General features: G+C 53.8%; 2 protein-coding genes, 1 long non-coding RNA gene and 1 other non-coding gene across 6 annotated transcripts; 3 read left to right on the top strand and 1 right to left on the bottom strand.

The window, feature by feature from the left end:
- The first annotated feature begins 14,111 nt into the window (after nt 1–14,111).
- On the top strand, nt 14,112–17,000 carry LOC143380360 (uncharacterized). Of its 2 annotated transcripts, XR_013088626.1 has the most exons (4): nt 14,112–14,333; nt 14,603–14,813; nt 15,446–15,717; nt 16,046–17,000. It is a non-coding gene; the product is annotated as an uncharacterized LOC143380360 (long non-coding RNA). The 2 variants fall into 2 exon arrangements; XR_013088625.1 differs by lacking the exon at nt 16,046–17,000 and having other exon boundaries at nt 15,446–16,016.
- A 2,424-nt stretch (nt 17,001–19,424) lies between these two features.
- Nucleotides 19,425–27,109, top strand: Odc1 (ornithine decarboxylase 1). Of its 2 annotated transcripts, none has more exons than XM_076832560.2 (12): nt 19,425–19,812; nt 22,036–22,141; nt 22,231–22,364; nt 22,576–22,749; nt 22,922–23,094; nt 23,345–23,479; nt 23,589–23,670; nt 23,753–23,836; nt 25,316–25,478; nt 25,566–25,678; nt 25,759–25,973; nt 26,638–27,109. In XM_076832560.2, the coding sequence occupies exons 3-12, from the start codon at nt 22,263–22,265 to the stop codon at nt 26,780–26,782; spliced, it is 1,386 nt and encodes a 461-aa protein (XP_076688675.1). In that variant the 5' UTR covers nt 19,425–19,812; nt 22,036–22,141; nt 22,231–22,262; the 3' UTR covers nt 26,783–27,109. The 2 variants fall into 2 exon arrangements, with proteins under 2 accessions (XP_076688675.1, XP_076688676.1); XM_076832561.2 differs by lacking the exon at nt 19,425–19,812 and adding an exon at nt 19,904–20,184.
- Nucleotides 20,777–20,910, top strand: LOC143380829 (small nucleolar RNA SNORA42/SNORA80 family). The gene has a single exon (XR_013088704.1). It is a non-coding gene; the product is annotated as a small nucleolar RNA SNORA42/SNORA80 family (small nucleolar RNA).
- An 8,024-nt stretch (nt 27,110–35,133) lies between the features above and the next one.
- Nucleotides 35,134–122,953, bottom strand: Hpcal1 (hippocalcin like 1). Its single transcript, XM_076832947.2, has 5 exons — nt 122,684–122,953; nt 53,932–54,019; nt 38,923–39,321; nt 37,890–37,995; nt 35,134–35,328 (listed from the first exon to the last, which is right to left on the bottom strand). The coding sequence occupies exons 3-5, from the start codon at nt 39,298–39,300 to the stop codon at nt 35,231–35,233; spliced, it is 582 nt and encodes a 193-aa protein (XP_076689062.1). The 5' UTR covers nt 39,301–39,321; nt 53,932–54,019; nt 122,684–122,953; the 3' UTR covers nt 35,134–35,230.
- Between the last annotated feature and the right edge of the window lie 17,980 nt (nt 122,954–140,933).

Genomic DNA, 140,933 nt, shown 5'->3' with positions numbered 1-140,933 from the left:
CACGGCCCAGCCCGTCACCCCGGGCTTCTCCTCCCTCCTCCATCCAGACTTGAGTTTTCATTCATGGTAAGAACGCCTCCCCAGGACACTTGAGGTTCAGGCCACTTGGCACTGAAGTTCCCCTCAAGAGAGAAGGCATGAGTGACCGGTCACCACTTCTGTCCCTGGTGTGGCTGTGGGTTCCTCAGCCCTAGGAACCATGAGCTGGGGGCAAGCTTGGCACACCTGTGGCCTCCTCTGGTCTTCTGCTCCTCATAGACTCGCCTGGCATGCCCCAGCTGGTTGCTTAGGCCTTGGCCACCTCCACCCAAGTCTGGCCCTGGGTGTCTGTCCTCCCTGTTCCCTGGGCTGACTGCCTTGCCATGCGCCTTTCTTATTCACGCCATAGCAGAATCATATATATGTTTGCTACATACATGTGCCTAGACGGCCATGAGGACCTCCACATTTGGGTCAGGTAATCCTTCCACTGGAGGGAATTAGACTGCTTCATTGCCATGACTATCAGAAAGTGCCACTGCATAGGACAAGGGCTCTGGGTGTGTGGCCTGGTGTCCAGCATGAAATCCAAGTCCCATCATACAACTGCGCTCATCACCCGGGCTGTCTGACCACCTGTCGGCCTCTCCCCTCTGGGGCCTGGTGGCTCCTCCTCCACCTGGCTGAGGGGCTCAGGGCCCAGGGCAGGGAGTGCAGATTGGTGGTCATGTGTGGGGCCCTGGGCTCCGTCCCAAGCACTGGGGGAAAGAAAACTAGGTAGAAGTGCAGACGCCAAAGAAGCAAAGCATCCGCCTCTCATTTTTAAAAGTCACATTTATTATTCATGATCCTAAGAGCTGGAACTTGCTTACTACAGAAAATTTGGAAAATATAGAGAAATATGCTGTGAAAAATCTAGATCATCTGAAATGCCACCATCTGGGGCAGTCTTAGGGGTATGCAGCATTTGCTGAGCTCTTGGGGGTGACAGGGAACACCCTCCCTGCAGCCTGGGGCCATGCAGGAGGTCAGGGCCAGTGCTTCTAACCTAAACTGCACCCCAGGAGGGAGGGCAGCAGCAGTCCCCCCGGAACTGTTCCCGTTCATGCCTTCCCTTCCAATGGCCCATTCTCTATCCCCAACTTCTTTTTTCAGCAAACTGGGGCCCAAACTGCATTATGTAGTGCTCTGCTTTCTGTGTTAAACCTTGTGTTGTAAACTTCCTCCTTAGTCCTGACGCGTTCTTTAAAGACCATGTACAATTCCAGGCTGTGGTGGTCCCGTGATTCATAGAGTCGTCCTCTCACGGTTGGATTCCTGGGGAGGCCATGGAGGGCTCTGTCTCTTCTGAAAAGCTGACCCTGTGCAGGCCACGCCTACCAGGGTTTCTGCCAGGGCTCAGTTTCTGCCAGGGCTCAGGCAGAGTGGTGGGTGTATCTGCCCATAGTAAGGTGTTTAGCCGCAGGGGTCAGGACGCCCATGTTTCTTTTTGTCAAAGAGATCCCTGTTATTAAATCTGCCAGGCGGCTCAATGGTTATGAGTTTCCTTTCTACTATGGAAGTAGAAAGTGGTGCTGGTGGAGGGACTGAATGTAATCCACGCCACTGGGCTGCACACTTTAAACAGGTAGGCTTTACGCTATGTGTGCGCATGCACTGTCAAACTGGGATGTCACGGCAGCAGGCCCAGGTCTTCTCTCCCTGATTCAGATGCACCTGCTGACCACACCTGCACACACTGTCCACTCTGCCATTCATCACATGCGGCGGGGATGCCACACGGGGGGAGGGCTGCTCCTCCTTGCGGAGAGGGCTCCTTCCGGTGGGACGTGTGGGGTTTTCCCAGGTCCCATGGTCACTCCAGCAATGCAGTAAATGGGGAGGGTACCTCCATGAACCCCAGGGCTGATACTGGTTGGAAGGCGATGTGTCCATCTCACCACCCTTAGAGGGCAGACAGAGCTGGGTGTGGCCACATGGGTCTGACCACTGACTCACTGTCCTGTGGAGCATCCGAACACCCCACTTCTGGAACTAGGAAGGGTGGACTGTATTCCCAGGTTTGGTTTGGGAGCTAGTCATCTGAAAGCAGGTGTATTTTACTATGGAAACACTGCTACTAAAGGGAACTAGTTGCCCCATAGCCCACAAACCCATTCATGGATTTGAAAGAGGACACTGTGAAATAAACAAATATAACAGTCCTAGAACACCAATGACTCCTGGTTTTTCCTACCCTCACCAGCCTCTGGGTACCCATGAGTCCATAACAGCAGGGGCATCCGAGACTTCCCCAGATCTTATCCCACTTGCTCCCACAGGTGCTCCCACCCCTGAGAATAGCTGTGCCCTCTCTATCCAGGGGGCTCTGTCCACTGAGGTCCAGGGTTCTCACTGACAGCCTGCTGTGGGAGCAGAAGCCTCCTGGGATCCAGGGCCGGTGCTGGGGCCTAAAGAAGGCTTTGGGGGCCCTTGCCAGCCTCCCCTGGTGTCCTGGGCCTCTTGGCCTCTCAGCCTCCCAGGCCATTCTCCCCTTGGCCTTGAGGGACGGGGTGGGGAGAAGAGGAGAATACAATGAAGCCCCTGTCCACTGCCCACAGTGGATGAGTCAGATCTGAAAGTTGGCCACACACTTTGAAAGGAGCAGAGCTGGGTGTCGCTGGAGGCAGCAAAATGCCTCAGTGCCTGGTCATTCCTGCTGAAGTCGTCCCCAGGACTGTCTAGGACTCAGGGCCTCCGGAGCTGGACAGCCACCTCTCCTTACCCTTTATTGTAGCTTCTTATTGTGACCCCCTAGGTGCTTCTCTGCAGACTGAGGTCAAGGGAAGTATGTCTGTTCTACCACCTAGAATCAGGCCTGGATTCCCAGCGGGCCATTCCACTGGGACTGTAAGATGTCCCTGAGCTTCAGGCCTGTCGTCTTGGCTGTGCCAAAGGAGAAAGAAGACCAGCCATGAACACATTTCACAGGCTGGAAGGCTCTGGGTGGACATGAACGGCAGGGAACGTGGGAAGGGAGCCTTGTGGCTTTGGGCACAACTTCTTCCAGGACCTTATTGTTGTTCTCTGTGACAAAAGTAATACTAGGTTGAGGAACGCCTAAACCCACCGCCACCTCAGAATAACCCCTCCCCACCCAGACCTAGTGGTGAACTGCAGGAAATGTCCGATAAATGAGGATAACACATCCTTCTCCTGAAAAATGTTAAGTGCAGGAATATGGAGAGCGAAAGTGAACATTCTGTGAACTTATGATACAGAAATGGTATTGAGCTCACACATATTTATGATTATTATTAAATTATAGAAAGTAGGATACAGAAGTGATATTAGAACACTTTTTTTCATGAAAATGACAGACAGTTTTTTAAAATATCAAAACATACAGCTCTAGAGTAAGGGCTTCACCACCATGTGGGGGCTACTAGAGATGGGAGAGCTCTAAAACCAGAGTCATGTGACATTGCTCGTCACCTTCTCCCAGAAGGCCCTGGTGTCCCAAACCCAGGAATGCTGCTCTGGGACAGTCCTTCTGCAGCAACCCCCTGCACTCACCTCTCTGGGACCTGACGCTATGACACTACTGGACTCAAGACCTGAATTTGAACAGAAGTAGTTCTTCTTTAAAACAGGGCTCACCTTAGGGACTTTGAGAGCAGTGCCTGGACACCATCTCCAAATAAGTTTCTGTTGGGATGGTCTGTGTTGGGGCCTGGGCACCAGCATATTTTAAAAAGTGCCTCAAGTGATTCTAATGTTTAACTAGGACTGTCCATTTTGGGGCAGCAAACTTGCCTGGGCTGTTCAAACAAACGACATTTTCATATTCTCTCTTTTATTAAAATAAAACACGGGAATTAAATGAGAAATTGTGGGACACAAGAGCAACAGCATATGTCTGGGACAGAGCCTCTGTGTTGGCTTCCCTTTGTTGTGACACTGTGACAAAATACCTCAGATAAGTCAACTTAAAAGAAGAAAAGATTTATTTTGTCCCATGATTTCAGAAGTCTCAGCCCATGGTTGTTAGTAGGTCCTATGGCTTTGGGTCTGTGACAAAGCAGAACATCATAGTAGAAGCACATGGTGGAACAAAGCTATCATCTCATGACAGCCAGGCAATAGAGACAGGAAGGTCCCAACATTCCTCAGGACACACCCACAATGACCTAACTTCCTCTTGCTAGGCCCCACCCCCTAAAATCTCCTCCTCTTACCAACAGTGTCAAGTCTGTGACTCTGAGAATATGAGGGACACCCAGATCCAAACCATAGCACCAACTCAATGAGTGTTAGCCCTTATTGATGCAAGAGTGATATTTAAAATAGTTAATAAATGTGTAACACAAAAGTGAATGCTAATATAAATTATGAACGTTAGTTAATAAGAACGCACAGCATTGGTATTTCAATTCAGGTTTGCCAATCGTAACAGAGGTACTACCCTGATGCAGGGTGGTAATAGTAGGGGAAACCGGGGTGGAGATGGTGTACATGAACTTTTCTGATCAATTTTCCTGAAAACCTAAAGCTTCTCTAAAAAATAAAGTCTATAAGTTAAAAAAATAATAATAACCAGTGATATTACACAGACGCCAGCCAATTAGGTGGATGCTGGTCCCACAGGTGCCCTGAAAAGCAGGGGGAAGATTTTTAGTTACTGAGTCAGGGAGGGAGAGAAGGAGGGAGGAAGGGTCCCCTGGGGCAGAGCAAGTCACTGTCACAGGGCTCAGGAAGGCGGGATTCTTTCAATATTTAAGTAACCAGCAGGGGCCTCACACTGAAGTATCAGCTCGGCCAGCTACGGCTATTATTTTAAAATGTCTGTGTGTGTTGAAGGCAGAAATAAGGAAGCAAAGAAGCAAAGCCCCTTTAAGACGGGAATTGTCATCCCATTTTGCACCTAAAGAAACAGGCTCTGTCGGAGCTGAGATCTGTCCAAGGTTACACACTGTTTCAATGGAGAAGCTGGGGTTCAAACCCAAGCCCATCTGCCCCCAAACCAAAGCTCTTTCCAGAGAAGAGCCCCCTGGCAGCATCGCTGGAGCTGGAACCTGTCCTGGCTTCCTGGTGAAGGTGGGTCCTGAGGTGGAATCTGCGAAGTGCCAAAAGCACTGCTCTGCTTGGGAGCTAGGAGCCAGCTCCTGCTCACCTCCGCCGTGCCCCTCCCTGGGCACCTACCTTTATCTCCCTTTGCTTCATCTTTAGATCTGGAGAAAGTCAGGCTGTCGATCCCAGGAGCTCAGTCAATCATTTGACCCACCTTCCAATCTGATGGATGGGGCTCGCTGAGTATGCAGGGCCAGGGCTGGGACCCAGCGCCCCACTCCCAGCACTGCCCTGCCGGCCCCACTGGACGGTGGAGTGCACACGTGCAGGCGGCTGTGGCCGGGGTGGGGTCAGGAGATGGCAACCTCCACTTCCTGGGGGCACGTGTGCATTCAGCCGCACGGAGCCGTCTGCACCTGCAGGTCAGTGGGCCACAAGGCGGCTCTGTATGAGCGGTGCTCAGTGATGTCAATGGGAGGTGTCCTGGGTGACTTCACAGAGGCAGGATAGTGTCACACATACCTCCCATTTGCCTCAAATCTGTGTCTCAGCAACTTCCCAGACCCATGGTGCAGGTCAGCGTGCGCTTCACAAAAGCTAATGGGCAGATGAAGAGTTGATTTAGTATAATGAGGGGTTTGGTTTTTATGAGCAAAAAGAATTGCCTTTGTCCAGCCGCATGAAAAAGTGGTTTTAAAGTTGAAATTATGTCATTGGGTGGCTCTCAGACACTGGCAATGAATGGCACCTCACTGGGGAGTCACAGGGGCGCTTTCTTCCAACCGGAGGGCGAAGCTGAGGAGGCTCAGCCTGTGGCCTGGGGAGACGTTCCCACTTGCTCCTGAAGTGCTGAGTTAACAGGCTTTCCAAGGAATTTCCGGTCCCAGAATCTTGCCCTGAGAACACAGTTCTTGAAAGGCCGGGTTGAAAGGGGACTGTAATCCTGGTGAGCTCGGGTCATCCTCCAAATGCAAGTGCTGTTGGGTGTGTTGCTCTTTGTACATCTGATGTCACTGTGTGCAGTTACAGCCAAAGCTGCAGTCTCCAATATGGGGACAAGCAGCAGGCATGGTTATGTAGGTTTAAACTAGCTAAAATGAAGTACAATTAAAAGTTCTATTTCTAAGTCATTCTAGACACATTCTGAATGCTCAAGAGCTACATGAGTTTGTTGGCTGCCATCTTGGACAATGAAGATGGATGACATCCACCATTGCATAATCTGGGTGCTAGCCTAGAGTGGGTGCTGCAGGCAGAAGTAGGTGAAAGACTGTGAAATATAAACCCAAGGAGCCAACCAGAAGGCTTGACCTCTGAGAGCGTGTAACCGAGGCTCTAAGTGTTGGTGGATTGAATGGAATTGTGCAGCTGGTGGGCACCTTCATCTCTCTCCAAGGACCACGAGAACTTGAGAAATAGAAGCCACAGAATGAAGTCAGGATCGGCGGGAGAGGAATTCATTGACCTTACCTCCACATCAAGGTGGTTCTCCCAACACAAGTTCTGATGTAGACCTCAGTGGTGAGAAGATGGAGACACAAAGGAATTACAGGTACCCACTTATTTTACACTCTGCATGTGTTTGGTTCTGGGATTCCAACAACTAGACCGTATATCAAATCACATTCTCCCAGAAAAATGTTCCTGTTGTTTATTTATTTTTTAAAGAGACAGAATCTCATCAGGTTGCCCAGGCTGGTTCTGAACTCCTGGGCTCAAGCAATCTGCCCGTCTCAGCCTCCAGAGTAGCGGGAGTTCCATGTGCCATTACACCTGGCTCCTGTTCATTCTTGAGGAGTTGAACTGACCTGATTAGGTAAAGGGAGATCTATTCCCAGGAGCTGGGGATCTGCAGGAAACCTAAGGGAGGCAGCTGACAGGGCTGAGGGGTCCCGTGAGCCAGAGGTGGCCTCCTGCCCTTCCAGTGCTCCGTTTTCTCTGCTTTGGCCGGTGCTGCTAGCATTCTTTTTTCGCACACAGGTTGTGTGTTTTCCTCAGTAGTGACACCAGTGCCTGGCTCTGACCCCAGTCTCCTGACCTCACTGCTCCAAACCCAGAGCACCTCGGTGAGGGCATCTGACCTGGCAGGTTCTGGTCAACGATCTACCCCTCAGCCAATCACCTGAGCCAAAGGGCAGATACATCCCAAGGCTGCGGAAGGCACAGGTGCTCAGAAGAGTAGGAAGAGGAGGAGAAAATAGCTGTTGGCCCCTGACTTGCCATGAGACCAGAGCCTCCTCAGCTCTGGCCAGAAAAGAGAAAATAGAGAAGCTGCCGAGCTCTGTGATCATTCACAACAATCAATTGTGATTGCAGTCGGGGCTTGGTGGCCTTTCCTGTAAACCCAGCTACTCAGGAGCTAAGGCAGGAGGATCACAAGTTCAAGGCCAGCTTCAGCAAGTTAGCTGGACCCTAAGTAACTTAGCAAGAGCTGGTCTCAAAAAAAAAAAAAAAAAAAAAAAAAAGAAAGAAAGAAAAGAAAAGAAAAAGAAGCTATAGTAGCCCAATGGTTAGCTCCCCTGGGTTCAATTTCCAGTACCCAAAATGTGACTGGAAAGTCAAGATGTGAACCTAAACTTACAGTGTCCCTAGGGTCAAGCACAGGGCCTGCTACACTAAGTGTTTGATGAGTATTTGTACAATGAAAAAATGAGTGAAGAGACCCACTGAGACTCACAGAGTACAGAAATTGTATCTCAGACATTTGATCAAAAGGGAAAAAACACTCTTTGTACCTAAAATAGACATCAAGTTTCCATCGTCATCTTCTATGTTTCTGGCAATAGCAGGGATTCAACTTGGGGGTGCTCTACCTCTAAGCTACACCTCTAGCCCTTTTAATTTTATTTTGAGACAGCATCTTCCTAAGTGGCTCAGCCTGCCTTGGCCTCTGAGTAGCTGGGAGCACAGGCCGGAACCACCACACCCAGCTCCAATATCACTCTTCAACAGATTTTTACTAAAAGCCTCCCCTGGGCCCACATGGAGATGAAGGAGATAGACACCCAGGCTGCTTCCTGAAGCTGATCTTGGGGAAGGCAAAGATGAAAGTTAAACAAGTAACCACATTAAGTGTGTGCAAACATCCGAAAGTTGATGACAGAAATCTGAACTACTCTTCCTCACTCTTGACAAGCTTCACTGCAGCAATACCAGCACCCCAAGTCTCCGCAAAGTAGCAGAGGAGGTTGAAATGTAACACATCTGCCCCTGTGCGCAACTAAAAGCACCAAAACAGAATGTGGAGAGAAGAAAAGACAGTATTGCAGGAGGTGCGAAACAGCATTGCTTAAGATGTGACTGAAGATACAGGTGCGGTTCCTCCCTTCCAACAGCATTTTAAATGCTTTAAATGAGAAGGTTCCAGTCCGGAGGTGCTTCTCTGCTCTCCCAGCTGCTTGGGAGGCTGAGGCAGCCTAGGCAACAAAGTAAGGGCCTTTTTAAAAAACAAGGCTTAAGTTAATTTGCTTTTGATTAATAGATAATATAGAACAGCATAAAAGGGGTAAAAATTTCATCTCTTCATGTATGAAGTTGTACTGTTCTGTTAGAGTTAATGAAAAAATTCTGGAAATAGTATTGATGGTTATAGTATACTGTAAGCTACTTAATGCCACTGAATTCTAAAATAATTAAAATTGGGGCTGGGGTTGTGGCTCAGTGGTAGATTGTTCACCTATCATGTGTGAGGCCCTGGGTTCAATCCTCAGCACCACATAAAAAAATAAGTAGATAAAATAAAGGTATTGTATCCAACTACAACTAAAAAATAAAATATATTTTAAAAAATTATTAAAATGGTAAATTTTATATTTTTATATGTATATTTCATCAAAATTAAAGAGTTAAAAAACTCATACTGGATATATAGCTTCGTATCTTTTTTTCATTTTATAATATATCACAGTTCTTTATATCCTTAGAAACATTCATAGGTCCCTGTGTTTTTGAGACAAGATCTTTATGTTGCCTCTGTTGCCCAGGATGGCCTCCAACTCACAATTTCTGTGTTCCAAGTAGCTGGAGTTATAGGTATGTGCTGCTGTGCCCCATAAATATAATTTTAAAGGCCAAATAATATTTCTCCTTATGTCTATAGCATAATTTTATTCTCATCTCATACATGTTGGGATTTGGAGCATGTTCTAACTGTTGATGATTAAATAACGTTTTGCGAATACCTTGGTATCTAAGATGTATGCCTTCTAGAGTGTATCTTTAGAACTGAGTCCTAAAAGAAGTAGTCTCACTAGATTGTCAGCTTTTTCATTGCTGTGACTGAAGGACTTGAGATGAACAATTTTAGGGGGAAAAGTTTATTTGGGGCTCACAGTCTCAGAGGTCTCAGTCCATAGACAGCAGCCTCCATTCTTTGGAGCCTGAAATGAGGCAGGATATCATGGCGGAAGAGTGTGGTGAGGGAAGCAGCTTCAGATATGGCTACCACAAAGCAGAGAGAGCCCCCACTCACCAAATATGAAATATAAACCCCAAAGCCAGGCCCCCAGTGCCCACCTCCTCCAGCCACACCTTACCACCTTGAGTTAGCACCAGTTAATCCCTACCAGGGGATTCATGCACTGATTGGGTTAAAGGTTCCCACAACCCACCTCTAAAGCCTTCTTCTACTGTCTCACCTGAGCTTCTGGGGTGAAGAAGCTCCAAGCATCCAAACCTTAACAGAGGGCTTGGCATTCTTAGATATTTGAGTAAGTGAGAATCAGTGTCTACCTTTCCTGACATGTATGTGACAGAGCCATTGTCACAGCCCCATGGCCTTGGCAAGAACATTTCTCCCTTCCCAGAGCTCAGTGTCTGGCCGACGGGCTCCACACAGCTCTGAGAGTGCCACTGTTTTTATTGGAAGCACAGTAAAGGGACCAGAGCCATCCACTCCCAGTCACCTCAAAGCACATTGTCAGCAGGCCTCCCAATCCTGAGGTGGGTGTGCAGCACAGGCCTGTGGGGTAGGCAGGTACGTTCTGGAAGGAGACCTAAGAGGTCAGGTGCAGATGAAATAGTGAGGACCTATAGATGAAACAGGCAAGTGTCACCTGGAGGGAGGGGACCAGGAGACTTGTCTGCTGCACCAGGACACCAGGACACTTTGGGAGTGACAGAGTAACAGCATCAATCATTATACCAAGAATGACTATAACAGGCAAGTCTGAATCTGTGCCTTCTCAGAGTCACCTGGGACCCCTCTTCTACCCTAAGTCATCCCCAAGAGTGTAAAGAATGGGTTGTGAACTACCTGAAGCAAAGAACTCACCGGAGACTGTGGGTACATGGCCTCTGTTTGAGGACTATGTGGGTATAGGGAAGAGAAAACATCATCATGCAAGAACAGTGTGACCTCACGGTGACAAGGCAGCATGCTCACCCAAACACTAATTTTCCACCCTGTCAAAGAAGCAGAGACCAGACAAGACTAGATATGGCCAAGAGCAGCAGAGCCCAGGGAGGCCAGGGGCAGAGAGGGCTGTAGGAACGTGGTGTTGGGCTCCATTCATTTGAGATGAGATGAATTGCATTTGGCGAAGATCTAAGCCCAAGGTGTTCCAGGAGAGAGCATTGGCACCTTGTGGATGCAGAAACAGGCAGGGAAGGAAGGCCAGAGCAGACAGTCACTGAGTCCCTCCCACTTCAAGGGCTGACCTAGGAACTTTATGGTCTAGCTAATAGTCCATAACCCACAAGCCCACAAAGTCCTACATCCAGCAACGCTGCAAAATAACAGATACCACCCCAGAGAGGCGCAAAGACTTACCCAGGGCACCACGGCCAGCTGCAGTGAGAACTAATGTTTGAGAGCTTCCCGGGAGCCAGCACCGGCCAGTGTGGTGGCTTAGACAGGGTGGAACAGAGCTGCCTGTCCACGCTCCAGGCTACAGGGACACACACTGCCTGTGGATCATCTAAAACTGATACTAAAACTGAGTCAAACTTGCTCTGCTTGTTATTATCTCCAAGATCACCAATCCTAAACGATGTCACTTTCCCCTGAAAACATGCCTTTGTCCTAATCAACTTCTGTGGTCATCATGGAGTTTTAGTAACGTGCATCTGGACTTCATGCTTTTACTACTTGCACTGTCATAAAAATACTCTGCACCTTAATTAATTCGGAGGACTCTCAGTTCCACAGTTAGCCCTGATTCACAGACTTGGCTCCATCTGTACATCCCAAGAGGATGGGTTTCCAACCCTTTACAGGCTGCCCGGCTTGTCCCAGGTCACTGGGACTGCTCTGGTTTTAGTGTTGGCAACTCTCAAACCTTTGAGCCCAGCTTAGGAACAACCCATGACTTCAGCTGTCATGACGTTTGAAATGAACACGGAGATTACAGGAGCTATGAAAACAAACAGTTTGAGTAATTTCAATTCTGTCATTACTTGTGGAGTTTGGGTGCTGAAAATCTAAACATGGGAAAGTGTTAATTGCAAGTTCATTTGCTACATGCCAGCAAAATGTATACATTTTTAGTTTATACATGAAAGTTTAACTAAATTTTAATAATATCTTTGAAATTAGTTTCTTTTAAAATTATTTTTGTTTTAAATATAAACAACAAGTCAAGAAAATAATGATTAAGGCTGCTTTTCTCACAAGTTATCACAGAAAACAAGTCTGGTGTTTTAAGGAGTAGGCATTAAAAATCCACTGTTTAGGGACTGGGGATATAGCTCAGTTGGTAGAGTGTTTGCCTCTCATGTACAAAGCCCTGGGTTCAATCCCCAGCACCCCATAAATAAATAAATAAAACCCACTGTTTAGGTGTCAATCTGTGGGTATAACACTGGCACTGTGCATAAACTATCTCATGTGATCCCTAAGGCCATCCTGGTCACATCCATTATTTTCCCCATTTACAGATGAAGGAAACTGAGCTTTGGGGAATTCATTGACTTCCCAGCAAGGGACTGGGACACACCAGGTCCCACCCTCCTGATTACTCTGTGGGTACATATTGAAACCCAGATTTACCCAGCCCCCAAGCCTGGCTCTTCCAGAGAGGACTTCTTACTGGGTCTGACAGTCCAGGTTAAGGATTTATTTTGTAAGAACACTGTAGCTGCTTCTTAGGTTGCTTGGCTGAACAATGAGTTACCAGCAAACTTAGTGGGGTAAACTGCATGGATCTAGGCATGGATCCTGAGCGTTAGGAACAGTGGGGCAGGTCTGTCTGTCTTTGCTCCAGGATGTCTGGGGCCTCAGCTGAGAAGATTTGGTGCCTAGCAGCAAGTGATTCCATAGTTTGGGCTGGAGTTACCTGGGGGTGTCCTCATTCACCTGTCAGGTAGTTGGTGCTGGTTCTCAGATGGGACCTCAGCTCTGCTGTGAGCAGGGCACCGCACGTAGCTCTGCAGGAAGCCTGACATCTTACGAGGTGTCCTGGCTTTCCAAGTCCAGGGTCCCAGTTAGCAAGGGAGAAGCTGCTTCGCCTTTGGTGACATGGCCCCAGATGACCTTTGCCACATGCTATAAGTTTCCAGAGAATCATGAGCCTGTGCAGACTGGAGGGACACTTCACTTCCTGACGGGCTGACCAGGCGAGCTGCTGCGCCATCTTTGTCAGACCCAGTCTGTTCGTCATGTCTCTCTCCTTATCCAGCTGGTCCTGCCTCTCAGTCTCAGCTGTCCCCTGGGCCCTTCCTGGAACTTGCAGCCTGCTTCAGGGCCTGTCAGGCAGTTCCAACCCCAGCAGATTTCAGGGTGCGGTCCCTGGAGAGGCAACAGATAAGGAGACCTTTGAGATTACAGATAACTGTAAGGCCCTTGCTTAGCATCTGGATGGCCATCTTAAGTGACAGGCAAAAGTCTCACTTTCCCACCTGAGGGCTGTTCTGAGAAAGGCTCACGCCCAACCCCTAACCACCCTCATTTGGACCCTGGGGCTCCGATTCCAGGGCCTGCCCTATAAAAGTCCCCGAATCCAAGCCTGTGTTGCCTCTCTCCGCTACAGAGATGGCCTCTCTTTGTCAGCTCTGACCAATAAAGTCTCGTGTGTATCTCTGCCTGGTCTCCGTCTTTCACTTCTCAATTACCCAGCTCTGTCCTCTCGCTTTCCCTCTGGTATCTGCCGTAGCCACCACCTGGACTGTCAGGGGAAGCATCTACTCAGACCTCGGAATTCCAGGCCCTCACATTTTCAAAGTACAGCCATCTCCCTGGCGCACTTCAGAGACAGAGCCACAATCCCGTGTCACCCCCAGACATCCTTTCCCTCCTTCAGGAAAGCCTGGGCTCTTCTGCTCCTACCTCCAGAGCCCCGTGCTCGGGCCCAAGGAAAGCAGCCAGGATGGAGAGGCCACCCGCCCCACGTGGAGAGAGCAGGAGGGACCTACAGGAAGCATTTACTGCAGAAATGCTGGCCCAGTGGGGGAGGCCATGCAGAGGAGTCGGGGTCGTGGCACACTGAGGATCCTCCTTCAATGTCTGAGCTGAGAAGAGAGTAGGGAAGGTCCAAGTTCCTTTCTCCCTTTCCTTTTCTTTGATATTAGGGATTGAACCCAGGGGCACTCTACCACATTGTTTTTTTTTGTTGTTTGTTTTTTTTTTTTGTTTTTTGTTTGTTTTTTTGAGACAGGGTCTAAGTTGCTTAGGGACTTGCTAAATTGCTGAGGCTGGCCTCATACTTGCAATCCTCCTTCCTCAGCCTCCTGAGTGGCTGTGATTACAGGTGTACAGCACCACGTGGTGGCACCTGCTCCCAGCTTTGCTCTTTAATACAATGCCCTCCAGGACTGAGCTCTTTGGCTCACGGCTTCATAAACTCTTCGAATGGGCATTGAGCTTCTCTAGAGGGCCCTGCAGCAACATGACCCTGCCCTTCAGACCATCCTGGGAATGCTGAGGAAGCTCAGGTCAGCCAAGGCAGCCTCCTGCATCATTCCCTTCTTTCTTCTAGATGCCTGCCCTTTAATTTTGTTCAGACAGGGCACGAGTTTCCTCAGGCTACTGGAACAAAGAACCACCAATGGCAGCCAAACAACAGAAGTTTGTCCTCTCCCAGTTCTGGAGGCCCCAGGTCCAAAAGTCAGATGTCAGCAGAGTGGCTTCCTTCTGGGTGAGAGGGAGACTCAGGTCTTCTGGCTTCTGCTGGGCTGCTGGCCACGTGGAGCCTGGGGACGTCTCGCCCGTCACACCTCCTCTTCTCACAGCGCCTGCCGTGCTTCTGCGTCTCCCTGTTTATGAGGACACCACTCACAGGGGACTTGGACCCACCCTGATAATCTCATGTTGATTTGATTATCTCTGCAAGAATCCCATCTCCAATGAAGGTCACATTCGGAGGTGCTGGGTAAGGACGTCAATGCAGGGGGGCAGTATGTAACTTGGTCATAAAAGAGAGAGTCTTCATGGGAGGCCTGGGCCCATGTCCAGTGCTGGGCTGGGGGATCCCCATCAGTTTGAATCAACCTCCTAGGGACAGGGAAGGTAAGGGGATTGGTCCATTTCTTCTCATGAGCAGGAAGGGAAGTGTCCTGGCACAAATGGCTTGCTAGGTAAAAGGACAGGTAGAAAGAAATGCCCTTTCTTCTCTTCCATAAGCCTTCGTTTTACCTACAGATGATGCCTGGAGGTGGGACAGCCACCTTGGAGCCATGCGGGGAGGTGGGCCCACACCAGGCATGGCTGTGCAGAAGATGAGAGGAAAGCAGGGCTTCGGTGTTATTCTCAGCCCCTGAATGCCGGGAACTGGAGCCTCCCTTTCCAAGACTTCTAGTTCTAAGAGAGGATGGATTTTTCCTTATGGCTTAAGCCGACATGAACCATCCAGGTGCGCACAGGTCTCCTTCTTACCCTGGGTGGATGGGGCCACCCTCAATTACCCCAGCCCAACAAGCCTGTCCAACTCTGGGCCCTTCTGAGGGTTCCTAAAGCCTTTGCCCTTGGCGCCCATGGTGGTGAACTGTGTGACTGTGTCCTGGAGGGGGAATGTCTCAGAGGGCAGGCCTGAGGGTGGGCCTCCCCCAGACCATGGGCTCCTCAAGGGTGGGGACTTCTTGAGTCCGTCTCCTTTTCTTAGGCCTTAGCCTCGCCCTGCTACAGAATAAGCCTCACACACAGGATGGAGGTAGTGGTCAGACCCCCTCCAGGGCCCGCATGACTCAGCTCCTTAGCAGCCCCTGCCAAAGGCCCCACCGATAGTCTTGAATCAGGCGTGGCAGGGAGGTGGCGCTCATCCTGTCCCTGGGCAGAGCACACACCTCCCAAAGGCCTGGGTTGTGCCACAGAAGGAAGAACTCTGCCAGCTCTGGGACTTCCCAGAGGTGGGGCCCCACGAGGGTGGGGCTCTGGCAGAAATGGGGCAAAGGTGCTGTGACTTGTGGTATCAGAGGGAGTCACCAGGCGCTTGGGAGAAAACAAAAGCAAAGAGGCAGGGTTGTTTATTTATTTTTGTTTTTTTAGCATGGGGCAGAAGGTTAGCCACCTCATGGCTCTCCCCAGATCTCTGCTGGTCCCCCTGGAACGCGGCCCTGGTAGCAGCCATGGAGGACATCCCTTGCACACAGGAGCCCCCCACCACCACCACCACTGAATGCATAAAGTGACACTTGAGCAAAGGCTGAATGTTCAGAACCTTCTGTCCCTCTGACTGCGCAGCAAGTCCTGTGAGCCCACGGCTCCTGCTCAGCAATCCGACTTTCAGGGCAGTTCCTGTCCCAGCCCAGCACGATCAGGTGACTTTTGTGTGCCAGGTACTAGGCTAGAAACCAGACATATGAAAAAATAAACCATGCTCCCGATTCCAAGTGGGAGAGGAGAGGGGAGGGAGGAGGGAGGAGGACGAGGACACCCATCCCGGGTGACCGGGCTGGAATGGCAGGAGTAAGGCCTTCACCACAGTGTAGGGGACAAGGCTAGGGGGCGACACGGTGGATCCTGAAGGGTACTGCTGGCAGGTGGGACATTCAGATGTGATTCTGTGGACGGAGGGCCAGTGGGGAGGAGTTTTAAATTAAAAGCACAGTGGTCAGCTCTGGAGCCTGCTGCCTCTCTGTTGGCCAGGTATTAGGTGGCTTTTCTGAATGCTGACATGGCCTGCACACATCACCACAGTGACTTCCGGCAAATGACAAGGCAAGGCTGTGGGAAGCACCGGGCGCTTCCAAAATGATCCTCAGAGAGCTGCCCCAGGGCCCTGCCAGGCTCCAGGAGACCCTGGCCCAATTCCTGCCATTTGCTGCTGGCCCAGCCCCTTCCGAGTGAGCCATACAAGGGCGGAGGCAAGGTGGGGCCATGATGCAATGACACTCTGTAGAAAGCAAACATCCACAACTTCCCTGCACGCTCGGGATCTGCTTCCAACAGATACCTCTGGAGGAGTGCCACTTCTCCAGTGATGATGCCACCGTTGCTCAGAGTGAGAGGGCCTCCCTGGAAGCTGCCTTCCTGTCTCGGGCACAGCATTTGGATTATTGGCACAGTGTCCCGGGTCATGGCACCCTAGCCAGGCCAGATATCATGAACATGACTTCATAGTCACTGCTTCCATGCTTCTGGGAGAAAGCTGGTGAGGCAATGTGATCACGGATGTGTAAGCAGGACACAATCTCACCTTCCAGAAAGCTCCCTGTGTCAAATATTTCAATACTGCGTAAATGGATACATATACGCATGCTGAGTATTCTCTTACGGTATTTCCAGTAAGGGTGACTCCCTAAAATTGTATTCACTCTCTACCTTTATGTGTCCTTTCATGTAAATAACAACTAAGAAACAAATAGCACCTCCACCAGACAAGGCCTCATTTTTGGTGGTTAATGGATTTATACAGAGCTCAACTTGTAGAAGTGAGAGATTCTTAGAACAGCAGAATCTTCTGAGAGCCTATGTTTTTATTTAGCTCAACTACCCCCATTTACAGAAAGGGAGCCTGCAATCCTGGGAGGGTGGTGAGGTCTTGGGCTCTGTCATCAGCCAGGTGCTGAGTGTCCTTAAGAAATCCAGAAACGGTCCCCGGAGAGTGTTTATTGTAAATACTTTAAAATTTACATAGATCCAATGTGGTTCTTGATGCTTTCATTCATTTCCTTTTCTGCTTCCCTTGCACCAAGTACAAAGATTTCATGTCCGTATAAGGGGCGACCTAGGCATTTGGTTTCACCCATTTTATAAGGACCTGTTGCTGCCGCACCCCCCCCCCCCCCCCCCCCCCGGCAGTGCTGGGGATGAAACTCAAGGCCTCACACATTAGATAAATGTTCTTCCTCTGTGCTATAGCCCCAGCCCTTGTTTTTCTCTGGAGAATAGGAAGGAAGAGGGTGAAACCCACTGGATGTACATTGAAAGACAAGAAAGTCGTGCATTTTGACTAAGGCCAGGTTTAGTTACCACTGATTGATCTACTCAAATCCATGACTCAGTGCTGTTGCCTCTGGATCTGCAGGGCCTCTCCAAGCCACAGCCTGCTTGCAGCTGGTGGGGCCTGCACCCAGGAAGCCCTTGGGCTCCTTCCCTTGCTTCTGTTCCCCACTTGGGTCAGACCGGAAATCAGCAAAGCCTTTCCTCCCCAGGGGACACTGCAGCATGCCGGCAGGAGTTCCAAGGTCTGAGTGGCTTGGCAGGGTTGGGTAATAAGCCGGGGTGGCTGACGTGTGCAGTGGACAGACAGGCCACCTGGTTCCCTGACTGAGAGCCTCTATGGTCCAATCAGTGCTTCCAAATCTAAAGTAGACTCTCCATCTTGCCATCCAGCCCTTCCTTCCGTGCCAGGCTGCCGAAGGGATTCCACATTGGAGATGCCCAGTGCCTTCCTCTGGGAGGAGTCCACATGCAGAGTTGGAATGATTGGCTAAAGGGAGTGCAGACAGGAATCCCTGCACTGCAGGAGACCTTCCCAGTGCCAAGAAAACTGTGTCCCTAGAACAAATGTTTCTTCACAGAGAGGGAGACATCCTCTCTCACACCTTCAGATCTACAGGACTTGGGACCCGGTGTCTGCTTAAGGACTATGTAAAATTAAGTTTGATGAGGGTGCCCAAGAGAAAAGAGTATAGTGCCCATCTTATCTTTTACATACAAAGCCTCCTGCTTCCAGCTGTTTTCCCTGTTCTTATTTCCCGGGGAGCTGTCTGCTCCGGGAAGGAGTGGATCATTCATTCCTTCATTCATTAAACAAGTATTGACTGACTGTGCCCCAGGCTGGTCCCTGGGTACCAAGGAGGCTTTTAAAAACCTTATAAAATTTTTCTTCTGTAAAGACCCTTGGGCTATCTGAGGCCCAGAGAAGGGAGATGACTTATTTAAGACCACACAGCAAGTTGGATGCAGAGCTGGGCTGGAGCCCTGAGCTCCTCTAGGGTCCTCCTGCAGAAAAATCCTGAAAAAAACGACCTGGCCACATTTTTCACTTCTCTATCTCCTAACCCACGCCCCAGGGAGGGACTTCTCCTGTGGGCTGGATTTTTGTCTTCAAGGGAATGAATGGTAAAAAAGAACATAATTGCTCCAAATTCCATCAAGATCAGTCTCTGCCTGGGGCGGCAGATGAGAGTGGTTAGGGATGTGAGGCAGTTTCCAGGCATGTTTTGGGACTCTCAATTTTCTACGTGGCAGAAGTGGCTTCTGCCTATGTGTAAGACTGCATAGACATTTTCGGTGTTGGGACTTTCTCAAAGCAGGCCCGCTGGAGGTGCCCCTAAAAGATTCTAGTTATTTATGAGGTCCATCCAATAGGGTGAGGCATTGGACCACTTGGTGGCTCAGGACCCCCCAACCTCCTGCTTTACCCCTGACTTCCTTCTTTTGCTTAAGAAGTAGAGCATGCACCTTTGCATGCCACTGCTGCATGCCATCTGGTAGGGCACCTCCATGTTCTATCGGCAGGGTAACCCACCAGCACCTGGGTACCGCTAACAATCTGGTACCCTCGGCACGCCCCTCATGGCTCCTCACCGGTGAGAGGGGGAACTGCACCAGAATCACCGCTAGGTCCCTGCCACAGGCGTGTAAGTGCCGCGCAGCTGAGCCCGGCAACCCCAGGGCTGGGTCTACGTGGCCCGTGAGCCGGCCGGTGCACTCGATCTTAGCTTGAGTCCGCAATTCCCTTTCTGCCTTAGCACACGAGACATTAAACGAAAGTGGAAAAACTGTTTTGCATGCGCAGATGCTGAAATTCAGGGACGATCAACCTCTCAATTCAGCGGCGCCTCGGCGCCCAGGCGGCCGCAGGGCACAAGCCTGCGCGTGGTGCGCGTGCGCGTGCCGGCTCCGTGCCCAGGCCGGAAGGGCCTGCGGCGTGGCGCGCGTGCGCGAGCCTGCCGCAGGGCCAGGCGGGGCGCGAGGCCCGGCGGGGCGGGGTGCGAGGCCGGGCGGGGCGGAGCGCGGGCGGGCGGAGCGCCAGGCTGCGGGCGCGGGAGGGCCAGCACGCGCGGGGCGGGCGGCACTCGGAGGCGCTGACGTTTAGCCCTCCGCGCCCCCCGCCCCCGGCGCCCGGGCCCGGGTTGGCGGTCGCTTAGCCCCCGCCCCTCCCCCGGAGGCCTCCCGGCCGGAACCGATCGCGGCTGGTTTGAGCTGGTGCGTCTCCATGACGACGCGCGCAGTATAAGTAACGGCGCGGCGCGCAGTCGGCTTTGTCAGTCCCTGCAGCCGCCGCGGCCGGCCGCCCTCAGCCAGCAGCTCGGCGCCACCTCGGGCCGGCGTCTCGGGCGGGCGGGAGCGAGGCGGCTGACGGGCGCGGCGGGGGCGGCCGAGCGCTCCTCCGGCTCCGGCGCGGCGCAGCTCGGGCGGCGGCATCTCCATGGGACCGGCCCGGGGCGTCCGGGCGCTCTGAGGTGAGCCGGCGGCGGGAGGGAGGCGCGGCCACGTGTCCGGCGGCCCGCGCAGCCTGCCGGGGACACGTGGTGGCGGAGCCGGCCGCGGGCCGTGACCTTGGCTAGACCCGTCCCGGGCCCAGGTGTCCGCGCGCTGCCGGCCCGAGGGGTCCCTGCGGCCCCCACGGGCCCCGAGCGGCGCCGGCCGGAAGCCTCGGAAGACCCTGGGCCCCGGGCTCTCTGGGCGGCCCGCGGCAGGTGCAGGGCTCGCGGGCCCGGCCGCCCTGCGGGTTCCTCCTCTTCCTCCTCCTCTCTTCAGAGCTTGTGTTTCTGCTGAGTGTACAGAGCAGGTGACACTGTCGTGGACCCGCGGGAGCTGCCCGGGCGTAACCGGTAACTACCCGGCGGGCCATGACTGCGGATGGCTAATTTAAGGACTCTTTGAATGACTTGGTATTTAAGGAGCCTGGCTCGGGCGGATCGGTTTCCAGAAAAGGCTGATTGTGTTGTTAGATTCCTAAATAATTTAAAGTAGAGAGCAGAGCCTTGCAGGACTGTCTGGGGAAGGTGTAAGAATGTGTTGGCTTCCTTTATTCAAACCTAAAAAAGTTTGTCTGCTATTAGTACGTCTCTTCCAGCATTACTCCAATGCCATCGTTTAAAATGACCTAGCTATGCAGATGCCAAAAGGTGTTATTAAGTAAAAATTTTCGGATAAATTATTCAATCTTTAAAAGATGCAAGAAAGCAAGATACTACTGTTGTACTTCAAAGAAATAAAGCTTTCCAAGTTTAAGCTTGAGCCTTGCTTCAGAAGTCATTGCTTGAGCCCATTTAGTCAATTGAAAACGTTATATATACAGGCAAAATGAGTTTGCTGGCGTTAGTCTCTTGCTTTCCCCCTAGGGGTTATTTAGGCAACTTAGGAGGCTGACAGTGCCAAGAAGTTCCTGTTAAATTGAGGTTTTAAAACAAGTTCCACCATGCATGGGTTTGGATTTATGGCAGGCCCGTCCCCCTGGGTCTCTCATAGTGTCCCATGCCAGAGCAAACTGTAGCCCCGAACCATTGCCTGGCCTCTGCCTATAGGCTGCTGGCACTGAAGAGGGTTGCACAGTAGAGAAAAGAAAGCCCTACTTGGCAGAAAATTTTAAAGGTTCAGTAATTTAAAGAAAACACATTTGCTAACATCATATTCTGTGATGCCCAAGGACAGTGGCTTTTATTACTAACCTGATGTTATTGCTTTTTTGTAAATTAATAGTTAGCCAGAAACTACTCCCAAATGGTTATCATTCATAGCTAAGCGAACATTAGAGGGTCTATGAAGACAGTTGGAGTTTCTAGAATTGCTATTTTGGTAGCCGTCACTGGTTCAAGACTATTGTTTTGGTTTTTTTTTTGTTTGTTTTTTGTTTTTTACATAATTGCAACTATATCTTATACTGATTTGAAATATTAAAAAAGATTTTTTTTCAGCTAATGTGGCATGAAAATTCATTCATGAAATTCTTGTAAAATTTATGAGTACTTTTAAATTGACCACTCTGGATATTCCTGGTTACTGAAATTATTGTACATCGACTTGGTCAAGCTGGGTGAGGTGGCACATTCTTTAATCCCAGTGACTCATGATGGCTAGGACAGGAGGGTCTCCAAGTTTGAGCCCAGTGTGATAATTTAGCCAGACCCTGTCTCAAAATGAAAATAACTCTGCTGGAGATGCAGATCAGTGGTAAAGCACCACCGGGTTCAATGCCTAGTACCAATACCAAAGAAAAACTTTGTGGAGGTAGGAAATGGGAGGATTTTTCAGACTGCATATAGTTGCTATAATGTTCTTTTAAGTTTCTAAAGAGTTTAAACAGCTCTGAAATAAGAAAACTGACATAAAGCTTGTATCTGTATCAGTAATCTAAGTACAGACAAGCCTCTGAAACCTGCGTTCTACAGTTGTTTTTTGGCACAAATGTTTGAAATGCTTCTTCTGAGATGTGCCATTATTATATGTGGAATTTTAGTGTGCTGCTTTAAAAAACTTAGTTTTGAATCTGGTGGTTTTTAGATACTGCAGAGGTTTATGGGATCGTGTCACACCTAGGAAAAAGAGAGGTTCACACATCATTGAGTGGTCTACTTAAACTGGGTGCTTGATTCTGTGTCTCATATGCTGTCATAATGCCTGGTCCATCAACTTGATGAGATTCTAAGGTAGACAGAAATTCTCATGTGTTTCTGTTTCAGAATATTTCCACTGCTGGACCGAGGACACGGGGTTTGGAATTCCTGGAGAATTACCTTTGAGAGAAGCTGGAAATAATTTCTTTAAATTTCATCTCTTAGTTTCCATGTAAGTATTCAACTTGTAATTTTGTTACAGATTCATCTTAAGATTGTATTGCTGTGGCTTCTGAGTTAATTTTTTCACCCTGTTTGCAGCTTGTTGCATTTCTGAGGCATATCCAGGAGCCATGAACAACTTTAGTAATGAAGAGTTTGACTGCCACTTCCTTGATGAAGGCTTTACTGCCAAGGACATTTTGGACCAAAAAATTAATGAAGTATCTTCTTCTGTAAGTATGGAAGCCCCCCTCCCCCATGGCAGCAGCATACGTGTCTTGTTGGGGATTCAGAATTTTAATTAACTGTGGATTGTGACAATGGTGGTAGCCTGTCAGTGACGATATGAGTAGAATTCATCCAATGTATGGAAAGAAGGGAGGCTGCATGTTAATTATAATATTGCAAGGCGGCTAATGAGTTCCTGTATCCACTTCATTTCAGGACGATAAGGATGCTTTTTATGTCGCAGACCTTGGAGACATCCTAAAGAAACATCTAAGATGGTTAAAAGCTCTTCCTCGTGTTACCCCCTTTTATGCAGTCAAGTGCAATGATAGCAGAGCCATAGTGAAGACCTTAGCTGCCATTGGGACAGGATTTGACTGTGCTAGCAAGGTAAGCAAAGGTAGCAGGGTTCCCAGATATTTCTATAAAATGATCCTGCAGGCCAGAGTTTTTCTTGGGCATTAAATGCTAACAAGGGTACTCATAGGACACCTTTGCATGCTTTTGTTTTTTGTACTTATTAGCTGTGTATGTATAGCATGACACCAGTCTTTTGTTTCAGACTGAAATACAGTTGGTGCAGAGTCTCGGAGTGCCTCCGGAGAAGATTATCTATGCAAATCCTTGTAAACAGGTGTCTCAAATTAAATATGCTGCCAGTATTGGAGTCCAAATGATGACTTTTGACAGTGAAGTTGAGTTGATGAAGGTTGCCAGAGCACATCCAAAGGCAAAGTGAGTTACCCTCCATTGAGGCATTTGAGAAGGGTAGGCATTATAGGTTCATGTCATGCGAACTTAAATTTTCAATTATTCTGTTTTTATGCTGGAGTAGAAAATAGATTGAACCCTCAGGTGATGAGTATAACTATGTTAGATACAACCAACCACGAAGTAACAGCTGATATTTAGGGCGGGTTTTGTGTAATTTGACCATAGCTCTTAGTGATCTGTCATGATATTTGATATGCTTTCCTTGTTCTAGGTTGGTTTTGCGGATTGCTACTGATGATTCCAAAGCAGTCTGTCGTCTCAGTGTTAAATTCGGTGCCACACTCAAAACCAGCAGACTTCTTTTGGAACGAGCTAAAGAATTAAATATTGATGTCATTGGTGTCAGGTAAGATCTTGGTGTCAGCAGCTGAAATGTTTAAGTAGTGTCAGTTTTACAGGCTTTTACCTACTGTTTTGAGAAATAGAAAGAGCATCTCGTGTCCTTTTATTCACAGCTTTCACGTGGGGAGTGGCTGCACTGATCCTGAGACCTTCGTGCAGGCCATCTCTGACGCCCGATGTGTCTTTGACATGGGAGTGAGTACAGAGTCTTAGTGAAGTGTGGGCAGGTGTGTCAGCAGATCTGGTTGTGTGACCTCTTGAATCTTCTTGGCTCTAGGCTGAGGCTGGTTTCAGCATGTGTCTGCTGGATATTGGTGGTGGCTTCCCTGGATCTGAGGATGTGAAGCTTAAGTTTGAGGAGGTAATTTCTGACAGATTACACAGTAGTTGTTTTTTAGCAAGCGCTTTCTTAAAATGATTCAAAGCCTAAATTAATTTTATTCAAAGCCTAAAAAATTTTAGTTGTAGATGGACACAATATCTTTATTCTTATGTGGTGCTGAGGATTGAACCCAGCACCTCACACATGGGAGGTGGGCGCTCTGCCACTGAGCAACAACCCCAGCCCTCAAAGCCTAAATATTTTAACTAGTACCAAAGGGGCTAAACAAGCATGAAAATCAATATCTTTAGTGTTAATATTTTGAGTGACTTGTGTTCTTTAAAATTATACTAATTACCATTTTCTAAACTAAGCTTTCCCAGAATTTTTGGGTTGTTATTGATTACTACATTAACAAATGCTGTAGTGGCGTATGCCTGGAAGCTCAGTGATTTAGGAGGCTGGGGCAGGAAGATTACAAGTTTGAGGCCAGTCTCTGCAATTTAGCAAGACCCTGTCTCAAAAAACTGAGGATGTAGCTCAGTGATAATGTCCTTGGGTTCATTCCCCAATACTGGGGTGGGGGTTGGGGGGATGCTACTGTGGCAAGTTGTTTTTTTTTCAAGTAAAAGAAGACTGGGGGTAGACCTCAGGAGTAGAGTGCCCTGGGTCCAGTCGCCATTATGGCAGAAGAGGAGCAGAAGTGCTGCTGTGCAGATAGTGGCAGAGAAGGCGGGCAAGCAACCTAGGTGTGCCTTGCTAGACTTGGCACTTCCCATAACAATCTAAATATTTATAGTCCTTTAGGAAGCCAAGCTGTAATGTGACGCTTGAGTTGCTAAAGTAAATATGCATTGTTATTTGTAGAGGTGAGTGAAGGCAGAATGGAAAGGTTTTGACCTTGTGGCATGCATACTATTTGATAAAGTCATATCCATAACTTTTTGGTGGGGCCATCTAACTCAGATTGTGCCTACTCAGCTAGTGTCATACCACTGAGCTATATCCGTAGTCTTTTTGTTTGTTTTGTTTTTAAATATTTGTTTTTTAGTTGTAGTTGGATACAATACGTACCTTTATTTTATTTATTTATATGTAATGCTGAGGATTGAACCCAGGGCCTCGCACCTGCTAGGCGAGCACTTTACCACTGAGCCACAACCCACATCCCTAGTCCTTTTGAGACTGGGCCTTGCTGTGTTGCCAGGCTGTCCTTGAACTTGGTGATCTTCCTGCTTTAGCCTCCCAGGTTACTGGAGTTACAGGTATGGGTCACTTGCTTGGCCCCTGACATCTTAAAAGGGCAGAGATGGTACTCAGAGGGGAATCACCCAAGTGAAATAACAGGGATACACAGACTGGTTTCCAGGGAGATGTTTTGTTTTTTTTTTTTAATTTTTTGCTTCTGCTGGTGCCTGCTCTTGTCATGTCCTGTTACTGTTACTCACAAGGCACTGTGATCTTTCTCCTCCATGTGAACTCTTCATAATAAATGGCTGCTCTGTGTCACTCTTTTAGATCACCAGTGTGATCAATCCAGCACTGGACAAATACTTTCCATCAGACTCTGGAGTGAGAATCATAGCTGAACCAGGAAGATATTATGTTGCTTCAGCTTTCACGCTTGCAGTTAATATCATTGCCAAAAAACTCGTATTAAAGGAACAGACAGGCTCTGATGGTATGTATGATGGTCAGGGTGAATTGTTGCACATAAAACTGAAAATTGGTAGAAAAAATAGTAATTAAGGCTAATCTGTTTTTCTAGATGAAGATGAGGCAAGTGAACAGACCTTTATGTATTATGTGAATGACGGAGTATATGGATCATTTAATTGCATCCTTTATGATCATGCACATGTAAAGCCCCTGCTGCAGAAGGTAATTTGTGAACATGCTGTCTAAAGCAGTGAGGATATTTGATAAACGAGTATGATTAAGCAATAATTTTTTTATCACAGAGACCTAAACCAGATGAGAAGTATTATTCATCCAGCATATGGGGACCGACCTGTGATGGCCTTGATCGGATTGTCGAGCGCTATGACCTTCCCGAAATGCATGTGGGTGATTGGATGCTTTTTGAAAACATGGGTGCATACACTGTTGCTGCTGCTTCTACTTTCAATGGATTCCAGAGGCCAACTATCTATTATGTGATGTCAGGACCTACATGGTGAGTAGAAATCATGCATGTTTATGGTTTTAACAAGAGTAGGCACCTGGGCTGAGCATGTGTCTTGGTGGTAAGAGCTTTGCCTAGCATGCACAAGGCATCTTGGTGCAGTGCTTAGCAGAAGCCCCCACAAAAGAAAATCTCTTCATTATCACTGTGTATTCAGGTTTTCAGAAAATTTTGAAGAAATGCTTTTGTGTGTGTGTGTGTGTGTGTGGTGCTGGGGATTGAATCCACTAGGGCCTTGTGCATGTGAGGTAAGCTCTCTGCCCTGGCACAGTGGCTCATACCCCTCAGGGGGTAAGGCAAGAGGATCACAAATTTGAGGCCAGCCTTTAGCAACTTAGTGAGACCCTGTCTCAAAATTCAAAGGGTTGATTATGTAACTCAGTGGTAGTGTGTCCCTGAGTTCAATTTCCAGTACAGGAGGTGGGGGTAGAGGGTAGGCTGTGGATGTAGGTCAGTGGTAAAGTGCTTCCCTGGCATGTGCAGCGCCCTGGGTTTAAATCCCAGTACTTCAACAAATAACCAAGAATAAACATTGAATTACTTCCTGATAGTGTAAGAGACCAAGGACATGCTGTCATGGATGAGTTATTCTCATGGGTGCCTGCCCAGGTAGAAGTGACTGGGGTTTTGAATATGCTCCTTCTTTGTCTCTCAGGCAGTGCATGCAGCAAATCCAGAACCATGGCTTCCCACCTGAAGTGGAGGAACAGGACATTGGCACTCTGCCCGTGTCTTGTGCTCAGGAAAGCAGCATGAAACGTCACCCGGCAGCGTGCACCTCCACTAGTATCAACGTGTAGATGCCGCTCTGTAGCTGTTCACTACAGATTTAGCTTAAGTTAAGGGATCTGGGGGGACCATTTAACTTAATTACTGCTAGTTTTGAAATGTCTTTGTAAGAGTAGGGTTGGCACAGATGCAGCAATACGGACGACTAGAAGATGGGGTCACACTTATCTGTGTTCCTATGGAAACTATTTGAATATTTGTTTTATATGGATTTTTATTCACTTTTCAAACAAGCTACTAAAGAGTGCCCCCTCAGCTGCCCAGCAAGCATTTGTAGCTTGTACAGTGGCAGAATGGGCCAAAAGCTTAATGTTGTGACCTGTTTTGAAAATAAAGTATCTTGAAATAATCAGGTCTTGGTATTTGTGCACTGTCCATTCCAGGTGGTTCGAGGATCCTGTATTGCAGATTCTCATGATGGATCTAATCTGTACTAGGTAGAGGGAAATGGATGGATGGTCCAAGACCACACCCTTTGGACCCTGCACATCTGTCCACCCTGAATGTTTGTAGCTGGCTGTGGATGGACTTGGGTGTCTAGAGCCTTTGGAGGGATACAATATGCCTGCCTGCCCTATCGTAGCCAATGCCCAAGGGAGGGACATTCGATCCTTGCCTACAGAAACTATAGGTGTTCCCCTTTCCACCTTGATTTCACACTTGTTAACTACCATGTGGAAGCCCTCCAGCTGGTGCAGTGTTCACCCAGGTAAGGGGAGGGAGAGACTTACTGCTTTCCAAGAGCTACCTTCCCCAAAGTGTCCTGCTCAGCTAAACTAAGGCTTGGTTTGTCACCAGCCCTCAGTCTCCCTTCCTGGACCCAGGGTATAATGGTTTTAGTCCACCAAGATGGAAAGTTTCTTGGCCAATGGAGAAGATAGATTGTGACTGGAGTTGGGGATGGCAGAAGAAATATCTTAGTCTACGCTGCCTGCTAAATCTTGGAAGTAGGGTTCAGGTATATGAAGGTAACCGAGCTTGCCACAAGGGCAGGTGCTCAGGATCTGGTACGCACTACTTTCTAAAACTGGAATTGGTGGGAAGGTACCATTCTCAAGGGATTTGAGCTAGGTACCAAGCCTAAAATCTTCAAAAGTTGGGAGTTCCATTTTAAAAAATTTAGACCTATAGATCACTGTGGCAGTACTGAGCTTGTGTATAAGAAAAGGGAGAGGATTATTTAAAAAAATAATAATAGCATACTAAATTCCACACAGCCAGATGAAATGTCCACCACTGGCAGGAACAGTGAGGGCATAGGAGCCCCAGATGAACCTGCCCCTCATACTACAGCCTCTTCCACTGGCCCCATGTGTCTCAGACCCCTGTCCCTTGAACATGGGAATAGGCAAGTGAGCTTGGCAAGCGGGAATAGAGGCTGTGAGCAGCCATCCCATGGCCTAGCTGTGTAAACACCATGCACTGTTTCCACGAGGCCCTAAATTTATAGTTATCTAACCTAAATGTTAACCGTTGAAGATGGTATTGTCTGCTCTTGTATAGATATTGGGCATCGTAGACCTGAGGTTTGAAGCAAGTGTAGCTCCACCAAGGCCACTAGTGACCATTTCTTCCTGGGGGTGCTGGAGTCAGCTCCCATGGGAGGAGAGCCAGGGAAATGGAGCCCCTGTATCCAAACCATAAACTGTGGTAGGATCACTTGGAGATTCTTAAAAAGGGGGGTTGATGTTGAATGTGTTTGGTGCACACCTGTAATCCCAGCAATTTTAGGAGGCTGAGGCAGAAAGATTGCAAGTTCAGGACTTGCCTCAGCCGGTCGTAAGACCCTGGGGATGTAGCTCAGTGGGAAAGTGTTCCCTGGGTTCAATCCCCAGTAGCAGAAAGAAAAAGTGGCATTATCAGGCCTCAGACTCTTTGGGGGAACTGGGTAATCATTTGGGAAAAGTATTCCCAACTCATGCCAAAATTATTTTCATCTTTTTTTTTGTACTGGGGGTTGAATCCAGAGGTGCTCTACCACGAGCTATATCCCTCGCCATTTATGTGTGTTTGTGAGACAAGGGTCTTAGGATCCTTCTGTTGCCGCCTCCCAGTTTTCTGGGATTATAGGTGTTTCATGGCCTTGCCCATAATAAATTATTGATAGAGGAAAGTTTCAAATGTAACAAACTAGAACTGCTGGGAACATTTGAAGTCAAAAGGTAAGAGAAGGGGAAAATGACAACATGATGGAAAGGGCTGATTTTTATAATAAAAACTCCCAATAAATGCATAAAGGAAGAGTCCAATGGAAAGTGGACAGGGCAGGAGCTTGGTTCTCCAAAAAAGACAACTTTCTGAACGTGAAAAACATGCTCATATATGAACATTTAATATATGAGTATGAAGTGCATGTTTTTTCACCTGTCAGACTGGCAAAACTCAAGTTCTCAGCACACGGTGTGGACAGGCACGCTGACACGCCGCATCTCGAAAATTCTGAGGGAATGTTTCAGTACTAGTAATTCACGTTATCCTTGGCTTGGCACTCTAAGAATTTCTATGGCTCTTACAAGACGCCTCATCGTGGCGTTGTAACAGTGTTTGAAAACCCCAGCGACACAAGAGGGTGCCAAAATTATCAGTGGACCCCGACACAGTGCTGCTGAGGAGCTGGACAGGTCTGCAGGTGCTGGCGTGGAACAGCCACCAAGCTAGACTTAATTGTGACAGCAGAGTGAGGAACATTCACTTACTACTGTCCCATGTAAAAAGCAAAACCAAAGATCAAAACCCACTAAACTGTGTGTATTGCTTCTTGGCAGAATTGAAAGCCTAGGGAGGAGAGAGGGTCTAACTCCAAACTGTCCTTTTGACAGGATGATATGCTACTGATGTCACAGAGGTTGCAAATTGGCTTCATAGGTGAAGGAGGGGCTTGACACTAGCAAGGTGGCATTCAAACCGTGTCCATGACTCCAGCTTCCCGCCAGCCTTTTCCCCACCCCCACGTGCTGCTAAACAGCTGGAGGTGGTGTTAGGGTGGCAGCCTGGCTCTGGACTGGGTGGGGCTGACCACTCAGTAGTTAGGTGCTCCTCTCACCCCACGTGGTAACCTCCACAATGGTGACCACCTCCTGAGATTCCACCCTTACCAGGTCCCCTGAAGTTATTCTTGATGGCTGACTGGCCGCCCCTCCACTGGGGTTTTTCTGACCCTCGCCGTATACCTTTAATTGGCAAGGGCCTCCGCCCAGGCTGGGTCTGGGGGTTTCTTGCATCATCTCTGGGCCCAGCTGGAGAACAGCTCCCTAAAGTGAGTCAATCCTTTCCAAACCCAGCTCTGCCGACCACTAGGTAGCCTCAGTGCCGGGGAGAGGGGAGGACGAGTGAGGAGCTGTGTCCTCTGGGCCTCATCCAGCTTTGTACATTTGGCTTCAAGAGAGGGTGCCCTCTCTTACAGATGGATGGTACCCAGAGAGGCCAAGGGACCCTTGTGGGTAAGCTAGTGAGTTAGGGAAGGACCTGAGAACAAGCAGGTCCCTGTGTCCCTGAAGAACCGTCCCCATGACCAGATTGCTCTTTGTGGCGACATCCCCCCGCTGGGGGCAGCGGACAGGACAGCCAGAGCGCCTGTAGCCCTGCAACTCTGCTGAGGTTGACCCTGGACTGAGCCAAGCACTAGGCAGATCTAGTGGAACCTGGTCCCCCCCCCACTAGCTAGCCACAGGCCTGTCCCTCCCCTGTCTCCCCCTTCACTACCTCGTGCCAGAGCCCACTCTTATAAGGAAGGAGCGGTACAGTCCAGAATTTAGTGCACTGAATAAAACGTCTGAGGAATTCTGTTAGAGTAGGAATATTTTATCTGCCCTCACTGATGGCCTTAGGAAGGGGAGGGCTGATGACCAGATGTGCTTGGCCTCTGGCCAAAGGGGTACTGAAGGCCAGGCCCTGCCAAGTTGCTTCTTTTCTGCCTGAGAGAAGGCAAAGGAAGCCAGGACCAAGGCGAGGGTCAGAATCTCTGGGTAGGAGAGTGACTACACCAGGAGGCTGGTACGCCTTGCCCTGGGGTGGCCTGTGGCATGGTCAGACCCCGCCAGCTTCTGACCTGCACAGGTCTGTGAAGCTCAGCTCTGTGCCTTGACAAGTTGGGTGGCTAGTTTTAGCAAATCAACATATAATATGTTGTATGGGACACACATAAACTGAAAAAATTATTTGCTGTTTTGTCTAAAATTCACGTCTGACTGGGTACTTGTGTTCCAGTAGCTCTAGCTTGTTTCCAGTACCTAAAAAAAAAAAAAGGGGAGCCCAGCTGTGTGGTCCACTGCAAGTCAGGTGCTCCTGTGGTCCTCAGGACCCTCATCTATCAAATGGGACAGGGGACAGAAAGTTTCTACCCGTGGTGAGCCTAGTGGCTCTGAGATCTGGGGAGGCCTTTAGGAAGTGGCTCCCCTGAGCCCATCCCAATCATGGCCACCAGAGGGCAACAGCTCCTCGCGTTTAAGGTGTGTTCAAGTCAGCCACCAGCATACATTGAGGAAGCCCTACTGTGTGCAGAGTCCTACCATGACAGGAGGTCTCGTGTGGCCTGAGGGCTGTGGAACTGCAGTATGGTTCTGACCCAGAGCTCCAAACTCAGCCCTGCCACATACCAGGGACTTTGAGAAAGGGGCTCTAAGCCACCTTGTCCCCTGACCAAGCCCCTTTCCCTACCCACCCCCACCCCCACCAAATGTTGTAAGACTAGCTGGCAGGTCCTCTCTAGCCTGTGTGATTTTGTTCCTCTGTTTGTCCCTGCAGTGGGTAATGTCCTTAGCCATGCTTCCTGGGATGTCCCCAGAACCTCCCCTGTGTGCGCCTGGCCTCCCCTACTACCCTGGGTGCATGTTCATGGTCTGCACCCACAGATGTGATTTGCCTGCCCCCACACCACCCAGCAGCTTTGAGGATGGGGTCCCAGACCACGTATCTTGGAGCATCTGTCCCTGGTACCTGTCATTGAGAGAGGCTGCCCATTAAGGTTGCCCATGTTGTCCCCTCCCCGTTTTGTGTGGTCTCCAATTGGCTCTTCCCACTCCATGCCTGCTGCTGGCCCGGGGGCCCCATGCCTGCCTCACAGGGCCTGTGGAGCCAGGCCAATGACCCACTTGCTAGCCCTCAGTCCTGAGCCCCAGAGCCCCGGGACTGGGTCCTGCCCCTGGGGTCCTCACCTCCCCCAGGTGCTCAAGCCCCTCCCTCTGATAGCCAGGATATAAGGTCATGCTCAGCGTCCCAGCTCCAAGACACAGCTCACAGGCAAGGACAGAGGCCTTGTCCAGGCGCATTCACTGCCAAGTGAGGACTTGCATCTGGGTCTCCACGTGGGGTGGGGTGGGGGTGTCTGGCCAAGGCAGCTGTCAACAGGATGGTGCATGAGCCAGGGTGGGGGAAGATAGGTACGTCGCACCCTTGAGCAGCCTCCTGGGTCACAAGCAGATCTCGTTTCCAGGGAAGGGCCACAGGGGTCTGGGGCAGATGTGTGGTGAGTGCCCTAGATCCGCGCCCTGAGGCATGTGCAGTCAGGCATGTGCAAGGCTTCCCGCCTGCGGAGAGGGGCTCACAGCCCTCCCAAGGGAATGGGACCAACTCAGGGTGCCTGCACAGAAGGGGGTCCCAGGGACAAAGAGGAGAGAGGCCTGCAGGAGACAGGCAGGAGGACAAGGTGCCAGCCCCTCACCAGGAAGGGACGGGAGGAGGTCCTCTGTGGAAAGCCACCTGGCAGAGCCCCCCCTGACAAGAGCCCGTGGAGGGTTCCTGCCGGGGAGTCACTATGGATGACAGTTTGGGGTTCATTGTGGGTTATTTCCCCCTCTAAATGAGCTGGGCTCCTTGGTTTATGGCCACCATGTGGCAATTTCCCCTTTCCCAGGCTGCAGTAGACTCCCTGAGAAGCCATGTTGACTTCAATGAGCTCCTGCTGGGGTAGGGTCCACTGAGACCCCCAGATCCATGTCTTCCACATTTGGATAGAAGAAGCTTTGATGGTCAATTTCATTTGCTGACTTGACTGTTACAGGTGCCAGAACTCTGGTCTAGCTTTACACTGGGTGTGTCAGTGAGGGCGTTTCTGGGTAAGATTAACATGGAAATCTGTAACTGAACAAAGCAGAGTGCCCTCCCTGATGAGGGTGGGCCTTATCCAATCCATTGAAGGCCTGGAGAGAATAAGAAGCTGAGCAAGAGAACTTGACCTTGGTCCAATAATCTTGAGCTTGGACACTTGGACCCTGCCTTCAGACTTGCACCTGGAACTACACCATCAACTCCCCTGGGCTCCAGCCTGCTGACTGCAGATCTTGGGACCCTTCAGCTTCCATAATTGCATCACTCTATCCGAAACCTTATGATCCTCCATCCATCCATCCAACCACCTCTCCCGGTCCACACAGCACTCTTTCCTGTTTACATCCACCAGACTGTTCCCATGGTAACTAGTCCTCCCCACAACAAGCACTTCTGATTTGACCTTTGCCAGTCCTAGTTATGTTTTGTAAAATTTTAGCCCCTCACTCAACAGGCCTGGCAGAGTGGCCAAAGGCACCATCCTGCTCTTTGCAGCAAGCCGAATCTACCCCAGGTCCCCTCCCTGTGCCCTCTGCACCCTACCTGGTTGCCAATAAGGCTCAGCACCTTAAGCAAAGGGGAAATTGTACCAAGAAATAGTCTCACAGACCCAGGGACTCAGAAGGCAGCTGTCAGATGGCCCCGCCCTTCCTGTTAAGAGGTGTTAAAATGATTGAAGTCTACAGGCTGCTCACTGGAGGCTGCTGAGAGGAAGCTCCACGCAGGCGCTCGCACACATGACCTTGAGCTGTCCTGTACAAAGGGAGCCACTGAGGCACAGGGGAGTGGTGGCCACATGTGGGCACATGTGACACTGCAGATGTCCTCAGAACCTCAATTCTGTCTCTCTAACGAGCTCCTGCCTTTTGGCGGAGTTGGGTGGCCCCTCAGCCAAGGGCTCATCCTGACTGGCCTCAGCCAGCTGTGGCCATGTCACAGCTGTCTGGCCTGGCACTGGTCTGGGTGCGGACAGGGACAATGGTCTCAGCCAGTGAGATGTGCAGCTGCAGGGAGATTCTGGAATGTCTCCTCCCTCTCAGAGGAAGGACAGGGGCCTCTGGATGCTCCAGGCCCCAGCGGTCGTGGGGACCTCGAAGAGTCAGAAAGCTGGCTCTGAGGCTGGAGGTCGGGGAGGGGAGCCACCAGGGCCTCCTTGAATCTGCTAAGCCTGTGACGTGGCCTTGGACTTCTGGGCACAAGAGACAAACGTGGCATGGCTGAGGCACCTTCATGAAGGTGGGTTTTCTGCTGCAGGGATCTGACAGGGGAGGCGGGAGGAGAAACCAGGCCTGCCCACTTGGTGACCATGCCGATGCCCCTGGGCCATGCCTCACCTCTGCACTCAGCTTTCCTGCCAACTTACCCATTAAGCCGGGGGTTGGGGCGTGCAGAAGCTTGTCGGCCAGTCCTGCCAAGAACGATCATCTTTCATTTCCACGAATCTCGCTTGGCATTAGGCGGATGTTGGAGAACAGGCTGCACAAAGTTTACAGACGTGGTGACGGCCAGAGGGGTAGGAGGGGGCCAAGTTCACCACCAACAGGGGACTCCTGGGACCCGCCTTTCCTGCAGAGTGGGGATGGCACCCAGGGAGGGGCTCCCCCAGCAAAACACGAAACTCCGAGAACTCCACTGATTTGATCATTTTAATACCGGAAATGCCAGACCAATCAACAGGAAGGACAGATCACACAGATGCCTGCATTCACATGAGTGGCAGGTCCCCATAGCCCTGGGCGCGTGCATTTCCTTTTGGAGAGGGCAGATGGAGATGCATAAATACCACGAAACAACCCGGCGTGGAGGGGTCACAGGCCACGAGGGGACCATGCTTCAAAGGCAATCGGAGGCATTAAATACGGGGCCTACACGGTACATGTCACTTCACCATACACATAATTTATATATTAAAGAAAGGAGACCACAATATATATACGTGCAAGCGGCTTTGGTCAGAGAAAATGAACAAGGGACGTGGAGCCATGCACGGGAAGGGCTTGCCTGTCTGCTCTCCATTGGTCTTTGTCCCCACCTATCCCACAAAGTCACCTGGGATCACATGATAAGTCAGCTGGCCTCAGCACGGTCCTGGGAAGTCCTGCCTAGATCCTGGGTGTCAGCCTCTGGGCTCTCTGCAGGAAGGCATGAGGTGCCCAGAGCTGAGAACACTCGAACCCTCCGTGGAATCATATCCCTGGGAGTTGCCTGGGAAGGGCCCTGCTGGGCGGGAGGGGAGGGATGTCGCACTGGTCAGGCAGAGGAGGGAGGTGCAGCCGGCTGGCCAGGCGGGTGTGGCGCGTCGCCTGGCTCCGGTCGGGACGTCAGGACTGCTTGTGGAGGCATCCACTTCTGCAAGCAAAGCTGAAAACGGCAAGACAAGCCTGTGTTTCTCTGCAACTGTCCAGTGACCGTCCCTAGAACTGACTAGCACTGCTGGGGTCGCACTGCAGCAACCGCACGATGGAAGGGTCGCTCTTGGCACCTTTGATGAATTCTTCCAGGGACAGTTTGCCTGTGGGACAGAGACAGGAGAAAGTGGGTCAGCCTCATCTCTGCACTTCCAAAGGGGCTGGAGTAACACTTGGGTCAGGGAGACCTCCCACAATCAAAGTCTTGAGACTTCTGGAAACTGGACAAGGCCTCGTCTCCACTCACTGCTAGGGCATTTCTGGAAAAAAATGAAAAGCAAAACCTTTTGCTCTCACTGCTCCTTGCAGAGCCTCTGGTGACCACAAGTTCATACCCGGAGGGCAGCGAGCCTGGTAGACGGGGGTGGCTCACAGATCCCAAATCACCCCACGCTTCACTTATTAAGAAATACGGGCCTTGGCCAGGCAGGACATGACCTTTGTCCCCAACCCATAGATGATCAAGGGCCACTAAGGCCATGTTGGCTGGGTGCTCCTGAGGCAGCCCTGAGAATCCACTGCTGGGGATGGGCTCCGCCTGTCAGCCATGCTGCCCACCGGCAGCCCCACGGTCCCCATGACCATCCCCCATGAGCCCTGACTGCCCCATGCCCTCTCCTGTTCTGCTACTCCACAAGCAAGGTCTGTCCGTTCAGATTTGGCCACTGGGGGAAGGAGATAGGGCTCTGGAGGACAGTGGAAGGACCCCAGCTTGCATGGTCTCTGTGCTTAGGGGTCTGTGGTTGTGCAGAGGGACCATGAACACACTCCGCCAGGCAGTGGCACAGGTGACAGCTGTCAGCAGCCCAGGCCAAGCACATGGTGGAAGTGCCCTGGGGCTCTTGGCTCTGTGCCAGTGGCCTGCCTGGACCGTTTCATGTTTCAGGGTCTCCTCTTCAATTTTGGGATGACGGCAAACCATCCCAAGGACTCACCAGAGGGTGCATTTGAGAGGCCAGCCCAGCACTGGGCCTGGGGGACTCAGGGGCCACTGTTATGCAGCCAGTGACAGGGACCTTCCTCCTACCCATTGCTGAGCAGACACTCTGGCTTCTCCCAGGCATGATTTTCATGACTGGTGGCATGAGGCAGGGGCATCTCCTCAGCCACATGTGAAAACCTCGGGGGGCGGGGGCGGGGGACGGGACAACCAGCTCTCCCTGTACCCAGGCCTCCCAGCCAGGGGGTGAGGAATGACTGGGTCAGCCCAGCCTGGCCTCAGAGGGAGGGCCCTGAGCCTACCCAGAAGCCTCGGAGGGCTTGCAGAGACGCTGGGGAACCCCTGAAAGTTCCAGTCCTCCTCCTGCTGAGAGCAGGGTGGGTTAGGGTTGGGGGTGGGGTCGTGAGCACATTTTGTCCCCCAAGTGCAGCCCAAACAAGTCAGCAGGAGAGAGTGATGACCCCAGGCCGGGGGAAAGCCATCAGCCCAGGCCAGAGGTCCTGAGAGCTATCAGCTTCTGGGTGGCTGGGGAGTGAGGCAATCGTGGGTCCCGCCTGCTCCTGAGCCGACGGCTAGGAAGCCCAAGGGATCAGGGCAGTGTCCTGAGGGCCCTGGCTGCAACCCAGCCTCTAGTAGCCCCTCTGTCCTCAGACTCCAGGGGCTAAGGGGCGGGCTGCGGGTGGTACCCACCTTCCAAGTTCACAGACGAGCTGGGAGGGACACTTGCTGTGACATCAGGAACCACGGCCATGATTTGTGGAGTGGCCAACCCTACACTCAGAGCTTTCTACATCATCCCACAGAAGCCTGGCAACCACGTGAGACTGGGTTATCATCCCCATTTTACAGAGGAGTAAACCCAGTCTCAGGAGGGCCAAGCCTGAGCACAGGTCTGTGGGAATGTGAACTCTGCCTCTTGCGCACCATGGAGTGGAGAACACAGTTCAGATCAGCCAGAGGCAATGCTAGCGTCTTATTTTATGTGTAAATGTGTTTTGAAAGCTGTTCCCTTGCTGTCTGGAATCTGTTTGCTGCCCATAGTTACACAGAAGCTTCTTCTCCCCGCTGGGCTCAGTGCCTACCTAACTCACCTGCTCAGCGCACTTAAGACTCGACAAAGCACTTTCTGGTGCATTAACTTATTTTTAACCTCAGCACAACCCAGGGTGCATTTGCTTTTCTTAATGTTGCTTCTCTTTGTGTTCCAAGAGCAAATCAGACCTGGCTCTGGGGCCCTGCTTGGCAAAGCCGGCACACGGGCAGAATGGACCGCCTCGCGGCTGGCTCATCCTTGCTGCAGTCCTTCTAGAACCTCAGAGCTGACGCAGAGGAGAAAATGGGTGCACTCTTGTGGTCAGTGTGGTCACTCGCCCTCTTCCTGAGACTGGCCTTCCTGCAGCAGTAGGACCCCAGAGTCCCAAGTGCAGTGGCGTAGGTAGACAAGGCCACCATGTGCACCCTGACAGAGCTCCCTGAGGGCCCCCAGGTGACGGCGAGCCAGGCTGGCCAGCTTCCAGGACGCCTGCCGTCTTTTCCCAAGCACATCCGTGGGAACAAGTAAGACTGTGGCTCAGAGGGGCCAGAAACGGGCCCAGAGTCATAAAATCAGAGGGAGCCAGCACAAGATGGGCATCCTGACGGAGTCCGAGAGGCACAGAGGGGAGGGAAGTGTCAACACCCTGTGACCCCATAACGTCACGTGAACATAGGTCCCCGCCTGCCTACCGTCATTGTTGGTGTCCATCTGCCGGAAGATCTTGTCCGTCCGCTTCTCTGGAGTGGACTCATCTTCCGGCATCTTCATCACAGAGGACACCATCTTATAGATGGCCTGGAGGAAGCACACAGGGGATGCTCAGGGGACATTTCTGGGCATTTGGGGCAGGATGACAGCTTCCCACAGCCCCTAGCCAGCCAGGGGCAGAGAGAGTGGGTGCTCCCCGGCAGCTCGACCGTCTCTAATGAGAAGGCTCCTGCTGCTCGGTGCACCCTGGACAGCTCTCATGGACAGGATGTGGAGAAGAGCCAGGCCCGTTTCAGCAAAGTTCAGGAGCACACAGACTACCTCACTGTGACAGGGGAAGGAGGGGAGGCATCTCGGGCGGAGGGTCAGGGTTGGGGCAGTGCCAGGAAGGAGCTTGTGGGACCTACTGGGGGCTGGGAATGCTGAGTGGGGTGGCGGTCACTTGTCTGCAGGATCTGAATCTGTGACTCAACCAAGTGCAGACAGAAAATATTGATAAGAAAATTGCACCTGTACAGATTTGCTGTCCTTGTTCCCTGAGCAATTCAGTGTGATTTACACTATATTAGGATTGGTAAGTCATTTAGACGTGGAGGAACCGTGTAGGTCACACGCAGGTTCCACACCATTTTATCTACTCTTGTGCCATTTGGGTATCTGCGGGTGTCCTAGAACTAACCCCCCACAGACACCAAGGGATGAATGTAATTCTGAGCTCTGTTCCCTCTTTAAGAAATCACCTCTCTGAATCTTAGAACTTGTGAAATGTCAAAAATGACCCACTTCATAGGGTTCTGAAGGTGAAAACTGATCCCAGTGTGCGCCATGGGGCCCGGTGCTTACAGCAGGAGATTAATAAACTGGGCTTTTCCCATTGCTCTTTGTAAGGACCTGTCCAGTCCGTGACAGCTGATCACTTTCAATGGGCCCCAGATAGTGACCTGCCAGAAGGACCGGTGGTGTGGTGAACACACAGCAGGAGGTCCCCAGCCCTGGGCGCCCCGCGGCCGGTACCTGCACGATTTCCAGCATCTCGCTGCGGCTGATGTAGCCGTTGCCGTCCAGGTCATACATGCTGAAGGCCCACTTGAGCTTCTGCTCCAGCTTGCCCCGCGAGGTCACGCTCAGCGCGATGATGAACTCCCGGAAGTCGATGGTGCCGTCCCCGTTGGTGTCGAAGGTGCGGAAGACGTGCTCCGCAAACTTGGAGGCATCGCCGTAGGGGAAGAAGTTGGCATAGATCTTCTTGAACTCGTCCACGGTCAGGTGGCCGGTGGGGCAGTCCTTGAGGAAGCCCTTGTACCACTCCTGCAGCTCGTGGTCGGTGAACTCCGTGTTCTCGCGCAGGTCCTGCAGCACCTCGGGCCGCAGCTTGCTGTTCTGCTTGCCCATGGCGGCCGGCGGCGACTACACCTGCAGGACACAGGGGGGCTACGGTCACGGCGGCCCCAGACTGGCTCCCTCCATCCCACCCAGCTGGCTGAGAACGTCCCCTCTGCATCCACGCCATGGGCTGGAGGGACCCAAACAGGGCCATCATTCTGCAAGCACCAGGCCCCAGCACACCCCAGATCACAAGGTGCTCTAGGGTCCTGCGCCCCGTGGAGAATGCAGAGCGCACAGGCCGAGACAGAGGGCAGCCCTGGGAATGTGGAAAGGTGGGGGAAAACCAATGGAATGGAGCATGTCCAACACCCCCGGGGTGCTGTACACGTCATGAGATTAAAATAATTCCTCACTCTTGTCATCCGCCATCAGTTCAGGGCAAAGTGGCCACGTTGGCCCACGCCTGACCCTTTGAGCTCCAGCTTGGGTTTCTTTTTGGGGCACTATGATTATGTTTTTATCCTTAGAACAGGTATCTGGAAACCTTGAGGAGCTCCCCCCTTCTCCTTTTGCCTTTGAGGAACGGCCCTGGTGGGAGAGGTTCTAGAATTAACATTAAGCAGGAAATGCTGTTCTGAGTGGTAATAGCAAAAAACGAGGCAATCATGGGACGTGGGACCGCGCTGCACTTAAAAGCACAACCCGTGGGCAGCTCTGCACGAGGCCTGGGTGACGTTTCCACGAGACGCTGATGTAGCTTCCGCTTCACCACCCCATTTTATTTTCTGACTTCACATTAACACGTGTACACGGCTCAACAATTTTTGAAGCACACAGAAGAATGGGAGGGGAGAGAACAACTTCCCCCCGAGTCTCCGAGGAAGCCACTCTGAACTACGTGTCCATTTAGGAACTCTAAGCAGGAGGCACTGTGACCCTGTATGGGGTCACATGACCACCACCTCCTCCTCCTTCTGTGCCTGCCCCCCAGGTTTTATTAGTTTTACGTCGACCTGTTTTTGCTTTCGTCCTTATGACTTTAACTGCTAAGCTTGACGCTCCTTTACTAGCCTCTCGTAGGACAGTTTGATATTATCTTTCAAAACCACACTGTGACCCAGCTCCTGAAACCTCTCTACACACACTCCCACCTGGGCAGGCAACAGTGCCCGAGCTGCTACCCACACCGCTGTCTGTAAGGACCAGCAGCCCAGATGCCCCATCACATCCTGACAAGAAACACTCTCCAAGACGGATCTTTAAGTGTCAAGCGTTGGTGCACCGTGACACGCAGAGCTTGCTGCCATTTGTGAATAAGAAATACTTGTGCTTGTATATTCATGTCTCTGGAAGGACAGACTAGAAATGATGACCTTGGCCAGGGAATGAAAGGGGGCTTGATGGACAGGGGCCTCGTGGGTCTTTTGCTGTAAGCCTTCTTGCAATTTTAAAATGTTGAACTCTGTGCCCATATTTTTTATTCAAAGAACAGAGATACAAAAACAAGAGCTAAGTGGCTGGACAAAGCTCTCGGCTCTCTCCTGGGAGGATGAGCTGCCGATTCCTTCCTCCTCCTTCCACATCTAGCTTTTGTCCCTCTTCTTCATCAAGGTTTGCAAACTCTCCATTCTGCTTCTCCTTCAGGTGGATCCTAAACTGGGAAGCCAGCCTCTCTGCATAACCTGATTCTCAGTTTCCTGGTGATGCTGAGTGTAGTTTGGTGGGGCACCCTGGGCCCCGGGAAGTGGTGGCCAGCCAGGTCCAGCTCTGAACACGCAGCCCAGGAGCCAACCTCCCCAGCTGCAGTGAGTCTGCCCTAAAACCAGGATACATGTAGCGCCTAATCCACAGAGTTGAGGAGTCACATTAAGCCTAGATGGGGAAGCTTTCCCCACTGGCCCCACTGCCCAGTTCTCTGACCGACCCTGGTCCTGGGTAATACCACCGGCTACCCTGTTACTTTGTGCTCTGAAGGCTCAAAAGCGACTGGTGTTTAGCACGGATAATTCACCCTGGGAGCTTAGTTTATTGACAAGATAAGCAACACGGCTAAAGCCACACTGGGAGCATGAGAGACGGGGCTGGGCCTGGGACAGGCTGGTCCATAAAACCCCCAAGCTGGCAGAGCAGGACGAGCTGTCTCAAGAGTACTGTCCAGGGAGCTCCAGGAGTGAGGACGGGCAGGTGGCTGTCCATGAGGGCAGGACTGGAGGAGTGTTGGGGTGTGCTGAGCCGAGCAAGGGCGACCCTCACAGGGGATGCCCAGGAGGCCGTGCTCTGGACCCAGGACATGTGTGAGCGGCGGGTGGGGATTGGGCTGCAGCCAAGTCAAGGTGCAGGAGAGAGAGGGTCCCGGGCCCCAGGCCTTCACTCCTGAGCTCCCGTTGCTGCGGTTTCTGCGTAAGGTTTCCCCTAAGGCTTGTGGGTGAGGCAACCGGAACACTCAGAGGCAAAATGATCGGCTTATGGAGCCACAGCCCGATCAGTGGGTTCACCACTCGACTGGACGAGCAGTTTGAAAGGACTGCTGCTGTACCGGGCGGTTGGGTCGGCGGTGGGATGCGGCTGGAGAAAGCAGGTCACTGGGCATGCACCTGGAGGTTGTATTTTGTCCCTGGCACCTTGTTCTCTCTCTCCCTCTTTCTCTCCCCCTCTCCAACGCCCCTGTTTCCTGGCTGCCCTGAGCGAGCAGCATTCCTCTACCACGTCCTTCCACAAGATGCTCTGCCCACCTCAGGCCCAGAGCAATGGAGTCTGCTGGCCATGAACCATATCTCTAAGCCATGAGCCCCAAGTAAACTTTTCCTTCTCAAAACTGTTTGGGTCAGGCATCTTGGTGACAGCGATGAAACGCAGACTAACACATCCACTCTGAGAGGCAACCATCGGAAGCATCATCCCTGGACAGGGGGCCTACCTGCCGGAAAATTCACTTACGAGTCCCCTTTACCAACAAGCAAACAGATCCCAGGAGAGCCCGGAAGCCTCGCAGAGGTGAGGCCAGGACCTGGGCCCTGGTCTGCCTGGCTGAGGGCTGCAGCGGGGAGGATGGCCCAGGGGAGAGAAATGCAGTCATGGCCACGTGGCCATCACCACAGCTCATCCCTGCTGAGCACCCCTGCACTTCCCGTTTCAGAACAGGCCCTTGTGTGACGCCCTTGGAGTCCAGGGTCCACTCGCCTTACTGAAAACCAAATCTCTGCTTGGACGAAGGCCTGATTTGCCTCAGAACCTGTCTGTGATTTATGTTCCTACAGATGCCACTGAAGTGACAAGTTCGTAGCTCCCCCTGTGCCTGAAGTCAGAAAGGCTCCAGGGCTGGCCCGGCCGTAAGCTAAAGGCCACTGGTAGGGCGCTTCGTCTGCTGGGGAAACCGCCTGCGTTCCCAGGTCCTTCCAAGTGTGTCCCGGAGGCTGACTGTGACTCCAGGACTCTGCCTCCTGCCCCCACCTTCTTTCTCTTGGCCTCCAGCTGGCCTAGCGCTGAGCAGGTGTGGTTGGGGGCATCCCTGCAGTTTCCGAACACAAACACCTGCCTTCAGGTTTCATTCCCTTGGGGCCAGGGAGCTCTCACAAAGTCGGCACTCCAGTAGAGCCTGGGCGACCCTCCTTGGGACGCAGAGAGGGCTGAGTGCCAGAGAGGACAGCGAGAGGGAGACTGCCCGGGGACCTTCAATCTGGGCCCCAGGAGCCCCGGAGGCCTTCCTAAGGCTCGAGTGGGGGCTATGGGGTCCGTGGAATAGGGAGAGGGGAGAAGCCTCTGGGCCTGTGGACCCATCTCTGGCCAGAGCAGGGTACTTAGGTCTGCTTCTGCCTCTGATCTCAGGCACAGACAGGGTTCTGCTGGCGACAAGACGTCTGAGACACAGACCTCCATCGCAAGGCCTGGAGCCGCGCTGGACAGTGGAAGACTGCAGGTCTCTGGATGATGGACTGTTTTTACCCCATTTTTGAAACTCCCCCCAACAACAAGGAGGAAAAGAAACAAAACAAAGGCCATGCTGATGACCTTGACCATGTCCCCGAGGAGATGCCTAGGACCCTAAGCACCCACATGGACCAGTGGAGAGTGGGCAGGGAGAGGGCAAAGGCCAAGCAGAGCCAGGGGCGCCGACCCTGGGTGCCTGCAGGGTGGGGTAAGGAGCGGGTAAAGGAGGAGCCCCGGCCAGTTAGAGGCTGCTTCCAGAAGGCCGAGACTGGAGGGCCTCAGTGCCTCAGGGAACACGGGGTTGTAGCTGGAAAGCACAGTTGGACTTAATCACATCCGAAAATACCACAGGTTGAAAATGCATGGAAGACTCCTAACCCACCGACATCACGGCTTGGCACAGGCACTGGGAGGTCTCAGTGGTTCCCTCCCTGTCACAGGGTACCTGACCCTGGAAGAGGATCGCACTGCAATACTAACCCCGGGAAAGACCAAAGTTTAACGTTTGAAGTCTGGTGGTTTCTGCTGAATGAAATATATAGTATATGAAAAAAAAAAAATCTGTGTTAAGTCGGAAACAGCCTGAGCCCAGACGTCCTGCTCCTCTTACTCCTTTTCCTCCTGCCCAGCTGCTAGACTACATTTCCCAGCTCCCTTGCAGTCAGGTGCTCATGTGACCGTGACTGGCCAACGGAATGTGAGCAGTGATTGATGCCTACCACTTCTGTCTGACCCTTGACTTCCAGTGCAGCCCTTCTTTCCACACTTTCCTGCTGTGGGTGGGATGCAAGGTTCCAGGGAAGGACTTGAAGGCTCCACAGGGTGCAGACCCCACAGCCTTTCTCAGCCAGGCCACCTCCTCTGAGGTACAGCCCCCAAAATGACTGGAGAACCATCTCCTCAGTCCTCCTTCGGAGGGTGCATGACTACCATGTCTCGGTGCATGGGTGCGGAGTCGCCCTCTGCTAATCACAGGTGTCTCAGGGACGAGGGAGGGCACAGAGCGGCACCCTCCCCCTCCTGGTCACGCCTACTGTCATCAGGAACCACGCCTTTGCAGTGTTCCGTGCTGTCACAGCCCTGACCAGTATGGAGTCCCCACACTCGGCTTAGCAGAGGGACTTTTCCTCCACTCCAAAAGGAGGAACAGTTTCTGGAGAGACTCAGGACAGGGGAACAGACTGAAGAGCCAACAGAAAAGGGGGGAGTCAAGGCAAAGCTCCAACAGAGAGCCCCGCAAGCAGAGGAGGACCAGCCGGGATCCGCCCCCAACAAGGGCCGGGAGGGAGCCCCCACAGAAACTCACTCTGTGGTCAGGGCTGGTGCTCAGCACTCTCCAGTTAGCTGGGCTCTGGGAGTGCCGAGTCCGAGGCTGAGGCCAGTGCAGGGCCTGCTCTCTGGGTCCCCAGGCTGCTATGGCACAAGTGCAGTCAGGATGGACCTTAAAAAGTGACATGAAGTGGGCTTCCTGGGAGGCCCTGTTCAGTTCTGGGCAGGGCAGGGGGACTAGGTGGTTTGCTTAGGAAGATGGCAACGGGAATCAAAACTGAGGGACAAAGAGGATTTTAAAGGCTGCTGAAGGCTCAGTCCCCACAGACCACATCCGGGGAAGACACTGCAGAGACACCAGGACGGAGAAGCGGGGTCTGCTTTGCTCAGCTGGAGACGGCCACGTGGTCTCCACTGCAGGGTGAAGGGTCAAGGTTCTGATGAGGTCTTGCTGGTCTGCAGCCGGCCGCTGTGGGCCCAGGGGCATCTGAGGCAGGAGCGGGCCTCCTCGTATCCTGTGTTCCCAGGGTTCTTTCTCTGCCAAGATCCTGAGCAGCGAGGGAGACCCCAGCTGCTCTCAGCTGGTGTCCACCGCTGCTTCCTCCCTGGTGAACTTGCTGTCGGGACAGCTTCACAAGATGGCCTTGCCGCTGTAACTTTTATGAAGCCATTAAACGGAGCCTGTGAATGTCAAATAAAGCTGACGGCTACACATGCCCTCAGTCCCTCACCGGGATAGCTCGTGTGTGCTCAACAAAGGCCCACATGAAATATTTAACACAAAGGACCTCACTTTAGCTCTCCCAGAGGCTCTCGGGCAAGGAACAGGGGATGCAGAGCACACTCCAAGCAGTGTGACCCCTCCGTTATTAATTACAGAAATGAGCCAGGCTCCTTGACGCTTGGCTGTCTGGGAAATGGCGGACAAAAAGCAAGGCTTTCTGCAGACAGAGAGCTACTGCTCACACCTCCCAGCAGAAACGCCACCTGGCTCTGGTCATTAGGCAGACCCAGGCGTGGCGCATCAGAATCTCTTGCTTTCACGTCCAAGGAGGATGGCGTGGTGAGAAATGGCGGTACCAGGGGAGGGCAGCCTACGTGAGGGCACAGCCTGCTCCTGCTTGGCTTAAAACGCTTTATGTTCCAACAGCACCCGTATCAGACAGGACTCGGCCTTCTAAGAGCACCAGAGACGGCGTCTGATTTCTGGTAACGGAACTTGGAGGAGGGAGTTAATGTAGCACTTACACCCATCTCTCTGGGTCTCAGTTACTCTGTTATTGTTCTTAATGTGCTAAACCGTAAAGAAAAAAAGAGTCAACATGTAGCTGGGGAGCCCTGTGAAAAGATTTAACCCGAAGCCGGTACTGCTGACAAATGAAAGCCCTTTAAATGGCGTGGTTCTACCAGCGCCACAGTGAGGCCGCTGGGACCCCAGGCTCCCAAGGCCCATTAGCCACAGCTCAGCAGCGGCCCAAGGCGCCGGTGGCGTTTCATCCCATTGCTCAAAAGTACTCCCATCACTCAGGGCTCCAAAGCTTGCTGCCAGACGGAGAGACTTGGAGGGAAGGTGAGGGAGGAGGTGGGGACCCCAGGTCCTGCTGAAGGGCCAAGGCTCAGGAGGAGGCTGGAGCAGTTGGCAGTGAATCTGAGCTTGAAGGGATCCTGAGGGCTGGTTTGAGGGGGAGCCTGTTCTGTCTGGGTGGAAACGAAGGCGGAGGCAGAGAACAGCTGCAGCTGCAGCTCCTTTGCCCCATGACCCCTGGACAAAAATTCCTCTTAGGGCTGAGCCACGGTCCTGGGGCTGACGGCAGTTTTCAAAACAACTCCGCCCTCTGTCCTGTCTTCAAATAAGCAGGTGAGAATCAAACCACCTTCAGTGTTGGCTTCCTACACAGTTCCCCAGGAGGGGTCAGTCCTGTTCTGGGGGGTGTGCGTTTGCCAGGGACGAGGTGCAGGTGCAGGCGCAGGTGCAGCGGGCAGACACTAGAGGGCGGAGTTGGGCAGGCTCCCCAGGACTCTGAGACTCTGGCCCCTCCACTCATCAGCATGGGTACCTCATCTCTCCATCTACACCCTAGGGCTGCTTTGTCCAGTACAGTAACCACCAGTCACAGGCGCCTATGGAGCCCTTAAAATGTGGCCAACCAAACTGCCCTCAACCTGAAATACATACTGGGTCAAGCCTTTAATATGTTAAAAAGGCATTTTAAAAAAATTTAATTTCTAGGGTGTTGGACTGGAGGCTGTTCTCCTAGCTGTGTCCATCTCCACCTCCCGGGGGTGGGGGTCTTCCTGCCATTCTCCAGCGATCATTGAGCCTCATCACAGAGCCTTCTCTGAGGGGCTCTGCGCTGCTGCCCAGCAGGGAGGGGGGCAGGTGAGTGGCGACCACGCTCAAACTCTGGGGAATAAGGAGAGGGACAGGAAGTGCCCACAAGGGCAATGCTTCCCTCGCGGAGCCTGCTAACCTGTCAGGAAAGGAGACTCATGGTAAAGATCAACGAGTATCCACCACACACAAGTCCTCTGCTCCTACAGACCAGGCCAGAGTCTGCGATGCCCTGGGCAGGCCAGGCCAGAGGGAGCCGGGTGGGAAGCCAAGTGCAGAGTCCCAGGCAGAGCCTTGCTTTGAAGGTGAGTAGGGGCTTCTGGTGGCAGAGCCCAGGAACCCCAGCCTGGAGGGCGATGGAGCCTCTGATCTGCCCTTGCTCCATCTCAGTTACCTCCTGGTGCCTGGTCGGAGCTCTTCCTGTGCCTGTTTTGCCCCCTCACCCTGGCACGCCCACCAGACAGGGTGATGTTCCTAAAGAGACGTCCTCGGGCCCAGGGTTCGGGTGCCATGTGGAGCCAGTCTGTGCCTCTGTGTGTAGTCCACCGTGATGTGACGGGGTGAGGTCTGCACTGGAGTTCTCCAGGGGGTCAGACACAGGGAAGGGAGGCAGGAAGAGTTGGGGGTCCTGCAGCCGTGACCGTGTAGTCACAAGGATCGGGGCCAGCCCCACTCACACGGGCCTGATGGAGAAGAATGCCCAGCATGAAGAATGCCCAGCCTGATCGGGGGGAGATGGGCCCAGGGAGAGCAAGGGAGATACTGGAAGGCAGAGCTTGTCCTGTCTCGCCTGCCCCCACTTGTGGCCACACTGTTGGTCCCTGTCTCACCTGCCTCTGGCCTCCCCACCTCGTGGCCACACTGCTGGTCCCTGCCTGAGGTCCCCGCCCTGGCTCAGCTGGGCTCCCTGTGTGTGATTAGGCATGCAGACCTGGGACACGCTGGAGCGACGCCTTGGGGCTGGGAATGACTCACATGCCCAACCATGGCTGGGGGGGAAGCTCAGCACGTCAGAGTTAAATCTCGATTCCACTATCATGCTCCGGGCCAGGATTGAGCCAAGAGGACAAAGAGCGCAACTGCCCCTCCAGGGCTGGTTCTGCTTGTCCAATGACTCAGCCCATCTGGCCAGTGGCCACCACCCAACACACCCAGAGGACACATGTGGCCCTGCAGGGGTGTTGAGCTGGGCTCTGGAGTCAGGCAGGGCTGTGCCTGGGTCTCAGTGTTCCAGACCACAACTCAGTGTGCACCTCTGTAAAATGGGCTTGCAGTCAGCGCTGGCTGTGTAGGAGGGGTGCCGGCCGGCAGGTCCACAGTGGATGTCCCATCCAGACTCCATGGCCAGCCAGGGTCTCCTTTCCTTGTCTGGTTGGTTGTATGCTCCCAGCTCTCTCTCAATTTCTCTGGGCTCCCATTTTCTTGACTGCAAAAGGGGAATGAGGATCCCTACCTGTTGATTGACAGTGCAGCTTAAGGACAAAGGGACCGGAGGTGTAAAAGGCTCTGACAGGCTGAAAGCACCAGACAAATACATGCAGGTATCATCACAGCTTTGATGAAGAAAGAAACGCCAGGCGCACGTGATGAGCTTAATCACGATACCACGCAGAGCCAGGCGGAGCTGCGGCCGCGGGCTGGGCTCGCTGGAGCTCGTGGCGCTTTCTGGCAGACTGGTTGCTTTGCTTGGCACCACACAGTGGCATCCAAAACCAGGTCCTCAAGGCCTGGGCGGGAGAGAGCCGGGGTCACAGCAGTCCAGCTGGGGCGGGTCAGTGGAATTCCAACTCCTGGGCCTCAGAGAGAGCAGAGGAGAAAGCCCAGAAGAAACAGTCGTGGGCTGCGGGCTGCGGGCTGCACCTGCCTACGGCTGCCCACGCTGCCGAGGCACCCGCCTGGCAAAGTGGCCCCAGCAGGATGAGGTCTCCTCTTCCCTGGCAGGATGTGTCCTGGGGGACCCAAGGCTGCCGCCTGGTTTGGAGCCCTTTCAACGGGAACCTGGAGGGCGGGGGCCATTCCACACTTGCCCAGAGAACCCCCAGCATCCTGAGGACGGAGGGGAAGTCAGACCTGTTGGTGGACAGGCTGTGGGCGGGCCGGGATGTGCGCACACCTCACCTCCCTGCCACAGACACCTTCACACCACCCGTCACATACATGCCCGCATCCCTGTGCATATGTGCAGCCCACACCTGTGTGGCGTGTGGTCCCGCCATTCCCTGTCCAAAGGCCTCAGGCCTGACTCTGCCGGAGAGAGGCCCAGCCAGGGGAGGGTTGCTGAGGATCGAGGGGGGGGTCCTAACACAGCAGGGCGGCTGCAGGACTCCACTCCTACGGGCTCCTCCGTAGAGTAACACGGGCCAGGCTTCCCGTCCGTCCACTGCACTGCCCTTTAGGCACTAGGTTGGCACAGCTGAGAACCAAGCACGGGGCATGGTGGAAGAAGGGCATGCGCGAGCCGGGTCGGGGGAGGGCGGTACCCGAGCTCAGGTGGGCTGCAGTGAGGAAGGGTGGGCCAGGCGCTCCGGGAGGAATCCCAGTGTCTTAGAGGCCAGAGTGTGAAAAGGAGAGGGCGGGACAGCGTGCAGTGGCTGAAAGGGACAGGCAGGGGCAGGCCACAGCTGCAGAGGGGCAAGGCCGGCTGCAGGACGGGGTCCCGGTGCAGGAGCCGCCCCAGCATCCAGGCTTCAGGCACAGGCCCTTGGGGACACCCCCACCAGCAAGTCCCTTGTTCCTGTGACACAGCTCTGGCCTGTTACTATGGGCAGCTTCGTGGGCAATGAACAGACTCAGAGTGAGACTAACATTAAGGAGGATGGAACAATATAGAACAATGTAGAAGAGTCTAGATCCACCGGCGTCAAGGGAGGAGGAGCAGCCGGGGAAACGGAGGAAGACACCTTTCAACTCCAGGAATTCAGGCTAGCTACTTGAAGAGCGGCTCCAATTTGTAAGGATTAAGTTAAAACCCAAATTAATAAAAGCAAGGGCTGGGTGGACGGGCGTTGACGAGGAACAGACAGAACTCCCCTGTCCTGCTCAGCTTCAGAATGGGCTCGGGGCCTGGCCGGCGGGATCGATCACATGCCCTGACACTGTCTTTCCTCCTCTGTCAAATGTGGGTTTGAAATGCACCGTCCCTGAAGTACAGCCCAGCTCCAAAACACGGCTTTGAGTCTGTCCCCAGCGGAGCCTTCTAGAGGACCTGAGGCCTGTGCCAACGTCACTGTGTCCTTGCTCCAGGGTCTTGGTTGGCAGCCACTGCCCAGCTCTTTTCCCGGGCGATGGCAGAAAGCTGAATGTCTGCCTGGTCCCTGGCTGAGTGATGACTGAATTCTCAAATGATGGGCCCCAGAGGAACTCATTCCAAATTTCAAATTCGCGTGCCCCTGATGAATGAGGCTTGGCGGCAGCCTCCCACGTCTGTGAGAAGCAATGTCACTAAGTTGAGGCCTAAGTGGAGTCTTTAAGTCACACGCGGCCCCTGGAGGGTTTGTGTGCTCTGACAGATGGCTCTGTCCTCAGGACAGAGTGTCCCCTGTGATGTGCTGCCCACTGCTGAGCTGGTGGAGTGGGGGCGTCTCCTTGGTGTCCACTTACGGCTCTCACCCACCGGGCCAAAAACTTTTTTTTAAACTTGGAAGAAAGCCTCCAGGGGGTCATCTCATGTGCCTTTGACTCATGTCTATTGTCTTTGGGGAGAAATAAAAACAGTAAGTTATTTTCACTAAAATGGCATCAGCCCAGGGAAACATTAGGCGCAAGAATGGGGACATGCCAGCTGCCCCTTGGTGGCCCCAGTGGCCACGGTCTTAAGTTTCATTCGAGAACGTGTTTACAGTCAGGAGTGGGGACAGTTCAGAAAAGCTGCCCTTTGCCACTTTTATTCTTTAAATCACACCACCAGAAGCCACAGAGTCTTCAGAGGTGTTGGGCGACACAGATCTACGTACAGAAAGTGTCAATGAACGTGCTTTAACTGAACACCCACACTGTGAATCACAGAGCTGTCTGGGGAGATACCAGACATGCAAGGTGCCTTTAAAGTGTTTACTCTCTGGAGGGGAAAGTGAGGCCCGAGTCTCCTCTCTCCTCGTGCCTCCTTTGCCGGGCACTGCTGGGTGCCGGGTGGCGGGGAGGGGGAGGCAGCCATTCCAAGATGAACCCACAGACTCATGAGCCCCGGTCTCTCCCTGACTATTTTTCCCCAAGGACAAGGAGCCAGGTTCCATTTACCCAGGGCGCAGCCAGAAATAGTCCCACTTAGCACAAGTTCTGAAACAAAGGAAGTGCACAGTGATTGTTTGATGGGAGGAAGGAAGGAAGTCAGGGAGGGAGAGAGGGAGAAAGCCCGGGGCACTCCTTCCAGAAACCTCCAACCCGCAGATCTGCCCCCCCACGTGTGGTTCTGTGGCCCAGAGGCTCTCCAGCCCCTGAGCACCGTCCAGTCCCTCTGAGAGACCACCTTCCTCGCCCCGCCCACACCTCCGACTTCTCCAGCTGACTCTTGTCAAAGGGCCAGTTTCTTGGAGCCCCTCGGAGGCCCCAGAGATTAACAGGGCAAATATCTGTTAAGTATCTCCTGTGTTCTCTGGTTATCTCCAGGTTAAAAATTTGCACATGAGGTCCGATGAGTCCAAGACTATTCATGGGGTCAAGTAGAGAGGGAAATGTGGCACCTGGGCTGTCCCAGGAACCCTGGGCCGTGTGCCCAGGGCAGGCTGGATTCCTCTAGACGGGAAGGAAGGACTGGTGTGGACTCCACCTGGAGAGGCGGGGAAGAGGGAGGGGAAGCGCTGGGTGGGCTCCCGCCAGCTTGTAGGCCTGATCCAGGCGCCCACGTGTCTGGAGAGCACGGTGGCCTATGGTTTGTTCCTCTGAGCCTCCTGCTCGGCACCCCCACCCCAGCACTGACGCAGCCTGCCTGTGTCACCCACCCTTCCTTCTCTCTGCCCTTCTCCTCCTACCCAGGCTCATGGGGGACCTGCTGTGGCACCTCACACAGAAGCTGACATGGAGCAGGTGCCTGGGAGCAGCGGACGGGCAGTAATCCCCATGCCAGTGCCCGAGGTCCTGCAGAGGAGCCAGGATGCCAGCTCCCACCTCCACTGACCACAGTGGGTAAAAACGCCTGCAGCAGGGTGTGCGTGCCCATTGCCCACAGCGCCTGCCTGGCAGGGCTGGTCGCTGGACGAGGGTGGAGGATGCCCACAGGAAGTGATACTGCACAGTCACCCTAAAAATAAGACTCCACTTTCAACAGAGGAAGGATTTTCCCCACCCTGGTGCCCTGCCCCGTGACCACAGTGTCCAGGCAGGAGGCTGTTTGAGAGCCAGGGTGGGTGGCTGTCCAGGACGCTGCTGGGACCTGTGGCCTGGTCAGCACTGTGAGGGCCACAGCCTGGAGCTAGAGGAGGGGAGCCTGGGTCAAGCTCTCCTGCAGCCCCTGCCAGCCTAACCTGGAGAAGAGCCGCTGGCCGACCGCCTCTCTAGACGCCACAGCAATCTTCTGAGGCTCTGAGCAGAGCTGCCTGCTTGGAGGACCCAGTGCGTCCACCCTGGGGTGCTGGGCGGCACCGAGAGGCCACCTGGGCTGTTTTCCACACTGTGCCGAGAGCTGTGCTCCCACCCGCCTGACCCCTCTTCTTGCCCGCTCCTTCCTGATCCTCGGGTCACACTGACCTCTTGCCGCTCCTCCACTCCCCAGGCAGTGCTTTGCCAGGGGCCCTGGGCGCAGCTGCGGCTCAGGGAGAAACATGCTGCCCCGAGCCTCCCCAGGTCCTTGTTGGGTCATTTCCCTGTGAGGCCTCCCCTAGGAGCTCTACTCAAAATGGGAGTCCCGGCTGCACCCTTGATGCCTGTTTCCAACTCTACTGTACATTGAGTCAGGTGTCACCGTCCCCTGCTTGACACAAGGTCCCTAGGGTAGGCTTCATTGTGGTTTCTCTACCAGTGGAAGCCCAGAGCCTGCGGGCTTGCCTGGCACACAGTATGTGCTCAATAAACACATCCCGAGTGAATGCTGTGTGGCTGTGGGGAGATGGGGCCCCAGGCCTGGGCACACAGGTGCAGACAGAGAAAACCCTACCTCCCACTGGGCACCACCTGACCACTGACTCCACAGCGAGGGATGTTTGGCTAGGGATGTTCGTGTCAGGATGCACATCAGACCCCCAGCACTTCTCTCTTGTGGGTGGGGGTTACCGAGCACTGACTGTGTGTAGCACTGAGGTGCCCTCAGGATGGGCAGGGACCCCACAGGCCTTTGCTAGAGTCTGCATCTGCTCCAGCTTCCTGATGCCAGTCACCATTCTCAGCAGAACCCCACTAGGCCCCTGTGCACTATGCTGATGCTTGGGGGGCGTGTATACAGGTGGCATCCAGTACTGCACACGCAGGCATGGTCCTGACCAGTAACAGCGTCCACAGGGTGTGCAGGAGACTCGGGGAGAAGGGGAGGTGGAGACATCCCTTCCTAGGAAGACCAAGCAGAAGCACTCCACCCACAGGAAGGCAGGCATGGCGCTCCCTGGGCCCTGGAAACCCGGACCCAGCAGCACAGGTACCTGGCGGGAAAGCAACCCCACCCAGGGCTGCAGGGGCCTGATGGGACTGGCCACCTGGGGACGGCGCCTGCCTCAGGGATGCCAGTCCGGGCTGGGTGGGACTCCTGGACACCGCAGCCTCTGTGGTGGAGGCTGCAACTGTGACAGGTTTCAGGCCCACATTTTAGCCCCCGGCTGAGTGCCGTGCAGGGTGCCCTGTGGGTGGGAAGGCGGGGATCACTGAGTCACCAGCCCCACTGGGTGCTCCAGACTGCGGTGGGCTGAGAGGAAAACGGAGGACCAAAGAAATACTGAAAGACAGATGCCCCTTTCCCCCTCGGGCAAATCCCTAACTCTCCCTGGACGGAAGCACGGGGATCAAGTGATCTGCCCAGAAAGACCCAGCCCCGAGATGGATCTTCCCGGCCTCATCCCTGGGCCTGTTCCTGGCCTGCGCCTGGGGGTGCTGGGCAGCCTGGCCCCCGCCCCCCTTGTCTTTCTTGGTCTTTATGCTGAGCTGGGTGAAGTCCCTGCATGTGGGCAGGACCCACAGATGGCAGGAGTCCCCCTGCCACCCTTGGCCCTACCCAGCCCCAGGGCGGTGAGGCTACAGGGGTCACTTACCTGAGGCCAAGTGGAGGCTGAGAGGAGCAGGGGTCAGAACCTCCAGGGGCTGGATGTGTGGGCTTGCCCGGGCTGCTAGACCATGCCCCTGGAAGAGAGAAGCCAGGGTCAGGCGGGAGGCAGTTGGTTCTGCACACCTGCGACAGGGACCACGGCTCTGTGAGCCCCACACGGACAGAAGCCAGTGGGGAGACGCTGGCCGCCCCTCAGCTGGCGCGGGCGCTCGGCCTCTGACCCGCTGCCCCAGCTGGGTCTGTGTATCCCGCGCACGTGGTGTGCATTTTTAACAGACTTCATTTTTAGGGCAGCTGCAGGTTCATGGCAAACTGAGGAAGGTGCAGAGATGCCCCACGTACCCTGTCCCCTCACACACTGACTTGTATCCACCACAAGTGTCACCCAGGCCAGCGACCCTGCCCTGAATGTCCCCGGTGCCCTGCCTCGTCCTGTGTAAGCTCACGGTGCCTTCAAGCCATGGGCTCCCTGAACCCTGCTTTGACACTTGGGGAATCGAGGCCCAGGTGGGCCCGGGACTCAGAGCCCCCTGAAGACACAGCAGTGGGGCAGAGGCAGAGTGCACCAGGTGCTGTGCCTGTCACCACTTTGTCGCCTACCTCCCGCCACACAGGCAGGGTCGTCCTCACCCTTCCCAGTGAGGAGGAAGCGACTCTGGGGCAGCCCTGTCACACTGCGCTAAGTGGAGGGGGGATGCCTCAACACAAGTCTCCCACCCCAGGCCCCACACTCAGCTGCTCTTGTGAATTAAAATCCGTGTAAGAGGCGCAGCGATCACCACTCCCAGGGCGGGGTGGGGGCTCTCCAATTCCCAGGCTGGCGCAGGCGAACACAGTCTCCAGGCTCTCGGTGGATACTCTGCCTGCCGCATTCCCTCAGCCATCCAGGTACAAAGATTCCACGCCACCCACTTTTAGGGACAGCCCAGGGTGACAATAAGCTCAGTGCTGGCTGACCTCAGGCAGCCACTTCTAATCCTCAGAGTTGCTTTCTACCCAGCCTCCCTGTGCCTCAGAAGGGACTGTTGGCTTCAGGGGAAGCTCTGGGGTGGGAGGTGCAAGGGGAAATTCCGGTTCCACAGGGGCCTCTGCTGCTGAGTGACCTTGGGCATGCCCATGACCTCTGCTATGGTCAGTATCCCCATCTAGGACCAGGCAGGTGGGCTGGACCCTAGAGGGGGGCCAGGGCCAGCTCCAACCCCAGGCTTGCTAGCAGGAGGGTCTTGTTTCCAGAGGCCTTGGGGCAGGGCTCCCAGGCTGCCTGGGAGCACTCCATTAACTTGAGTTGCAAATTTCCTCCTGGCTCTATCGCTGAGCCACAGGGGCTCCCTAGCCACCAGCTTTCCAGTGACAGATAAAGATTACAGTCCTTGCTTGAGACGGCATCAAGGAACAGAAGTCATTATGCAGAAATAATTATGTCGAGTTATGTCTGGTTGCTCCTGATATCTGTCAAGTGATTGTCTTACACATCGTCAGGCCTCTTCCTTTCTAGAAGAGCGAAATGCAGAGGCCCGGGTGACTCATGCGGCACAACAGAGCACGGCTGTGCGGCTGCAAACTCCTCCTGCATGCTGGGCACCAGCCTGGCAGGAGCAGGTGCTCTGTTCTGGTGCCCTCTGGCTGAGCACTGGGAGACGGAAGGTGTCGAAGACATAGCCTCTGGAGGCAGAGTCACCAAACTCATCCCAGGGACCTGCGCTGGGCCTCCTTCACGGCCCTTTCCACACCTCACTTCCTCTGCGGGTGCTTCCTGACACCCAGAGCCCCAGCCCTAGTTCCTGTAGGCCTAAGGCTCCTCCCTTCCTTAGGTTTGGGTTCTCCAGGAAACAAGGTCGCCTGGGACCAGGCCCCGCCCACAGGGCACTCCCAGCTCTGGACAGGGGCTAGCCCAGAGCTGAGCTGCAGGAGGGCTGGAGGGAGAGGGGGCAGGGCTCCAGTCCCTGGTTCCTTCTGTGTGATCTTGACCTGTTACTTCACTCCCCCGCGGCCCTCCCCACATCAGCAATGCGCTACCTAGCTCATCAGGTTTTGGTGAAGATTGAGTTAATACACACACACACAAAATGCTTGGCACCTAGGAAACTCAATGACACCAACTATGAAGGGGCTGGGAGAAGTTCAACTATAAAGATACGAAAGACCTGCAACAAGTGAATAAGCGATCAGAAAACTACCCACAAATAAAGCCCAGGCCCAGACGGTTTCACTGCTGAATTCTCTATAAACATTTAAAGAACACCAGTTCTTCACAAACTCCTCCAGAAAATAGAAAAGGAGGGTACATTTACCAAGCTCATTATAGGAGGTATCTCCAGGATATAAAACCACAGAAAGGTGTCACAAGAGGATGAAGTTACTTACCAAAATCTTTTATGAATATAGATATAAAAGTCCTTCAGAAAACAGTAGCATACCAAGGGCATCAATATGTAAAAAGGATCATACATCATGATCAAGCAGGATTTATCACAGGAATGCAAGGTTGGTTTGCCATCCAAATATATACACTAAGCCAATAAATATAAAAAACATATGTCACAAACTCATCTCAGTAGAAGGAGAAAAAGTGTTGACAATATCCAACACCCTTGCATGATAAAAAACACTGAGAAAACTAGCACAGAAGGGAACTTCCTCAATCTGACAACGGGTATAGTTAACATCATGTTTAATGTTGAAATACTGGCTACGTTCTTCCTAAGATTAAGAATTAGACAAGGATGCTTACTCTTGACACTTCTATTCAAAATTGTACCAAATTTCTAGCCAGAGCAATTAGGCAAAAAAAAAAAAAAAAAAAGATATTCAGACTGGAAAGGAAGAAATAAAATTATCTCCATGTTCTGATGACATGGTTTTATATATAGCAAATATTCAGAATCCACTAAGAAAATTAGAATAATAAACAAGTTCAGCAAAGTTGCTGGATATAAGATAATTATTTTTAAAAAATCAATTGAGCTGGGCGTGGTGACATGTACCTGTGTTCCCAGCTACTCAAAAGGCTAAGGCTTGAGCACAGGAATTTGAGGCTAGCCTGGGCAATGTAGCAAGACCCTATATTGTCTTTAAAAAACTGTACTCCCATATCCTTGCATTAAAAAGTGAAATTGAGAAAATTATTCCAAAAGGATTCCATAAAAAAAAAAAAAACACTAAATACTTGGGAACAAATTTAACAAAATAAGTGCAAAACTCCCACTCTGGAAACTATAAAAAGTTGTTAAAAGGAATTAAGGAAGATCTAAATAATAGAAAAACATTCTATGTTTATAAATAGGAAGACTTAATATTGTTAAGTTGTCAATACTTCCCAAACTGATCTATAGATTCAATGCCATTCCCACCATAATCCTAGTTTTACTTTATTGCAGAAATTGAAAAGTTGATTTTAAAAATTCATGGCAGGGGGGAGTGCTGGGGAGTGTTATTGGCCAAATTATATTATTACACTGTGTGCATGTCCAAATATGTAACAACAAATCCATCATTATGCACAACTATAATGCACCGATAAAAAAAAAAGTGAAAAAAAAATTCATGTGGAACTGGAAAGAACTGAGAATTGCCAAAACAACTCAGAAAAAGAAGAACCTAGTAGGAGGACTCCTCCTGCGTTCAAAACTTACTACGAGGCACTAATAATCCAGACAGTGCGGTACCGGCACAAGGACAGGCAAAAAGAAAAATGAAAGAGAACGGGGAGAAGCAACCCCACCCATCCAGGGTTAACTGATTTTCAGCAAGGGTCACAAGACCATCCCGTGGAAAGGAATATTTTTTTCAACAAATGGTACTGGGACAACTGAACAGTCACCAAGAGTGAAGCCAGACCTTGCCCCACACCATACACAAAAGTTAACTCAACATGAGTCCTCAGAGATCTAAACATAAGAGCTAAACTTACAGGACGTGGAAAAGAAAACAGGGTAAGTCTTCATGGTCTTGGGTTGACAAAGGACTCTCAGGTCGAACACCAAAGCCCAACCACCAAAGAAAGATAGATTAAATTCTCCATCAAAATTAAAAACCTGTGCTTCAAAGGACACCACCAAATTACTGAAAAGAAAATGTATAGAATGGGAGAACATATATATGTATGTTCCAGGGATTGAATCTAGGGATGCTTAACCATTTAGCCACATCCCCAGCCCTTTTTTATTTTATTTATTTTTAAAATTTTGAGACAGGGTCTAAGTTGCTTAGGGCCTCATTAGAGTTGCTGAGGCTGGCCCCCGAACTTATAGTCCTCCTGCCTCAGCCTCTTGAGCTGCTGGGATTACAGGTGTGCCCACCATGGCTGGCACTGGTAGAAAACGTTTGCAGATCACTTACCTATAAAGGACTTTTACCTAGATGACATGAAGAGCTCTTCCATAAGGCCAGGGATGTAGCTCAGTGATGGTGCCCTGCCTAGCTTGCCCAAGGACATGGGTTCAATTCCCCGTGCATGGGTCAGGGTAACTCTTACAACTCAATAAAGAAAGACTAATGCCCAATTAGAAAGGGCAAAAGATTTGATAGAAACTTCTCAAAAGATGTGCCAGGGGACAGTAAGCATACGGAAAGATGCTCAACACCATTAGTGATTAGGAAAACAGTCAGTACCACCTCATGCCCACTAAAACTCCTTAAATTGAAAAGTCTGATCAATGCATGTGTTGGCAAGGAGCTGGGAAAACCAGAGCCCTCATACACTACTGGTGGGAATGTGAAATTGTTCATCCATTCGGAAAACAGCTTGGCTAAATATACAGTTATTATATAATCCAGAAATTTTCCACATAGGTGTACACCCAAGAGAAATGAAACCTCACATCCACCCAAAAACTCATAAATAGCCAAAAAAGGTGAAAACAGCCCAAATGTCCATCAGTGGATAAATGGATAAACAAAGTTTGGTATAGCCATATAATGGAATATTACTAAGCCACAGAAAGTAGAAAAACACTGATAAATGCTACAACAGAGATGAGCCTTGAATACATCAGTCTAAGTTACGTAACCAGACACAAAAGGGCCAATTCATGATTCCATGTATATAAAATGTCCAGGACAGGAAACCTATAGTGACAGAAAGTAAACTGGTGGTTTTTTAGGGCTGGGGGAAGAGGGGAAAGGGAAAGAGGGGACAAGGGAAAGGGTGTGAGGTTTCCTTTTGGGGTGATGAAAATACTCCGAAATTGATTGTGGTGATGGTTGCAAGTACTTGCAAACATCCAAGTCATGACATGACGCTGACTTTACACTGTGAACATTAGATGGGTGAATTGTAGGTGTGTGATTCACATTTCCATAAAGCTGCTCAAAAGAAGGGATCTACGTCATTGTCCTACCTCTCTCCACCAGAGGAGCAGTGAAGAGCAGAATCACAGGAGCTGGGTTTTCCAGCCCTGTACCCAGGCACATATGGGTCTTGGCAGATGGGAAGGGCAGGTGCCAGCTTAGCTGACCACATCCTGGCATGGTCCCAAGGAATGAGCCCGCAGCAGACCTACAGAGCTACCGGAGCACCCCCAGCCCTCGCTCCACCACATGGAGGGGTCCCGTGGGACAGGTGCAGAGACAAAGCCCCCTTTGAGAAGCACAGGGCCGGGTGAGGTTCACTCAGATGCTGGGCCAGCTGTCTGGCAGGGTGCCAGATGCAAGCTTGGCCTCTGGGGTGGTGCCAGAGCCCAGATCTCAGGATACACACCACCTGAAGGAGGCTCCATTGAAGGGACTCTCAGCTCGGTCCCAGAAACAGCCAGGCTGCCACCCCACGTGCTGCAGGCTGTGGCCCTACGACATTATGGTCCTAGGGCTGTCTCTGGGCCAGTTCCTCCTTAGGGGCCGGGCCTAGAGCGCTGCGGTGCCCATCTTCCTGACTGGCCAGCCCTCGGGGAAGGCAGCTAGCAAACTTCCTCTTTCCAGAACCTGACACCCCCTTGCACCCGACCCTGAGCTTCCTGTGCCACCTCGGAGACCTGCGGGAAGCCAGAAATGGCCTCTCCTGCCCACTCACACTGCAGATGTGTGCTCTAGAGATGACAAATAATTTTAATATCTTCTGAAATCCAACTTAATTAGGGAGCAAAGACCCTAAGGGAGAAAAAAAAATATATATATATATAATGGAGTCTGAAGCCAAAGATGGATGGTTTTTAGATTATGGCTATTTCTGAGGGGACTGAGGTTTTAAAATGACTAATTCTACCATGGCCCCTAGGCAATAAGCACGGTCGCTCACAGAATACTGTCACACAGACGTTTCGCGTGACCATCTCTCTTTGTAGAGGCATTTTCTTTCATAGCTCAATTCAAGAAATTGAGTTACAGAGGAGGCAAAGTGTCATGTCCCACAGATGCCACTGCGGCTGGTCCCTCTGAGCATGCGGTGAAATCAAGATATCCAGACGAGGCCCCCCGGGCTGCCTGCTTCACAAAAGGGGGAGGCTGGAGAGATGGCCGGTGCAACAGAGACTGAGCCCTGAGCCAGACCTGGCCGTGACCAGCACCCTGCACCAGGCTTCCGGCTGGGCACCAGCCCACCGAGGGTCCACGTTCCAGAGAGTGTGCAATGCGTCCTTGTAGCTCCTGTTCCCGCTGCCCCGCCAGTGCAGGTGAGCTCTTGTCACATGCTAAACAGAACCTACTATGTATGGCCACTTTGAAAACCACTGGGCATATACACTCACAGGGACCCCGTCCGCCCACAGACCAGGGTCTCAGCTCCTTGATGTGTGCCCAACAGAAAGGTGGCACAGCCCACCCCAAGGCACAGCTGCACAGCCTGAACCGCGCTGACCTGGAAACAGTCCAAATGTCCGTCCCCATTAGATGGGTCAATACACGGCAGCATAGTCACACGGTGGGATGCCTGAAGCAATCAGCAGCATCTTTAACGACAACAAGGAGGCAGATGAGCCTCCCAAGCCCATGCTCAATGAGGAAGCCAGACCCAGAAGCTACCCTTGGCCTCAGGCTGGGCTGGAAGAGAGTGCTGACTGAGGGGCTTCAATGACAATGACTTCTCTGTTCGGGAGGCTAAGTCCTAGGTGCTAGCACCGCTGGGCTCTTGGGAGGGCAGCTGCCTGCTCATCATATCCTCACGTGGTGGGGAGCAGGGCTCACGCTCCTCCTCCTCCTCCGCCGCCCCCTCCTCCTCCCTCCCCTCCTCCTCCTCCCCTCCTCCTCCCTCCCCTCCTCCTCCCTCCCCTCCTCCTCCTCCTCCTCCTCCCTCCCCTCCTCCTCCTCCCCTCCTCCTCCCTCCCCTCCTCCTCCCTCCCCTCCTCCTCCCTCCCCTCCTCCTCCCTCCCCTCCTCCTCCTCCCACTCCCCCTCCTCCCACTCCCCCTCCTCCCACTCCCCCTCCTCCTCCATGTGTGTGGTACTGGGGGTTGAGCCTGGGGTGCTCCATCTCTGAGCTACATCCCCAGCCCTTTTGATTTTATTTATTTATTTAGAGATGGGGTCTTGCTAAGTCGCTGGCTGACCTCTAACCTGAAATGTCCCTGCCTTGGCCTCCTGAGTCTGGGACTCCAGGTGGAGACTGCTGGGACCATCTCCCGTTCTCTTCTTACAAGGCCACTAATCCCGTCTTGGGTGCTTCACTCACACCTAATCCACCTCCCAAAGGCCCTCCCCAACGCCATCCTACGGGGGGTTAGGGTTTCACCAAATGAATTTGGGGGGGGAACACCAACAATGAGCCACGATGATTTGGAGGGGCAAACACTGCGGGGCACCCCTCTCTGCTGTGGGGCGCAGACCTCCTTCTCTGTAAGACATGCTCATGGTGAGGGGCCTTGCAGGCCTTGCAGGGAGCTTGGGTTGTATTTTAAATGCAGTTGTTGTAGAAGAACTCTGAAAACTAAAGAGCACTTCAAAACTACCAGGCTCCAGGGAAAGGGAGGGATTTCAGGACCCCTGGACCTCAGGGGCAGCAGAGCAGCGAGACTGAGACCTTCCCAACCCTCGCAGTGGGTTGGGTGGAGGGGTAAGAGGAGACTGCATTTTCTAAGACCTCAAGCTGTTCACTCAGGACCTTCGACCCTCCCACCCTCTGACCCTCTGACCCTCTGACCCCCATCCCCAACCCTCCAGCCCTCCACCCTCTGAACTGCCAACCCTCCGGGGGCAGCAAAGGAAACAGCTCTTCCCAGGAACAGAGCTCTTGGAAGCTCCTGAGCCTCAGCCACTGCCACCTTCTTCCATGGCTGCCTGATGTCACCGGTCCTGGACCAGGGCCACAGGAAGCCTGCTCTGGTGTTCTTCTCAGGCAGCGTGTGAGGCGCCTCCTCTTCCAGAAGGAGGAAGATAGAAGGAAGCTTGGCCAGCGCAGAACTATGGGGGAGCCACAGGGAAGCACGGGTGCCCTGGGCAGGAGGACACCCAGCCCAACAGCACTGCGTGGCTTGGAGGGTGGGCTGCTCAGACACAGGCCTGCTGTCAGGGACCTGACTAGGCCAGGGTACAAGCTCCCTTTGAGGCTGAGGGGACCTAGTCCCTCACCTCTCACAAGGGCAGAGGAGAGAAGCACCCAGGCCTCTTGCACTCTACCTGGTTGGAAAGACCCCCCATGCATGTTAAACGAATGAATCAACGGGTGACAACGCCAGTCCAACCAGAGCTCTCAGTGCGGTGTTCAGATGGCCTTCTGCAACAGGGAGCCATGGTGGACTTGGAGGAGGACCAGCTTGGTGGCCTGGGCGAGAAAGATGGCAGGGCCCATGTCAGGGGAACCACTGAGGAGAGGGGTGAGCAGCCAAGAGGGTGTCAGGCTGGCACGGAGATAACCAGATTTTCAAGGGTGATGGTCACCACAAGTTGCTTTCAGCATGTCACACACAGAAATCAGAAACAAGGGTGTCCTGTGAGACAGGCCTCTGCTGTATTATTGGTATCCATGTTCTAATATCCGGCTCCCTCCAGCCCGGGGCCGCTGGTGCCTTGGGGCCATGCTTCCTGAAACGCAAAGTGGGAGGAAAGAACAGTTCCCCACAAAGGAAGGAAAACACCCACAGCCGAGAAACTCAGGACCCCCGAAACACAGCCTGCAAACCAGCAGCCTGGAGGGCACCCTGGACGGTGGGGCGTTAAGCCAAGTCATCTGCCGAAGTCACTTAATCAGGAGCTGCAGAACGGCAGGAGCTCGGCACAGCGTCTGCCATGAAGGACTAAGCCAGGAGAAAACAGAAATAAATTATTCATCCCCCACAAATGAGCAGCCTCTGGGCTCCCGCAACAGCCGCCGCACCACACACGCCTGAAAGGCACCGACAATCCTATTAGTGCCACGGCTCCGCGAGCAGACACCAGATTCCGCCATCGCACATGCAGGCAGCTGGCCTGGGAACTGGCTCCTCGCTTCCACCCACATCTGGGAGACCAGCCCAGCACCCCCAGCAGAGCTGGTCTCCCAGAGCTGAGCTGGGGCCACCAGCAGGAAGTCTCCAGGGACGCAGCACCGCTGGCCAGCCCCAGGGCTTCTCCTGACCAGGGGCTCCAATGGCGTAGGGGAGATGAAAAGAGAACATTTGCAAAGTGACGTCCACTCATCTCGGGACCTCCTGTCGCCTCTGTTTCCCCGTCCTGGATTCCTGTCTGCTCAGCTGATTTTCCCTAGAGCACCACCCCCAAGTCCCCAGCTGACCACTCTCCCTGCCCAGGGAGACCCAGGGGCACGGCCCTGCTCCCCTCCATGTTCTCCACCACGATGTCATTCCATAGCTTTTCTGGACTTGCTGGTTAGCATCTGTAGCCCACAGGGAGCCACTGCTGGAGGGGACGGGACTTGCCTGGCGCCCAGGAAGCCAACACGGGAGTTCGTGGACTGAAGTGGTTGAGTGCGAGGACCCCCTGAGGGAACTCAGGTACTTCACTTCATCCAGGGCTGGGGGCTTACGCCCTTCTCCCCCCAACCCTGGTCCCATGTGGCTGTCCCTTTGTCCCCATGCTTCCACAGGGGGTCTTTGGCAGGGCACACTTGCAGTGACCAGCCTCCTGCCCAGGAAAGTGGCTTATCTGAGGTGCCTGGAGAAGTGACCTTCTAGTCCTCCCCACCCCCGGCCCTGATAGACAGCAGAGCTCTGTGAGTGACGCGAACGTAGTTTAAAGAGTGCAGCAAACTTCAGGACAGGTTCTGGCCTTAGGGTAAGCCGGAGCCACCACGTACAGAAACATGGCAGTATGTGCACACTCACACTCGCACAGGAATGCACACACGTGGAAAACACACACACACTTTAGTGGTTCTCAACAGGAATGATTTTCCCCCCCGGGAGACCTTGGGTATTGTCTGGAGACATTTTCGTCATGACAACTGGTGTGGGGGTGTCCACCAGCATCTAGCGGGGAGAGGGCAAGGGTGCTGTGAACCATGCCTCAGGACACAGGCCAGTCACCACAGCTGCCACAGAGGATGACACAGGCCAACGCACCAACAGTGCTGAGGCTGTGAGGCCCCGACACACAGAGAGCTCACAGCTGGCTGCCCCTTAAACCATTTGCGGACTTTAGTGGCCAGGGGCGTGTGTTAGCTTTCCACGCTGTGATGGAACACCAGAGGTAAACAACTTGTAAGCAAGAAGGTTTGCTTTGGCTCATGGGTTCAGTCCATGGTCACTTGGCCCTGTGGGAGCATAATGCATCATGGCAGAAACATGTGGCAGGACAGGTCTGTTCCCCTTGTGTTGCCCAGGAAGCAAAGAGAGGAAGAGGCCAGGGTTCCCAAATCCCCTCCAAGAGCATGTCCCCAGAGACATAACTTCCTTCCCCTAGGCCCCACTCCAAAGATTCCACCTCCTCTCAACAGTGCCTTCAGCTACAACCTCTGGAAGATGTTCAAGATCCAGACCACGGCAGGGTACAAGCTCATTCCCCAAGGAAGGAGCGAAACTCCTACAGGGGGGCAGCGCCCTCGCACGGACCGTTGCTCCCCAAAGCCTGGCACAGGAAAGTCCGCCGCTCCCCAGACTTCTGCTAAGTGGGAAATGGCTCCTGGAGACTGGGCTCTGTGTGTTCAGGAAAAATGCTAAGTGCCCCGTGGTGTGGCCTGGCAGAAAGAGGAAGAAGTGCAGCCCCTGTGGCTGGTTTGCTGTGAAGCCAGGCACACAGGGTCTACGCCCAGCCCTCGCGGACCCAGGGAGGGGCACTGCGTGTGGCTTCTCCTCCAGAACCACACAGAGCAGTTTTACCCCGGTCTCTAGATAGCATGCTAGGAGGCCTGGCCCTCAGTGCACCATTTTGCATATGACTATTTCATTTTTCTATCAAGCCCACGTGAGTGAACAAGTCCAGGCTGACGCCGAGAGCAGAGCCTGCCTTCAGCCCATGGCTCGTCTTTCCAAGCCCCAGAGCTTCTGGGGTCTCAACAGCTCTTCAGTGCTGCATCCTCAGCCCCTGGCACCCAGGTCACGTCTTACTAAGTGGCAGGGGAAACTGCTGACGTGGTCAAGGCAGAGCCACGTGGCACCAACGGAGAGATGTCCAGTAGTAATGGTCATCCTACTCCTCAAGGCCTTTGGAGCGGGTATCTGGGGAGCCATCTAACTGCACCACTGCTCAGCTCCTCCCTGGTTTTAGACTTGGTCATGATTGGAAGTGCTTGGTCCACGGCTCAAGGGAGGGAGCCAGCTCTGTCCCATGAGTATAACCTTATAACCCACTCCCTGGCACCGTGGGCAGTGCATGGCAAACACCTTCCCTTCCAAGCAACTTCCCCAAGCCATGCTTGGGTCACCTGATGCCAACCCGTAACAAGGGAGGCAGAGAGGGGAAGTACGAAGGTCATCTCCACAACAAGCTGTGAAGGACATTTGACTATGAAAGAGGGAGGCCTGGGCTGAACTTCCAATCTCATCTTCAGAATCACACACGGGGACCACAGTTGTGGACCTGCCTGCTGCAGACTCCGTGACACTGCTGGCTGAGGGAGGCAGGGTGGCCTCACAGGGAGCACAGGATGAGATAGAGTCCCAACTCCCCACTCTGCCCCGATATCTATGGGGAGGGTGCAGGGGGTGTAAGGGGTGGCGTTTCATGGAATGCAAAGGGTGAGCTGGATCATGACCGAGTCCAAAAACTTCTGTGACTTGCCAAGTCCAAACATTTCTGTGACAAGTTATGCTAACAAATAATTTTTAATGACATAAAAACTAGAATGATATGGCACTAAGCGAAATCAGGACCTGAACTGAATTCGTAACATGCCACCAATTACAACAGGCTTCTCTCCACTTTGCTTACATGGATATTGTCAACAAGAAAGAACAGACATCCACTGTGATTATCTGGGTGGCAGGATTACAGATTGTATTTGGTGTTTTCTGTATTTTCCATGTTTTCTGTGATGAGCATTTAAGCATCTATAACCACCACAGGTACTCAGGGGACAGCAACCTCCCCCTGCCCTGGCCTAGCCCAGACTGAGTGGCTGTGTCCCCTTCCCAAGTTTATAGGATGAAGCCCTAAACCCTAACACAGTGGTATTGGGAGGGGGCTTTAGAGAGAACTAAGTCTAGATGAGGCTATGAGGGTAGAGCCCCCTTGACGGAACCAGTATCCTAAGACAAGGAGGTCAGTAGAAATCTCTCCCTTCCACGTGGCCGGAAGACAGCCATGGACAAACCAGAGAGTGCCCTCCCCAGAACCCGACCATGCTGAAGCCCGACCTTGGGCTTCCAGCCTCCAGAACTATGATAAAGAAATGCCTGCTGTTCCAGCGTCCAGTCTGTGGTGTTCCACTAAGGCAGCCCGGCAGGCTAAGACGAGCACCCTCCTTTGGGGACATAGGAGGAGACACTAAGGCTGCAACCAAGTCTCTCTGCCCCACAGACCTTGAAAACGTTGACTGTCACGCACAGAAGTCCCTCACCTCTTCTCACTGCAGCCTCGCGGAAGGTAGGAAGGGAAGGCTTCCTCCTCTCGGCCTTGGGCGAGGTGGCTGCAGGTGTCATCCTGCCTTCCAACACCTGGGCTGTCACAAGGTCACATGCCTGGCAATCACAACCCTGCAGAAGTAAGGCATTCAGCTAGGAGCTGAGGGCCCCTGGCCCAGCATCTCTGCGCCACGCTTCCTCATCATGCTCCTGTGCCCTTCCTTGGCCACCTTCGGCAGCAAGCTGAGACGTTTGCACATGTTCCTGAGTTTATTTTTCACCCAGGCTGACAGATCCTCCGACTGGAACACCCCAATGACCCCTTTTATATCCTTCACATAACCCAGTGCTTGGCCCTGGGGGTACTGGGCCAAGACCTGGGGATGGGAGAGGAGAGAGGCAGGCTGGTTGGGGAGGGGTCACAGGGAATCAGCCAGGCCCTGGATTGTCCCAAGCTGATGCTCTGCCAGGGAAACACTAGAAGTGCGACAAGCAGGTTAGGTGGGTGGCAGCAACACAGCGGGACCCGGGGAAGGAGGAGGAGGCTTCCGGGAGAGGAGGGATGGAGGTAGTCCTCCGACAGAGGAGCACACCAGTGTTGAAGAGCACATACAACAACAGGTGCCTGAAGCAGGCAGAGAGGCCCACGGCTGTGACACTCAGAAGCCAGAGCTGACCTGCTCACTGTGCTGGGCGTCACCAGGTCGGGGAGCCAACGCTGGGCTAGGTACACTGTCCAACGCCATCCAGACGCCTTACATGTGGAGCACCTCCACACGCACAGCTGTGGGAAGCACAGAGCATGGGGGGCTCTGGCCACACCAGGAGCCATCTGCAGAGGCTTGCTGGCCACCTTCCATCCTCCCACGTAGGGTGCCCCAGCATGGCCCTGTGGCCGGTGCTTCTCGCACCCCTGGTGGTTTCCAGAAGGTAGGGTGTTAAACTACAGGGCACACCCAGGAACAGACACGGCCAAAGCCTTCACAATTGGGCTACTCAGGATGATTTTAGTAAAACAGACTCAGACTTGGTAACCTGCTACGTTAAGCTAATAACCAGGAGACGCTGAGAAACGGCCTGAGAACGGTGCGCGTGAATAACAGCAGCGCGTGGCACTCAAGACACAGACCGTGGGGCCTGGGACCGTCCTCCTGGCGGGGAGGCTCATTCCTCATCCTCAAGTCGGGTGATCGCTGCCCCTCGAGCCCACAGGCCCCTCCCACCTTGGCCGCTCCCTTGGGGAGGGGTCCCCATGTTTGGCTCTCCTATGGCCTTCTAAGGGAGGTCCGCAGGACCCACTCATCTCAGGCTGCAAGTGCCTCCTCTGACACCTCAGGTCCCCACCGGGCTGCCCCCTGCTTCCCCTGGCATTTACCACCCAACCTGTAACCTGTGGTGACACGTTCTGGTCTGCTATTCTAGTAGTGGCCTTCCCGTCCAAAGGTGAGCTCCGTGAGGGCAGGGGGCTATTCTTTTATTTTCAGGTGTACCCCCTGGGCCTAAAACAAGGCCTGGCTCACAGCAGACAATAAATACCTATAGAAGGGATGAATTAATGTGGTCACTTTTACCATAAGGAAAAAAATCAACAAAATATTTAAATGTCGTCTTGTTCCACATCTGGGTCAGGCATTTTCTCCCGATGTTAGATCTATTTATTTCCATGTGTTTTATTTGCATTAAGAAGGGGATTCTTTTTTTTTTTTTTTTTTTTGAAAGTCATGTTTACTAAGGCAAACTGTACACACAATAAAATTCACTCCTTCTAGGCGTGCAGTTGAGGGAGTCTTGACAAATACAAGACTTTTGTAATCACCAAAACAACAATTTCAGCACAAGAATGAAATGCTTTAAAATTACACGTTGGCAAAGCGGTCACGGCTAATAGGAACACTTGTCTCTCCCACTACTCTCCTGAATTATTTTATTAATTGCTGGTTTTCCGGTTGATTCCTTTGTGTCTTTACAGATACACAAGAAGGGCAGCCAGACCCCAGAGCCCCTGCATGTGAGAGGGGCTTCGTGTGGGTTGTATCTGGTTCATTTTCTCCTCAGACTCTCCGAGGGGGTGTTGCCCCGTCCCATAGTGAGGACAACGGAAAGTGTGGAACGTGTCCCAGGTCACCCAGCTGCCAAGGGGGGATGTGGGGCTTCCATCCAGGTCAAGGCCGACTCTGAAGTTTAAGTTTGTCCCAACAGCCCAACAAGTGACATCTTTGTTATAATTGGTGTCCTCGGCCAGCTGCGCCCTGCACTTCCTAAAAGGAGTGATGGTCGTACCTAGGCCCTCTGCCCGCCTGGATGCTCTGACCCACACAGTCTGAGAAAAGCCCCTGAGCCTCCCACGCCCCCAGCCCCCGAGGCGACCACGGGTGTCCAGGCAGAGGAGGACCCTGGCCAACTCACCCTGCCTGTGAAGTCTGGGGAAGAGCGGTGATGAGAGCAGGTTTTAAAGAGAAGATAAGGACCCATCTCCATCCGTGGACTATCTCCCCCCTCCCCACCTCTTTTCTCTTGAATGATTTTTCTAGTGTTTCTTCCCCAAGCGCAGCTGTCTGGAAGAGAGGTCTTAGGCCAGCCAGGCCAGCACCCCCACAATGACTGCCCTTCTGTGGCCAGCTGGGGCCATGGGTCCCCGCCATGGCCATGTGCTGTTCTCTCCCCCTCCCGGGTCCCCTCGGCACCAGGCCGCTCTGCGTGGAGGAGGCCCCGGTCCCTGTGGCCGAGCTGCAAGTCTGGCGGAGGAGGAGGAGCTCCAACCAACAACGGGGAACAGAAGAGATGGTCATGATGGGCACCAGACCAGGAAGGAAGCCCCGGGGCCCTGCCTCTAAGCCAGGGCCCAAGTGTGGGCCCCTCCTCTCTAAACCCTTCCCGCCCTGACAGCCTGCTCAGGCCCCTTCCAAGAACCACCTCAGTCACTGTTTCCCCTTCCCACCCAACACCCTGCTCCCCCAGTTTAACTCTTGCCATGTTTTGTATTTGAATGTCTCCCTGCAGCACTCAGAGGGCGTGGCCGGATCAGGCCACCTCCACCCGCACATGTCCTGCTGTCAGGACGCCGCTCCCTTCCTGCAAACCCTGCCCCGTGGGACTGTGCACTCCCCAAGGGTGGGCTCTGGCTGCATCCTGGAGAGAAGCCACCATCCACAGACACAACAGCACACGGTGCCAACGCCCAGCCCCGCACGGTGCCCAGCCCTGCATGGTGCATGCCCACGCTGCAGCGAAAAAGACCAGAAGGGCCCAGAGGCCCCCAGGCCAACTGCACAGCTGGGACGGGAAGTGGATTCAGTGAGCTTCTTCTGCCCTACATTTTGCCAACTTTCTGATATGTCGTTACGTAACTCTTATAATTAAAATAAGTGCTTTATGTAGCCTGTTGTCCCTGGCGCTCTGGCACTGTGCCCACTGACCTGGAGGACTCAGTCAGGGCTCGGGGAGGATCTAGAACACTCTAAAGGAAGGAAGAGGCCAGCAGGTGAGCAGAGGACAGTGGCTGAGAAAACAAGCCCCTAGCCAGGCTGCTCTGAGCTCCTGGGACTTGGGGACTGAGGTCTTGGCCAGACAGGGTTTCCCTGAGCCCAAGGGGGAAAACAGACCTGGGATCAGAAGGCACCTCAGGTCTAGCTCGCGACAGCCCTGGTGAGGGGGGTTCTAGAGCAGACGTTCCCAAGGGTCCTGAGGCCAACAACTGGACATAGGTAAGACCCTTGGAGACAAATGGCCAGGACCCAAGTGTGGGGCCTGGACTCCCTGCATGAGGGTGGCATAAATCCCTAGGGCCCCACTGGGAGGCCATCTGGTTCTGGAGGCTGGGGGCAGCTGAGCGGAGGCTGCCTCTCGGGGCTGTGGGTGAGGCTGAGTGCCCCAGCAGCCCCAGAAACAAAGGGCCCTTCTGTGGCCAGCTCAGAGCTCCAAAACCCCGAAGAGCCCCCTCCCGGGGATTCTGTGTCTGATATCTACACCGAGAGCCGCTCAGCACCCAATCTCCGGTTCCCAGGAACATTTCTGTCACTCATCACTTTAGATCACTTTAAATTTTAATTTTTCTATTATCAAGTCAGACGATAATGATGACACCGTCAGGCCCTCTGTCCCCCTCATGCCTTATTCATGGAGCAGTGGCGCAGTATCATGAGCAGAGAACCCGCCGCGACCCAAGTCCTGTTCTGCACTTCCTCTCCTCCAGGCCTCGGTTTCCTCGTCAACCTCTCATCCCAGGCAGGGGTCCCGACCCTCCCACCTGCCCGTGTAGGCTGCATGGACTGTGCTAACAGCAGAGGGAGGGACAGCAGATGGGAGGAAGATGGCTGGCCATGGGGCCCAAGACCTGCATGTGCCCTGCATGGTGACAGCACTTGTCCCACTGTGTCCAAACCTTATGCTCACTGACTGCTCCCTGCCCAGGGGTTCCCCGAGACATCAAGCCCTACCCTACACTATACCCATGGCTCTGGACACAGCAGCCAGGACATAGCAGGTGCCTGGTAACTGACAGGGCCCCAGTGATGAGTTTCCCCCCAAGACCCGCCCCCCCCCCCCCCCCCGAACTCGCCCAAGTGCTACACAGCCTCCCTGCCGAGCTTGAGCCCAGGGAAAGGTGATTTTTCTGATCTTTAGTCTCAGATGGAGAGTGACCAGACACAGAGATAAAGCTAAGGAAGAGGATCAGACTGATGTCTCCCCATTGTACACCCGACCCTGAGCCACGCAGCGCCAGACTTCTAAGCAAGTCAAGGCGGCTCTGTGTGTATCCCTTCACATTCAAGACCACCAGGGCAGAGAACCAAGGACTGAGCTGCCTTCTGAGAAGCGGTGAAATGTGCAACTGGCCCAGAGACAGGGCCAGGCCTGCAGTCCCACGTCTCCCAAGGTCACAGAACCAAACTGGCCAGAGCCAGCACAGAGCAGGGAAAGCCAGACGTCCAGGGGCCTGCCCTGCCCTGTGCTCCAAGGACATGCTGCTGCCGGAGGGCCAGCCTCTGTGCGGCCAGCTTCTGCGTCTGGTTGGGTGGTGCCCTCCAGGGGAAGAGGAGGCCTTCGAGGGGAACAGACCAAAGGCCCCAGGGAAGCTCACTGAAAAGGGCGGCAGCGCTGGAGAGAGGTGGTCCCTACAAGTCGCTCTCTCCCTAACTGGCTCCTCACTCCGACAAGCCACTAGCCTGCAGGAGCCCTGGCAGGGGGACCCGCACCCTGCAGTGTCCGCCCACCCAGGGCTACCCAGCCCGGAGACACCCTTTCGCCTGCACCAGAACTGAACGAGCTTCCCGGGCCTCAGAGCCCAGGTGGAACTGCTCTCAGAAGACGCCGAGAACCTCAACGTGATCAAGGTGAAGATAGCAAGAAAAGCTCTTCTCAGGAGAAACACAGGTCAAGAACATGGGGCAGATGTAGACACAGCTGGCCCGTCCACTTGGCTCCAAGGCTGGTCACTTTCAAGAAGCCAAAGCATATTCAGACTGGCTTCCCCTCTGACCCCAGGACCGGCCAGACTTTCAAACCTCCTAAGCACAAACAGGAAGCCCACAGCAACCGCTGGCCACTCCCTAAGACCCCTCCCCATTCCGGCAGCTTTGCCTCTGCCACTCCAGGGCCCTTGGGAACACCCCTGTTCAGCCAGTGGCCTTCCCTGGGTCCTGTGTGCCAGCTCCAGCTTGGCCCTGCAGCCTGAAGTGTGACTCTGCCTTGGATCCCCTGAGCAAAGGCACAGTCCCACGACATGCCCAACTTTGTGATGACCTAAGATGGGCCCCTTTCCCTTGCAGATGAGGAGACTGAGGCCAAAGACAAAGGCCAGCCAGAAGCTAGCTCACTCGACCAATGAACGCAGCCTGGGGGTGCTTCAAAGTGGAGGGGTTCAGTGCACCTCAGGGTGCCCCTGAATCAGTCATTGGGCATGCTCCTGTGTCCTGAAAGAGGCCATGCTAGGGGTCACCTGTGCTAAGTGTCCAGGCATCATGGGGCAGCCTTGCTGAGGGCCAGCTCACAGGTGACAGTCCCCATGTGCGGGTGTGCAATGGCACCAGCGAATGCAGCCAGCCCTGCACCAGCACCTTCTCTTGCTCAGTGCCTTTTCCCGCCAGCATCCAACGAGGAATTGCTCAGAGGCGGTCAGTTCTGGACAAGGATTTAGGGCCCTTACAGATGGGAACAAATTTACCAGACAGGCCTGGGTCAAGTCAGGCTGGACACCTAAGCCCCAAGTCCTTCCCTGCCCTGTTATGTGCATGCCCCTTTAGGCACCTGTAGGCACAGGTAGGTGCTTGTCTGTCCTCATCCCCCACCAAATGACATCCACCGACTCCAGGACGAGAGGAACCAGATCAGAAGACAGGAACACCAGAAGGGCTTGGGGAGCGGAAGGCCGAATTCAGGAATGGGGGCAGAAGAGGGGCTCCTGGACTAGGGAACCCCCAGTGGATGCCTCAAAAGAACACGAGGCCTCCACACTCGAGACACGCTAAGCACCGCGTCGGGCCCCCGCCCCGGGGCCTAACCCCACGCAGACCCGGAAGGCGAGTGGGCCAGGTAGGCGCCTGCACCCTGAGAAAAGGCTCCACATAGAAAGGAAGGTTGTGTTTCCAGGATGTCAAGAGGCACATTTCAAGGAGGGAGGAGGTTTCAAGGACACACTGGCCTAATGAGGCCAGAGCCTTTTTCTTTTTCAAAATTATCAGCTGAACTTCTTGAAGGATGAGTCGTTCTGGTCTGGTCCCTGCCTCCCTTTAGCTCACTTGCCACTTCCCCTAGAGAATCCAAATGGCACAGTCATTATCGTCTGATTAATACGGAATTGGTGGCAGTTTCCAAAGGACAAAGGTGGCCAGCTTAAGAAGGCCTCGGGGACCCCTCCCAGGCCTCCTGCTGTACCTGGGCCACCACTGAGCCCTTTCGGAACCAGTCTGGGTGTGGAGAGCCCGCGGAAGGCAGTGGGCTTGAACTTGCTGCTGCTCTTGAACTTGCTCTGGGCAGGTGCAGGTGATGGCCACCCAGTGGGCCTGAGCTGAGAAGCAGCCAGGAAGCCAGGGCTCCTGCTCAGCGGCACACCTTGCCCGGCTCCCATCCCAACGACTGCTGTGGGCTAGAGAGGCTGAGGCCCCTGCAGGACCTGGAGGAGCACCCTGAGGCCCTGCAGAAACCATCAGGCCAGTGAAGAGGCGGAGAGGCTTTCCCCAGGGCACTGCCACAGGGCTGCCAGGCCCTGCTGGATGTGTGAGTCCCAAGGTTGACAACCTCTCGAAAGCAAGACGGGCACAGAAACTGGGCCACAGGCGTGTGTGACTTCCTGGCAGACCCAACTGGCTTTCTGCTCCCTGGCTCCCGGGTGGAGGGAGGCGCCTCCGACTGCTGCCTGTTGGCAAATGGCGTTTCCAGTCTGAGGGAGCGCACGTGTGACGGGCGCAGGCAGAGCCACGCTCGCCTGGCAGGAGGCAGTGCCAGCAGGCCCGGCCAGGAGCCTCGGTGAGCCCAGGGGCTTCCCCCGTCCAGGGAAAAGCACTGCTGCCACCAGCTTGGGAGATGTGCTGGGAAGAAGCCATTACGGCATTCCCCTGCTGTCTCCCCACTCGGCTTAGCTGTGGGCTCAGGAAACCCAGCCAGCTGTGGCGATGACTTCCAACGATATAATCAAATAATCTATTCCTGGATTCCGCAAGCTCTGAAATGTCGGTAATTCAATTCCTGAAATGTCATATCCGAGCTGCCGGTGCAGGCGGTGGAGACAGCTCAGTAAACACGTTCACCCGTCTGGGCTCACACGCACGCGCTGACCTTGAGCCTGGGCCGGCTGCCCACGGACGGCCAGGGCAGCAGGGCCCCCAGGAACCCCGGGCCAGGAAGAGACAGAGAGGAGGGCATCCCAGGAGGTGTGCTGCTGGGGGCAGACTGAGCTATGAAGTGGCCAGGAATCCAGGGCTGCTGCTCAGCAGCACCGAGGGTCTGCACACTTGCCCTGGGTGCTGGGGACCCGGGGGAAGTGCCTGTCCTCAGGGAGCCTAGTCTGGTGAACACAAATCACGCCTGAGAGCACACACGCTCATACACGAGCATGCACAAACAGGCACAAGTGTTACGCACCCAGGCTCCAGGCCCAGGGCAGGTAAGCTAAAGATCACAAGGAACGGGACCCCAGGCTGCTCTGACCAGGGTGGGCTGCTCCTAGCCGGGCGGGCGGCGGAAGCAGACCACAACGCTTTCCTGAGGCGTCGTGGGCCCCTCCCCTTCAGCACAGGGCTTGCTGTGACATCAGTTCCAAGGGTTTCCTGGGAGCACGAGTCAGGGCACTGTGGTACGGGAGAAGGGCATTTGCAGCTCTGGTGATCCATGTTTGCAGGGAGCCTAAAATCTACATCTAAACCAACACACGGGGCTACGGCAGGTTTTACTAGGAGTCGCTTTACAGGTGACTTTCTGGTAGTTACAAGTTATCCATAATAATAAGATTTTAGTTTTAAAATGTCAATAAAGCTGGATGCTGTGGTACGCACTATAATCAGAGCTGCTTGGGAGGCTGGGGCAGGAGGATCACGAGTTTGAGGCCAGGCTCAGCAACTCATCGAGAACTTATCTCAAAATAAAAAGGGCTGGGGGTGTAGCTCCGTGGAAGGGCACTTGCCTAGCATGCACAAAGCCCTGGGCAGACCCACAGACATCAACAGTCCCCACCCTTAAACGTCACCACCGTCTGCTCACCATCCGCCTAATAGGCATCTGTCAGAAATAGTAGCATGTTCAGAGACGGTCATCTTCAGATGGCCATACGCTGGAGAGATAATTGGAAACGTCCTGTGAAAAGATCTCCTGTGGCCTTCACGGAGGGCCTCAGGGCCACGTCCAGGGTCTTTATCACGTCACCCCATGGGGTCAGAGTCACTGCACGGTTCTCAGGCGCCCTCCTAACCCCACAGGACATCCTCGTCCTCACACTCTGAGGGAGCTGCCCGCTACCCGGCGGCTGGCTGCCCCCACCCCAGGAAAGTCCCGGGCCACGCAGCACCCCACGCGGGGATTGGAATGAGGCAACCTCAGGGCTGCTCATCCCCTCAAGGGAGAACAGGAAGGAAAGGAGGGAACCCTGGGCCAGGCAGAAGTCCGGAGGGAGGGCAGGAGTCGGGGGGCACCCCACACCCCAGACTCTGTCCCTGGCCCTCGCGTTCCAGGCCCCTGGCCCACAGCAGCTCCTCCTGCACCCGGCACCTGACGCTGCACCAAGAGAGAAGGGGTCACCCTTGTCCCCATGTTCAGGCCCTAGGCCACCCTTTTCCACTCAGAAAGGTTGCTGCAGGCCCCTGTGGGGAGCCCTGTGGACTCCAGGCCCAGCTCCCACACCAGCACCTCAGGCAGGACGCCCATTCTGGGGCCATCTAGCCTCCTCTGACAGGAGCCTGCGGACCCTGCAGAGCAGAAGACCATCTGGGGTCACCACAGCTCTTCCAAATGGAGGCCTTGAGGCCCTAATGCAGCCTTGCCCCCACTGCAAAGCCAACCCCTCCCCTAGGAAGCCTGCCCCACGGTCCTAGCCAGGCTCCCAGCAGGGCTATCCTACACCCTGGGCACCCTGAGTAGCCTCACCCTGCCAGTCACTTGACAAGTCCAGTAAAGACGGCACTGAGGAGGCTGTGAGCCAGACTTAAGCCACTAGACACTCCAGTACTCCGGGTGACCCCGATGGCCGGCACATCAGAAAGGGCAGCAGCTCTGCCTACAACCACCATGCAGGGACAGGAAACAGCTTGTCCTCGTCACAGCCCAAGGGGCAGACTCAAGATCCCAAGGAGGCTGGCTCCACAGCCTTTCCCTTCCGGCCTGCCAGAGGAGCCCAAACTGTGGCTGACGCAGAGCTGACCGTGGAGCCGGTTTCTAATGCGGACCCCCAGTCCCTCCCTGGAGGCTTCAGGCAGCGGGTGTGGGAAGATGGGAATCGGCACTGAGCCCACCAGCCCCCTGGAGGAGGCCGTGGCCCCATCTGTCAGAGGAGCCAGTCCATCACCTACACACTACCCCATGGGGTAGGGGCAACAGGTGGGAGTGTGTTGGACACATCAGAGCGGTTCATTCTAGAAGCTCCACCAACAGCCAATAAAGGCATCGGGGCAACCAAAGCAGGTGCTGGGGGGTAAGCTCCATCCTCCTCCCCCGGGACTCCTGCCCAGCCTCTCTCAGAGCTCTGGGACCCAGAAATACTTTCCTTGCCATGGTGTCACAGTGACCTCAGAAGAAGGGCTCCGGGACCCTCTCCACTGCTCTGCCCTTTGCTGCATTTATAAAAATAAAAGTGCTTCCCTCTCAAAGCACATTTCAGAAACAAAACAAAACAAAAACTCAAGACACAGTATGGATTCCAGCGAGGGTACCTTGACTCAGGGAAACCACTTTCCCTCTCTGGGACTCAGATTCCCACCCTCACGGTTATAAAGTCCTTCTCGGACCTCACTGACCAATAACACCGGCCACAGTGGGCTGAAGCCCCAATCAAACCCTGTCATCACACAGCGCCTCTGTGACCCAGGACCAGGTCCTGCCTCGGAGTCCAGGCTGGGGGCGGGGCCAGGTGTGTCCCTCCGTAGCAAACTGGCCTTTCCCACAGACTCAGCTCCTGCCCTCCCTCCCCTCACGTCTCTCCCGAGGCAGCAGAAGTGGGATCCCTGTCTGCAGACGGCTTGGGACTGACAGGTCCCCAGTGGGCCTGCCAACTGGCAGAAGCGGACATCAGGACAGGCAGGGCCTCCACGGCTCACCTTTCCTGAGGTTCCAAAGGGGACGAGGTGTCTCAGTACAGGAGACGACTCCCCTGTCCTCTCCTCCCTTGCAAAGCCTGGCCCCTCAGCCTCCCTGGGGCGTCTGTCCACAGAAGTGGACCCTGAGGAACTCAGGCCTGGCCTCTCAGCCAGGACTCAGACGCATTGGAGGCTCTGCTTGCGGCCACTCCCCATCCCCCTCTGTTGGAGCACCTGCCACCCTCCCTCCCTGGCCGGCTCCAGGAAGCCATCACCTCAAGTCCCCAAACACAACTGGCTCCGCCCCAGATAGCCCAGAGCCCTCCTGACCCTTCACTGGGATTTCCTCCTCCCGATGATGTGAAGGCAATTAGGACAACTGATGGAAATGACAGGGACAGAGCAAATCATGGCTGACTCCCACACTGTCCTCATTCGATGATGATCCCCTGAAAACCAGGTGAACTGGGTCTTGGGTCGTCCCTCCTCCAGTGGCCCCTGAAGAACCTCCCACAGAGCCGCCCCGCAGCCCAGGTACCAGCCTGAACACCTGGGTCATGCCACGCGCAACGCCCCAGGCGGCCACACAGGCGGGGTTTCCCAGGGCAGCCTCACCAGTCCTGACTGGATGGACAGAAGTCAAGTCACCCAGGTGAGGGCTGCATGAACTCTGTGACCGCAGGGCCCGTGTCTGCCCATGTCCTTCCCACGTATCCCAGCACCCACCAATGGATCTACTGGCCAGAAGCCACTGGGGGCAAGCAAAAGGGCAATTATTAAGTCCAAGGTGCAGAGAGGGAAGGAGGGAGGAGGCCAAGAGGTGGGGCCTCAGGCACTTCCCCTGGGAACCGCGTATCTTGTTTCAGCTTCTGGAACTCTGCTTTGGAACCACTGGCCTGCAGGGACTACAGAGGGACAGGGGAAAGGCACCAGGTGACCAGGCATCCAGAGAGCCTTGAGGTTGGCTCCGCCTCTCCTGGCCCCCACCTGCCCTCTATCATGGTCACCAGGAATTTCTGATTTCAAGGAAGTGCTTCTCTGCCTGTTTCTTGTTTCCTTCCGCGTGCTCTGTTAAATAACAGGGTCGGTCCAGGGTCTCAGCAACCAGATATTACCATGCACCTGTCCTCTGTGTGTTAACATGCGACCACACTCCTGCAGTAACCGGGTGGAGTTTTAGCCGTAAACCAGAGCTCTACCTTCCCCTTCTCCCGCCATTCCTCAGGGTACAGGAGGGAGGCCTCGCCCCTTCTGCTATTGGGAGGACACACCAAGTGACTTCGAGGTGGGCCTTCTGCACCCTTCACCTGAGCGAGGACAGGCGCCAGGCTCAGGTGGCAGAAGGGCCTCGGGGGCGGCCCTGGGGGAGGGCGGACCCACCTGCTGCTCCCTAACACTCTTCCCTGTTGCGACACAACCTTTTCTGCCTGAAGAAGCTGCTGCTGTTTCATAACAGGAAGACAGTTGTGCTGCTGTGACTGTCGGGGTGACGGGAGGGAAAACACGATCTCTTGAATTTCCCGTCTCTGCCTTGTGCAGATGTCAACTTAGGGCGATCTGATGAGGGTAGGAAGCGCCCTGCTCTGACTCCTGGGAAGAGGGGACGGTGCTCAGCCACGGTCCAACCCCCAGCAGGGTGGGATTCATCCAGTGCCCGGGGCTGGGGCCCACCCCCTTGGCCTCCATCTGGCAGGGTTTATCAGCACCTGCGTGGCTTCCCCCGCCAGGTGCAGGCCGCGCGCGTCACAGCTCGCACTGCTGACGGAGAAGCAGACGCCGCAAGCTATGAGGAAACACGTGTGTGGGGAAAATGAACCCTGAAACAGCTGATCCCCTGGTGGGCCGGGGTATGAAGGCTTGGCCATGTGGCTGTCACCTGCAGCTGCTGGCCTGGCCTTGCGTGTCCTGCACAGGGCTCCATCTCAGTGCTCTTGACCTTCAGCCATTCCCTAAACACATGGCGCAGGTTCTTGGCAGGGGCAGGGGCATACATGCAACCAGGTTTGGGGGACAGACAGCCCGTGAAGGCACCAGCCCACAGGGTCCAACGGAAAGAAGTCTGCCAGGGGTGCCCAGGAGCCCAGGGTGGAGCAGCTGGAGGCAGGTGGGCAGCAGAGGCTGGAACACCAGGACAGGGCTTCTCAGGACTCTGGCCTCATGGTAGGTGGTGTGCTGTGGTGTGTGGGGCCCAGGGCTTGGCTATGCAGTCAGCCAGACCTGGTCCCCCCTCCTCCCTTACCCTGGGCCAATTACTGGACGTTCCTGAGCTGGTCCCTAGCTGCAATTCAGGGAAACAGCACCTCACAGAGGCTGTGAGACACAAGGGGGCAATGTGCAGGACACCCAGCTAGCACCCAGCTCAGAGTAGCCCTCCCAGGGGCACCGGGACCCATGGCGTCCCCCCTCAAGCTGTCCCTCTTGCTATTGCCTCAGCCTGGCCTTCAAGGTCCAGTTCAAAGTCACTTCCCTGTCCTTCAAGCACACAGGGCCTCCTCCAAGGACACCCTGGGCAAGGAGGGGCTGGCCTCCATGGGGCCTGAGTCACCACAGACTGGTCCTGTCTCCCCTTCCAGGTGAGCATAAGGCTTAGGAGCTGTGTGTCCTTAATGAAGCTGCCTGATCTTGCTGGGCAAAAGTTTATGTATAAAACAGAAAATACCTGTTTCTGGGTTGGGGCTGGAATCAGAGCTAATGAATGATATGTGAATACGTGAATGATGGATGAATAAACGGGCCTGGCACAGGTGAGCGTTTTATAGGTGTTGGTCATTGTTACCGCTGAACCTACCGCCAGTTGGTTGGCACACGCATGGCCAGGTGCAGGGAGTGGGAGCACAAGGTGCCTTTTCTCCCACGGAGGAAGGAGGGCGGGAAGCAGGGAGGGAACTAGTCTCTTCTCTGCCAGAGTCAAAGGAGCCTTAATGAGGTCATCCTTTACCTGTGAAGGAGACTGGTGTGCATCTGTGGAGGCCGATCTTCAAAGGCCTGTGAGAGACAGCTGCCCGAGCCCTGAGCAGGAAGCAGAAAACAAGGGACACTGGAAAACTGTTGACCTTCCCGGCCACTCCTGAGTGCCACTGCAGTCTAGTCTCCAGGACAGTTGCTCCTGAACCTCGGTTCCCTACTTTCTTTTTAATCATCAGTTCATTCTGTGGCTGACCTGGCAAACCCTCACTCTCCCTTCCAAGCCCAGCTCCAACGTCCCCTCTCCTGCCCTGACAAGAGCCCACCGTTGTCCCTGGAGCCTTGAGGTGTGGTGCACATGCTCACTTTCCTTCCTGTCCTTCGCTGGTCCGCACACTCCCTGGACGCAGGGGCCCTGTCTTCCTCTCTGCAGCACCTAATGTTGAGTGGGCTTGTGGAACTGAAGGGTCAATGAGGTGACCGTCGTTTGCAAAGCAGAAGAGGCACCATGAGGTCCAACACGGGGTCGACCCACGGGCTGCACATTTAGGATGCGGTGCTCTTGAAAACACTGCAGCCCCCTGAACTCCAAGCCCCCACCCACATTCCCAGCCTTGAAGCTTAGGCAAGAACCCAGAAGAAAGCTAACGTGGTTTCTGAGGCTCTAACACTCCTGTCCCGGCCCTGGAGTGCGGGACACTGGAAAGAATTTGAAACTTGTAGAGAAGAGACCTGGCTTTGAGTCCGAGAGCTGGGAACCCCGTTTGCTGCTGTATAAGAGAACAATAGTCCCTCCAGGTCTCTCTGAGGTGAACTTGGAAGGTGGTTGACCCTGACCCTGGCTCTGGCCTGACGTTGGCCGGGTTGGCCTCAGTTTCAGCTCAGAATTTCCCAGAAGAGACTGGAAAGGCAAAGGTGGGTGAAGTGTCTTCTTACAGGGAGGGGAAGAATCCCAGGAAGCTTCTTAAACTGCCTGACACAGAGGAGGCCTCAGAAAGTATCTGTGGAGCAGAGAGGGATGTTGGCCCGGGGCTCAAGGGCAGAGCTGGGGAGGGTGGGAAGGAAGGTCTGTGAGCCGCAGCCTGAGGGGGGGCAAGCTTGGGAAGGTGTGACTAGGACCTCCCCGTCGGAACGCAGGCCCAGGGCAGGACAGATGTCACTTCAAACCACAGCAAAGGGACTCAAGTGAGGGCACTTAGCGGAAAGCCAGTCCCCAGGGTTCAGCCTTCCACCTTCTAGATCAGGAGTCCACAGGCTTTCCAGAAAGGGCAGGGAGTAAGGGTCTTGGCTTGCGGCCGTGGGGTCTCTGTCTCAACTACGACTCTGCCTACGCAAAGAGTGGCCAGAGACAAGGGTGTAAATGGTGGACGTGCCTAGAAGACTTTATTTGCAGGAGCAGGCGGGGTGGGGGCAGTGGGTGCACAGATTTGGCCGGGGCGCCCATAGTTGAGAGCTGTGGTCTGACCAGAGGGAAGCGGCGGGTCACTTGCTGGTCCATCCTGGTTTGTAGCAGCTCCTTCCCCTTCAGGCCCATTTCAACCACCCCAGGCAAACCCTCGGTTTCTTTCACTTCTGCCAGCGTTCATTTTACTGTTCCTGCTACATTTGTGAACATGTGAAACTTTTCTACGATCAACAGTTGAGAAAAGAAACCTTCTCTGAACCCGACCTGCTTGGAAAGGTGATGATTTCAGCCCTGGCTTCTCTAACAGGGCCTGAGCCTCCCAGGGTCCCCACCCCAGGCTGCAGATGGTGCCCTGGCCCTGGACCACAGCTCAAAGTGCCGATGAAGGACAGTGTCGGGGCCTTTTCACCGTGGTAGGACATCTTCAGAGGAACATCCCTCTCTTGAGATCACACTCTTCTTGTTGCTGCTGGTGTTAAGATGTCCTAGGTGTCGGGAATGCTGGTAGGAGGCCCCACACAACCCACTCGCACAGACTCCCGTGGGTTCTCTTTGAGGCCAGCAGGGCAGAAATACAGACTACTTGACACAAGAGGAAACCCAGGTGCAGAAGCAAGGCGGCCTTTCCAAGGTCCTCCCACAAACGACTGGAGACTGAGATCGGCCCCCTCACTCACTGTTCATCCACCGGCCGGGGCCCTGGGGCCTAACTCTCTCTCAGCTTCACCTGGCCAACAAAAGCTCCATTTCCTGAAAAAATGTCAACACAGAAGGGTCACAAAGTTCCTGGGCGCGGTGGCACCTGCCTGTGATTCCAGCCACTCAGGAGTTCGAGGCAAGAGCATCATAAATTTGGGGTCAACCTGGGAGACTTAGCAGTACTCTGTCTCATGATAAAAATGCTAAACGGGTGGCTGGGATGTCGCTCAGTGGTAGAGCACTTGCCTAGCATGTCCAAGGTCCTGGGGTTCGATCATCAGAACTCTGGGGCAGAACTGAGAGAGACCCCAAAGGTGGCCCTGCTGGGGGAGTAAGGCTCTGAGCTCCCTCCCTGCACAACCTGGAGGGCTCAAGACAGGGGGCTGGCCTCTCCTGACCCCTAGACTTCAGGCTCCAGAGCGGGAGAGGTAAGTGCAGCCAACCAACACGCAGATTATAGCCTCACACTTCTTTTATTAGACCTATTCCTAAGCATCTTGTGCTTTCTGATGTCTACATAAATGGAATTGTTTTAATGTCCTTTCAGATTATTCATGGCAATTTGTTTTTCCATATGGGTTATATTCCACAACCTCCCTGAACACGTATTTTATGTTTATTATTATAGTCATTATATATACGTATTATATATATTCTATATTGGTCTGCTACTCGATGTCTGTACTCCCACCACCCAGTCTTGAAGCGCGTCCTTTCTTTTTCTCCGGCTGAACCTCCAGGGCAACGTGGGACAGGAGTGGCAAGAGCAGACATCACCTCTCCTTCTGACCCCAGGGAGAGTGCGTTCAGCCTTAACCACTAAGTACGGTGCTGGCTCTTGTGTGTTTAAAAGCTTCAGCCTGGAATAGGCAACATGACGCGACTTCTTCACGTAGTCAGAGGCGACCACACGGCATGCTCCGCATTTAGAAATGGGTGGAGAGAGGAGAGAGAAGAGGCGCCCGTGAACTGCCTCCCAGTCTGCCCCAGGACTCTGGGGCTGCCTCGCCCTTCTGAGAGGTAGAGAAGGCTGGACCCTCAGGCTGGGGGCTTTCCGAGACTCAGCTGTTTCTTCGTTGTTGCTGTTTTGTTTTGTTTTAATGAAACAGAATGGAAAGTTTGGGAAAGATGGCTGTTCAATTAGGTATGATAATATCAGAGGCGTATGAAAATCTTCAAATATTTGAAGTTACTTCCTACTTCACTTGACAGAAACAGACCCTGGTGATCTCAGAAAATGCATTGAAGATAAAACCACAACACCAGCACAGCCGTCAGTCAGTAGGCTGGGACCAAGAGAGGTCTGACCCTAAATGAAGAGATGGGGGAACAAGGCATATTTTACATTAAAATGTTTTATGTTAAAAATGCTAATTATGGGGCTGGGTTGTGGCTCAGCAGTAGCACACTTGTCTGGCATGTGTGAGGCACTGGGTTTGATCCTCGGCACCGAATATAAATAAATAAATAAAGGTACTGTGTCCATCTACAACTAAAAAAATTTTCAGAATGCTAATAACTATGCTTACATGACTTTAGTGACCCCTCTTCAATACTATGAATCAATCACCAACTTTACTCCAGGGCTCACGATATCAGGAAAGTGGTAACAAATGTAACAGAGGTCACTTAGGCAAATGTGACACAATATCTTTGTTTTCCTGTCTCCTCTTTATCATTTAGTATTTGAGACATTCTAATGAGCCTTGATTATTTTTATAGTGGAGAAAATATGATATAATGTTTTAAGAATCCACATTCCATTCCTGCCTAGTAATAATGGGAAGAAATTCAGAAACACCCCACTGCAGGGGCCAGCAGTGCACAGCAGCCAGCAGCCAAGACGGTGACCCCAAGTGTCGAAGCTGAGTAAGAAGGAAATGTGCGAGGGGACAGCAGAAAGCAGAAAGTGACCAGGAGTCCAGTGTGTGTCGACCAGCGTTGATCAACACGGAAGCCAAGTCCTCTGAGCGGTTGCGATTCTCACGGGCACCCCCAGGGATCTCTGTGGGCCAGCAGCGGGGGCCTGGAGCCATGCTTGGGGAAGGACGCTGGCTGCTGGCCAAAGGGGTACCAGCAACATCACGCCACACACAGGCTGACACGTGCCAGGAGAAGGCCACAGTCCACGGGCTTCCAAGAAACTCGCCGTTACTGCCCTGAGTGTTCCAACCCTGGGGGTTCAGACCTGCCCTGTACATCCCCAGCACAGGCCAGGCTCTCGGGGGCATCTACCCACGGAACAAAAGCATGGCTAAGAGCAAGCTTGCAAGTGACGGACCAGGACGCTGTTCCTTCTTTAACTGGGGGGCTGGAATGGTCCCACTGCCACCCCCCTCCCCGCTCTTCTCAGGACCACTTCCTCTCAAGTTTGAAACACCGTTGGCTAATCCTGACTTCATCTGAATCTTCAGGATACAAAGATGAAGGGTTTGGAAGCTGAACTGCTAAAGCAATTCAGCCCATGCTCTGCGCCAGGCACCATTGGGAGAGACATAAAAGAGGCCTCGGGAAATCCCCAGCCTCCCCAGGGAAAAAGTCAGAAAAGTGTCAAGGAAAGGGATGACAGTCGAGGTGTTGGAGGGGGTCCCAGCAGGGTGGTGAGCACCTGTGGCCCCAGCAACTGAGAGGCTGAGGCAAGAGTACTGCAGGTTCAAGGACAGCCTCAGCAAGACATTTAAAAAAGGGCTGGAGATATGGCTCCGTGGTGGGGCGCCCCTGGATTCAATCCCCCCGTACCACAAAGATAAATAAATAAACATGGAGGGGGACAGGGGCTTGTATAAGGACCCAGAGATTGTTAAAGGGGCCTTAAGGAAGAACAGCAGGCAATTGCTGGAGATTGACACCCCCGATCAGATCCTGGACCCCCCAGGGTGGCCAGAGGCGCTTTCAACATGGGTAAGTAGGTGTAGCCATTTCAAACCTGCTGGCCTTCCGCCCGTGGACCACACCTGGGGCAGCATCTTGAGGCTGATGACCGCCATTGGGCTTTGGAAGGCACATTTTGCACCCCAGTGAAATCCCTGTGACCCGCGTCAGCCACTAGCTGTGGGGCAAGCTTCCCCACCCACCTGACCCCATGGTTCCTGCAGCAGGCTCTGCCGGGCCTTCAGAGGTGCTCAGAGGAACAAGGGGTGGCAGAATGGCCAAGTCAGCAGACAGATGAGCAAGATGTTCTGAATAGGGTCCCAGAGACCATGGAGCTGGACACATCGCCTGAGGCTGACCCCACATCTGGCTGAACTCAAGTGAACAGCATCAACCATGGCCAGCCCCTGAGTGTGGCGTGTTCTAGAGACTTCTGGATTCCAATAATGCAATCCCTGGGCTTATCTGGGAGCACTCTGTCCCTCTAGGGGTGAAAACTGTGCAAAGAAGAGCCCTTCAGAAACCAGCCTGGGCAGAGGGAGGGACAGAGGCCTAAACTCTGTGTCTCAAGGAGGGTCTGAGCCTTCCAGAGGGGAGTAGAGGAGGGAGAAGGGGAAGGAGTGAGAAGCATCCTGCCTGCACTTCACCCTCCCAGGGGAGAGAGTATGTGCAGCCTGGGGCGCTAACAGAACACCCCCACCCACAGAAATCAACAGCAGCCCAGGTCTGTGGGCCTCGGCCTGGTTGACCAGTTACCCCAGCTGGGCACCGGTCATCACACCCTCCCTGGTTCTTGGTACTGTGCCCTCCGGGAGCTTCCATTTACCTGAAGGACTGTTTTAGTTAAATGCCTCCTACAAAGTGGGTGAGCTGAGGCAAGCCTCCAAGCCCAGCCCTGATCAGGCAGGTGGGCTCTGGGGACCGGCGGCAGGTTGGTTCTGTCTCCTTCCACTCCTCCCAGTTCTGGGACAGGGATTTCTCCCACCACATCCCCAGAGCCTCCTGGCCTGCGTCTGCAGTGGCCACTTTGTCTAGAGCACTCTGAGAAAGTCACTCGGGAAGGTGCCGTTGCCCCCAATGACCCCAGCAGCAGGCACGGCTCCACGGTGTCCTCCCACTTGCCCACACCTCCCAAAGAAGGGTACAAACTCAGCCAGGCCAGTGCCTACCTGGGAAGCCGCTGGCCCTGCTCTGAACCAGGGAGGTCTGGGGACCCCAAGACATCACACAAACACACACAGACACGCACAGACGTGAGGCCTGACCCTTCACACACACCCACACACACATTCAGCCGTGCCCCACAGACTCTAACTTCCATCTATTTCCATGATTCTTCCTTTTGGTTTGGATACGCAGACCATCTGTGTCTCAGGCTACTTAGGAAACCTTCCAAATTATGGCAAATGTTCTCAGTGGTTGCCCCTCCGGTGGAGATGGGAGATGTTATGAATTATTCATTAGTTTTCCAGTGTCTTTGTAGTTTCTAAATACTCTACGGCAAACATACGTATGATACATTTACATCCAGAAAAGCAAAAGTGCACAATTTTTAAGTCTTTCTAAGACAGATAATAAATAGTGTCCCAGAGGACACGACTGGATATCAGCCTCATTTGCACCCACACACAGCGGCACAGCAAGGCAGCACCCACCTCACAAGGAACTAACCAAGCACCAGGGGACTCCAGAGAGCTGCCCAGGTCACCGAGAGGCTGGTGTCTTGGCCCCTGGGGAAGAGGCTTCCCTGGTGCCTCAGAGAGAGGGAGGGAGGGGAGTGCGTGTGTGGAGTGCGAGAAGCTGTCTTACTCATTTGATTATAAAATATTTCTGAGCCACCAGATGGTACAATAGCAGCTGCGCAGCCCTGATCGCTTTTCTCCATTTCTTTGCACGGGCTCCATTTCAGAACCCGAAGAGTGACATCCAAGAAGCCACCCTGCCACTCCACGAAGACAATGCACAGCTTCCAAAACACTGCCCGGTGCATCGCTCAACAGATTGGCCCTTCTCGCTTCCCGGAGAAACGGGCCTCGCGCTAATCCCAAAGCTTCTGGTGCACTGTGGGCTCCCCTTGCACCCGGCCCACCCCACCCACCCCACGAGGCCTGGCGTCTGGCTCCGCTGCATAATGGATCCTCAGCTGGGAGCCAGCACGCACCCTCATAGACGGCCCTCCTTGCCCCATGACGGCGAAGTGAGAGTGAACATCAAAGCCGTGTCCCCTCGTCCTCTGAGCGGGAGATCAAAGCCCCAAGGTTGATGAGTGTGCTGTGGCGCTGCCCCTCGGGGACCAGAGATTGAGCATTGGTGACAAGTGGCACGGCTGCAGAGGAAGCCCCCTTCTGGAAGCACTTATCGGGAAGAGCGGCTATCCTGTGACCTGTCCTGCAGATGGATCCCTCTTCTCTGCTCCAGTCTCTTCCCCCACGCCCACCCAGGGAGCCCCCGCCAACAGAGAACAGCAGAGGAACTATAGAAGCCATAAGCCTCTAAGCCCGCCGTAAGCCTCTCTGCCACAGACAGCTTCGTGTCTCTGGTCTGAAGTTCAGTTCTGTCTGGTCCCAGCGCATACCTCTGACCTGGTACTGGCCCATGCAGCCCGGCAGGCCAAGACAGGGACAGCTCAAAAAGCCACTCACCGGAGGTCCCACCTGAAGCCACGTCCACCTGAAATTGCTTCAGACTTTGAGAAACCTTCAAGTTCCAAAGCCGGAAAAACAAAGACCCTGGGCACAGCAGCAGTGTCCTGTGTGGAAGTTGGCCAACAGATGCCTAGGCGGGCTCCGGGGCACTGCTGTCCCACCAGGCGAACACCCAGCTTCCACACAGGGGTCTGTGCACACACCCCCACACCCTGGCATGAAGCACCACCAGGCTGTGCACCATGAGGTGCACCATGAGGTGCCCCTGGACAGGGGCCACTATAAGGAGGGGTCTTCTAAGTGGAGGAGTAGAAAACGCGGGGTGCATAACTTGGATATGGTGTGTTTGGGGGAACGGGGCAGCCCTCTGTGGGTATCTTAGGGAGAAACAAAGTCTTTGGCAGGATGGGCCATGAGGGGGAGGGGGTACAAAGAAGAAAAGAAGGACAAATGTTTTCCTTCTCTTAAAACTCTGCCACCCAGCTGGGACCTTATTTAAGGGAAAGAAAATCCCTCCCCCCACTCTTCCCTCCTCCCCCTCCCTCCTCCTCCTTCCTGCTCCTCCCTCCTCCCTGCCCCTCCCCTCTCCTCCATCCTCCCTCCTCACTGCTCCCCCTCCTCCCTCTGTCCAGCGCAGCCTGCTCTGATGGAAGACCAGGCCCCACACAGTCATGCAGGGAGGCATCGCTGTGTGGTCCAGCGCCCTGGAGATGCATCCTGGGACGTCAGTCAGCTCGCCAGCCACCCGACTTTAGCCCAAGTCCCTATTGTGGACTGTGGGGACCTGTTTATAAATCGGGCTCCCAACACGACCACATGAAACCTGAGCCCCTGTCCACTCACAGACAGGCAAGACCTCTTAACTGCAGAGACAAAGCAGGAGTCCTCTATGCCTGCTCCGGGGCGCAGGGCGGTGCAGGCGGGTGGCTGCAGGTGGGAGATTTAACAGGAGGGCCACCACAGGCTGCTTCCTGAATTGCCTCAGTCCACAGCGGCCTGGGGTCCCGGGGAAGGGAGCAGGGCAACACGGCAGTTTACCAGCAACGTGGCAGTTATGTGGGTATTGTGACAATGTAGCCACCCAGCCACACCAGGTGGACATCAGTGCTGCTGGCCCTCCTTGGACATGTGGTCACAGCAGCCTCTACGTGGAGAGGTGGGCCAGCGGCCTGGAGCACAGGGAGGGAGCAGACGCTGACACAGAGGTCCACACCCGTCAAGAGCCGTCCTGGTGACAGCGGGCCAGGCTGCAAACTCAGAGGACAGGCCATCTCTGAAGCTTGTGCTTCCATGGCGCGGCCTATCCACAGGAGGGCAGGGGATGCTGGGGAGACAGGCACATAGCCATGTGGATTCCATCCACTGGACAGACAGACAGAGAATCCTCCACAGGGAGAAGGAATGTCTGGGCCAGCTTCTGGAGGGTGGCCGGCCCTGCCCAGGAACAGACTGTCCTCCTTGCCCAGGAGTCAGGCTGATGGTCAAACTCCACCAGAGAGAGGAGGCGCACCGCACGGAGGAGCTCAGCACGAGGCCCAGACGCCTTAGCACACGCTGCTCCTTATGCCTGGAAGGCACCCTGACCTCCCAAGCCAGAGGTCCTGCCTCCTGAACAGCCCAGCCAGCTCCCCTCCCGGGAGGCTTCCCCCAGCCCCCAGGCAGCACCGCTCAGTCCTGGAGCTGCTATTACCCACGTCCTCCCCCCTCGGGCTGCGCTGCAGGCCAAGAGCTGCACATTGTCCCGGCTGTGTCCCAGGAACCAGGCTGCTGGCCCCGACTGAGGCAGAGCAGGGACTCCAAGGCCCCCCACAGAGCACGCAGCGTGCCCCTGGAGGTGTGCAACGTGGGGCACCCGCGTGTGGCACCCCTTCAACACCACATTAACAGTCGTTCTTCAGGGGTGAAGTCTGACCTCACAAACCCCTACCCAATCGAGACAGGAGGTGGCACTTCAAAGTTAGGGCCCCTTCAATTCCAAACATGTGGATCTTGTCCAAACACCAGAATTGGCCCAGTTGACCCGGAAGCTCTGCCCCTGTGACAGTCACATTCTTCAAGAAGCACTGGGCCAGCCACACGGCCCCTAGGCTGCCCTCTCCCCACACCCTCTAGCACAACGGAGCAGAGACGGCTCGCCCTGCAGTCTCAGAGCTGCTCCCTTCCCAGAGACCCCACACGGCCAGGCCTGACCACAGGGCAGTCCCCACGATGCCCGCTGGTTGATGGGACCCTGGGGGGTGGGCCTCAGCTGTGAGAGACTCTGCTGGGATGGCCGAGCTAAAGCACGGCTCGCTGGAAGTCCGCACCTGCTGGGGACACGGAGCAGGGCTTGGTGGCCATCTCACGCCACGTTTTCCACTTCTGCTGCACACCCACTGCCAAACGGAGAATCTATAACGGTGTTCTGTGAGGGAGAAAAAGTGGGATGATTTAACCCAGAAAAGAGAAGTCTGGGAACTCACTCAGTGCCATCGGCGCGATCGGGAGAGCTCTTTGTCCCCAGAGGGCCGGGGCTCAGGACGGGGCAAAGGACCCCGCGCCCTGGAGAGTCCCTGAGAGAGGCGTCTCAGCATCCGAAGGCACACAGCACTCGCAGGCTTCCAGGTCCCCCTGGGGCCTGGGCCCTGGCTTTGCCCCTCAGAGTGTGCCCCCAGCCGAGTCCCCCTGACCCTTACTCCCTGGTGCCAGTGGGGATGCTACACTCCTCCCAGGGCCCCCTGTGCCCTGCAGCAGGTGACCTCAAGGATGCCTCTGCCACTGTGGCAAGGAGACTCTGAGTCACCCAGCAGTAAAGGCCCATTAATAACTAGAACATTCCTTTGCCAATCCCCGGAAAACATGCAGTACCAAGATTGTGGTGCAGTTTTAGCAACAGACTCTACGACCTCATGGCCACGCCTTACAAGGGCAGAGCTGCTGAGAGTCCCCTCGAGGAGTGACATCAGCGAAAGAAGCGCTAATCCTTCCTCTTCAAGAGACAAGCCTTGGCTCAGAGATGGCAAGCCAGTTCTCCAAAGCCACACAGCTGGTGAGGGACTCAGTTGTACCCTCAGTTCTGTCTTATTTCTGTTCCACTGGGGGAGCAGATGAAGAGGAGGGGAAGAGGGCGGTACAGGCACCACCGTCCCAAGTTCTTGAAGGGTCTCAGAAATGAGAAATGGTTTACCAGATCAACATAACCCATGAAATAACATTATCCCAATGTCACAAAGCCCAGACTAACCAAGAATGCCCCCATCTAGGGACAGAGGAAAACACCTCCCCCATTAACCCCACAGCCCTCGGGCACATAGCCGGGAAGCCCAAACTCCTGGGCTGGGGAGAGGAGGGCATCAGATGCGGGGTGCAGGGGAGCCCCAGCCTCTGTGGTTCTCACAGTAGAAAAAACCAGCACACAAGTTACCCCAAGAGGCCCCCAAGCCCGGGACCTGCTCCGCAGCCCTGCTGCTCAGTCCCACTGTGCGGGAGGCGCTGGGTCGGAGCCTCCCCGGGTCATACCGCTGGCTGCGCCTCGGTCTCCCTTTCGTAAGCCGCTGGTAACAGCACCCAGCGGGTTGGCGGTTTATAGACTTTTTATTGTAAACAAATTTCAAATACAATGAATGATGGGACCCCCCATCCAGCTTCACGTGTCCGGGCCCCGGGCACCTCGTCCCCTTGTGCCTTCCCTGGCTGCCCCCAGCCCAGGGCTTCTGCTCCTGCTGGACGTCCCGGACACCACCTCACCCCTCCCTGGCTCTTCCAGCTGCCTTGGGGCTGCTCAGAGGGGCACAGGAGGGAAGAGAAAGAAAGCCCTGTGACTCCGGGAGGCATGCAGGAGGCACTCAGCCGGCGCTGGCTGGGCTCCCTGGGTCACCAAGCGGCACCATCCCTGTCCCAGTCTCTGTGCCTCTGGCCACCTCGAGTCCTGCTTCCTCTCTGTGGAGTGGCGACGTCACGCCCGGCTCGGTGGCTGCATGCTTGAGGCTCCACAGGGCTCATGGGGAGCGTGCTCCGACCAGACCCTCCTGCACTCCGTGGCAAGGGTCCCGGCCAACCACCCTGGTGCCGATGGGGCCTGCTGCACAGGTCAGCACCAGGCCTGGCCTCTTCACACACACGCGGTGCCCAGCCCAGCGCTGGCACAGAGGGTGGCTGACCATCATCTGAACTAGCTAGCTCAAGCTCTCTGCCCAAGAACAGCGCACAGCTAACCCCGAGTTCACGGGCCACTCCCTCCTGTGGCCTCTGGGTGATCTGTCGGGTGGTGACCCGTTTACATTTGCTTTGTGTTTTGAGGTGCGCAGTCCTGCGGGAGTTGGTCGGTTCACGAGGTTCCATGTCACCACCAGGAAGTTTCATCACACCCAGAAAGAAACCCCACCTCCCACCCTCTCCCCGTCCCTGGCAGTCTCTCTAGATGTGCCTATTCTAGAAACCCCCTGGATGAGACAGTATGTGGCTCCTGTGTGGCTTCTTTCCCTTGGCAGGTCCCGTCCAGCTGAAGCTCGTGCCAGGGCCTGCTCCTTCCTGCGTTGAGTCAAATCATCGAATGGCCACACTGTGTCACCCACTCACGCGTCACTTGGGATGTTCCTACTAGGAACACTCATGTCCACATTTCGCATGAACACAGGGGCCACAGTTTGGATCTAGAACGTCCCCCACAGACTCACCTGCTGCAGGCTTGGTCCCCAGCTGGAGGTGGAAACCGCAGGAGGCCGGCCCAGCTGGAAGCGCAGGTCCCTAGGGGTGTGCCCCTGAAGACCATGCTTCGTCCCTAGACCCTTCCCCACGCCAGTCCTCCCACTCCTGCCTGGCTGCCGGGAGGTGCGCGGGCCCCCTCCAGTGTCCTTCGGCCATGACACTCTGCCTGCTCAGCCCAGAAACCACGGCGCCAGCCGACCGTGGACTAAAACCTCTGAAACCTTGATCCAAAAATAACCCTTTCCCTCTCTAAGCTGATTTCCTCAGGTGTGTGTGGTCACAAAGACGGAAAGCTGACTACAGTAGGTCTCTGTTCTTTGGGGCGCATCCCTGGCAGCCCTGCTGGGGCGCTTGGCAACACCGGAGTCACCTGAGGAACTGCCACCTGCTCCCCAGACAGCCGCACCGCTCCTCAGTCCCACCAGCGACGCCCGGAGGCCCTCCTCTGCCCACGGCTTCACCCCCATTTGCCTTGTGTCTTCTGTCCCAGCCAAGCTGGGGTGTGTCCACTGCCACCTAAGAAGTGAGTTCACACTTGTCCCCAAGTCCCCATGGCAACCGCAGGAGGAAGAATGTCAGCTTCAGGGACGAGACAGAAAACAAATGGCCTCCTTGGGAAAGAAAAAGCCCGAGGTCCGACACTCCTGCCTCAGTTTCCCCTCCGCTCCAGAGACAGACACTCAAGCCCTGCGGGGTGGGGGAGGAGTCACCTCCTTCCATTTGCCCTGGATGTTAGGTTGACACGGATTTCAGCCCCGGGACAAATGTCACTCAAACCTGTGGACTTCTGCCTACGAGGGACATTTCATAGAAGTGGGGTGATCTGATACGGGGTCTTCTGAACGTGCCACTCTCCTTCATAAACAACCCTGTCACTTCAGTACTGTCCACTAACAGGATTTATGACGCTCCTCTGACTTTTGCTAAAAATAGTAAATCCCCACCCTCCAGTGATGGTCAGCGATACCTTAATACAGATTAAGCCGACCAGCCACCAGCGACTCATCGAAGGGCAGGTTCTGAGGTGCTGCAGGGACTCGGATGTGCTCAGGCCTCTCCGATCACAGACCCAGTCACTGACCGCATTTAAAGGAAGGGGCTGGGAAAGAGGCTCCAAAGGCCCAGGCAAGAGCCCAGGGCTAGGCAGGGGTCAGGGCTTCTCATCATTAGCTGTGCAGCCCTGAGACAAGGGCTCACCCTCTCTGAGCCTCAGGAATCTTGTCTGTGGAATAGCAATGGAAACACCTGCGACTGCAAATCTCATAGGGTGGCTGTGAGTGAGAGTACTTTTAACCAAGCTAGGTGAACCACTATGGTGAGGCAGAATTTCCATAGAATAGTATTTTTTCTCCTTTCAAAATGGTCATCGGGACTAATAATTATTTAAATTCACAGCAAACACGAGGTAACAGTTCAAACCCAGCTGATGAAATCAACACCACACACTTTAGATCTGTGCACATCCCTAGCCTGGCAAGTCCACTTGTAAGAATTTATGGGGCACAGTCCCAAGAAGGGGGACATAGGGGACAGTTCATCACGCCATGAGGTAAGTTGTATTTGCTCAAAACACTCCCTGTCCCTCCCCGTGGAAGGACTATGCTGCCTGCCCAAGGACTCGGGGCTGGGCCACGTGGAAGAGAACCCACGTGTTCCACTGTGAACAGCGATGTCTCAGGTGCGGCTGCTCCGTCAGCCCGGCTCCCAGAGGGACAGTGGCGTAGCTCACAGGTGAAGGCCATATCACTTGAGAGAGAAAGAAACCACTTATTGAGCCCTTGGGATCGGCAGGGCCATTTGCTGCCAGGTCACATGGCCATTTGCTGAAGGACACATGGCCACGTCCCACCAGTACAGAGCTACAGACCAGCCAGACGTCGAGCAGAAGGACTAATACCCACCCAAAACCCCAATAAAATAACGTCTACGTTGGCGTAGAAAAACATCCTCCATATGTTAATTGAACAAAGCTGAGTGTAAAATAGTATTGAGTGACAAAGGACGCGTCTCTGGAATAAAAAACAACATACAAATCAATAAAAAAGATAATTCACAGAAAACGGGCAAAGCAAATGAATAAGCAATTAATTCACAGCAGGAGACCAGAGGGGACAACAGACACACATGTTTAGGGGACATGGACCTCCCGGAACTCAGGAGGGCACACAGTCAACCACCGTGAGGGACGTCGGACACCGTCGGTGCTCGGTGTCCCAGGCTGCCCCCGCAGGTGCTGGGGAGGAGGGAACCCGTTGACCCTGGTAGGGGGAGTGAAATGCCACCAGTGCCTGAGGGTCCAGGGGAGAAGGGTGCCGTTGAGCCGGCCTCAGGGGCGGGTTCTGAAGTGGGCTTGTCCAGCCGTCTGCGCTGTGCGGCCGAGCACCCACGGGCAGTGCCACACCACTCTCGCTGCTCCTGTGGGTCCGGAATCGAGGAGCAGGGTATCTCTGGCTCGGCTCTCCCAGGGTCCCCGCTGGGCTGTGCCGGGGAGTGGCGTCATCTGCGGCTTGGCTGGGGTGCAGGGCAGGAAGCGGGGAGGCACTTCCACGCTCACCCACGCGGCTGTTGGCGGCCTCAGCCCCTCACAGTGCCCTTTCCCTGGGCTGCCTCAGGGCCTGGCTTCGGGCTTCCTCCAGGACCAGTGATCCCAAGAGAGAATGGGGAGGGACGCAGTGGGAGGGCGCCTGCCTGGCCTGTGGGGCCCTGGGTTCCATCCCCAGCGCCACAAAACAGAGCCGAGGGCAACAGAACACTAGAGAGCACCCGACCTGCCAGCCGCGGTGTCCAGCGCGTCAGCCGGGCCCGTCCCCCTGCTGCGCTGGCCTCCAGGAACCAAGCCAGCAGGCCCCGGCCGCCTCGGGAGGGGAGTCACCCGCTGCAGACAGGCTGCAGAGGCGGCTTTGGTGCGGAAGGACAGTTGCCGGGCAGCAGAAGTCTGGACAGACGTCCCCCGGAGGAAAAAGCACTGGACCACCATTGGCAGCACTTCCAAAGCGCTGACGGCAGCTACGCAGGGAGGTGACCCCACCTCCCGCCAGGGACTCGTGGGAGCAGGGAGCCGGGAGGGCAGGCGGGCTCTGGCGGGCTGCGATGGCCCAGGGTCTCTAGCGATTCGTCACGAGAGAGCAAAGCTCAGAGGACTTCATTCCCTCACAGACTGAGGCGTGTGTGGTGACCCGGGTGTTGCTGATTCCATTTTTCAGTCTCACCAACGAGGCACAGAATTTTTGTGTAAAAAAACAAAAATTTCTTCAAAAATCAAGTGAAGCTCAAAACCAAAATGGCCACGAAAGCCCATCAGTTCTGACAGCATGAGGGATTCCAGCCCGAGGAGGAGAACTGGCAACGAGGAAAGAAACCGCTGCCTCGAGGAGCAGTGGAGGTGCCGCGGTCCTGCCCTCCACCTGGCGGAAGCCAGCAGGACCACAGGGGGCCCCCCAGAGTGATGCTCCCCTTGAGCTGAAGGGAGGAGGCGCCCAGGCCAGGGGTTGCCTCCCTGACCCCCAGCAGGCCCAGCTTCCCCAGAGGGCGCCCGGAGCAGGGGTCAGAAGACCCCCAGCCACGTCCCCAGCCCAGACACCAGCATCTACTGTTAGTCACACCACCTGATGACTGGTCTGAGGTCTGGGTGAAGACATGTCAACGCTGTCCCCAGGAATCAACTTTAAAATGAGAGATCTCCTTGTCTACAGCGCACCGTGCCAAGGGGCCGACAGAAGACCAAGCTCCGAGACCATGAGCAGGACGGGCCTCGTGGGCAGGATGGGCCTCGTGGGCAGGACAGGCAGCAGGGCCAAGGTGTGGCCCACCCAGGTGGTCGGTGCCCCCACAGCTGGACTTCCTGCAGAGCCCCGACAGGCGTCCTCCTCAGCCACACTCAGGCAGGCTGTTCTGAGCCTCCTGTGGGCCTGGCTTCAGCCCAGCCTTCTGGTCCTGGACCCACCTACCTGGGTCCTAGCAAGAATCCCAGGTCAGCTTAGCAAATCTCCCCTCCCTCCATATCTGACCACCCATCATATCTGATCATGTTCTGAGGTCAAAGACTTGGCCTGCCTCTACCCAGAATCCCATCGTGAGGTCTCCTCCTAGGCACTTTCCCTGGCCCCACCCCACGCCCCCTGGGCTCCTGGCTTAGTGCTCCCTGGGCTCCTGGCTTAGTCCTCCCTCGCCTCCTTGTTCTCGGAGCTGAACTGTCTCCCCTCTGCTCTGGGAGCTCCCACCCCGACGGCAAGAGTCTTGAATAAAGTCTTCCTTGCTGTTTTAACAGGCACCGAACTATTTTCTTCCCTTTGACGTCCAAAGCCTGGCTAGGACACAGGGCCAGCTTCACCCCTTCACTGCAGGGCTACTCCCCCCCCCCCCCCCCCGTCTCCCACCCTGGACAGAAACTGACCTAAGGAAGGGCTGGGGACAAGGAACTCGCTGGGAACCGCTGGGGGCTGGCATGGGTCCTGGCTGGAGTGGAAGGAGAGTTTCAGAGGAAACGAACCTTTGGGCAGACGGACCTTAGCAAAGAAGGCAACCACATGATCCCACTCCAGGGAAGAGTACCTGGAAGGGAACGTCAGTGTCCCAGGAGCAGGAGGAGGGCAGCCGGTGCGATGGGGGACACAGACGAGGCTGCGTGCGATGCCAGCTCTGCCCCTACCTCTGTGCCCTTGGCCAAGTCACTTCCTCCTCAGAAGCACTGTCTTGTCATCTTCCCCTGAGGTAGGAAGCGTGGGGAGTGGAAATAGCACAGAGTGCTGCGGAACCGCGGCCCGACAGGCCAGAGGACAGTTCTGCGGCAACCCGGGTCCCAAGGCCCTGCACCTGCCCGGGAGCCGGGGCACATTCCTGCCTGATGCTAACTGCAGGACAAGGCCAGCCCACAAGCCAGGGGCTGTCTCCACAGGCCCACGGACGACTCCCCCTTCAGAGCTAGACTCGGGCTCGCCCGGGGTAGCCAAATCGCAGGGAGGGCTGGTGACCTGGAGCAGGGGTGGAGCTCCTGCCAGCCGCTCCCTCCATGGAGAAACCTGTGGGAGGTGCTTGGGTGGCCAATGCCAGGGAGACTCCAGCCGGCCTGCCAGCCCTGGGTGCCTCCCTCTCCATCAGCCCACACAACCTCTTTGGCTCCCCGACAGCTCTTAGGGACCCCCGGGACCTGCCTGGCCTGACCCCATGACCTCCTGAACCCCCCTACAGTTGTAAAAGGATTTGTTTCAGGCACAAGAGAAGGTTGGCGCTGGAGGGCTTCACACGCCCCGTTTGTGTTTCAAACATTTGGCTAAGGACTTTAAAATTAAGCCTTACCCCAAATAGTGATAAAATGCAGGCTGAGGAGATGGCAGAGGGACAGGGCCACCCACTTGCACCTGAGGTGACTCCCCTGCAGAGCAGTTTAAAATCAGCAGCTCAGCACCGCGACTGGGGGGCGCTGCAGTCCAAATGAGCAGAGCCAGAGGGTATGAAAGGGCAGCAGGTGACACGGGTTCCTCATCAAGCCCCTCCCAGGGCACTCCACCAGCGGGGCAGCAAGTCAGCCAGGGGCCAGACAGGTACCATGATGTGACGGAGCAGCCAATGATGGCTTCTTCATTTCTGCGTCCGCTGAGGTCTAGAAACAGGTCCTCAGAGGGGGGAGGGCGCTTCAAGACACAGCAGAGCCCGGGTAGGGAGGTGGCGGTGGAACTGCGGAGTCTGAGGCAAAGTGCCACCCTGCTCCCCATGCCAGGGCACCCAGTCTGATCACACAGGGAGTGCCGACTTTCATCTCAGCTGTGTAGGGGACAGCTCCTGAGGGTGTGTGCCCCGCCCCAGAAAACCCCCGCTCACTTCACACACCAGCAGGGATTTCCCAGCATCTCCAGTTCAGAAGTGGTGTCCAAGCAACCAGGACCCAGGAAGGAACCCAGCCCTGTGCTTGGAGGATGCAGGCTCCCTTAGGAGACGAGACAACGCAGGAGGAGGCGTGACACCTGGGGACAGATGAGGAGGGAGAGTACTCGGGCTGGGCCATGACAGGGCATGTGCAAGGCTCCGGGGCAGAGGGACTGTGTGTGCACAGATGGCAGGGTCCACACGGGAGGAACACTGGCTCAGAGGGGACAGTGGCAAGAACCTCAGGGAACGTCACTTGTCCGTCAGCACGCCGGCTGCTGCCTCTTAGATGTGCTAAGCACACCACCATGAGCAGTAATCCTCTTAGCAACCTGCTCAGGTGGACGCCATCATTCCCACGTGTTATGGGCTGAACTGTGGCCCCCAAATCCATACGCTAAGCCTTAGCCCGAGTATCACAGAGTATGACTGTTTTTGGACTCGGTTTCCTTAAAGAGGTAGTTGTGACCAATTGGGTCATCAGATGGGTCCTAATCTGGTGTCCTTACGCAGAGAAGAGATTAGAACAGAGGGATGACCACGTGAGGACACGGAGGAAGACCGCTCCTACCAGACGCAGTGAGTGGCCTCGGGGGACACCAGCCCTGCCGACCTACACCCAGATCTCAGACTGAGTCAACTGCAACTGGGATGGCAAAGTGGCCTGGGGGGACCAGGAAGAGTTCACACAGACACGCTGCTAAGAGGAGGAGCTGAAGCCACTCTGAAGCTTTAGGTCTGACGCACTCACCTGGCTCCGCCCCTCAGCAAGCCCCACACTGGGGCAGGGAGCGGGGATACTAGGTTAAGATTATGTCACCCATCTAGTTGGAGGGCACTTTGGGGAGCTGGCCTTATTTCTCTTGTCTTGTCCTACTAGGAGCAGCATTAAATAGATAGAAACTGACCTGGATTGCTCCTGTCTGAACTCAAAAGCACGTGGGACCTTAATCGTTGAACAAACGAGCCATTAATAGAGGTTGCACCATTAGGAAGTCCAGCTCCACGGCAGGAGCTGATAGTGGACTAGTGTTGATATGGACTCTAAAATAGGACTGGTGTTCCCAGCAGCCTGTCCCGATAATTAATTGTTGAGTCAATTAATGATTTGTCGACCTTGACTTGCATCGCCTAGGTAAGCATCATTCAGAGAAAATTTTAACCCAGGGCTGGGGTTGTGGCTCAGCGGCAGAGCACTCGCCTAGCACATGCGAGGCCCTGGGTTCCATCCTCAGCACCACATAAAAATAAAATAAAGATACTGTGTCCAACTACAACTAAAAAATAAAAATAAATCAATATTAAAAAAAAAGAAAAATCTAACCCATAGGTAGGCTGCTGTCTCTAGTAGAAGTTTAGTACATTATTTACATGAACTAATCAAATTAAGCTTCATAGGGTAGTCTCATCTTATTATTTTATTCCTACCTGGTCGCGGGAAGCTCAGTTTCACTGACTGCAAGTAAGAGAGAGTCAGACCCTCATTTAGCTATTCACACAAGTCCCTATCTAAGGAGCAAATGACTATACTGTCTCCACACGGTCCGGACACTGGCCACTGAACATGTCACCAGGCAGGCGATGCCTGGGACACCAGGAGGCCAGCCGTGGGGTTCCTGGGAAGCAGGCGGGGTTTTGCCCAGAGTTCTTCTTTCCTTAGGGGCATCCCTGCATTGCGCTAAGGCAGGAAGAGGCTTTCGTTAACGAGGCTTTCATTAACGAGGCTATTTTATTAAATTGTTACTATCAGTGATCATTTGGTCTGAAAGAAACTGATGCAAGGAAAGGACCATGCTTTGTCACGTGTATTCACAGTGCCACTCCTAATCACGAGCAGGCGTCCAGCAGGGTGGCGGAGGCGAGGGTAAGTAGTTGAGATGAGGGTTTGTGAGCGCTGAGCTTGAATGCTTTCTCAGCTGACGGTGGCTTTTCAGCCAACTATGTACCTTTCACTTTTTACTTTAGAAAGGGTTATTTCCTTTTCCTAAAGAGCTGTTCTTTAGGTTAACATTGAATTTTACATTGAGATTGTGGGTTTAGTTTTTTTATTTTGGTTTTTTTGTGTGGGGGGGTGTTGTTTTTTGCTGTGTTTTGTTTTTGGATCATGGTTTCTTTAGGTAAATTTGAAGTTGGGGGCTAGGGTTCTAATCTGGACAACCAATTTCTCACCTCTACTTACAGGTCTTCACACTGGGGATACGTTTCTGTCGTCTAAGGCCCCCACTTTGTTATGGCAGCCTGAGCAAGGGCTGCCCCAACCCTGGGGTTGGGCATTATCCCTGGCAGGAGCTCTGGGAGGGGCAGTGCTTGCCTGCATCCCTCCCACCTCCTCCTCGGGATCCAGTGTTGCTCACCAAGGTCTCCTAACCAAGGTCCTCAAGGTACCCAGCAGGAATAAGCACTCAGTAAATCGTGAACATCACCCAAGAGTTCAGAATCATCACCGTCCCTCTTAATCAGAGGATCCTGGCTGGCACCTTCCAGGCAGAGCACGCAGCCCCACGCCCTGTGGTGCCCACACAAGACCCCTGAGCAGGCTCAGAGATCACAGGGGCCACACTGAGAAAGAAGCCCCTCTAACTTGCCACACACATTGAAATCTCTAAAAGGGGGGGCGAGAATCAAAACAACCAACAAGCATATAATCCCAGTGGCTTGGGAGGCTAAGGCAGGAAGATCGCAAGTTCAAAGCCAGCCTCAGCAAAAGCAAGGCACTAAGCAACTCAGTGAGACCCTGTCTCTAAATAAAATACAAAATAGGGCTGGGGATGGGGCTCAGTGGCCGAATGCCCCAGGGTTCAATCCCCAGTAGACCTCCACCAAAAAAGAGACCAAGATTTAATAGATTCCAAGGCCGGCGCCCATTTGTGCAGGTGTACTGACAGCATGGCTCTGCTGTTCAGCTCAGGGGGCGTAAACAGAGACTCTTGGACCCTCGAGCAGCTCTTCAGGGCCACAGCGCATGCCCTCAAGGCCATCAGTTAGCAGGGGCCAGCTGCCACCACTCCATTGGGGGTGGGAACCATGTACCCACCTAGAGCCCAGAATCTGGGCAGGACTGAGATTCCCAGACTGGAGCCGGGAAGCCGGGGAAGTGCACGGCTCTGAGGAAGAGGCTGGGGCCAAGTCTGCTGCTCAGTGTTGAAACGACTTCATTTTAATACAGTTCTGCTCCTCAGAGGGGCTCTGCCAGTCTCCCTGGGAGGGAAGGGTCAGCAGGGCTGCGTGTTCATTCTGGAAGCGTAAGGCAGAATCTGTTTCCTGGCCTTTTCCAGCTTCTATAGGCCACCTGCATTCCTTGGCTGGTGGCCCCTTCCTCTGTCCACAGAGCCAGCAGGACTGTGCCTCTGTGCACACCTCCACAGTCACATCTCCTTCAGGGTGCTGACAGCTGAGACAGGTTCTCTTGTGTGTGTGTGTGTGTGTGTGTGCACACACGCCTATGTGTCTCACTGGGGACTGAACCCAGGACCTGCATGTGCCAGACAAGTACTCTAACACTGAACTATTTCCCCAGCCCTTTAATTTTATTTTGAGACAGGGTGTCACCAAGTTTCCCAGACTGGCCTTGAACTTGTGATCCTCCTGCCTCAGCCTCCCAAGTCACTGGGTTTACAGGCTGCACTCTGTGCCCAGCTAGGTTTCCTACTATGATAACAGCAGGTCCTCCTTGTGATCAAGGACACTCTCCCCATTTCAAGATCCTTGATCTGCATCACATCACAAAGCCTTGACCACGTAAGCCACATACCCTGGGGTCTGGGGTTAGGACGGGACCTCATGGGAGAGATGTGGGGATCCTGCTGAGGATACAAGACTGCTGGAAGACAGATTCACAAAGTGGAGCAGTGGGTGCATAAGACCCCCAGGGCGGTTTAGGGGCATTCTGGGGGGCCCTCTGGGGGCTTTGATGCCCAGAGGTGCAGGAAGGGTAGGAATCTGCATAATAATTAACTTCCCCCAACAGCTCCCCACATACCCAAGGATCTGGAGCAGAGAACGTTCAGGTCGGGGAGTAACTCAGATCTTGTGTTAGTCTGGTTCTCCAGAGAAACAGAGCCAGCAGGACATACAGAGATAAACAGAGACCTATCGTAAGGCACCGGCTCACAGAATCATGCAGGCCGAGGAGGAACCCCACCACCTGACTCTGCAAGCTGGGGACGCGGGACAGCCCGTGGTGTGGATTCTAACCCAAGGCGAAGACCTGAGAGCGAGCCAGGAGCTCAGCGTCCCAAGACAGGAGAGAAGGGAGAACAAGTTCACCCCCCTCCCTCTTTGTGCCTATCCAGACCCTCTAGGGATCCGATGCCAACTGCTAATTCAAGTGCTCAGCCCGCTGATCCCAAGGCCAGCTTGTTCCAGAAACACCCTCCCAGAACGGTGCCTCACCAGCTGCCTGGGCACCCCTTAGCACAGCCCAGCTGGCACACACAGGGCACCACCAACCGCACTGGTCAATAAGGGGCACAGACCTGCTCTGCTCTGGCACTGCCAGCCGAGGGGCAGACACACCAAGTTCCAAAGCAGATCTGTCACCTAGGAACTGCCATTAACCTCTCTGGGTCTCACTGTTGTCTGTGAAACGGGATCCTGGCCATCGCCTGCCGACTGGGGAGTTCCTGGGAGACAAAGCAGACACAGAGCCCAGGGCTCCGTTCAGGGGTGCTGTCCCCGAGGCTGCCCCTCCATATCCCACAGGGCCAGGCTCCATCCGCAGCTCAAGGATGGAAGCAGCCTCGACTTAAGTCCTTCACACTTACTAAATCTAATAGGCCATTACAAATGGAGTTCTGGAAATGAAAAGCTGTGGTCTGGCGTGAGCCATAAATCACCCACTTATGGATACACATATAGTAAGTCATTAGTGCTAACACCATCTGCAGAAAACGCTTCCCAGAGAATTAGGCCCCCTACAGTTTGGCTCTAAATAACTCCATTCTCTACTGGAATAAGCCAAGGCTCTTGGCCAACATTAAGTGCTCGCTGAAGGTAAGAGTGCTCACACCTACAGATGACGATGGTAAGTAGCCCTGTCCTAGTCTTAAAATAAAAACCAAGTCAGAAAAAAAAAAAAAAATCCATTGCTCCCCAATATTAATAAGACAAAGGAACTAACATGAATATAGCACTCTGACACATGATAGCTCATATAATCCTCATGCAGCCTTTCAGGTCAGTGGGACTTACATGTTAAGAACCTCAGACTCAGTTAAGTGACTCGCTTGAAGTTCACAGAGCCACCGAGCAAAGAACCTCTAAGCCCACCAGGCTCACCCCAGTGCAGAGCTGGAGAGAAGTAACTGCATGTCCTTCCTGTAGGTAGCTCCCGAGAGTGACCTGAGGACTTACTACACATTCTGGGTAACAAACCCGTCTCTGGGAAGCGCATGTTTTGAAATTCTGTTTAACACGGAATATAAAACACTCTCCACTCAGCCGTGGCTGCACACCCAGGAGGGCGGGGAGGGTGAAGGACTCCAGATGGACCCAGGTGACAGAGCCCTTCCACAGGCGGCAGAGGCCGCTGGGAGGTGACTGCACTGCTCCCTCCAAGATGCCACTGCCACAGCGTGAGGAGAGGTGCCTCCCCAGCGCACTCCCACCCAGCAGAAGAGCTCCCTGGGGAAGGAGGGCTGGTCAGGGGACCTGGGGCCTGGGGCTGAGCTAAACAGTCAGCAAAGACCAAGAGCCAGGGGACAGAAGGAAAGGGCAGCGTGTCTGGGGAATGGCAGCGGCCCAGCTCCCTGGGATGCAGCGAGGAGATGGGATGGGAGGCTGGGAGCCTGGAGCACCTGCTCGCGAGCGCTGGTCAATTCCAAATGCACAGGGAGGTGAGAGGGGGACACTGCCCAGTCTCCCCAGGGAGAACCCACACATGTATCACTTACTTACTAATGTGCCCAGGAGGAGAGCAAGCACCGGAGAGGCCGCACAAATCCTCCCCGTGCCTGGGGCCTCAGCAGGCCTCAGACCAGCTGCAGGGCTTCAATTCTCAGCCTAACTGAGTGCACAGGCCAGGGTGGGGCGGCCTTGCCTACCTTGCAGGTGACAAGGCACAGCTCAGGGCACAGGTGGAAGGCCAGCCAGCTGCACACACCCAGGTGGATAGTACCCCACCAACTGCCTGTCCCTCCCTAACCTCCAAAAGGGGTTGGTCAAGGTTTTGAAAACAGGACCAACCACAGGGCTCCCACCATCTGCTGTTAACAACCTGAGGATGGCGGCCAACTCCTTCCACACACTCCAAACCGCCCCCACCTTCCCAGGGAGCCCGCCCTGCACTCACTTGGAGAAGCAAGTCCAAGGAAAGGTGGATTTACCTTTATCTCCCCGAACATAATTCACTCCACACCCCCAGATGAGACTGGAAGGAAGGCCGTTCTCCCGTGGAACCTCTGCCCGCTGGGTGTGGTCCCTCTGGGACCTGGTCGCCCTCAAGGCACTGACACCTGAGATGGAGTCTTGGCACCTCAAGAGAGGACAAAGGACAGGCCCATGGGGACACCATCTTTCCTCTCCTGACCCTCTGCTTCCTCCAAGGCCACACTTCCAGGCAAACGCTCAGGATGATCTGCAGCAGGTCGGATGACAGTAAAATAACGTGTTTCCTGAGCAGCATGTCCCCAGCTGCTTTTTCACTTCCCTGCTGCTCCCCAGAGTGGGGCAAGGCCAGTCAGAGTCCACGCCATAAGGAAACAGACCAGCAGCCAGCTCCCAGCGGCACTGACTGGCCCCAAGTGAGCCTGGAGAAGCAGGGCCCCGTGGACGCGAGGAAGCCAGGTGGCACCTGCGGCAGACGCTTGATATGCACTTGCAGCTGCGCCTGTGGCATCTTAGAACCATAGGCTGTGTGAGGAGGCCACTCTGCGGGGAACACCAAGGCGGCCCGGGGCCCGCGGCCTTCCCCGCGAGGCCAGGTCAGCTGGGTGCTGGGAAGGGAGGCCACCGAGACCAGCTCTGAGCAAAGTTTGCAGAAGCAGGAGCCGGGAAAGGCCAAGTCACAGGAGAGCACAACCCCATCCAAATCATGGCCCTACCCCCCTGGCACTGCCACCTCGACCCAGAGTCGGGGACAAGTCATCCTCTGTATAACAGTCCTGTCTAAGGTCTTAAGGCCTCAGGCTGGGGCTGAAACAGGTCAGTCTAAGTGATGATGGGAAAGACCGTGTCTGGATTGAAAACCCTGAGGGTGGAGAGGGATCCTGACGCTAAAGGTGAGAGGCACCCAGAGTTCAGAACCCAGCAACCCCAACAGAACAGCTCCACCCGCCAGGTACCAACTGCCTCCAGGCAAGAGGATGGAAGGACTGCCACTGTCACCAAAGATCAGTGGACAGGCAGTGCAGGCCCAGGGCAGGGTCTGCACCTGCTGTCACTCCCCCAAAATGGGGCTGACACAGCAGGCACCCAACGCCCCACTACTCAGGCTGTTGAGTGCTGTCCCCAAAGCAGGAAACTGAGGCAGAAGGGAAATTACTTTCTCCCCCAAGGTCACCAACAGGTAGCTGTGGATGAGTCTGGTCTTGAGTTCACCAGGTCTCTGGGACCCAGACTGACCGCAGAGCGCTGGGCCCCTGCAGAGCATTACTACAGAGCTGGCCCAGGAGATTTCTGCACAACAGGCCACTTACAGTGTAGGGCGGCTGCCATGGTAACCAGAGTCTTAACAACTTTGGCATTTCCACAACCTCTGATTGATCCGTAGCTCAAAATTAACATTACAATGAACCAGTTATTTGCATTTAATTTATTTTAATTGGCTTTTACATAACAGCACAGTCTGGGTTTCACCCTTAATAACCACAGGACCAACCAACAGGGAGACCCTGAAAACAGCTGGCTGCGGCTCATGCTCTTAACTGTCCGTGAGCGCAAAGATTCCCACCTGAATTTCTTTCTTCTTTTTTTTGAAATATGTTTTTAGTTGTCAATGGACCCTTATTTTTATTTATTCATTTATATGTGGTGCTGAGAATCGAACCCAGGGCCTCACACATGCAAGGCCAGAGCTCTGCCACTGAGCCCCAGCCCCAGCCCTCACCTGAATTTCTTAAAGTCTCTTTTGCCTAATGCTCCTCTTCCCTGAAAAGAGAAACCCTGGGCTGTCAGTTCATCCTTCAGAGTGTACTCTTGGCTCACATTTAAAAATGGAAGACGAGGAGGCTCAGTCTCTGTGAAGTAGCTGCAATGCTCGTTGATGTCCCCGGGGCCTGTGAGAACCCTGGGTGTGGACACCCCAAAGGCCACCTGTGGAATGAACCGCCGTGGGATGAGCCATGGCCCTCGTTAACATGCCTGTTTCTGCTGTTCTCCTTATAAGTGAGGAGTGGTCCTGACCGCCAAGGTGGAACGCGGCCAGGCCTGTGGAAGACGGGCCGGCTCCAGGGACGGGGTAGGAGGGTGCCTCACACGGCGCCAACACCTGGAACCCCCAGCAGGCAACAGCCTGGACTCCTCTTAGTTCCATCCACCCTGCGCCAGGCAGAGGCCCAAGGCCAGACCCAAAGTGGAATCGAGGGACAGACTGGACGCTCTCCACTGGGAGGACGGATGATGTCAAGTACAAAGCTCACAGGGGATACCTGGGACAGGACCCGTCACTGGAGATGCCCAGCACGCTTCTTGAAAAATGAGTGGGTGCTGGCCAGGGACAGGTGGGGAGGGGGAGCCAGAGATCCCCAGCAGCAGAGGCAGCAGGTGAGGAAGCCGGGAGACGGGCAGGGTGCTCGGAGCTGCCAAAAAACAGGGTCTAAGTCGTCGGCCGGGGGAGACCTGAACCCTGGCCATCTTAGAGGCCTGAGCCCTGGGATGGGAGGAGTAAGGCAGAGAGGGAGGGGCTGGAATGTCTCCCAGGCCTGTGGGCAGTGTCCAAGCTGAGGGACTTGGAATGACATATTCTGTGTTAAACACTGCATCCATGAGGATGCTTTTGGCTGCAAACAATATAAAACCTGACAAGTAGTGGTTTAGGCAAGAAATAGTTCTCTTTGTGTCACAAAACGAAACAACGGGGCAAGGGCCCAGGTTCAGGCAGGGTTCAAGAGGCCATCAAGCACCCAGTTTTCTTCTGCTTCGTTGTCCTGAGCACATGGATTTAGCCTCATGGTCACAAGAGGGCTGCCCTACTTCCAGAAATTATATCAGCTTTCCAAGCAGGAAAAAGATAGAGGGGCCAAAAGCCGTCTGTCTTGGGGTTTGGGGTCTTCATTCAGAAACGGAAGCCCTTTCAATCGGCCTTGAACCTCACCTCTCATCACCAAAACTCTCTGGGTGCCCCTGGCTAGGAGGTCGAGGCTCTTGGGAGAGAGGTCCTTGCACTTGCTCTTCCAGTGTCCGCCAGTCCCTCCTCGGCCACGCCCTTGTGTCTTCCAAGACTTTGCTGGAAGGTCACCTTCCCTTCGCATTCTGACCACGCTATGTACCTGTCCCTCTGTATACCTAAAAGAAATGAAAGCGTGCGTCCACACAGAAACTGCATGAATGTCCCTGCGGCGGCGCCATCTGTAACCACCTGGAGTGAAAACGACCCAAATGTTCATCCACAGAGAAGCGAACCCCCCCGTGGCCCAGCCGCGCGGTGGGGCATTTTTCGTCGCATAAAGGCCGGAGGTATTAATGATGCTGCCACACAGAAGAGCCACAGAAACATTATGCGCAACGAAGGAGCCAGACACAGAGGCCACATATTTTATGACCATTTATCTGCAATGCCCAGAACAGGCAAATCCATAGAGATAAGACCTGAATTACTGGCTTCCAGGGCCTGGGGCGGGAGATGGAGGGGTGCAGGCTGACGGCCAGAGGATTTCTCTGGGGAATGATGAAAAGATTTTTGAATCAGTAGCAGTGGAGGCTCACCCTCGTGATACTAGAAAACAAGTGAATTGTACGTTCATCTTTAAACTGCGGTTTTTGTGATATGTGAGCTATATCTTAATTTTAAAAGTTTTTTTTTCTTTTTTTATTTATAAAACAACAGAATCGAACCCAGTGCCTCACTCGCTGCTGACAGGGTGTCTCTCCTCACCCGGGGGTTCTCTCTCCAGGTCCAGTTTTTGCAGAGACTGCTGAACACGGTCCCTGCCTTTGGGAGGTCCCCAGCCAGATGAAAAGATGACGGCCCTGGTTTGGAAGTGGACGGTCAGGCCGGAGTCTTGCATGAGCACCAGGGCCTCGGGAAAAGCCCAGGAGGCTTCTGGCAGGAAGAGGCAGCCTAAAGCAAAGCCATGACCTGGGAGGGGACAGGAGCCTGCGAGAGCAGGACAGCCCTAGGTAGGCGGGTAGCCATGAAGCGAGCTCTTCTCTCGGCGCTGAGAACCAACATGTGCTTCCCCTTCCCACAATCCAAGACCCAAGACCTGCCGCCGGTGTCCCCTGTGCCCAGGGCCAGCTACACTTCATGAGGCCTTAGTCAGCTGTGAAACAAGTCCCCGAGGATTTAAGGTGCAGGTGCCCACATGCCCAGCTTGTTACTGACACCAGGGATCCAGAGGTGGCCGCCCTCGGGCACAGGTTCAAGGGGAGCTGCCTGAGTCAGGCCTTTGAGTCAGGCCCAGCTGGCTGGGTTTGAAGGCGCGTTTGAATCTGGGTGCTCAGTTCCCAGGCTGCCCGGGGCCTGGCGGACGTCGGACAGTCCTGGAGGTGGGCGAGCAGAGGCACGTGTCTTCCCGTTTCCTCGGTGAGGCTTGGGCCTCACATCCTGCAGGAGGAAAATGAAAGGCACAGGCTGGCCAGAGGGGGGAAGGAAAAGGGCTGAGGCTCAGAACTCAACTTCCACAGGGAGCCATAATGACCCCGCAAGGCAACCGGTGACGTCTGACAGTCACGTGCCAGGGCGCAGGCTGAGTCCAGAGCCCTGGGCGCCTGCATGGGTTTGTAAGAGGTTTAAGGATAATTATGAGGCAAGGGGCATTATTCCCATTTCACAGATGAGAAAAATGGATGCTGTCAGGCAGGGCCCATCAAAGGAAGGCCCGGGGATGGGGCGTGGCTCAGCGGTGGAGGGCTTGCCTTGCATGTGTTTGGCCCTGCGTTCCACCCCCAGCATTGTAAAAAAAAAAAGTGGGTCTGAAGGACCCCAGGGTGTGCAGCAGGCACAGGGTGGGTGCTGTGTGGGCCTCAGGGAGCGTGAGGACAGAGCCCACAGGAAGAGTTCTTCCCTTCACAAAGAATGGCCCGGTCACTCCCCTAGACCACAAGGGAGTCAGTCAGCCTCAAGAAAGAAACCTGGTCTTCCCAGCGGGAACTCCAAAAGCCGGGATGTCTGCACCCAGGGCATGCGAGGCTGAGGCCCGTTTTCACCCTCTGAGCTAGGGACCCAGGTCATGCCGGGCTGAGGCCGGGGTCTTCCCCATCGCCACGGCTCTGCCACGGTTTTCTTTTGCACCACATGCACCTTCTCAGGTGGGTACAAGGCCCCTGTGGCCCCCATGAGTTACCAAGCAGGCCCAGCTCCCAGAGCCGGGGTAGGACAGCAGTGCGGGACTCTGACTGCTGCTGTGCAGGGGCTGGAGGGGGCCGAAGCCCAGCCAGATGGCAGGATGAAGGGCACTGTGAGCATTCAGCAGACCAAGCAGTGCCAGGAGCTCCCCACCAACTGCCCAAGACCCCTCTAGGCACCACGGAACAGGGAGCTCCCAAGAGGAGGCGTGGCAGGCCTGTCTTAGGGTACAAAGTTACCAGGGCTGACTGGAAGCGCTGTGAATAACAACAAATCAAACAAGCAGATGTCACCCGCGGGCACTCCCCTCCCCCACCTCCCGCCAAGATCCCACCCGGGCTCTCACGGGGCTGGCGCTGAGTCAGGAGCAGGTCAGCCCGGGTCCTCCTCACTTTCCCAGAGCCTGTGATTGTTACGGTTGGGATCTTAAATGTCTCCCAAATGCCATAAGCTTGGTCATCAGCCTGGGGCAGGCAGCCAGGAGGTAGTAGAACATTCAGGAAATGGGTCCCAGTGGAAGGAAGTTAGGTCGTGGGGTGTGCCCTTGGAGGGGATATTGGCACCCTGGCCCCAAATTCTTTCCCTTTGTTTCCTGGTCATCGTGAGATGAACAGGCCTCTCTGACATGCCACTTTGACACAGCAGCGAAAAGCTGACTAACACAGGGATCTGCCATAACACAGCCCACAGGGCAGGGTCCGGCAGTCTAGCTTCAGCGGTGGTGCCACAGCGCCCACATCAAGGTTGGCATATAACATATAACCGTTGAACTATGTTACGGTTTGGATAGAAAATGTTCCCCCAAAAGCTCATGTGTGAGACAATGCAAGAAAGTCTGGGGATGAGGTGACTGGGTTATGAGACCTGGAACCCCTGAGGGGGATTAACCAGGTGGTAACTGTAGGCAGGCAGCGTGTGGCTGGAGGAGGCAGGGGGCATGTCTTTGGGTACCTATTTTGCCCTCGGTGCGTGGAACTCTCTCTGCTTCCTGGTGGGATGTCCTGGGCTGCTTTCCTCTGCCCCCCCTTCCACCAGGGTGTCCTTCCTCACCTCGGACCCAGAGCAGTAGAGCGGCCGTCTGTGGACTGAGACCTCTGTGAGTGCCAAGGACACTTTTCCTCCTTTAAAACTGTTCTTGTCAGGTCTTTTGGTCACAGGAGTGATAAAGCTCAATCTGTTGAGTTCTAAAGGGTAATCATCAACCACACTAAAGAAGCATCCCTAGCTTTATTAAGACTTTGTTGTTGTTGTGGATCAACGGTCTTGATGCGTTTAGGCATATCCGGCAGGAAAAGGGAGGGTGCGGCATTAATAACTAAGCGAAACAGAACTGAAGGCAAAATTATGCCGGATACCTCAATTAGAATGCCTGACCTTTGTTTTAGAAAAACTTAATTCACACTCACCCTTTCAGAAATCTCCCCCACAGTGAGGCTTAGTCCTCTTTCGGGACAACTGGTATACCCAGGAAACTACCGTGACATACCTGGTCTCCATAGCAACCTACCTGTCTCCAGTGATGGGAGAGCATGCTTCCTGCCTTGGTGTTGGATCCTGCAAAAACCTAAGGACCCAGCATTTAAAGGAACGATTTCTGAACACAGTATATATATATATATATATATATATATATATATATATATTTTTTTTTTTTTTTTTTTTTAATTTGGCTTCCTTGTGGTGAAGATTCTGAAATTATGTACCAGATATGATGGAATTTTGCTGATAATTGCAATCTTCTTTTTCCAGATCATAAATACAGATAGTGGACTATAAAGAGGTGATTTATTAAATCTCTAATCCAAGAAACTATACGCAGACGCTGAGCTCACAGCAAATGCAACCTCGGGATCCCCCATTTTATGCCTATTATTTGCCTGGAGGTGACCCGACATCAGCATCTCTCCCCCTCCCTGACCCTGGAATTAATCTTTCATATTAGGCAGTTGCTCTGATGGCTGGCCTCTTTTCATAACTTTCCATTGCTGACTCAATATCCTGGACTCAGATTAAACCTCTAAAAAATGATGGGGATGAACATCTTTTGGAGGGACGCCGCAGAAGTCAGGCATCGCCCTAATGAAGGCTGAGATGGCTTCCCGGCCAGCACATAAATACAGTCAAGCCAACGTCAACTGAGGTCTGAGTCACAGGGAGAGGAGGAAGGATCCCCACCAGGAGCCCTTCGATTCACAGGGCTGGAGACCAGCAGGTCCATTCCCTGGGGGTCGTGCAGGAGGGGCAGGGTAGGTACAGAAAAGGTTATTTTCAGAAAGGGAGCTGGAACATATTAGCCAGCTAGGGAGACAGGAAGGAGATGCTTCCCAGGGAAGCAGGGACTGTGGTACTGGGACACCAAATACCAAGGTGAAAACAGCAGGAGCCACAAAGCCTCCCCCAGGTCAAGTGGACATCCACATTCAAGAAAGACGCTGCATCATGAACATCTACAGCCTGCCACACTCCAACGGTGAATTTCTCAGAAGACTCAGAACGTCTTTCTTTATATCCAGTTAATGCACTTGCTCAGTATTGAATTTAGATTCAGTTAACAAATTCTAATGGTGCATTATGACAAATTTCCATTAATTCAAATAATCACAAGTATGGAAGTTATGGGTTCCAGCCAGTCTGAGGACAGAGAGGAAGTCTGCCAGGCAAATTAAGAGGGTAGCCAGATACACGTGCAAACAAGGAATGGCACTGGCGTTCCTTTTAAGACCATTTTTCTTTCTAATTGCCAAAGTAACACATGCACAGTGGAAAACTCAGAATGTATAGAAATATGAAAAAGCAGAGAGAAGCCACCGTGATTCCATCCGTCACCCACTATGAACCACTGAGTGTCCTCCCTTCCCATCTGCTTTCTCTGAGTTTTTTCTCTTGCAAACATAAGTGAAGTAAAGCTCCATGTATAATTCTATATCATGCCTCTCAATCCCATGCTTAGGAGAAATGCTTTGGTGCTGATTTTCAACCCCTTTAACTAATTCCTATTATCCTACCACCACTAATATGCTAATATCAAAGGATTCTGAAGAATTCACTAGAAACTTCAACTGGAGGCAAAATCCGGTTAGGAGTCTGCAGTACTAAATATACTTTTTTGTCTGAAATGATATGATTACTCTTCCTGTACAATACTTTCTAATGTGGACTTTTCTTTAATTTGCAATTAGTCAAAACAAGGAGTTCAGTTTACCAGTCTCTCAGGTGATCAGTGGTGTAACTTTCCAGGAAGAACATAAAAGCACTGCTATAATAAGGAGGGCAATCTCCTCCACAGTGGCTTTTCTTGCTGGAGCATCCTCTTAGGGAATAGGAAACGGTGTCTAAATAAGGCACTGGGTCTAGAGCCTAAGGACCAGCTCATCTGCCGACCTCCACCTTGCTCTCCCCAGAACTAACACACTGCTATCATCCTGCCAGTTCTCTCCTTTAACCATGAGCCCCTGTCTTCTTAATCCCAGCTCCCTTAGTACAGGAAGCTAAAAGAAAAGGTTGACTGGTGACAGGCAGATGACACCAACACACAGAGCCCCTACCCTAACTTCAGTCCCTTCCAACCCCCATGTCTCCTTCTACCTATGCTCCCCAAATTTCCCTTTCTGAATTGCAACACCACCTCTTAATGTGCAGTTGTCAAGGTGTCTATGTTTTCTAGTTCATTTTTTTGGAGTCAGTTTAGCAATTCAGACTCTCTCTGTGCTATGCATTGGGTGTACCTACCATGCAAGTTTACATTTTTAAACACTTTTCCTGAATTGTTGAGCTGATGGTGGATTTAGGAGTTACCTAGCCATAAGCCCCATTTGCCAAATGAGGAAGCTGAAATTTGGAGAGGAAGCATTTCTTACGCCAAGTCAAAACCAGACATTAATAATGGAATGGGGGCCACTCCGCCAACCCATAAAGACTTGATGGCTTCCAGACCACTGCACTGCAATTTTAACAAATGCATAGAACAAACATGCACCAATCAACGACATGCACAGAAAACACACTAGTGCACTGACCACTCAGGCCTGCAAAGCAAGCCTTTCAGGCAAACTGTGAAGATTTTAAATAATTCAAGGTACTCGCCATCCTACAGCTGAAAGCGTGGGGGGCGGTTACACCAGACCTCTGGGCGTTCACGTGTTCCAGGCCCGTGGTACCAGGAATGGAGGGTCATCAAGGAGAAATCCATAGGGTCCTAACTGAAGAGGCCCACTGCCCTGGGAGAGGTGGACAAATACGATGCCCAGGAATAAGGCCAGGCTCCATCGAGAATAAACTGTCCTCCCTAGAGGGCAAAGGAGAGCAGCACAGAGCAGGTAACACTGGCTTGCTGCTGGGCCCAAAAGAGCAGGTGAGACTTCCCGGCCCAGGATCTTCCACAGCAGTAATTCTCATGGAGCCACTTTCAGAATCACATTGCACCACCCATCCATTGAGTTCTCTGTATCTACAATCCTCCCTTCCACTCCCCTCAAACGGCAGGAAGACTGTAAAGAAGAGCTGGCATGGCAATGCGACACAATGGCCCAAAGACTGAGAAGCCAGATTTCAACTGTGTGATGATAGTGGTGATGGCGATCGTGGTGGTGATGATGATGGCGATCATGGTAGTGAGGGCGATGTTAGTGATGGTGATGGCAATGATGGTGATCATGGTGGTGTTGGTGATCATGGTGGTGATGGTGATGGTGGTCATGATGACAGTGAAGGTGGTCATGGTGGTGATGATGACGTGATCGTGGTGATGGTGATAGTAGTGAATGCTGAAGATAAAGATGATAGTGACCGTGGTGGTGATGATAGTGATCATGGTGATATAGTGACGGTGATGACGTGTTTGTCTTGGGGAGCCAGCATCTGGCCCAAAACAAGCCATGGGGGAAGGAATTATGAGTCATAATGAGCCCTTTGCGTTACTTGGAGGAACCTGTATGAGAAAACTTGGAATCCCTTTCCTGTGCTACATTCTCTCTCCCCACTCTCTCTAACACTGGTGGAAGCAATTCCAAAATCCATAAGCACCCACCTGACAGCAAACTCCAAGGACCGTTGGCCATGCCATTCTGTTTTTATGTCCAGTAACAGTTTATCTCCAAGAACATGTATTAACAAAAGTGGCCATTCATCATCCGCATTTCAGAAAAAAAGGGGAAAGCAGCCACCAGACAAGCCAAAGACCTTCATCCCTGACTCCACCAAAGGCCTATGTCCACCTGGGCTAACTGGGAAGACCTGCAAAGTCACCTGGGTTTTATGTCCACTGCTAGAGGTCAAAGCCCCACCACACTGTCTAGGTCATGCCAGAAACCAGGGATCCAATGGCACAGCTGAAGGGATTTTTCTGGAGGGGTACCAGCGATTGACCTCAGGGGTGCTTACCCACTGAGCCACATCCCCAGCCCTTTTTTCTATTTTATTTAAAGACAGGGTCTTGCTGAGTTGTTTAGGGTCTTCCTAAGTTGCTGAGGCTGGCTTTGAACTTGCAATCCTCCTGCCTCAGCCGTGGAGCTGCTGGGATTACAGGTGTGTGCCACTGAGCCTGGCTGAAGGAATTTTAAAGAAGCTCATTCTTGCCACTGCTACCGACACTAGGGTGAGGGCTGGGAGGTTGGGGAGCCACCCGTCCTGCTGCCTACGGCCCTGCCTCAGGTCCTGGTCTGGGCTACTTTCTGGACATCCATATTCCCTTGGCCAGAAGTTCCCCCAGCCACATGCATTGAGTAAGGAACACTGCACAATCCTGGGGAGGATTTTTTTTTTTTTTTTTTTTAATGCACAGGCGATTGATTTAAAGAAGTTCTCACTTCTCTCCAGAAATGGACTAGAGGGCAGCAAATGGAAAGGACAGGAGTGACAGGGAAAGGTGGGGACTAGCGTTCATTCTGTTTTCAGGAAACATCCGTTAAATGCACAGACAGAAAGCAGAGTTGAACATCTTGCTGCCGGAGGGGAGGGCGTTGCCGTCCACACACAGCCACTCAGAATGGCACTGTGAGTGTTCCCAGTAGTCCTCAGTCTGCTCGCGGACATACATCCAAACTCGGCAGATGCTTCCTACGCATTCCAGGGGAAGGATCAAGAGGGTGAGGCCTCGTTATGTCTGGGGAATAGCCTGCAGATCTCTGTGCAGTCCCCAAGTTCAGGGTTACCGTGGGTGAGTAGGGACCCTAAGAGATGCTTCTCAGAAGACGTGAAGCTGGAAAGATCCAAAATGGCAGCTCCCCAAACTCCAAACTGACCGTCAGTGGCTTCCTTTTGAAGCCTTCATGCACATCTGCATACAAAGACTCTGACATTAAATGTCTTCAACCGGAATTTGAAATGGAATATTTAGTGGCAGAGGAGGTACTTATAGCCATGAAGACTTAAACTGTGACAAAGTCCACCACCATTAATACACACAAATAGCCAGACAAAGACTCACTGGTGCCCATACCTGTGTTTCCTTTGATGCTCTAATTGGGCCTAGAAGTCCCTTCTGTACGTGAGGAAGTGGGCTCAGATACATAGCAGAGACTAAGATTCAAATCCAGGACTCCCTGATCCTAACACCCAGATAGCTCCCTGAGATATTTTGAAATGAGAATGTAACCCTGATCCAAGCTGAAAGAGACAAGATGTTCTTACGGTTCACGGTGGGAGTTTGCTACCTCAGTGAGAGCAAGAGACCACCTTTACATTTGTCAAACTGGGTGTCCTCTGCTGGCCACCTCAAAACCCAATACGCAAGGTGAGGACCACTTCTGAAATACAAGGGTGTAAAACCACACGGTCTACTGTGTTCAGTCAGCCACTCCCTCTCCAAGGCCCCCCACATATTTACTAGAATTTTATGTATTTATGGAGTTCAGCTGTGGACCAGATCCGAGGGCAAATGAAGTCGCATCTGGTACCACTCATGCCCTGAAAGGCACTTCCACAGCTTTGGACGGGATGACAAGACTTGTACAGGAAAAATTGAGCATTGGCCCAAGCCAAGCCATAGGAAGACATATAATTATGACCAAAATAGGACAGAAGAGAAAGTGACCTGATTCCATTCTTGGTTCTAGTATTTTCCGCTTATGGGTAGCCTTGGGCTATTCATTTTGTTCTGGGACTCTTTAGTTTTTTTCATTTAAAAAATTAGTCCAATGCCCTTTGCCTCACAGGTTCTTGGTGAAACAAGATAATGAATGCAGCAGGGCCCCACACCATCTGGCACCTTGCAACCCCGTATCCCAACGTCAACACTCTTCTGGACACTCCAGACGTGGACAGAAGAAATGTGGGAAAAGCAGCTCCAGTTGGCCCAGTCAGCATGCCTCGAGGACACTGCAGACAGCAGTGCTGGGCTAGGTGCTGGGGGAGGCCAGGAGACAGCAGGGAGATGAACCAGCACTCAGCCCCCTTGGGTGGCACTGAGCCAGAGACCAAGCCTGACTGGAAGCTTTCAGGAAGGCATCACAGAAGAGGCCCTTGAACCAAACCTGAGACGGGAGGAAGAAAAGGCAAGTGCAGAAAATCAAAAAGCTGATCCACGGGTGGCCGCCTGTGGCTGGGGCTTGGGGTCAGGGAGCAAGTGCAATTAGGGACTAGACATCTTTTCTAGATGATGAAAAAATCCTAAAAGGGACTCGGGTGACAACTCTATACCTCTATAAATTTATCAGACACCAATGAATTGTACATTTAAAATGGGGATATTTCATATGAATTACTATATATTTCTTAATTTACTGTTTAAAAAAAAAAAAAAAGAATGAGCAGGAATCTTGCAGATAAAGAAATATGTGTGGGAGAGAAAACAGAGTCACTGAATATCCAGCCCTAATTCCAGACGCTCCACGGCCCATCCCTCTTCCAGGCGTCAGGTCAAAGACTTCTACAGAAGTCCTTCTGGCCCTAGCTGGGGACAGAAGTTGCCTGCTGGCACCGGAGCATCAGGGCTTGTTGATGATCTCCCCAGACCCCAGCCCTAACCCTTAACTCAGGCCTGGCAGCAGAGTCCAACGTTCACCGAGGTTCACTGAATAAGAGAACAAACTGGCGTGGGGAGGGGCGAGGGAGCAAGATGATGAAATCTGTGTTCTGAGCAGCAAACTGGCTGCAATGGAGGAACCAGATGCCAGACTCCAGGGTTTGCTGCATGGGAAGAGAGGCTCGGGGCTGGGAAGGAGAGGCCAGGGCCACAGGGAGCACTGACCTGGTCAGGCAGGTGCATTGAGGGAGGGGAAAGAGCCCCTCAACTCTCCTGAGACATATAGCTCTGACCGACGAGGAGGAGGAGGCCCTGTGGTAGTATCGGGTACAAGATGCAGTTTCCACAGAAGAGAGGAGTCCTGCTCTGCCGCACTGGACACCATCCTGGGGGACAGGGCTGGGGCCGCAGCTCACCCAGAGAGCACAGGCTGTGTCGCCTGCCGGTGCAGACGTGAGCGCGGTAGCTCAGCTGGGGGACCTGGGCTCGTGAAGGAGACGGCTTAGAGACACACTTGGTATAGTGCCTGCCCCAGGGATTCTTCACCAGCCGAAGGAGACAGGGAGCAGGGAAAGATATTGAGGACACAGGCACTAATGTGGAATCAGAGAAGCCCTGCGAGGGGAACCACGCACCTCCCAAAGCCCTCCTCCCTCCCTCAGGACTCTGCCCCCTTAACCACGGAGTATTGAACAGTCTTGAGTTTTCTTAGTCAAAGGCCAGAGGCCCATCACTGCTGCTAGGGAAGGGTGCTCTTCTCTCGAGGCAGGTGGGGCTGAGCGGGCACCTCCACCCCCAGGCTCCTGGCTTCCTGCCGACCTGGTTGTACTTCAAGCACTGAAAGAAACAAATACATCCCCAGAAAACACAGCCACTGGATTAGCAAGCACGGGGGTAAAGGAGTAGTAGGTAAAGGAAAAACAGTCCCAAGGAGACCCCCCCCCCACCATGCTGGAGGGGAGGGCAGCACCGCGGGTCTCGGGAAGGGTGTCTTGAGTTAGTCATGCCTCATAAATACAGAGATGCGAAGCTCTGCCTCTGAAATTCAATTTTACTTGAAACGACATGGCCAAGGTAGGGCTCTCTGAAGGATTTACTGTGCTTTTCAGATGATTAAAAAAAAGATTCTTTAGACTTAGACCTTGCTCATCAGCACGGAAGAAATGTTCCACCTGTCAAACTATTGATTACCTGGAGTTATATTACAACCTGCACCTCTAGAGCCCCACCAATTGGGGAGGGGGTGGAAAGTGATTTGAAAGAAGAAACATTCTCCCCATAGGACAAGTGGCACTAAGAAAGCTCATAAGCCCATCTCAGTAAATCTCCATAAGCAATTACCCTCTGGCAACCCCAGATTAGAAACCCAACCCAAAGGGAACAGAACCAGAGCTACATGAGATTCTCAGCTGCGGCCTTACATGGCATGAAAACAACAAAGAAACCTAATGAGACTGTGAGAGAAGGGGAACCCCAAACTACAGCATGATTACAATCTACAAGCATCTGCTCATCTAACTCCAAATGTCCCTTCCCTCCCAGCGCACAATGACATCAGGCACTGACGAACTAGCAAAACACACCAAGTCCCCCATCAAGTCTGGCGGGAATTCACCAATTGAAAGTACCTTCCCACAGCACACAGGCAGTTTAGGTCTGAATCCTAATACAAACCTGATCCCACTGGAGATAAAGGTTGAGCTGCCAAGTAGCTTAATCATTGGTACCAAATAAACCCTGGGGCTGCCTGTTAGCAGCCTAGATTATCACTGGCTCATGATCGAGCCTGGTATGTCATCATTTATGAGTAGCAATATGAGGTCCTGGAGTAAGTTTGGGAGAAAGACACATTGAGTAATGGAGAGAAAACTGCATTTTGCAGGTGCTCAGCATGGTGCTAGAGACAGAACTGGCCCCAGGCAGTCAGCGGGTACTGACTGTGAATGACAACCCCTGGAAATGTGCATGGAGAACTCTGAAGGCAGGTGTGGGACCACCTGGCCACAGGAAACTCCTAGCAGTTCCAGGTAGGGATGGAGCTAGGTGAGCCCACTCCTCCTATGACAGCTTAGATTTCTAATTCTGCACAGCCCTATGGCCATAAAAGAGGGCTGAGATAAACTCTGAAACAATTTGCTTCAGTTATTCTATTTCTCTTCAAATCTCTCTCTAGGAGAGCTCTTTGGAAGTGAATGGGTCCTGGACTGAAGTTGGGGCAAATCTCTTTTCTTCTGGGGTTTTTCGCTTGATTTTGGCTTCTCCACAGGCTCAACAGCCTTCCATAAATCTGATTCCCAAAACCATGACTCCCAAACTGCTATGGCACATTGACAGCTACATCTTTAAAATACATTAAAGTGGCACCCAAAGACAGCAGGAAAACCAAAAGGTGACGCCAAGTCCTAAGACCAGGGAGAGACAGAGCCCCTGGGCCTTCCCTCTGGCACATTATCCAATGAAACCTCAAGAGCTCAGCAATTACAGGCCCTTTCAAAAGTGAAACAGAAATAGATCTAGTGCCAAAACACCGGACTGCTTGAGACAAAGGGCTGGCTTTAACTAGGAAAACAAAACAAAACAAAACAGCCTTTTGGTCTGTCTTCCGAGCTGAGAAAGCCAGATTGATTTTTTTAAAAATCATTATTGAATCTGATTATGGGGGAAAGAGTAGGATTCAGATCAAAAGCCCTTTTCTCTTCTAGGATATTATAAAATCATTAGATGAAACAGAAAAAGGGTTGCATTCTAAGTGAACCCCTGACACCAAATCAGGGTGAAAAATCAGCTTACAGCCATCAGGCCCAAGACCTCCCCATCATAGCCTTGGCTGCAGCAAATCCAATAACCCAAACTGAGGTTTCTGCTCTGGTGTCACAGAAGCCTTCAAAGGATGCCAGGAGAGCACTAAGGGGGGAGCACCTGGGGCTCAGAAAACACATCTCCACCAAAGGCAGCCTGGCCCAGTATCCCTGCCCCAACCCACTTCTCTCCAGTGCTCCGTTTTGAGAGCCTGGGGCACCAACAAGATCTGTTTGTTGCTTGCTTGCTTAAAGGTTGTTTTCACACTGGAGAGAGTCCTGAGAGGAAGAAACCAAGGCTGTGAAGGAAGGAACCACTGGCTGGGGCAGAAGGTGGCAGGCACTGCAGCCCACAGATGCCTTGCTGGCTCTGAGCCAGTGTTCAGGTGAGGTTATCGGAGTGCCGCCCAGGACTGAATCCCAGGCAGAGCAGTGTGCATAGACAGTGCAGTTCAATGTCTATTTCAAAACTAAATATTTTTAAAATTAAGATGTGAGACTAGAAGGAAGGCTCTCATACCCACCTGGGCCTGAGGCAAGGGAGCTGGAACTGGAGGAGTTAGGGGTGGGACTGGAAGGTGTCCATTGTGAGGCCCGCAGCAGGACCTTCCTGGCAAACATCTTCCCCAGGATGGAACTGATATTGGCCTTTAAAAAAGAGGGGAGGGGGTGGCCTTCGGTGTGACCAGGCCAGGCAGAATGCGAGAACCGCGTCAGTAGGGAGCGCCACTTGGCTCTCGGATTCCACGGGCTATATCCCCCAGGAACTAGGCACTTGTTGAACAAAACGGCTCCCGAGTCCGCAACCGCTGCCTTTCGGCCAGGAGAGGGACCCCAGCACCGGCGCGGGAGCCTCGGGAGCTGGAGAAGAGCCCGCGCCCGTCGCTGCGCGCTCCCGCGCGCCCGGAGGCGGCGCCCCACCGCCCCGGAGGTGCGGCGAGAAGGCAGCGCACCCAGAGCCTAAACTTTCTCGAATCTCCCTGCTTCGTTGTTAAGTGAGGGCCGGGACAGAGGCACAAACCACCGCAGGAGGAGAAATATAAGCACCCCACCCATAATAAAGCAAAATCAAATATTAAAAAACGCAAGCTGCTAATCCCATCAACACAGCACCTACTACGTGCCAGGCACTGGGACGAGAGCTATCTTTAGTGCGTTCCCATTCGAACTGTCACGACGGCCCCTGAGGGAGGAGCTGTTCCCATTTAAAAGAACAGCAAACGGAGACCCAAGAAGGTGGTGTGTCTGGCTGAGGTCGCGGTGCGGGTCACAAGGCCAGAGCTCGGGCGGTCTCCCCCACGCCCCGCTCACCGTCCGGGAGGAGGGAGCGGGTCGCAGCCGCTCGGGCCCCTACCCTCCGTCGAAGCTCACAGGCTACCCACGTGGGCCGCTCGGACCAGCCTCCGGGCGGGGCTAGCCCCCGCTGCCCCAGAGGCCAGAGCTCGCCCCGTCGGGTCCCAGCCTTCCCCCAGGCTTCTAAGCTCCGCACTGCGCCGACCGGCGGGGACCTGGGACTCGGCTCTCCGGCCAGATCGCCCACGCCCACCCCGCCACCCCCGCTTTGCGCACACACGACACCCGCCTGGCACCGGTCCCCACCAGCAACTGCGCTCCGACACACAATTCCACAAACGCAATTCAAAATGTTCATCCCAAGAACACACAGGGATCCCCACGAGGACACGCCATTCCGGAGACACGCCACGATTCGCGGTCACCCACAACTCCACCACGCAGAGCAACACAGGCACCCCAACACACGCACACACACACGCACACCCACACACGCACACACACACACGCACGCACGCTGAGAGACCGATCGCAGCTCACGCCAGTGCACACGACTGCCCTCCGGCAGTCCCGCAGCCCGCCCCTTCCCTACCGGCTCCGGTGCAGGACGCGGTCCGCTGGCTTCTCGAGCCCAAGTTGCGCGGTGGCGGTGGCGGCGGGCGCGGGCCCCGGCTCGGGACCAGCGCGGAGACCCGAGGGGCAGCTAAACGCGCGGGCTTCCGTGAGCCCGCAGCCGCCGCGCGGGCCCTGCGCGCATCGCCGCCCAGAAAGACAAAAGGAAGCCGGCGGCCGAGGGAGGGAGCGAGGGGTTGGCGCCCGCAGGTCCGCCGGTCACCCGCCTGCCGCCGCCGCGGCCCGCCTGCCAGCCCGGGAAGGAAGGGACGCGAAGGCGGGACCCGGAGGCGGGGGCCGGGGCGGGGCGCGCGGCCGGGGGCGGGCACTCAAGTTTCCTGCGAACCCGCCCCCGCTCAGACCACGCCCCCGAACCAGCTCCGCCCACCGGACCGCGGCCCGGCCACGCCCCGTCCGTGGCCACGCCCCCCAGTGGACCTTGAGCTGCAGACCTTGGGCTGGGGGCCTGCACCCTGACCACCCTTGCCACTCGCTACTCCTCAGTCCTCTCTCGGAGCGACCGAGGCGCTGCCAGGCCTTAGCCCCGCGTGGAATCTGGGGCAGGGACGGAGCTGAGCGCCAGTCCCGCCTCCCTAACCCTTGGCCTCTGGCCTGCGGCGGAGGGAGAAACCGAGAGGCGGCGCCCGGGAGGAGCCGGCCCTGAGCCCGCGCCCCCCCACCGCCCCCGCAGTCCTCAGCAGGAAGTGCGGCCCGGGTGCCTGGGAAGGGGAAGAGGCCTGAGTCGCCCCAGGCACCCTAGCACTCGATTGGACCGCCCGCGGGGCTCCTCTTCCCCTCCACCCCAGTCCCGCTTGCAGCTATCGCCCACCTTCCTGGGCCTTGTTCCGGGAGAGCCCAGCCAGGAGGCTGGAGACCTGGGTTGAGGTTCTGGTTACCTCTGCCAACTCATTTGGCCATGTTGACAAGTCCCTTAGACTCCCTTAGCCTCGGTTTCCCCACCTATAAGATGGGCGTCGGGGAGGGGTGAATTTCTTTGGGTCCTTCCTTCCCTGTCATTATGTGGGTCTTCGGTGTATTTGCTCAGAAAGGGGTTTGATTGACATCTCTTGCCAGGAAAGAGTGGACCCCTGGATCTCAGAGAGAGGCAGACTGCTCTTCCCCAACTTCCTACATACCCCTGCCGATTGCACCTGCCATGACCACCCACCCCAAACATCCCAGAAGACAGGTAACCACAGAAACAGCCATAAATGTGGAGCTGGGCGATCCTGTTATGCTGAGACAAAACGGTCTCTCTGGCGTCTCTAGGGAAAAACTCAAATCCCTCCTTCAAATCCTCCTCCACAAAAAAACACCGCGAGTGAACTCCTACTACATGGGGAGCTGACGATGAAAAGGGTGGCAGAGCTGTTTGAGGTGGGGGTTGGCCCCGGGGGCTTCCAGACTCTTCTGTCTCCCTTGTCTATATGGGCACAATGGCAAAACCATACCCAGTGGCATTTAGTCTCCAAGCCAGATCTCCTGTGAGGAGTAAAAGAAATGATGACTGTGGGGTCAGTAGTAGCCAGTAGCCAGCGGTAGTGGTGTTGTGGAGCAAGCTCTAGTCCCCTGGGTGCCTTGCCTCCCTTCCAAGGTCATTCTGTAACTTCCTATAGCATGTCCATCCAGAGGGTAGGTAGGGTTCCAGGAGAGAGGCCTTCAGACACCCAGCCCCTCAGCCAGGTGACTGCAGCAGAGGGTATGTGGGGATCGTGTCAGCTGTGGTGGGTTATGTTGGGCTGCCGTCCCAGTCCTCACCCAGGTTATAGTTCAACTTGAAAGGGGAAGGCTCCATGCAGACTTTGGGGAACAGCATACTCCCTCAGGGCTTCAGAGGCCACCACTGTTCCTGTACTTCCAGTAAGAGAGGAAAGAGCCCAGGGGCATCCAAAGGGATTGATTAGGAGACAGGCCTGGAAGTAGCACCTGTCATTTGTGCCTGCATTCACTGACCATTCATGGTCCCACCTAGATGCAGGGATCCCTGGGAGTTATGATCTTCCTCAATACCCAGCTGGAAACAGACAGTTTGATGAGCATGCAGCAGTATCTTGCCAGAGAAATTGAGCACATTTCTCCCAGGCACAGGGCAACATGACTACATATGCACCATACATATTGTCCTTAATAATTGTCCTCAATGCAGTGACCACCAGCAAAATCAGCATATTGGGGAGAGGGCCACATAGGCTCATAGAAGGATGAATTAAAGCCAGACTCTGTCTTTGTGCTGGGCCTATGCAGGCACTAGAAGAAATACTGTGGGTTTTTGTTTTTTTTTTTAATCAGTTGTGGTACTTGAATGAACTTGAGTGTGTATCCTACTAAGGAGACTCTTTCCGAGGAGTGTGGCTGCAGCTCATACATCCTGCCCCAGAATGTTTGAGGAAGTAGAAAGCCAGCTTGTTTCCAGGCCCTCTTTGGATTCCATCACGTAGTTTTATTTGTAATTAGAGTGAAGAAATGTACCTGCCAAGATTAGAGTAGGCGCCACTCACTCCTACCAGAAGCACCAGTTCTGTTGTCCACCTTCTCCTGACCCCAGAAGCTCACAGACAGAGGAAATGACCAGGAAATTCCCAGCAGTATCCTCAGTGAGAAACCAAGAGGTACCTGAAAAGGGGAACGTTGGGGTTATCATGATCTGCCAGCCAGCGGAATCACTAGATGCTACCTCGAATCATTAGCTGGATCAGGGAAATTGGATCATTAGGTCAATTTGTTTATCCCTGGGGCACGCCATGTGCGTGGCTGCGCATGGTATAGATGCTGTGGCCGGTGGCTTATCCCGGCAGTGTGACTCAGAGGCAGGTTCTGAATGTACCCTCTGGTCCACTTTTTTCCCTCCACAATACTAGGAACTGAACCCAGGGTTACTCTACTACTGAGCTCCATCCCAAGCCTTTTTAATTTTTTTTTTTTTTAAAGATATGGTTGGTCTCAAATTTGTAATCCCTCTGCCTCAACCACCCAAGTAGCTGGACCGCTGGTGCCCTTTATCCTTGCAAACTCCTGAGGGTCAAGATAAACTAAAGCTATGAACTGAAATGTCCCCCTTCCCAATTTAATATGTAGACATACTAACCCCTAGCACAACTGTATCTGGAGACGGGGCTTTAGGAGGCTCATTGGTCAGCTTTGTGTTGCTAAAGCAAATGCCTGAGATAATCAACTTATAAAGGGAAAAGGTTTACTTTGGCTCACAGGTTTACAGGTTCCAGTCTGTGACCAGTTGGCCTGCCTGCTTGGGGACTAGGGCGAGGCAGCACATCATGACAGGAGACCATGACAGAGCAGGACTTGGCTAGGAAGCAGAAAGGAGTGGGGAGGGAAAGGGTTCCGAGGGTTACGCAATCCCCTTCAGGGGCACACTCCCTGTTACCTACAGACCTCCCACTTGGCCCCCCATCTTTAAAGCATCCACCAACTTTTACCAGCACCACTTGTGATGGGATGAAGCCTTTAACACATGGGTCTCTGGGGAACAATCAAGATTCAAGATGCAGGGCATGGTGACTCACACCTGTCATCCCAGTGACTCAGGAGGCTGAGGCAGGAGGATCCCTCCAAGTTCAAGGCCAGCCTCATCAATTTAACAAGGCCCTAAGGAACCTGGCAAGACTCTGTCTCAAAATAAAAATAAAGGGCTAGGGGTATGGCTTCGTGGTTCAGTGCCCCTGGGTTCAATCCCTGGTTCAAAAAAAAAAAAAAAAAAAAAATCCAAGCAAATGAGAACAGAGGTAATTAAGGTTAAATGAGTAATAAGGGTAGGCTCCTAACCCCATGGGATTGGTGGTCTTTGAAGAGAAGAGAGAAATCTGCCCCTCTCTATGCACATGTATGGGTACCAGGGACAGGTTGTATAGGGACACAGCAAGAATGTGGCAAACCAGGATGTGAGCCCTTCCCAGAGACTAAACCAGACAGCACCTCGGTCTTGGACTTTCAGCTCCGTAACTGTGAGAACTACACTCCTCTCAGTCAATGGTAATTTGTCATGGCAACCTGAGCATGTGACATAAGACACTTTCTTCTATTTCCCACACTGTCTGTCTGACCACCCCTCCCTTATCTCAAGGAGGGGGCCCAGGACCCTGCCCTTCAGGACCACAGCTTCCAGAAGCTGGTTGTGTTCCCTGGGCAGCTCTTTGCCTTCTCATCCCTGTGTTTCTGGTCCCTCCGCCCACCTTGGGTGACAGTGTGAGAGGAGCAGCACTTGGCACCTGGAACCCTGTAGCTGGACTCCTCTCTCATTGCCATTGGCAGAGACACAGTTCAAGAAGTGACATTGGAGGTGCTGGGGGAAATGAGCAGGATTTCAGGTTGGACAGACCTGAACTCCCAGTCTCTTCTGTAAAGTGGAAACCCTACCAGCCTTGCTGGGTGGTCCAGAGGCTTAAAGGAACCAGGATGCCCTTAAAAGAAACAAACAAACAAACAAAGCCTTCCTCCTTCCTTCACTTCTCCCTCTCCCCTCTCTCCTCTTTAGAGAGCCTGGAGTGTTCGCTTTAGTAACCCTGATGGAGTCATAATTCAGTGTTTCCAAAGTCCTAATGTGGAAGATGTGGATATTAATGGCTCTTTTGCATTAAAAGGGTCAGTTCATGTGGTAGGTTCTCAGTACATGGCAGATTTATTCCTTTCATCGGCCTGGTGTTCTCTTCCTCCACACTTGTGCAGAAGGTCATCCCAGCAGGTCAGTCAGGAGGCCTGGGTGCTGGTCTCAGGTCCTCCGCGTTTTAGCAGTGTCACCTAAACAAGACACCTCGCCTCTCTGAGCTCATTCCTCGGGAGTGCTCTGCCATCAGATGACTGAGGGAGGGAGGTCAGGTGCACCGAGGGCGGGGAAAATGTCTTTGTAAACTGTAAAGTGCACTTGAGTGACTGCGAACGTTGATCTTGAAGCAAGTCACTCCCCAGAGTTGCCAAGTCGGGATGAATGTCTTTCTCTTGCCAGTTCACACAGCTGGGTGGACGAGGGTGTGCAGGCCCCAGCTGTTGGTTGCCCCGAGTCAGCAGCCCACCAGGCACCCCGTGCAGGAGGGGGAAAGAAGCCCCCCACCTGGAACTCTGCACAGCACCCTGACAGCTTGCCCACATGAGTGAAAAATAAGAGGTGCAGTCCAGGGTCTGCTGGGCCGCAAATCACTCAGGCTAAAGCCTAAAACCCAAAGCCAAACACCGCAGCAGCCTTGGCTGCTGTTTCAAACCAGTTTGAACCGGAAAAGGCTGCTTGCCTTTCCAGAACTGCTCCAGATGGCTTCTCCTCTGGGAAAGAGAGCTTCAGGTGCCCGAGAAATCAGCACATGCCCCGCAGAGGATTCAGGAGTTCCTTCATGAAACCCAGGTCCACAACCAGTGTCGGGTGGACGTGACCACACTGCAGCCCTGCCTGTCTCTTGGAACCTTCTAGCTCAATGTTGCCCAAATCCCAACAGAAGAAAATGCAACCCATGTATGTGATTCCAAATTTTCTTTAAGGCACACGTTTTTAATGTTTGGAAAAAAAAACATTGATTTTAATGATATATTTTATTTAATCCTGCATGTATTAGCATTCTTCAACAAGAAATCAATGTAAAAATTATGAATGCGATGTTTTTGTATTGTATTTCCATTTAACTCTTTGAAATTCAATGTGTAGTTCATGTTTACAGCACATCTCACATCACATCACTGTGATCCCAGTGCGCCAGGGATCCCACTCAACAGTGCAGATAAAGTAAAGTGAATCCCCAACTTTTGTGTCCACCATAATCCCTGGAGGGCTAATGTTTAAACATCGATTGCTGGCCCGGTGCCAGAGTCTCTGGTGGAGCAAGTCTGGTGTATTGCCTGAGAGTTTGCATGTCTGAAGCTTCCAGGTGATGTTGATGCTGCTGGTCCAGAGACGACACGTTGGGAATGACTGGCCTAGATGGTCATCTAAGGCAAATAAGAAAAGTACTTTCCAATGTACGTTTGAGGAAACTATTCATTACTACAAAGCTGCGTGGTCAAGACAGTGTCGTGTTGGCATAAAGATCAACATCTGAATGGATGCAATAAAATTGAAAATTCAGAAATAAGGCCTCACACATTATCCATTTATTTTTGACAAAGATGCAAAATATTCACTGGCATAAAGAAGAGTCTTTTCAACAAATGCTGCTGGATGAGCAGATGATTGAGCAGATATAAAAGAATTCATCTGGGCCCCTGCCTCACACCATACACAAAGGCTAACTCAAAATGGATCAAAGACCTAATATAAGACTTAGAACTATAAAGCTCTTAAAAGAAAATGTGACAGTAAATCTTCATGACCTTGTTTTAGGCAAGGTTCTTAGATATGGCACAAAAGTTATGTGCAACCAAAGGAAAAAATGGTGAGTTGGACTCCATCAAAGTGAAGAACTTGGGGGCTTCAAGAAGGTAAGAATAAAACAGCATATACAGGATGGGGAAAGTATGTGCAGATCATAGATCTGATAAGGACTGTGTGTAGAATATATTACAGCCCCCAAACAAAAAGATAAATAATCCAATGAAAAATGGGAAGGACTTAGGTAGACATTTTTCCAAGAAGATGTATAAATGGTCAATAAGCTCATATGAAGAAGTTCAGCATCATTAGTCATCTGGGAAATAAGAATCCAAACCTCATCAGATACCTCCGGGATGACTGGAATCAAAAAGATAGAGAGTCGGGTGCCGTGACACACACCTGTGATCCCAGCTTCTCAGGAGGCTGAAGCGCTGGGATTGGGACTTCAAGGCCAGCCCAGGCAACTCAGCAAGAACCCCATTGCTCCCTCCCCCTGCCCCTGAAGAAGGAGGAGGAAGAGGAGGAGAAAACAATGGGTGTTGGTAAGGATGTGAGGATAGGAAGCTGCATTCGCTGCTGGAGAGAACATAAAAAGGTTTAGTGACTGTGGAGAACAGTTTGGCAGTCCTTCAAAAAATTAAAACTATGAGGTTACCATATTACCCAGCAATTCTGCTTCTAATATATACTCAAGAAAATTGAAAACATATGTCCACACAAAAACTTAAACATGAATGTTGATGCCATACTCATAATGCCCACAAAGTAGGAAACAACCCCAAAGTTCATCTACTGGAATGGATTAACAAAATGTGGTACGTCCATATAATGGAACATTGCTCAGCCAGAAAGAGAGAAAAATACTAGCACATGCCACTAGATATTGAGCCTTGAAAACATCAGGCCAAGTCAAGGAAGCCAGATGCAGAAAATCAGGCACCGTCTGTTTGTATTGTATGACCCCATCTGTGTGGGATGTTGCATAGGCCGGTCCCCACACAGACAGTGGGTTTGCCAAGAGGAGAGGGAAGAGTGACTGCTTGTGGGGACAGGATTCCTCTTTTGGAATTAGAGGTGATGGTTGTACAGCTGTGCGCATATGCTAAAACCTACTGAATTGCACACTTAAATAAATGAATAAATTGGAAAAGTCAGAAGGGAAGACATTTACCTCAAATCATAAATAATCAATGTCAAGTGGGCACTAGACCCTGGCCTACAGGTTCCGACCTCAGTTCTCCCCGCCTACCCCACACCTTGCTGTCTATAAAGCTACATTTTCTTAAGTGTTGCAAGAACATGGGGAAAAAATCATGAAGGGAAAAATCCTTTTATAATATGAAAAAGAAATTTTACAGAAGAAAAAAAATCCAGATGGCCAAAATAAAATATGTAAGATGTTCAAAATGCCATGTGGGGCCAAGAAAGGCCAAGTGCAGCCACAGCAAGAGGGCACTTCCCACTCCTCAGAGCAGGTGTGGGGAGGCGTGGGGCAGGGACACCCCTCAAGTGCCCTGGGGAGGGGTGTGAACTGGGACAATCACTTTTGGAGGATAATCTGGCAAGATCTAGGAAGTGGAGGGGTGACTCGGCATAGTGATTTCCCCTTCTCATTATGCGCCCTAAGAAAAGTACAGAAGGGCAGGGGTGTGGCTCAGTGGTAGAGGGTTTGCCTTGCACGTGTGAGGAACTGGGTTCAAGCCTCAGCACCACATAAAAATAAATAAAGATACTGTGTCCACCTGCAACTAAAAATATATTTAAAAAAGAAAAGTGCAGAAGCCCAGAGTCCTGAGCAACACTGGAGGAGAGAAAGTTAAACCAGGTGGGCTAGGTTCATATCATAGGCAACTGTAAACTGTAGTTAAAATCAGTTGGCTAGATACTCAGGAATCAAGGTGGCTAGATCTCAAAGACAGCATTGGATAAGGCAAAGGAGGGAAATAAACCCTCTGTTTGTTCATACAGCACAATACAATGTATACTTATATAGATACAATGTAGCAAAGGTATCAAAACAGACAGAGATTTCCCATTACTGACTGCTTCCCAGACAGGGTGCAGTTGGAAAGAACCTGGAGCCATATAGAGAACACCCTGGCAGCTGACATGTAATCTCTCTCTTTTTCAAATCACTGAAGTGTTTTTTTTTTTTCTATTTATAACTGACATATATTGTTTCTAAAAATAAGAAGCAAACATGTCCAAACGTTAAGTCTTTTGTGGATGTATCCATTTCTGATGTATTATTCTCTGTATTCCTCTGTATTTCCATTTGAAAAGTAACTGAATAATCTTCCTGTGCCTTCAAGTCTGGATTCTGGCTTATGGAAATAGCCGGCTTACCTAGGAGTCAGAGTTCCTGGGACTGCACTTCTGCTGAAGACAACCCTCAAACCAAGCAGAAGGGAAAGCCTCACTGGAGGAGGGCTCCTGGAGGCCAGCATGCAGACTGCCACAGCCCAGGGCAGCGGGGGTGAGGCGGAGTCTGGAGCATGGATGTTCCCTGGGCAGAAGAATGGCAGTGACTTGGAAGTGAAATGCCCTGTCTTCAAGCAAGGCCAGTGATGCCACCATGAAGCTTAAAACAAGACAGGACGAGGATAGAGGAGGCATGAACAGGAAGGTCACACAGGGAGGGCTGCAGAGCAATAGCTGGAGGTGCCCAACGAGGGTGGGCTCAAGAGACACGGAGAGCCAGCTCCCAGGGGAGGGGGCGCTGTCGGGAGGGGAGCCGGGGTGGGGGTGGGGAGCAGCAGAAGGCTCGGAGGAGACACAAGCAGCCTTAGAGGGCTGAAATTGCTTTAACTTGTGGCCCTGTCCCCAGGGAAGACCTCTGCTGCCCTCAGAGCTGCAGGACACACAGAGCCCGGCGTCTGCCTGTGAGATACTAGACACACAGAGCAGGGCTGTGATGGGCGGGTCCCTGGAGACTGCAGTAGATGCCTGGTTGCCAGGGCTGGGATGAGGAGGGTGGGTGTGAGTGCTGGATGCAGGCAGCTCTCACACACCTGAATGGTCCCTGGATGAGCCCCAGCATATGTGGTGTCATGGTGCTGTGGGATCCCAGCAGAGCCCAGATGCTCACCCATCAGCCGCTGGTGTGGTGGCTACTGATGGGCACAACTAAGTCCCTCCCTGGAATGGCCCTTGAGTGGAAAGAGCTGCCTTGCCTGTGAGTCCCCGTCCCCAGGAATAGCCCACATCGGATGACTGGTCCATCTGGGGGTACACAGGCCCAGGCCCCTGCCCAGGACCTCTCTGTAGGTCACTCTAGCCTCAGAGCCCCTTGCAGGGTTGGCTGAGGTGCTGTCCCAGCTGCCCCATGCTGGGCCCCTTACTTAACACATAACCGTGGCCCTAATAAACCTCCTGACTGCAAATCTCATGCCCAAATCTGCTTCCCAGGGAACTGATCTAAAGCATGGGATCCCTAACAATGGTCTGGAGTTTTCAAGAAAATAATACACTATGCTTAGGAGCTGAACTGTGTGTGTAAGTCTATATTCAGGTCTACGTAAGGATTGGCTACTCATACGGAGGCCTGTAAAAATATAGACAGTTGGTTCTCTCTCATGTAAAAGTAGCTCAGGGAAAAATAAATCTATAGGCAGAAAGCAGGTGGGTAGTTACCTGGGCAGGAGTATGTGTTGGGGAGGGAGATGGACAGCCAAGGGAACAGAAACCAACGGAGTAATGGGAATGTTCTAGAGCTTGATTGACATGTTGGTTTCATAGTCTATACGTTGGTCAAACCCAGATAAACCATACAGTTAAAACAAGTACATTCTATTTTTTAAATTTTAGCTAAAGAAAGTTGATTTAGCTGGGTGCACAGTGGCACAGGCCTGTAATCTCAGCGGCTCAGGAGGCTGAGACAGGAGGATAGTGAGTTCGAAGCCAGCCTTAGCAAAAGCAAGGAGCTAAGCAACTCAGTGAGACCCTGTTTCTAAATGAATACAAAATAGGGCTGGGGATGTGGCTCAGTGGCCAAGTGCCCCTGAGTTCCTCCCCTAGTACCCCCTCTCCAAAAAAAAAAAAAGAAAGTTGATTTAAATGTTAACATCGACAAAGTGGCCCAGGGACAGGAAATCTGGGATTAAAATGGCAGCTCCAGGTGACAGGGACCCAGTCTCCTTGTCTCTTGTTTCTCCAGCTGGCATGATCTTTATTTGCAAAGTCACATCATGGCCCAGAATGGATGCAAAGGTGCCAGCATTTATACCCTTATTCCAGATAGGAGGAAGGAGAAAGGGAAAGCACCATCCTCATCCCTTCCCAAGAGATGGTAAGTGCCACAGCACGCCTGTTTACATCTCAGGAATCAACCACCTCTGTCCACCTTCCTATGAGGAAGACTGGAACATGTGTCCCACAGAGATCCAGGATTCTGTTATTAAGGGAAAGGAGGCAAATGACTAGTGGGGCAATTTGCACAATATCTTAGAAAGATTTCCATAACAAAGTGGTTGGAATAAGATATAGGGTGAGCATTCCTGATCAAAAAACCCAAAAGCTCCAAAATCCAAAACTTACTGAGCTCTGACAGGATACAAGTGGGAGTTTCCAGGCCTGAGCTCAGGTGCCAAGTGAAGGTCACCAACAATAGTGTGCAAAGTTGCCTCGGGGCTGTGTGTATTAGGAATGCCTGAACACAAAAGAACTTCCTGTTTGAATGCTGGTGCTGGTCTTGGATGTCCCGTCTGTCTATGCGAATATCCCAAACCTGGAAAACAGAATCCCCAACCCAGGACACTCCAGGGTCAGGCATGTTGAGGAGGGAGACTCAGCCCACGCAGTGTGTGCACTTTAAAGGGACAGAAGCAAGGAGAGACCTGGGGCCATCAGACTTCTCCAGCGGGGTGCGGGTCAGGATGTGGGCACCGTCCTGTTGAGACAGGTTGCGAGGTCTGCTGAGAACTGACATCCGAGGTAAAAGTTGTTTCATTTTCTAGGTGGATTTGTGGCTTCCTAGGGGTGAGCCGGGGAGGGGCCAGGCTAGATTTGGAGGGAAATGCAGGAGTGAGAAACGTGCAGGGTTTCTTTGGGGAGATGAACTGTTCTGCAGTTTACTGGGGTGGCAGCCGCGTGGCTCTGGGAATATAGTGAGAACTACTGAAATGTGCGCTTTTACGGGGTGGACGGTGGAGCGTGAATGACCTCAATCAAGCTGTTGCGTCGTTTTCCTGGTGGTGGTTGGCGGTTCCCTGGAATCCCGCCAGGGCCTCACCCATGCTAGACCATGGCCAGGCCCGGCCTCTTGTGGAGTCCTCTCGGCAGGCAGCTGAACGGCCTTCCCCTGCAGGCCTCCGCGGTCCTCTGCAGGCAGCCCCCTCCCCTACTCACCAGCAATCCCTCAGGTTCCTCTCCGGCAGCCAGGGCCATGCTGGGCAGACTGAGTCAGTTATCAAAAAGCCTCCCACATTGAATCAAATGGGAACAGTGACTGAAGCTCCACAGTCCAAAGCCACGACTCGTAGAAAGCCCTCGTGTGCCAACCTGTTCACATGCCACTGTCAAGCTGAATGCCAGCATGGACCGTCCTGGGGGCCCGAGGGCCACATGGCCAGATACCACAGCTGAAGAGGAACACTTGTTCCAACTACACAAAACACAGGGTCATAAAACCAGCCCAAAGTCTTAAGATTTCCATTAATATTGAGTTTTAAGACATTACGTTGAGGCAGTATTTCTCTTAAGGACTGAGTTGGCATGTTTCACGTTTGGTGTGGGAGGTGAGATTCTTAACTTGCTCTGATCCGGGTCCCGTGTTTGTGGAGCAAGCTGTGCTTGTATGTGCTTCTGGAATAGTCTGATCCGACTGTTTAGATCTCGGTTCGATATTTACCTGTCTCCACCACCCAAATGTGAGCTCCTGGGGCCAGGGACTTGTCATATGTATTTATCTCTGTACACAAAGCTTGGACGGGCTGTGACACAGAGCTCGCTCCACAAACACTTGCTGGATTCATGAGCTGGTTCCACATAGAATTCTTAGTTTTTTCTCCCTCCTATACTAAAAGAACAGAGCCCCAAACCCAGCGTTCCTGCCTGTCGGATCCCTCCACGGCCCTTCTAGAGAATAAAGTGGAGACTTTATTATGTTTCCTCTCTGTAAAGCTATTTGGGGCCTGAGAGGCTTGGTGGGCTAGCCTGGTAGTCTCAGGGCCAGCCTGGGTGGTCAGGCCAACATCATGGACTTGACATGGGGGCAAAAGTGTCCCTTCTGTACCCACTGTCCTTGTTTAGATTAGCAGCCAACAGATCGCCCACTTTTGAGGTGTTACCCCCAACATGTCCAGGGTCTAGAGGGTCACAGGGGGCTCGGGGGGACAGGGATCTGAATATCCCTTCCCCGGCAGGAACAGGGAAAGGGAAAGAGAAGGTCCCCAGGGGTACTGTGAGCCAGGGGCCGCCCCGGAATGGACTGGAGAGTCCAGCCTCCCGACCCACCTGGCCAGCCATCTGCAGCTGGACCCCCCAACACAAGCCTCCCCTCCTTCATTCCCTCCATGCCCTAAAGCCTCCTGGGGCAGAAGCTGACCTCGTCGAGGACTTCACGTGGGGGCCTTCAGGTCACCAGCAAGGAAGGGGAGCTGAGAGTGCCCTGTGGGCAGCAAAGTGCCTCCTCGCTTCTCTGCATTGCTGCAGACGGGCACGTTTCAGGGAGCTGGGTCCCCATCTCGGGGACAACTAACTGATGGTTTGATGTAGGGCGGCTGCCACTTTACCTTCCCAAAGGACCCTGACTGCCATTTCTGAGGCCCCAGAGAAGGATCAGCTCACAGGGACCTGGCACGGTGCCCAGAGTCACTGGGAGTAACTGGATCAGCGGCATGGCCTCCTGTGATGTTCCGGCAGAGTCCCCACCCATAGCGCCGTGTTTACCTCTTCCTGCCCTGTCTCCTGTCCTCTTGGGACCAGCTCCTGTCCTCTTGGGGCCGGTTACTCCAGCAATAACAGAAGAGAGTTTGTATGGAGGCCAGACTGCTTGAGAGCAGCAGGGTCTCATGGCCCTGGCCAAGTGGGGAGGCAGGTGAGGGCCCTGGTGGAGGCCAGGCCCAGCCCAGGGTGCTGGGTCAGTAGCCCAGGGCCTCCCTCCCCCTCTGCTCAGCTCCCAGCCTCTCCCCTTCCCCCAGGGAACCCCTCTCACCATGGTGAGAAGTCAGAGGTGGAGCCTCAGGGTTTGCACAAGATCCCTTTCTCCTTAATGACATCAGACTTAGTGACATTGAGAGGGGCCTCTCAGCCTGTCAACCAGACCCTTCCACCACCGTCGCTCTTGAGGCAGGACCCAGCCCCCAGCCCTCTCTGCCCACGGGTGACCCAGACCTTGCAGAGGCAGGCCAGTGGGCAGCCAGGACCTGGCACAGTTAGGCAGCACCCGCAGCGGGAAAACCAGCAGAGAGCCAGCGGGAGCAGGCGAAGCCCCGGGCGCCAGTCCCAGGGCAGCTCTGGACGCCCCCTGCCCCTGCCTACCCAAGCTCTTCCTCCTGCTGCGAAGACCCTCCCCAGACACCTCTCTTCTGTCCGTTGGGCCCCATTCTCCAGCTGGCACCAGCTCCCCCAGATCCTGTAGCTCTGCTCTTCCTGATCGTCTGCCCCCCAGCTCTTGTTGCTGGGCCTGGAGGGGTTACATGCCCACTCCCCACACCCCTGCACCCCTGAGAGTGCATAAGCGGCCATCAGGGAGCCCCTGCTGAAGAAGCACCAGTGGGAAGGGAGGGAGGTGCCAGCGTGCTGGCTCTGGCACAGCCGACGCACCCGTGGGCCTCTGGGGTCCTGGGAGCAAAGGGCTGAGCCATTGCTGAAGCCTGGTCAGCCACATTCCTCCTGCCCTCCATGAGCCAGGGGCCATGACTCAGCACTGGAGCCAGAGTGGCTCTCCTCCACCCACCAGCATGTGGGCCTTCTCTGGGCCTGGAACCGGTGCTTCCGAGAAGCCATCCCTGGGCCGTGGTCAGGATCCTCAGATTTGAGCTCCCAGTGAGCTGTGCAGCCTGAGGCATGTTGTTCAACCTCTCTGAGTCGTCTCAGCATTCCTCACAAAACTGAGAATTAAAAAGGGCCCCTTCCCCTTGAAATTCTGGTCCATGCTATCTCACGTCCCATGTTTGGGTGCTTCAGAGGGAAAGAGGGAAGCTTAGTGCACTTGGGGTGCCAAGGCCATGAAAGTGACAGGAACCTCTTCCCTGCAGACATTTGGGGGCACAAGCTGGTCTGCTTTGTTCTGTGGCCTTGTTTCTCAAACCAACAACGGGTCTGACCTTGGGAGAGAGTTTTTGAACTTGGGTTATTCCTGGAGGATCTGGGCCCCTGGGCTGCCCGTGTGTGTCTGCCCACGGATGCAGGTCCGGGGCCGCGCAGTGAGGCATCCACGGGTGCAGGTCTCCTTAGAGCTGAGCTGGTTTTCATCTGGCTGCGCGGATCCGTTATCACTGCCAGAGAACACAGTGTGGCTTTGTGCTCTGCCTGGCACCCTCGCCAGCCTCTGACAAAGCCACCTGTCACAGGCCCCAGCTGCCCTCAGCCCAGTGGCACAGGGGCCTGCAGCATGGGGGAAGGTGCTTGATTTGAGCCAGAGGTGGGGGTCCTGAAGGGGGGCTTCAGGGCATCCTGTCTCTCTCCTGGATGACCCCCCTCCCCAGTGGGGATGAAGCAACCTCCGGTTTCTGTGCTCGGGCCAAAGTCGTCGAGCTGGCCCTGGGAGCCACCCCGGTTCACATGAGCCAGATGGAGTCACCCTGAACCCTGAGCAGCCTTCCAGCAGCTGCGCACCTCTGCTCCATGATCTCTTTGTTCAGACTCTACCCAAGTACGGATGGGAGCAGACCTGGGGTCTCGTCCGCATCCCAGCTGAATGTCAGGACGCAGAGAGCAAAGGTCTGAGTGAGGTGAGACGGGAGTCTGCTTTGATATGGAAACTCCTTTTTTTCTCTCTCTTCCTTTGCAGGGTAAGAAAGATCCAAGCCTCTAAGGCGAACACACCTCACAGGGGAAATGCAAATCCTTGCCCCTTTCTCCAGGGCTGTGGAGGTTAAGGGACCAGGACCCTCGGGTCTATTGTGAAAGAAACGGAAGCGAAGAGGCTTCTGGAGTCGAGGAAAAGGACCCAGAGGGTGCTCAGATCCCAGCCCAGAGGTTCCACTCTGGAGGGGCGAGGGGGTGAGAAGCTACTTGGGGGACTCCAGAGGGCCTTGGGAAGGACCATGCAGGGAGAGCCCATGGAGTTGTCCCTCACTGAGCATAACTCTGCCCACAGGCCAGGCCTGGGGACTCCCCAACAATGTCCATGTCACCAGCAGACTTTGCCGGGCCAGCAGCGTGGCCCAACCGGAGGCCTGAGAGCTGGGCAGGCTGTGACATCCCACAAAAAGTGAGTCCAGGCAGGAGTGGCTCTCAGGGGGCAGCCTGGGGCATCATTTGCTGCAGGATCGTGGCCCTGACACCTGTCTGTTCCACACTCTTGTGCTGGCTCCTTGGCCAGACCCACGGCGTGCTTGGGGACCTCAGAGACTCCGTGAGGAGAGAGGAGGCCAGGGCTGGGGCTGCACAGAGCCCCGCTGCCTCCTCACTGCCACCCTGTCCCTGCCGGAGTCAGCCAAGGCCTGCATCCCTCATCCCCCATCCTCCCTGTGAGCGGGCAGGTCAGGTGGGCAGGAAGCAGAGGTGACGTTTACCTTCAGCACTAAGCACCAGCCTGGTCACTTAGTCCCCCGTGGCCTGCAGCTGCTCTGAGGTTGACCCCACTCAGTCCTGAGTGAGGCCCAAGTGGTGCACTCCCACAGGAATCCTCCCCAAAGGAGTATTCACTGAGGCTACTGGACATCGCAGAGGGTACTGGGTGCTCAGGAGGAATAGCCCTGACCCCCAGAGGGACACGGGAAGCCTCTGGAGGGCTGGGGCATGAACCGAATTGGGACAAAGCTGAGTGACATAGATTAGCTGGGCCTGTCCTGTGTGAGTCCAGGAGTGAGGCAAGGCTGGCCTTCATTAGGACATGGCCGTGGGAGTCGGAGAGGGGACAGTCCTGGGGAGACCAGCCTCCCAGAGCTTCCCCGGGGCTGGTACTAGGTGTTGAGAGGAGAGGAGACAGAGGGCGGTGGGGCTTTCCAAGGTGGGGACTTGGAGAAAAGCAGGACACCTGAGTGAGGAGAGAGTCAGTCCTAGGAGGGAACGCTGAGGAGGGGTCACCTTGGAAGGCTGGGTGTGCAGTGGGCGTGCAGTGACTACAGCAGCTGGCACAAGTGACCTCCCCTCACAGCCCTGTCCCCCTTCTCAGCATGCGCAGGTCCGACTCTGTCGTCTCTGCTCTCTCTGGGCTTTCTCTTGAGCACCCTGGCACCCCATTCCCTTCTCTATTCTGTCCGCTCTTCCATGTTCCTTACAAGTGTGTGACGCCTTCTGCAGCCTGAGAAACGCTGGGACCTCTTCTGCACACTTCACGTCACAGCAGGGGACCTGCCCTCTTGGCACCTTCACTTCCTGTGCTGTGTCTGGCCTGAGCTCACCCTCCCGGGGCCCCAGGAGCCCAGAGGCCTTTCAGTCTTCTGCTTAGGCTGGGCCTCTGCTTGGGGAGGTCTCACCCGTCCCAGCTCTCGGATTCTCTAAGTTCTGTCTTCCTTTGCTGTAACTGGGCTCTCCTCATGAATATTGCAGCAGGACGCGGCAGGGCTGCCAGGGGCTGCAGGTGTCCACTCGCTTCCTTCTGAGCCACAGAAGCCTGGGCAGCAGGAGGGGCCTGGTGCTGCAGAGCTGGCCAGTGAGGAGGAGGCCGCCTGGCCAGGATGGCGGGTGGCAAGGAAGAAGCTTGGCCGCTGGTGAGAGAGGCTGCCATGGCTGTGCCCACTGCCACACCCCGGGTTGGGCTCACAGCCAAACCAATGGTAACAGACACATGCGAGTTACTGTCCCTGAGGGAGGGACCACCCATCCCCCACCCCAGGCCCCTTCACAGTTACTGCCTTGTCCTTTCTCAATATCTTGTCATATGAAGGACTCGTGGCTCAGCTGTGCACCTTCCGCTGCTCCTGGTCCACACTGACGTGCACCTCCATGACACACCAGACCACTTTCCCCTAACCACCGACGAGCGCCACCTTGCCGAGTCTGGCCGATGCTCCCTGCCTCCTCCCACATTCTCACACCCAGTGCTCACACCCACGTGCTCACACCCGTGTGCTCACACCCACGTGTTCACACCCATGTGCTCCCTCCTGCACTTGAGGCCCCTGGGATGTTTGGGTGGAGGTGTCAGGGCCAGAGCGAGAAGCAGGGTCAGGACCAGAGACATAGTGAGGAAGTGGTCACCCTCAAGAGGTCACTGGCACCCGGGCAGTGTCCTGGCAGCCCTGGGTGGGAAGAACCCGAGCCTCTGGAAGGAAGGCCAGGACCTCTGTTTGGACCAGCTGGCCTGTCAACCCCTGGATATTCCAACGCCTGCCAAGCTGCAGAGGCACGGCCAGGAGGCGGTGTGGAATGAGAGGTCGGCTCCAGGAGGGAGTCGGTGGGGAAGCCAGCGGCAGGGGTGAGCGACCACGTCTGGGAGGCGAAGGGGCAGGGAAGGCTCTGTCAGAAGCACGAAGCCCAAGAAGGAGAGTGCGTCGGCAGAGAGCAGGGGGTGGAGGCCAAGGAGGAAGTAGAAGAGAGCACTGAGGAGGAGTGCCTAGGAGGGAGCACTGAGGAGGGAGCATCGAGGAGGGAGCACTGAAGAGAGGAGCACCTAGGAGGGAGCACCTGGGAGGGAGCACCAGGAGGGAGCACCTAGGAGGGAGCACCTAGGAGGGAGCACTGAGGAGGGAGCACTAAGGAGGGAGCATAAGGAGGGAGCATCTAGGAGGGAGTACTGAAGAGAGGAGCACCTAGGAGGGAGCACCTGGGAGGGAGCATCTAGGAGGGAGCACCTAGGAGGGAGCATTGAGGA

The sequence above is a fragment of the Callospermophilus lateralis genome, chromosome 14 (assembly GCF_048772815.1).
Source record: "Callospermophilus lateralis isolate mCalLat2 chromosome 14, mCalLat2.hap1, whole genome shotgun sequence".
In the NCBI taxonomy this organism is placed as follows: domain Eukaryota; kingdom Metazoa; phylum Chordata; class Mammalia; order Rodentia; family Sciuridae; genus Callospermophilus; species Callospermophilus lateralis.
This window is presented reverse-complemented; position numbering and strand designations above follow the sequence as displayed.

What these genes read in the sequence shown, in the direction of transcription:
- Odc1 (XM_076832560.2), top strand. Translation starts at nt 22,263, where the DNA reads ATGAACAACTTTAGTAATGAAGAGTTTGACTGCCACTTCCTTGATGAA. An exon ending in ATTGATGTCATTGGTGTCAG is followed by an intron (nt 23,480 to 23,588) that starts GTAAGATCTTGG and finishes TTTTATTCACAG; the next exon opens with CTTTCACGTGGGGAGTGGCT. An exon ending in TAAAGCCCCTGCTGCAGAAG is followed by an intron (nt 25,679 to 25,758) that starts GTAATTTGTGAA and finishes TTTTTATCACAG; the next exon opens with AGACCTAAACCAGATGAGAA.
- Hpcal1 (XM_076832947.2), bottom strand. Translation starts at nt 39,300, where the DNA reads ATGGGCAAGCAGAACAGCAAGCTGCGGCCCGAGGTGCTGCAGGACCTG. An exon ending in AGATGCTGGAAATCGTGCAG is followed by an intron (nt 37,996 to 38,922) that starts GTACCGGCCGCG and finishes TGCTTCCTCCAG; the next exon opens with GCCATCTATAAGATGGTGTC. An exon ending in GATGGACACCAACAATGACG is followed by an intron (nt 35,329 to 37,889) that starts GTAGGCAGGCGG and finishes TCTGTCCCACAG; the next exon opens with GCAAACTGTCCCTGGAAGAA.